At 54.9% G+C, this 116,430-nt stretch overlaps 9 protein-coding genes across 19 annotated transcripts; 6 read left to right on the top strand and 3 right to left on the bottom strand.

Annotated features, from left to right (window-relative positions):
- The first annotated feature begins 8,618 nt into the window (after nucleotides 1–8,618).
- Nucleotides 8,619–23,918, top strand: LOC118656848 (spidroin-2-like). The gene is made up of 43 exons (XM_036310584.1): nucleotides 8,619–8,734; nucleotides 9,168–9,200; nucleotides 9,440–9,472; nucleotides 9,567–9,599; nucleotides 9,706–9,747; nucleotides 9,887–9,919; nucleotides 10,764–10,796; nucleotides 11,057–11,086; nucleotides 11,601–11,630; nucleotides 11,707–11,739; nucleotides 11,928–11,957; nucleotides 12,035–12,067; nucleotides 12,417–12,446; nucleotides 12,526–12,558; nucleotides 13,363–13,398; nucleotides 13,802–13,831; nucleotides 13,908–13,940; nucleotides 14,289–14,318; nucleotides 14,398–14,430; nucleotides 14,811–14,846; nucleotides 15,242–15,271; nucleotides 15,348–15,380; nucleotides 15,720–15,749; nucleotides 15,829–15,861; nucleotides 17,503–17,538; nucleotides 17,951–17,980; nucleotides 18,058–18,090; nucleotides 18,428–18,457; nucleotides 18,537–18,569; nucleotides 18,946–18,981; nucleotides 19,384–19,413; nucleotides 19,491–19,523; nucleotides 20,175–20,207; nucleotides 21,420–21,452; nucleotides 21,538–21,567; nucleotides 21,658–21,827; nucleotides 22,081–22,185; nucleotides 22,449–22,493; nucleotides 22,750–22,791; nucleotides 22,935–22,967; nucleotides 23,393–23,566; nucleotides 23,657–23,716; nucleotides 23,861–23,918. The coding sequence occupies exons 2-38, from the start codon at nucleotides 9,182–9,184 to the stop codon at nucleotides 22,476–22,478; spliced, it is 1,398 nt and encodes a 465-aa protein (XP_036166477.1). The 5' UTR covers nucleotides 8,619–8,734; nucleotides 9,168–9,181; the 3' UTR covers nucleotides 22,479–22,493; nucleotides 22,750–22,791; nucleotides 22,935–22,967; nucleotides 23,393–23,566; nucleotides 23,657–23,716; nucleotides 23,861–23,918.
- A 21,127-nt stretch (nucleotides 23,919–45,045) lies between these two features.
- Nucleotides 45,046–47,083, top strand: CLDN9 (claudin 9). The gene has a single exon (XM_036310606.1). It carries the CDS (start codon nucleotides 45,820–45,822, stop codon nucleotides 46,471–46,473), a length of 654 nt encoding a protein of 217 aa, XP_036166499.1. The 5' UTR covers nucleotides 45,046–45,819; the 3' UTR covers nucleotides 46,474–47,083.
- Nucleotides 47,084–47,158: 75 nt separating this feature from the next.
- Nucleotides 47,159–53,697, bottom strand: CLDN6 (claudin 6). The gene is made up of 3 exons (XM_036310605.1): nucleotides 53,572–53,697; nucleotides 50,054–50,361; nucleotides 47,159–48,514 (listed from the first exon to the last, which is right to left on the bottom strand). The coding sequence occupies exon 3, from the start codon at nucleotides 48,484–48,486 to the stop codon at nucleotides 47,821–47,823; it is 666 nt and encodes a 221-aa protein (XP_036166498.1). The 5' UTR covers nucleotides 48,487–48,514; nucleotides 50,054–50,361; nucleotides 53,572–53,697; the 3' UTR covers nucleotides 47,159–47,820.
- On the top strand, nucleotides 50,696–52,714 carry TNFRSF12A (TNF receptor superfamily member 12A). Its single transcript, XM_036310618.1, has 4 exons — nucleotides 50,696–50,847; nucleotides 51,549–51,653; nucleotides 51,881–52,015; nucleotides 52,098–52,714. The coding sequence occupies exons 1-4, from the start codon at nucleotides 50,754–50,756 to the stop codon at nucleotides 52,151–52,153; spliced, it is 390 nt and encodes a 129-aa protein (XP_036166511.1). The 5' UTR covers nucleotides 50,696–50,753; the 3' UTR covers nucleotides 52,154–52,714.
- On the bottom strand, nucleotides 52,947–54,281 carry HCFC1R1 (host cell factor C1 regulator 1). Of its 2 annotated transcripts, XM_036310616.1 has the most exons (4): nucleotides 54,147–54,281; nucleotides 53,814–53,870; nucleotides 53,572–53,700; nucleotides 52,947–53,321 (listed from the first exon to the last, which is right to left on the bottom strand). In XM_036310616.1, the coding sequence occupies exons 1-4, from the start codon at nucleotides 54,227–54,229 to the stop codon at nucleotides 53,186–53,188; spliced, it is 405 nt and encodes a 134-aa protein (XP_036166509.1). In that variant the 5' UTR covers nucleotides 54,230–54,281; the 3' UTR covers nucleotides 52,947–53,185. The 2 variants fall into 2 exon arrangements, with proteins under 2 accessions (XP_036166509.1, XP_036166510.1); XM_036310617.1 differs by lacking the exon at nucleotides 53,814–53,870 and having other exon boundaries at nucleotides 54,147–54,280.
- A 258-nt stretch (nucleotides 54,282–54,539) lies between these two features.
- THOC6 (THO complex 6) lies at nucleotides 54,540–58,111 on the top strand. Of its 5 annotated transcripts, XM_036310593.1 has the most exons (13): nucleotides 54,550–54,678; nucleotides 55,970–56,085; nucleotides 56,191–56,255; nucleotides 56,347–56,450; nucleotides 56,541–56,578; nucleotides 56,662–56,710; nucleotides 56,832–56,903; nucleotides 56,983–57,085; nucleotides 57,175–57,224; nucleotides 57,318–57,380; nucleotides 57,478–57,588; nucleotides 57,677–57,811; nucleotides 57,889–58,111. In XM_036310593.1, the coding sequence occupies exons 1-13, from the start codon at nucleotides 54,640–54,642 to the stop codon at nucleotides 57,967–57,969; spliced, it is 1,026 nt and encodes a 341-aa protein (XP_036166486.1). In that variant the 5' UTR covers nucleotides 54,550–54,639; the 3' UTR covers nucleotides 57,970–58,111. The 5 variants fall into 5 exon arrangements, with proteins under 5 accessions (XP_036166487.1, XP_036166486.1, XP_036166484.1 ...); XM_036310591.1 differs by having other exon boundaries at nucleotides 57,478–57,811; XM_036310590.1 differs by having other exon boundaries at nucleotides 57,478–58,111.
- A 39-nt stretch (nucleotides 58,112–58,150) lies between these two features.
- On the bottom strand, nucleotides 58,151–66,085 carry BICDL2 (BICD family like cargo adaptor 2). Of its 6 annotated transcripts, none has more exons than XM_036310577.1 (10): nucleotides 65,965–66,085; nucleotides 64,392–64,686; nucleotides 61,717–61,932; nucleotides 61,471–61,587; nucleotides 61,220–61,366; nucleotides 60,163–60,360; nucleotides 59,909–60,058; nucleotides 59,076–59,206; nucleotides 58,733–58,853; nucleotides 58,151–58,645 (listed from the first exon to the last, which is right to left on the bottom strand). In XM_036310577.1, exons 2-10 carry the CDS (start codon nucleotides 64,671–64,673, stop codon nucleotides 58,484–58,486), a joined length of 1,524 nt encoding a protein of 507 aa, XP_036166470.1. In that variant the 5' UTR covers nucleotides 64,674–64,686; nucleotides 65,965–66,085; the 3' UTR covers nucleotides 58,151–58,483. The 6 variants fall into 6 exon arrangements, with proteins under 6 accessions (XP_036166470.1, XP_036166473.1, XP_036166471.1 ...); XM_036310580.1 differs by having other exon boundaries at nucleotides 61,220–61,360; XM_036310578.1 differs by lacking the exon at nucleotides 65,965–66,085 and adding an exon at nucleotides 64,811–65,903.
- Nucleotides 66,086–87,334: 21,249 nt separating this feature from the next.
- MMP25 (matrix metallopeptidase 25) lies at nucleotides 87,335–99,718 on the top strand. Its single transcript, XM_036310568.1, has 10 exons — nucleotides 87,335–87,875; nucleotides 88,242–88,374; nucleotides 89,833–89,971; nucleotides 90,066–90,358; nucleotides 95,817–95,993; nucleotides 96,079–96,163; nucleotides 96,329–96,411; nucleotides 97,390–97,542; nucleotides 97,623–97,880; nucleotides 98,029–99,718. Exons 1-10 carry the CDS (start codon nucleotides 87,774–87,776, stop codon nucleotides 98,313–98,315), a joined length of 1,710 nt encoding a protein of 569 aa, XP_036166461.1. The 5' UTR covers nucleotides 87,335–87,773; the 3' UTR covers nucleotides 98,316–99,718.
- Nucleotides 99,719–99,825: 107 nt separating this feature from the next.
- On the top strand, nucleotides 99,826–105,930 carry IL32 (interleukin 32). Its single transcript, XM_036310607.1, has 7 exons — nucleotides 99,826–101,629; nucleotides 102,926–102,964; nucleotides 103,109–103,162; nucleotides 103,498–103,524; nucleotides 103,684–103,740; nucleotides 104,143–104,272; nucleotides 105,401–105,930. The coding sequence occupies exons 1-7, from the start codon at nucleotides 101,615–101,617 to the stop codon at nucleotides 105,610–105,612; spliced, it is 534 nt and encodes a 177-aa protein (XP_036166500.1). The 5' UTR covers nucleotides 99,826–101,614; the 3' UTR covers nucleotides 105,613–105,930.
- The last annotated feature ends 10,500 nt before the right edge of the window (nucleotides 105,931–116,430 follow it).

The following is a 116,430-nucleotide window of genomic DNA, read 5'->3' as shown; positions in this document are numbered from 1 at the left end:
TCTCCCAGACACCAGCCGACTTCCGGACCCCGGCCCCGTCTCCCGGGACCGTCGCTAGGCTGACGGTCTATAAAGCGGTCCCCTCGCGACTATAAAGGGAGCAGACGAGTCGGCCCGGGAGGCGATCACCTCTGGGCAGGGCAGGAAGTCCCTGCGTCCTCGGGGATCCCGACGGGGCGGGTGCCGGACACACCTTCCTCAGACCCGCGGGACGCCTGGCTCTGGCTTGGGGAACCAGAAAATGCTGACTCTCCCTGCAGACACCGAGGCTGGAGCCCCGGGCCTCAGCCATCAAGGCAGCAACCCCACCACCCCACCCACATTCATTGGATTGGAAACCTGAGCTCGGCTCACAGCGCCCTCAGCTCCTTCCGGGCTGAACGACCTTGGGGACGCACCTGGGCCTTTCTGAGTCTCCTCTCCTCTAAAAACTGAGCTGACAAAGCCTTCCTCACGGCGCTGGAGTTTCAAGGGAGATGATCCCCTTAAAGTACTTAGCAGGAGGCTGGCTCAAAGCAAGTGCAGACTCCTGACAGTGCGGCTGGGGCTCCTTCACGGGGTGGAGGGGAGTCACTCTTCCAGGCCAACCGCCCTCCCCAGAATGCTCTGCATCTCATCACATATCCCTCCCCACTTTCGTATTGCACTTACCTCTATCTAAAATTCTATCCTCTCCGTTTATTGGTTTACTTGTTGACCCTCCATCTCCCAAGACCCTGAAAGGTGTCATGGGCTTCAGGGCTCCCAACCCATTGCAGTGCTTGCCCTTCAGGGGACATTCTCCAGCGCACCCCAGGCTAGGCCCGGAATGTCTCTGGGGGATTCGGCTCCCTCCCCGCTCCTTGCACTCTTCCTTTGCATTAGCATCTCTGGCAGCCACGGCCCCCATGACTCACCCTGGATCCATGTTCAAGACCCCAGGCTTGTCCCCAGGAGGCCTGGGGAGCAGGCATGCCTCTCTCCAGCTGTCATCCCCTCTGCCAATCCCATCTCCAGGAGTCCTGGATTCAGGCCTCTTTCCAGCTGCCCATTCTTGAAAGTCTAATTTGCAATGACTTAAAACAGTTTTTTAAAAATTTAAAAACATTCTTCCACCCAGCCAGCGTGGCTCAGTGGTTGAGCATCGACCTATGAACCGGGAGGTCACGGTTCCATTCCCAGTCGGGGCACATGCCTGGGTTGCGGGCTCGACGATCCCCATTGTGGGGCCTGCAGGAGGCAACCAATTGATGATTCTCTCTCATCATGGATGTTTCTACCTCTCTCTCCCTCTCTCTTCCTCTTTGAAATCAATAAAAAATATTTTTTTAAAAAATAAGTAAGTAAATAAATAATAAAAACATTCTTCCAATATACATTCCACTGTGTGGAAGGGATATAATGTAAAGTTGGGTACAGCTAGCAGGTAAGCGCCTGGGCCATAGAGTCAGGGGAATTTAGGCTCTTTCTCTGTCACACACAAGTTGCTTTATGTCTCTGGGCCTGTTCTCACATTTGTAAAATGGGGATAATAATAATAGTTCCTACCTCCTTGGGGGTTCTGAGCATTAAATGAGCAAATGCATGTGAAGTGCTTAGTACAGGGCCTAGCACATGGTAGGAACTTACTTGTTTAATAACAGTAACACTCCCTCCTTTGCACAGTGTTTTGCCGTTTTCAAAGCAGCCGTCTGGGCCAAAAGGAGGAATCTGGAGAGGGGTCAGGACTTCCACACCCACCCGGGGTCACAGGGACGGAGAGCCCTGGGCCCACAGGATTTGAGGCCAAAGCGCTTGCCTGTGGCTTGGTCCGGGAGAAAGCCCCCAAGCCCTGCTCAATAGTGGGATTCCCAGCCGAATATCTAGGTGTGTCCCCGTTGTTGTCATCGTGTCACAGTACCAGGCCCACTCAGATTTTCCTCTGGGAAGTCTCCAGTGTGGCCACATACAGGATAAGGTGAAGTAAAAAGGCGAGGAAACAGCCACAATGCAAATGTGACTGCCCTGGCAGGAAGGAGGAGAGTGTGAGGGGCGCTGCTGGGGAGCTGGCTGGGTTCTGTTTCTTGGCCTGAGCCAGCTGCATAGGTGTTTGCTTTACAGCTATTTGTTATATTGTGCATTCCTGTCTTATGCACACTTCGGAATGTACCCCATATTTCACTCTGGCACGAGGTTTTAATAAACTGACAGGTGAGTGAGGAGAGGGAGTCGCTACAGCTCAGCTTTGCGCAGGGCAAGGGCCTGGGGACGCCTGGGAGGGGGTCCCAGAGGCTCTGAGTCAGGGATGGGGCTGAAGAGCTGCCACAAAGAGGGAGGAGAGGGTGACCTGAGGAGGCGTTAGCACAGCTGCAGGTTCGGAAGGTGTCTGCCCTGCAGGCGCCTGGCCGCCCTTCAAGCTATTCTCCCCACATTCCCACCCTGGCAGGTGGCGCTTCCGTGAGCAGATGGCTGGGAGTCTATTGGCACAGGCGGGGTCATTTTAGGTGATGCACTTCCTGGGCTTCCATCGTCCGCTTTTAACACTCCAGCTATCTCCTTGCCCTGGGCTTCTAGCTCTGGCCCTCAAAGATGCTTCTCTGTTCAGACGCTGGGCTGAGTCCCCTCAAGCCTGGGAACAAAGAGTAGCCCAGGCCTGGGCTCCATCAAGAGCTCTGTCAGCCCCCAAGTGATCCATGTGCTCTCAGGCCCTCCCTGCCTGTTTGGGGCTGGGGGTGAGCTGAGGGGACTAGCTGTGCTAGGGGTAAGGGTGGTGGCAATGCAGGGGCTGCGGGTGCCCAACTGGGCTCAGCCCTGGTCCTGAGTGGCATCAAGCTGGCCTGAGGCCCCTGGCTGGCTGGCATTTCCCACAGGCCCATGCCAGCACCCAGACAGCCTGGCAGAGGTGGTGGACATTGGCATTCCCTCCGGCAGTGACCAAGCAGGCACCTGGCCTTTACCTCCTGCGTTGCCCCTCCTAGTCTCCCCGCCTGCCTCCTCCTGGGCCAAGGTTCCCCGGCGCCCTTCGGGGTGAGCTGAGTGTCTGTGTCTGGGTCTGTACAGGGGACCCTCAGCTATCCCAGGTCTAAGGCAGGGTCCAGACTGGCGTGGGGCAGGCAAAGAGCAATGCTGTGTCTCAAGTAACTGGGCCTGTCGCTGCCAAAAGTATGTGGAGTAGCAGAGAGTGGAGGACTGTGGATTGGGGTAGAGCTGGGGGTGGACTGCCTGGCTTCAAACTCCAGCCCCGCTGCTTAGGAGGTGTGCAATCTGAGCCAAGCCCCTTCTCCGCTCTGCCTCTGTTTCCCCATCTGTAAAACGGAGTATGAAGTAGCTCCCTCAATAGCCCCGACACTATGGCATCATCATTTTAGTACACGTGCTGCTGAAGCGAGCACTGGCATCATCATTTTAGAGGAGAGTGAACAGACTCAGGGAGGTCAGGTACCTGCCCCAGCTCCCCAGCTGGATAAAGCAGACACTTAACCCAATCTGCATCTGAATCCAGCACCCAGCCTGCTAACCCTGAGGCCACTCAGCTGCCCGCCATGAGGAGGCCAGGGAGCCAGTGCTTGTTGCCATGGGGAGGAGCAGGGGGCAGGCAGGAGAGCCCTCCCCGGGGAGCCTGAGGGAACCGTCCCAGCTATCCCAGGCTCCTTTGGGTGGTTGGAGCCAGGGGCCACCCCTGAGCCACTCCCAGCAGCCAGTGGAAGGTCCAGCCTCCAGGACTCCAGGTCACAGCCCTCTGCCAGGCAGGGCAGGAGGTGGGCATGTGGGATGCTGTGCCAGGGCACTGGACTGAAGGGACCCAGCAGGAGGCTTGTGCAAAGGTGGGTCTGTCGGGGGAGATGGGTGCCACAGGCGTGTGTGTGTGTGTGTGTGTGTGTGTGTGTGCGCGGACACACGCAGGTATGCTCAGGTAAGCATGATCCCTGGGCGCAGGCCCTCAGGTGTGGGGAGAGAAAGCAGCAAGGGTGGGTGGGAGGGGAGATGCAGGCACAACTCAGTGCTGGGAGGACTGCAGGTAAAGGGATACCTGGAAAAGCCCTGCAGTCCGCTGGTGACTGGAGCTGTCCCGTTAGGTGTTGTGGGCTCAAAGGCCTCACATAAGAAGCAAAACCCATCACCCGCTGCCCACTCCTCACTGTAGCTCCTCTCCGGGCCCTCGCTGTGCCAGCCTGCTTTGTTTGGCAGACTGCAGCCCTTAGCCACAGGTGCTGGGGAGGAAGGGGCTGACGGGGCAGGGGGCAAGCCAGCAGATAGACAGGGCGCGGGGCTTCTGGACTAGGGTCCTGGGGTCTGAGTCACCGCTGTCCCCAGCAGCCCAGGGGGGTCCACAGACCCCCTGGAGGAGGTGAGGGCTGGTGTCCAGACCCTTGACTCCCGACATTTCCCAGGCCTGCCTCTCCTGTCCTCTCATACTCACCAAGCCCCCCTCACCTGGCCCGATTCCATCTGCCCGCCCCAGAGGAATGGAGTGTCACTAGCCCCCCAGGTACCCTTCTTGCAATCTTGTCCCCACCACACCCTAAGAGTGGCCCCCTGAGAGTCTGTCCCCCAAAACTAGAGTCAGTGCTGCTGCATTTCGGCTAGAGATGGAGGTGAAACTGGGAGGACCTCCTGCCGTGGGTGGGCCTTGCAGAGCCTTCAACAGTGAGGCCCTGGCCAGTGTGACTCAGTTGGTTGTGCCGCAGCCCATGCCCCAAAAGGCTGCAGGTTCCATCCCAGTTAGGGCACATGCCCGGCGTGCAGGCTCCAATCCCCAGTAGGGAACGTGCGGGAGGCATCGATGGATCGATCGGTGTTTCTCTCTCTCTCCCCCTCCCTTCCTCTCTCTTTAAAATATTTTTCTAGAGTTTTTTTAAAAATATATTTTTATTGCCAAAGCCGGTTTGGCTCAGCAGATAGAGCGTCGGCCTGCGGACTGAAAGGTCCCGGGTTCGATTCCGGTCAAGGGCATGTACCTGGGTTGCAGGCACTTCCCCGGTGGGGGATGTGCAGGAGGCAGCTGATCGATGTTTCTCTCTCATCGATGTTTCTAACTCTCTATCTCTCTCCCTTCCTCTCTGTAAAAAATCAATAAAATATATATAAAAATATATATAAATATATATATAAATATATATATTGATTTCAGAGAGGGAGGGGAAGGGAGAGAAAGAGATTGAAACATCAATGATGAGAGAATCATTGATCGGCTGCCTCCTGCACGCCCCCTGCTGGGGACTGAGCCTGCAACCTGGTCATGTGCCCTTGACTGGAACCGAACCCAGGACCCTTCAGTCCACAGGCTGATGCTCTATCCACTGAGCCAAACCGGCCAGGATTAAACATATTTTTAACAAAGAAACCCCTGGACCTTTGGACAGGGTGAGCATGGGGTAACCCGCCCCTGTGATCACCATTCCCTGTGGGAAGGAGGCTCAGGCTCACTCTGCAAGCCCAGCTCCAGGTGGGGACCAAGGGCCAGCTCCCAGGCCACCCCTTCAGTCCTCAGGGTTGGATGGGGTAATATTACCCCTCTTCTTGTGGGCAAGTCCACACGCCAGATACAGTGCCCCTCATTGTTCGCTGGCCACAGGCCTTTGTAACACTGTAGCCTCTGCCTCCTTCGTTTTCTCTCTCTCTCCCAGTAACACAGTAACTCATTCTGAGTCCCTCCTGTCAGCCACACCCACATTTCTGGGCCTGGCTCCCCCCTCTCCCCAGCTGTGTTTGGGCTGGGCCTGGGTGCCCACGGTGCCTGCCTGCTCCTCACCAGCTGCTGGGGTAACATCTGAGCCCGCCAGGCCTGGCGCCAGGGTCCCCCGGCCCTGACAGGAGTCGCGGAGCCTCATGCGCCAGGTGGGGGCCTGTCCCAGCTGTCAGCACCCATGATGGATGAGGAGTGGGGCAGGGGGCAGGCCAAGGACTGGGCGCCTGCTGCAGAGGGAGGTGGGGGCTGGCCCCCTGGGGTCTGCCAACAGAGCCTCTGTCACTCACAGCGGGGGGCCTGGGTAAGGGCCCCCACCCAGCAGAGGTGTTTAAAGGCTCAAAGGGTGTGTGCCCTCCCACTCTGCCAGGAATCATGGGCACCTGGGCCTTCCCCGCAGCCCTTTTCCTGCTCTGCCTGACTTCTGAAAGCCTGCAAGGCGGTGAGGGCAGGCCTCGGGCAGCTACAGGGTCCGGGCAGCTGGGGTTGGAGCTGGGGGTATAGGTAGAACATTGGGTCAGAGGCTGGGACTCCAAGGGGGAGGGGTGGGTGTGAGAAGTCTGGGTTTTGAGGGGCTGGGGCATATATGCATGGGTCCTGCCCCTCTCTGCCTCTGGGTCCCCACTCTGAGTCAGCACTCCCTGCTCCCCAGGGCTGCCTTCATTGTCATCTGGCCTAGGAAAAGGTGAGTGGACCCTCCAGGCACTGGGGTTCAAGAAGAAGACCTGGTCTCTCCTCCGGGGGGTCTGGGAGCTCTTTGGGGGCGAGCCCCACATATCCCCCAGCTCTGGGATCCCAGGAGAGCAGGGTCCCTCCCTGTCTTCCTGGCAGTCGGTCTTGTCCAGGGTCAACTCAAGTGTGGGAAGCACAGACCTGAACCCTTAGAACAGAGTGAGATCGGGCAGAATTTCAGCTCTGGGCGTGAGAATACGGGAGCCCAGAGGAGGGGCTTGGAGCTGGGTCTGGAAGGGCCAGGGAAGTGGGTTATAACAGGACAGGGAAGGCAATCGCTGGAAGCAAGAGGGTCAAAGGCCTGGAGGTGGGACAGGATGGGAGGAGAGGAGGCTGGAGCGTGGGGAGGGGCGTAGGGGGCATCTTACGGGCGGGAGAAAGGGTTCCCTCCGGAGACCTAATGTGTCTAAGCTGCTGGAGAGGAACGCTGAGGGACTGGGGTGAGGAGGATAAGATTTCCAGGAAAGGGGGGTCCCAAAGATGCTCCAGTGAGCATGGAGGGAAGAGGTGCACACCCCTGAGGAAGAGGGCATGGGGGCCTGCCCCCCACCCCGCACAGCCCAGACAGCCCCCTCTTGGCCACCAGCCTGCTCACCTGGTTCTGTCCTTGCTCCTCCAGTGACCAGAGTAGAAAGCGAGTCCCAGGGGGGAGGGGGTGCACTCTTGCTCTGCAGGGTGGGAGGGGAGGCCCGGATTTGGCCCTCCTTGCCCCTCCCGGTTACCCCTTCTCCCTGACCTTGCAGGCTTAGGGAGCCCGAATGGCTACAGACCAGGTAAAGCTGAGGGGGTGGGCAGCTCCTATCCTCCAAACGAGGGCAGAGCACCCTGGCTCCTGGGCCCTCCTGCCCCCTTTGGCCCCACACACTCCCTCCCCGCCCCCCGGCTACCCCCTCCCAGTGGCCGGGGAGTAGGTAAGGGGTGGGTAAATAGGATTTGGGGGGCAGCCACTCGGAAGTACCTGACACCCCTCAGGTGGAGAAGCCCACCTGAGACCCCTTCCAGCATGCCCTCTCCTTCCCCTCCTGCACACACTGCCCCCCACCCCCCACGAATCCATCAAAGCTGTTGTGGTGTCATCTAAGGCATGTACCCTGCCCCTCTCTGCATGACCCCCAGGCCAGTTGGGAGCAGGCTTTGTGGGGGTGGGGGGGAGGTGAAAGGGGGAACCTGGGTCCCTCGCCTGCTCCCTGAGTCTCCCCCAGGCCTCCTGGGGTATTAAACTTCAGAGCCCTGCCCAGCCCCCGCTCTCTCTCTCTGTGTCTCCCCATCTTCCTCTCACACCCCTCACCTCTATCTGTCTCCCCAGGATTTGGGGACAGGAATGGCCTGGGAGTCCAGCCAGGTGAGAGTGATGGGGTCTGGGTTGGTCCTCTCCCTGCTCCCTCCCAAGCCTCAGAGGGGAAGGGGAGGGCTGGTGAATGATTTGGGGCGGGGGCGCAGGGTGGGGAGGGGTGCAGAGATTGGGAGCCTTCAGGTTTGCTGTTTCTGGCTGGGTCCAAGGATCCTGCACACCCACCCCATCTAGGACCCCAAACCTCCCAGATGATTCCTCCCTCTCCCCATAGCCCTCCAGCTCCGAATGGCTACAGCACTGGGAGAGGTGGGCCCAGAGTGTGTTTGGGGGGAGTTGGGACCAGTACTCTAGGGGCATCCCTGAAATGGGGTCTCTTCAGACCCTCACCTGATCCATCTCCTTCTCAGGCATTGGAGGGGGGATAAAACCCCACAAGCCAGGTGAGCCCTCCAGCTGCTTGTCTCCCGTCTGTATGCCCTGATGCCTCCCCCTGTTGCTCTCTGCTCCTTGCTGACCCCTCCTGCCCTGTCTCCTCAGGGTTTGGGAATGGGAACGGGCATGGAGCAGGGGCCTTCCCAGGTGCCGCAGCCCAACCAGGTGAGGTGGGGCGGGGGGATAGGGCTGGGTCGGCATTAGGGGGTGCCTATCCCAGGCTCCCCCAGGGCAGAACTGGTGACTCACTGGAGGCAGAGGGAAGGACCCTGAGGGTTCCTGATATCTGGTTTGAGGACGGCAGAGCAGGGTACCCCTGCTTCACCCTCACCCCAGCTGGGACCCCAAATGCCCCCTGCCCCTTAGCTCAGCATGGCTATGGAGCCCTAGGAAGAGGCTGGCCCCCTGGGGTCCCCTCATCTGCCGCATCTCTGTCCTCAGGCTTTGGAGGGGGGGTGAAGCCCCAGAAGCCAGGTGAGACCCGCTCCCCACGCCCGCCCCTCTGTCCACCTGACATCTGTCTGGATGCCTTTGGAGCTGCTCCTCCCTCCTCTTCCCTCTTGGCTCTGTCTCCCCAGGATATGGAAATGGACTGGGAGCGGGTGCCTTCCCAGGGCCGGGAGCCCAGGCAGGTGAGGGCACCCGGGCTCCACCCTGGGGTTCAGGGAGGGAGGAGGTGGGGGCAGAACTGGGACCCAGGAACCAGTAGGGGAGGGAGTTGGGTTCTTGGGGGAGGACCGCAGGCTCAGCCCCTCTGTCGCCCCCCAGGCCTGGGAGGGGGAATGAAACCTCTGAAGCCCGGTGAGTGGAGAGCCAGCCTAGCCCCTGCCCATTTCACCCCAGTTCCTCCGTGAGCCCCAAACCCGCCCACCTCAGGGCTGCAGCCCTCACTTCTGTGTCCCCAGGATTCGGGAGCACAAATGGTGTAGGAACCAGCACTTTCCCGGGGGCAGGATCCCGGCCAGGTGAGGGTGACGGGCAGGCAGAGGAAAGGGGGTTCAGGGTCAGGGTCTGCATTCTTGGGGGGCGGGGTCAGTGTCGACCTCTTTCCCTCTCTCTTCCTAGGCCTGGGAGGGGGGATGAAACCTCAGAAGCCAGGTGAGTGGAGGCCACTCCCGCTCACCCTGTGCCAAGCTCTGGCACCGTTACCCTCCCAGGGCTGCTCCCTTCAGGGGGCTGGCCTTGGGGAGGGTCTCCCAGACTCCCAGGCCCTTCTCACACTGGCTCCCTGAGAGGAGCTGCCAGGGACGGTGGGCACCGAGGTCCTGGGACGAGGACAGCACAGGTGTGAGCCCACACTCGCCCACCCGCAGTCTCTGCCTTCCCTCTCGCCACAGGCCCTGCCCCTCCACATGGTGGCCAGGCACCAGGTAGGCGATGGGGTGAGAGCTGGGGGCACCTGCTTCAGTTTGGGGAGTCGAGGGCACGCCAGGCTCCTTTACCTGGTCCCCATCTCTTTCTCAGGAGTCGGAGGGGGTGTGAAACCTCCGAAGCCAGGTGAGCCCTACCCAGTCCCCCTGTCCCTGTAGTCGCGTCTTCCATCCGCCCCCTTCTCCCCCTGCCCCCTGGCGGACACTGACCTCCTTCCTCTCCGTCTCCCCAGGATTCGGGAACGGGGCCCTCCCGGGAGGAGGAGTCCAGCCAGGTGAGGACACCTGGGCCAACCTGGGGTCCCGGGAAGGAAGAGGGGGGAGGAGCTGGGTGATCAGGAGGGCGGGAAACTGATTTCCGTGGGGTGGGGGTGGGGGGCCACACATGGCCCAGTGGCACCTGGTCTTCCCCAGGCTTGGGCGGAGGCCTGAAGCAGCAGCAACCAGGTGAGCCCGTGAGCCTGCCCTCCCGCCCCACCTTCTCGATTCTACCCCTACCCATCCCCAGACCCCTCCTCACTGCTGCTTCCCGCCAGGACCTGGCCCACTGGCAACGCGTCTGGGGGAGGGAGTCAGAGAAAGAGCCCGGGATCCCGGGCACCCCTCCCCACCTCCTGCTCCCAGCAGAGGGGCTCATTGCCCTCACTCATCCTGAGTGAGGCCATGGCTGGCACAGCAGACACTCAGGTCGGCCTGAATGGAGCTGATGACTCCCTAGGCTCAGCCCACAGGCCCCGAGCCACACCAGCCCAGTGCCGTCTCAAGGACTGTGGTCAGGACGGTCGGGCGGGGGCAGCCCTGGGAGCTGGAAAGTGAGAAGGCAGATCCTGGAAAGTGAGAGGCTGGAGGCCTGGGGCTGGAAGCAGAGCGAGGAAGACGCAGCGGAGTTTACCACCTGGGTCTCCCGGGCCAGACCCGGAGGGCGGCCGTGGGGAGGGGCCTGGGGCTCGGGTTCCTCACAGCCTCAGTCCCCCTAGTCCCTCCCTGACGCAGGACACAGGCCCCCACAGTCACCTACCCCCTTTGCGAATCCAGCCAGGCTGAGTGGAGGGGAGGGCAGGGGTGCGCGGCGCAGGGGAGGGGAGGCTGGGGGCCATTGCCCGGCCAGCAGCACCCAGCTTTTCTGTGCCATCCCCGCCCCCCGCCCCCCCCGCCCCCCCAGGTGGAGCAGCACAGAATGGCTTTGGACCAGGTAGAGCAGGGGCCGCTGGGGCACGAGGGCAGAAGCTGTTTCTGGGGCAGGCCCAGGGGTGGGGTTTCTGGGTCCCTCACCTGCTCATCTCTTCCCCAGGCTACGGAGGGAACGGAAAGCCCCAGAAGCCAGGTGAGCCCCACTCTGTCTAACGGCTCCTTATCCGGCTGCTCCACCCACGCCCCCGATCCCCCCTCACTCCCTCCTGCTGTCTCCCCAGGATTCGGGAACGGGGCCCTCCCGGGAGCAGGCGCCCAGCCAGGCAAGGCCCTGGGGCTCCGGAGCAGGGGTTTGCCGAGGGGGGTCTGGTGTGGGTGCCTGACCCTGGTTCTGAGGGGAGAGGAGGGGCGCGGTGGACTCACAGGCTCAGGGGCAGTGCCTTCTCCCCTCAGGTCTCGGGGGACTGAAACCTCAGAAGCCAGGTGAGACCCGCCCTCCGCCTCTCCCACTCGGATTCCCACGAGAAAACTCATTGAACAAACATCCAGGGGCGGCCAAGGGCTGGAGACAGGCCCTCCCAGAGCCGGGGCACGTGCGCAGGCGGAGGCAGACAGGAGAGGAGTGCGAAGGCGACTCCGGGGCCGGAATGCCCACTAGAGGGCGTGGCCCGCTGATAAATGAGGACCAGGGGGGGTGCGCACGGGAAAGGCTGGGAGGCCGTGGGGCAGGGGCAATGCTGATGGCACCTGGCTGGGGAGAGAAGGAGGCCTCAGGTTCACCCTGCTGGCTGGTAGACATGGTTGCTGGCAGTGATGCCTACCCAAATGGACCAGGCAGCTGGGTATGACATTCAGGCTCTAGGAGGCCGGACTCCAGGGGGAAGCCTAGGACCCAGCTGGGCGGGTCCAGGTCTGGGGTGAGAGCTAAAGGGGCCAGGCCTAGGGTAGAGCCTCAGAGAGACGCCAGTAGTCAGAGCCCCCTCTCTCCTTCCACCAGGCCCTGCAGCTCAAAATGGCTATGGACCAGGTAGGGGCACCCTAGGGCTCTGGGGAGGCACAGAGATGGGACTCCGATCCCTCACTGTTCCCTGTCTCTCCACCAGGCGTTGGAGCAGCTATGAAACCCCAGAAGCCAGGTGAGCCTCACCCCAGCCTTTTCTCTCCACCTCCCCCGAACCCTGAGCTCCTGCTTCAGGAGTGAAGGGTGTCAGGGCCCCAAGGACCATGGGGAGAGAAGTGGGAGGCAAGACCAGGGGACCCTAGGGCTGGCCTCAGCCCCTCAGCCCACAGCCAGCTTTACCATTTCCCCACCTTCTCCCCACAGGCCCTGCAGCTCAGAATGGCTATGGACCAGGTAGGGGATGGCCGGGGCTCTGGGGAGGAGCAGGGATGGGGCCTGGGGTCCTCACCTGCTCCCTGTCTCTCCACCAGGCTTTGGAGCAGCTATGAAACCCCAGAAGCCAGGTGAGCCTCACCCCAGCCTTTTCTCTCCACCTCCCCCGAACCCTGAGCTCCCCTCCCCTCATTCACACCCACACCCGGATCTGTGTCCCCAGGATTCCGGAATGGGAATGGGCACAGGCTTGGGGCCCAGCCAGGTGATACTGGGGGGAGGGGGGAGGGGTGTTTCTATGTCTGGGTGTCTTCTCCTGCCTCCCTCCCAGGCCTCAGAGGGGCAGGACTGGTGAATAATTGAGGGAGCACTAGTGGAAGCCTCTAGAATCCCAGCTTTCTGACTTGGCCTAAGAGGGGGCACCTTTACCTCTACCTCAGCCAGACCCCCAGCCCTCAGCTCACCCTCCCTTTTCCCCAGGCCCAGCAACCCAGAACGGATTTGGAGCAGGTAGGAGTAGAGGGGGCAGGAGCCTGGGGAGGCCTGAGAGGGGCTCCCGAGTCCCTCACCTGCTCCCAAATCCTTTCAGGCTTTGGGGGAGGCATGAAGCCCCAGAAGCCAGGTGAGTCCTACAGTAGTTGTGTCTCTGTTCATGTGCCCTCTGAAGCCAGAGCACCCCACTCACACCCTGTCTCTCTCCAGGATCTGCAGCCAGCAGGGCCTTCTGTGAGGCAGGAGCCCAGGCTTCTTAGAGGGAGGGGGTGGGTTAGGTGTTTAAAGTTTCCCCCCACGTCCTGCGTGGTTCAGGGTTCAGGATCTGGAAGAGGAGCCGCACACAAATGAAAGAGAAGAGACAAGAGATAAATTGGAAATAGTGGGGTGCCAGGCGGGCAAGTCCAACTCAAGGGAAGGACTTCCCCTGGTGCTCAGGCCTCACCAACATTTTACTGGTTTGGGATCCATCCATAGCCCTTAGGCAGGCAATTTCCAGTAACAGGCAGACTAGCCCATCAGCAAGGATTTATATAATAATAAATAGGGAAGTTGCTTCAGCGACCATTGTCTGGACTAACAGTGGGTGCACAGCTCTGACCTTGGCCAGGACTTCAAGGGCCAACAGGCTTCCAGGCTCCTTGTCCACACCTCTCCCCTAGTGAAGACAATAGACAGCTTCAGCTTCCCGCAGTTAGGGACTGGAGTAGGGGCCTGGGGGCGGAAGGTCCAGGCAGAGAACTAGGTGCCCTGTAGTGGGGAGATGGAGGGTTGGCCTGTGGCCTGGGAGGGGGAGTGAACCCGCAGAAACCAGGTGAGGGAAAGACCCCCACACACACCCTCGCCTCTTCTCTGAGGCTGCCTGTCTCTGTCCTGCTTCTACTGAACCCCTCCACATACTGCCCCTCATGCCACCCCTGTTTTTCCTCCCCAGGATATGGTCATGGAAATGGACTGGGAGCCCCAGCAGGTGAGGGCAGCTGGGCTTGGTCCTGAGGGGTCAGGGGTGGGGGTGGGGGGTGGGGTGGGGGACAGGAGCACGGGCTGGAGGCCTGGCAGAGGCTGTCAGTCTCTCTGCCTCCCAGGCCTGGGAAGGGGTGGGAAAGCCCTGGGCCAGGTGAGAGGACAGCCACCCTGTCCTCCTCATTTCTCTCAGGCCTCTCTCTCTGGCACCACCTTCCTCAGCACTAATGCATGGAGCAGGGGCTGCTTACCTCTAACAAGAGGGACACTTCCTGCTTCAGGAGTGAAGGGTGTCAGGGCCCCAAGGACCACGGGAGAGAAGTGGGAGGCAAGACCAGGGGACCCCCAGGGCTGGCCTCAGCCCCTCAGCCCACAGCCAGCTTTATGGTTCCCCCACCTTCTCCCCACAGGCCCTGCAGCTCAGAATGGCTATGGACCAGGTAGGGGTGAGCCGGGGCTCTGGGGAGGTGCAGGGATGAGGCCAGGGTCCCTCAGTGCTGCCTGTCTCTCCACCAGGCTTTGGAGCAGCTATGAAACCCCAGAAGCCAGGTGAGCCTCACCCCAGCCTTTTCTCTCCACCTCCCCAAACCCTGAGCTCCCCTCCCCTCATTCACACCCACACCCGGATCTGTGTCCCCAGGATTCCGGAATGGGAATGGGCACAGGCTTGGGGCCCAGCCAGGTGATACTGGGGGGAGGGGGGAGGGGTGTTTCTATGTCTGGGTGTCTTCTCCTGCCTCCCTCCCAGGCCTCAGAGGGGCAGGACTGGTGAATAATTGAGGGAGCACTAGTGGAAGCCTCTAGAATCCCAGCTTTCTGACTTGGCCTAAGAGGGGGCACCTTTACCTCTACCTCAGCCAGACCCCCAGCCCTCAGCTCACCCTCCCTTTTCCCCAGGCCCAGCAACCCAGAACGGATTTGGAGCAGGTAGGAGTAGAGGGGGCAGGAGCCTGGGGAGGCCTGAGAGGGGCTCCCGAGTCCCTCACCTGCTCCCAAATCCTTTCAGGCTTTGGGGGAGGCATGAAGCCCCAGAAGCCAGGTGAGTCCTGCAGTAGTCGTGTCTCTGTTCATGTGCCCTTTGAAGCCAGAGCACCCCACTCACACCCTGTCTCTCTCCAGGATCTGCAGCTAGCGGGGCCTTCTGTGGGGCAGGAGCCCAGGCTTCTTAGAGGGAGAGGGGTGGGTTAGGGATTGGGGCAGGGGCCTCATTGGGGAGCGGGGGGTAGAGAACTAGGTGCCCTGTAGTGGGGAGATGGAGGGTTGGCCTGTGGCCTGGAGGGGGAGTGAACCCGCAGAAACCAGGTGAGGGAAAGACCCCCCACACCCTCGCCTCTTCTCTGAGGCTGCCTGTCTCTGTCCTGCTTCTACTGAACCCCTCCACATACTGCCCCTCATGCCACCCCTGTTTTTCCTCCCCAGGATATGGTCATGGAAATGGACTGGGAGCCCCAGCAGGTGAGGGCAGCTGGGCTTGGTCCTGAGGGGTGGGGTGTGTGTGGGGGGGGGGACAGGAGCCCGGGCTGGAGGCCTGGCAGAGGCTGTCAGTCTCTCTGCCTCCCAGGCCTGGGAAGGGGTGGGAAAGCCCTGGGCCAGGTGAGAGGACAGCCACCCTGTCCTCCTCATTTCTCTCAGGCCTCTCTCTCTGGCACCACCTTCCTCAGCACTAATTCATGGAGCAGGGGCTGCTTACCTCTAACAAGAGGGACACTCCCTGCTTCAGGAGTGAAGGGTGTCAGGGCGCCAAGGACCATGGGAGAGAAGTGGGAGGCAAGACCAGGGGACCCTCAGGGCTGGTCTCAGCCCCTCAGCCCCACAGCCAGCTTTATGGTTCCCCCACCTTCTCCCCACAGGCCCTGCAGCTCAGAATGGCTATGGACCAGGTAGGGGTGGGCCGAGGCTCTGGGGAGGCGCAGGGATGGGCTAGGGTCCCTCACCTGCTCCCTGACTCTCCACCAGGCTTTGGAGCGGGTATGAAACCCCAGAAGCCAGGTGAGCTTCACCCCAGCCTTTTCTCTCCACCTCCCCCAAACCCTGAGCTTCCCTCCCCTCATTCACACCCACACCCGGATCTGTGTCCCCAGGATTCGGGAATGGGAATGGGCACAGGCTTGGAGGCCAGCCAGGTGATACTGAGGGGGGCGTCTATGTCTGGGTGTCTTCTCCTGCCTCCCTCCCGGGCCTCAGAGGGGCAGGACTGGTGAATAATTAAGGGAGCACTTAGTTGGAAGCCTCTAGAATCCCAGCTTTCTGACTTGGCCTAAGAGGGGGCACCTTTACCTCTACCTCAGCCAGACCCCCAGCCCTCAGCTCACCCTCCCTTTTCCCCAGGCCCAGCAACCCAGAACGGATTTGGAGCAGGTAGGAGTAGAGCGGGTAGGAACCTGGGGAGGCCTGAGAGGGGCTCCTGAGTCTCTCACCTGCTCCCAAATCCTTTCAGGCTTTGGGGGAGGCATGAAGCCCCAGAAGCCAGGTGAGTCCTGCAGTAGTTGTGTCTCTGTTCATGTGCCCTCTGAAGCCAGAGCACCCCACTCACACCCTGTCTCTCTCCAGGATCTGCAGCCAGCGGGGCCTTCTGTGGGGCAGGAGCCCAGGCTTCTTAGAGGGAGGGGGTGGGTTCGGTGTTTAAAGTTTCCCCCCACGTCCCGCGTGGTTCAGGGTTCAGGATCTGGAAGAGGAGCTGCACACAAATGAAAGAGATGAGACGAGATAATTTGGAAATATTGGGGGGCCAGGCGGGCAAGTCCAACTGAAGGGGAAGGACTTCCCCTGGTGCTCAGGCCTCACCAACATTTTATTGGTTTGGGATCCACCCATAGCCCTTAGGCAGGCAATTTCCAGTAACAGGGAGACTAGCCCATCAGCAAGGATCCTATCTAATAAAAGAGAAACATGGTAATTGGCATACGACCGCTACTCTTCCCATTGGCTAATCAGCAAGATATGCAAATTAACTGCCAGCCAAGATGGCGTCCGGTAGCCAGGCAGCTTGAAACTAACACGAGGCTTGCTTGCTTCAGTGACGGAGGACTCCAACGTTCCCCGCCTGCCTTGCCGGCCTCTGAGCCTGCAGTCTGAAACATTGTAACAAATATAGAAGCTAAACAAAACCCCAGAAACCAGCTTTCAGTGAGCCGGGATCTCAGAGCTGGAGTTGATACAGTGTCTCGATTATAGAACCCAGCAGAGGCCTCAGAGCTGGAGCCAGAGCTAAAGCTGGCCCAGAATAAAAAAAATAAAAAAATAAAAAAAGGAGCAGTTGGGAGCTTCCGTCACCCGTGAGCCTGAAAACAGCCCTCATCCCCTCACCCAGGCTGGCCAGGCACCCCAGTGGGGACCCCCACTCTGGTCCAGGACACCCTTCAGGGCAAACCAGCCAGCCCCACCCATGAACCAGGCCTCTACCCTATATAGTAAAAGGGTAATATGCCTCCCAGCACCAGGATCAGCGGAGCCGCGAGGCCTCCCAGCACCGGGATCAGTGTGACAGGGTGCAGTGCCCCAACCCCCCCCCCCCCCCATGGGCCCTGCTCTGTGTGTGACAGGGTAGAGCCATAACCTCCCCATCGGCCCTGCCCTGAGTATGAGAGTGGCGGCGCCCCAACCCCCTGATCCGCCCTGCTCTGTGTGTGAAAGGGGGTGGTGCCCCAACTCCCCTATCGGCCCTACTCTGTGAGTGACAGGGGGCAGCTCCTCAACCCCCTGATGGGCCTCTAGTTTATATAATAATAAATAGGGAAGTTGCTTCAGCGACCATTGTCTGGACTAACAGCGGGTGCACAGCTCTGACCTTTGCCAGGGCTTCAAGGGTCACCAGCCTTCCGGGCTCCTTGTCCACACCTCTCCCCTAGTGAAGACAATAGACAGCTTCCCACAGTTAGGGACTGGAGTAGGGGCCTGGGGGCGGAAGGTCCGGCCAGAGAACTAGGTGCCCTGTAGTGGGGAGATGAAGGGTTGGCCTGTGGCCTGGGAGGGGGAGTGAACCCGCAGAAACCAGGTGAGGGAAAGACCCCCCACACCCTCGCCTCTTCTCTGAGGCTGCCTGTCTCTGTCCTGCTTCTACTGAACCCCTCCACATACTGCCCCTCATGCCACCCCTGTTTTTCCTCCCCAGGATATGGTCATGGAAATGGACTGGGAGCCCCAGCAGGTGAGGGCAGCTGGGCTTGGTCCTGAGGGGTGGGGTGTGGGGGTGGGGGTGGGGGGTGGGGGACAGGAGCACGGGCTGGAGGCCTGGCAGAGGCTGTCAGTCTCTCTGCCTCCCAGGCCTGGGAAGGGGTGGGAAAGCCCTGGGCCAGGTGAGAGGACAGCCTCCTGTCCTCCTCATTTTTCTCAGGCCTCTCTCTCTGGCACCACCTTCCTCAGCACTAATGCATGGAGCGGGGTCTGCTTACCTCTAACAAGAGGGACACTCCCTGCTTCAGGAGTGAAGGGTGTCAGGGCCCCAAGGACCATGGGAGAGAAGTGGGAGGCAAGACCAGGGGACCCCCAGGGCTGGCCTCAGCCCCTCAGCCCCTCAGCCCCACAGCCAGCTTTATGGTTCCCCCACCTTCTCCCCACAGGCCCTGCAGCTCTGAATGGCTATGGACCAGGTAGGGGTAGGCCTGGGCTCTGGGAAGGCGCAGGGATGGGGCCAAGGACCCTCACCTGCTGCCTGTCTCTCCACCAGGCTTTGGAGCAGCTATGAAACCCCAGAAGCCAGGTGAGCCTCACCCCAGCCTTTTCTCTCCACCTCCCCAAACCCTGAGCTCCCCTCCCCTCATTCACACTCACACCCGAATCTGTGACCCCAGGATTCGGGAATGGGAATGGGCACAGGCTTGGGGCCCAGCCAGGTGTTACTGAGAGGGGGTCTATGTCTGGGTGTCTTCTCCTGCCTCCCTCCCAGGCCTCTGAGGGGCAGGACTGGTGAATAATTAAGGGAGCACTTAGTTGGAAGCCTCTAGAATCCCAGCTTTCTGACTTGGCCTAAGAGGGGGCACCTTTACCTCTACCTCAGCCAGACCCCCAGCCCTCAGCTCACCCTCCCTTTTCCCCAGGCCCAGCAACCCAGAACGGATTTGGAGCAGGTAGGAGTAGAGCGGGCAGGAACCTGGGGAGGCCTGAGAGGGGCTCCCGAGTCCCTCACCTGCTCCCAAATCCTTTCAGGCTTTGGGGGAGGCATGAAGCCCCAGAAGCCAGGTGAGTCCTGCAGTAGTCGTGTCTCTGTTCATGTGCCCTCTGAAGCCAGAGCACCCCACTCACACCCTGTCTCTCTCCAGGATCTGCAGCCAGCGGGGCCTTCTGTGGGGCAGGAGCCCAGGCTTCTTAGAGGGAGGGGGTGGGTTAGGGACTGGGGCAGGGGTCTGGGAGCGGGGCACAGAGAACTAGGTGACCTGTAGTGGGGAGTTGGAGGGTTGGCCTGTGGCCTGGGAGGGGGAGTGAACCCGCAGAAACCAGGTGAGGGAAAGACCCCCCCACACCCTCGCCTCTTCTCTGAGGCTGCCTGTCTCTGTCCTGCTTCTACTGAACCCCTCCACATACTGCCCCTCATGCCACCCCTGTTTTTCCTCCCCAGGATATGGTCATGGAAATGGACTGGGAGCCCCAGCAGGTGAGGGCAGCTGGGCTTGGTCCTGAGTGGTCGGGGGGCTTGAGGGGGGTGGGAGGGGGCGGGAGCAAGAGCTGGAGGCCTGGCAGAGGCTGTCAGCCTGTCTGCCTCCCAGGCCTGGGAAGGGGTGGGAAAGCCCTGGGCCAGGTGAGAGGACAGCCACCCTGTCCTCCTCATTTTTCTCAGGCCTCTCTCTCTGGCACCACCTTCCTCAGCACTAATGCTTGGGGCGGGGTCTGCTTACCTTTAACAAGAGGGACACTCCCTGCTTCAGGAGTGAAGGGTGTCAGGGCGCCAAGGACCATGGGGAGAGAAGTGGGAGGCAAGACCAGGGGACCCCCAGGGCTGGCCTCAGCCCCTCAGCCCCACAGCCAGCTTTATGGTTCCCCCCGATTCTCCCCACAGGCCCTGCAGCTCAGAATGGCTATGGACCAGGTAGGGATGAGCTGGGGCTCTGGGGAGGCGCAGGGATGGGGCCAGGGTTCCTTACCTACTGCTTCTCTCCCCACCAGGCTTTGGAGCGGCTATGAAACCCCAGAAGCCAGGTGAGCCTCACCCCTGCCTGGCTTTCTTCTGGGATTCGGGAATGGGCTGGGAGCCCAGCTGCTGGGACTGGTGGGGTCTGAGGTGGGCATCCGCATCTGCGTGTCCTCTCCCACCTCCCTTCAGGCCTTTGAGGGGCCGGATTGGTAAATGATTAAAAGAGGCCTGGGGCAACCTCCATGATCCCTGGTTCTGGCTTGGCTGCCTGCCAGCCTTTACCCCACCTTAGCCAGGGCCCCAAGTCTCCTGTTCATCCTTCCCGCCCCACTGGCCCCTGCTCAGGATGGCTACAAAACAGATGGGGACTGAGGGGCTGAGAGAGGCCGGAAGGAGGAGAGGAGGCGGCCCTTGGAGGGAGCTGGTGTCTTCACCCAGATCCTGTCTCATGGTCCTCTCACGGGCCCCACCAGACTTGGAGAATTGAATGGGGGTGGCAGGAGGCAGGAGAGACCTCAGGGCTTCTGGTTCCTAAGCTGGGAGGAAAGGCAGCCCAGTTCCCCGCCTCCTGCCTCCCCCTCTCCTGCCCGCACAGGCCTGTGGCTCCCATCAGCCAGGGACCAGGTAGTGGAGTGGGCCCTGGGGAGCCTGAGTTCTAGAGGAGAGGCCCAGTGGGTGGGTAAGGGGCACCTCACCTGCTCCCCTCTCTTCTCCAGGCATTGGTGAGGGCATGAGGCCTCAGAAGCCAGGTAAACCCTTCCTTTTGATCCACACTGTGATACTGTGATTTATGGTAAGAAATATATACTTGGTCTTCTCCCATTCCTGGCACAGAGCTGGCTCTAAAAGCCTTGGAATTTCCTAAGTTCTTTTGTTGTGTTAATGAGGTGACTTTTGGAAAGCCCCTGGGGCCGGTTGCCACCTTGTGATTGGAGGGTTGTAACTTTTAATCCCACCCCTTTGCTTGTAAGGAAGCCTCTGTAAAAACCCCCAAGGACAGGGTTGGGAGAGCGTCCTTTCGTCCTTTCGGGTTGGTGAAGGGGGTGGGGTGTGGAGAGAAGGGTGATGGGCTGGAGCATGGAAGCTCCGAATGCCGTCTCACATACAAACCTATCCCATACATTTTGTTCATCTGGCTGTTTCTGAGCTGTATCCTTTCATAATATACCTAAGTTCTGGGAGCCACTCTAAACAGCGGTTCTCAACCTGTGGGTCGCGACCCCTTTGGGGGTCAAACGACCCTTTCACAGGGGTCGCCTAAGACCATCGGAAAACACATATATAATTACATATTGTTTTTGTGATGAATCACTATGCTTTCATTATGTTCAATTTGTAACAATGAAATTGGGGGTCACCACAACATGAGGAACTGTATTCCGGCATTAGGAAGGTTGAGAACCACTGCTCTAAAAGATTAATTGAACCCAAAGAGGGGGTCATCGGAACTTCCGATTTATAGAGCTGGTTGGTCAGAAGCACAGATGACAACCTGGATTGGCAATGGGCAGAAGTGGGAGGAGGGAACAGTATTGTGGGACTGAGCCCTTAACCAGTGGGATCTGATGCCACCTCCAGGTAGGTAGGGTCAGAATTGTAGGACACCCAGCTGGTACCCGAAAATTGCTCAGTGATGTTGGAAAAAACCCCAGAATTGAAACTAGTGCCAGAATTGGACCCCCCTACTCTCTACCTCCAGAAACTATCTATTCCCTTCATCTGTGACCCCTCAAAGCCCCCAGCCTGTCTCCCCAGTTTACAGGAATGGGCTGGGAGCTGGATGGAGCCTTCCCGAAGGAAGGGGCCCAGCCAGATGGGGGAGGCAGGGCAGGCATGGAGCTCTGGAAGGTGGAGGGGAAGTGATGTCACAGGGTCCCGTGGAGCAAAGAGTTCCGTCTTGGGAAAGAGAAGGGGCAGAATGGCGTCCATCTGTCACTCAGCCTCCATCTGTCTCTCCCCAGGCCTAGCAGGGGGCATGAGCCCTCCAAAGCCAGGTGAGCCCACCCTGCCCCTCTCCCATCTCCACCTGAAGTCTCCCCCCACCCCAGCCCCCGCCCTCATTCCTGCTCTCCCTCGCAGGATACACACCAGGAAACGGGCTCCCGCCTGGTGAGTACATGAGGGCCTCAGTGTCAGGTAGAGAGGGCTCCCTCTGGGGAGGGGCTGCCCTCCGAAGCTGTCTCTCTGCTTCTCCTGCAGGTCTGGAAGGGGGCGTGAAACCTCAGAAGCCAGGCAAGTGCGAGAGCCCCTATCTCAGTCCTGTACCTTCTCATATGGCTCCTTCCAGGACCCCCGCCCCCAGTACCCCTAACATCCCTGCTTTTCCTCTCCAGGATATGGCAGCAGAAATGGGCTGGGGGCCCAGGCAGGTGAGGCCCCAGGGGCAAGGGGGGTAGGCTGACAGGCCTTGGGGCTGGGTGGGCAACTAGCAGAAACCATGTCAGGTGGCTGGGTCCCCTGGTCCCCAGAGCAGGTTGTGGCCCAGAGGAACTGGGCCTTTTCTGTCCTGGCCAATGCCCCCCCCCTTGGGAGCTGTGTCTGCCCTAGAAGCTACTGCAGGCTGGTGGACTGGCCGGACCCAGGCCCGTCTGGGCTCACGGCCCCCTCCCTCCTCCCATCTAGGTCCCTGCAATGGGCTTCCCACTCCCGGAGGCCCTTCTGACAAAGCAGGGGGCTGGGGCTCCAAAGCCCAGCCCCCCGCCCCAGCGCAGAACGGCAAGTTCCCAGGTCAGTGTGGAGAGGGTGGCAATGGGGGGAGAGAGAGGTGTACCTGGGCCTGGCTGGGCTGCTCAGAAGCCCCCATGCCCATTCTTCACCTGAGAGTGAGGCTTGTTGTGAGCCAACTGAGGAAAAGCCTGAACTCTGGCTCGGAGACCCAGGTGACCCCCAATATGGCAGCTCCCCCAAGCGCCTGTCCCCCACATGGCAGGCTGTGGCAGTCCCAAACTGCCTGGCCCTGGCTCACTCCTGTCCCCTGGTTTTCTTCCTAGCACCGACGCCAGCCATCCAGTGGGGACTGAAGCCTCAGAAAGCAGGTGTGAGTCTGCTCGCCTCTGTGCCCATCCAGATCAGGGTCACTCCCCCATCACCCTATGCCCAGGCTGCCTCAGCTGTTCGGGCCAGGGAGGTCCCCCCCAAGTCTGCCCTCCTTCTCTCTTGCTGCTTTCTAAACTCAGTTATTCTGACCCCTCTCCCTGTGGGTAGAAAGGATCCCTCCTTCCTCCTCAGAGTTCCTAAGGTCCATCCTTGGGAAAGTGTGGTCCTCCCCCCTGAGCTCAGTTCTCTTCACAGGGTTCCACCCTTCAAATGGCTACGGACCAGGAGCAGAACTGGGTGAGGAGGCCCTCGTCTGAGTTCTTCCTCCTCCCATCCCATCCCCACCCTGTGGCCATCTCTGACCCCGAACCCCACCTCTGACCCCGCCCCCCACCTCTGACCCCGCCCCCCACCTCTGACCCCCATTTCCTCTACTCTAGGCTTTGGTGAAGGCCTCAAACCTCAGAAAGTTGGTGAGCCCCCCCCCCCCCGCCCCACCTCCCGCCCAGGCCTCATCTTGGGCACAGCCTGGCACCTCCTTCATGATGAGTCCCCCTTGTTGCTACCTTTGTCATGTCTGTCTCTTTCCTTATTCACCCAGCCCATATTTACTATTCATTGGGCTACAGTGGTGGCCAGACCAGGTGCCGTCTTATTTCAGGCGAGGGTGGAGTGACAGACCGAGGCCAGGAGGGAAGGGAAGCTGCCCAGAGAGGAGCCGGGGAAGGCTTCCAGGAGGTTGACAGGGTCAGCGTGCTGAGGGTGGGGGATGTGAGAGGCCCTCTCCAGGTGACCTGTGTGAGTCAGTCTGCCTCTCCATGAGCTGGTCACCCTGGCTTCCCCACTGCTGTCCACCCTCAGCCCCCCTCCCAGCCCCTCTCCAATCTGTCTCCTGCAGGTTTTAGTTACGGGAATGCTGGTCTGGGAGCCGGGGTCTTCGCCAAGGCCCTCCTGCAGCCAGGTGCCTAAGGGTGGGGTTGGGGAGGTTGGAGGGGCTCCCGGCTCAGGGGCTGTTCATGCCTCTGACTTCTTTCCTCCTCAGGGTTCTCTGGGGCCAATGGCTTTAGAAACGGTGAGTTGGGCCCCGGGGGACAGAGTGCAGGGGGTGAGGGGAAGGGACATCAAGGTCTGGTCAGGAATGAATCACATGGATCTCGCGCAGGGTATGGTGAGGAAGCGCTGGTGTACCCCAAAGCCGCAGCTCCGGCCTCTGAAGGAAATGGTAAGAAACGAGAGTTCAGGGAGCAGAGTGGACCCTGGCAAGGGCTCCTGGGGGTTGGGGGGCTCTGAGGCCCAGGGAGGACTGGGGCATCTGGATGTTCAGGTCCAGTGGACAGTGGTTCCCACAGAAGCTCTCCTCCTGCAGGTCAGACTGAGGCTTTGAGGGGCTCTCCTTGGCCCTCCCTCCAGCCTTGGGGGGCTGCCTGGAAGCCTGGATATGGGGCCGGAGGTGCATATCCAGGGGTCGAAAGCCAGCCAGGTAATGGGGTGTGTGGAAGAACATTGAGGGGGGAAGAGGGGTGGCTTTAGGGAGCTGGGTCCTGGGCCCAGGCCCACCCCATAGCCCTATGGAGATGGAAGGGACATTGATGGTGGAGGAAGTATGAGGGGGACAGGAATGAATGGGACTGGAGGAGGGATAGGGAGAGCAGGGGGCCCTGAGCACGAGCCTGGCACCTGGACTAAGATGAGGAGGTGACAGACCAAATCAAGTGCCATCAGGGATGCAGTGCTCTACCTTCCGTCCCTATCTCCAGGGCCCTATGAGCAGCTGAGGCCAGAGCTGGGCCCCAGACCCTTTGGTGAGTGGGGTTCTCCCAGGGCCTGGGATGAAGCTGGGGGAGCACTGAAAAGTTCTGTGACCCGGGTCCCCTGGCTTGTTTGTGCCTTAGGAGGCCCTGAGGTGAAGCGAGGCAGCAGTGGCCGGCTGGAAAATGGCTATGGAGGTGAGGGGGAGCCCGCGGCCCTGTTCCCCACTCTCCCCATGCCACCATTGTCACCCTTTCAAGCCGCACTTGGGGATGCCCCCAGCCCTTAGGAGGGAGGGCAGGCTCTCAGACCAGCTGGAGTCATCTGCTGAGTGACTGACCTCAGAGACCAGAGGAGGGAGAGGGCTCGTTTCACCAGGAGGCGAGGAGGGGGCACCTCACCAGAGCTCTGCTCTACCTCTTCCCAGGCCACTGCCCTTTTGGGAAATGCTGAGCCCCTGAGCTGATCCACTGTCATCCTGAGAGCCTGGTCTGCTTGGCAAGGACGGCCAGACCCTTAGGCTTGGTCTCTGGCCTGGAGTTGCTTGCGGGCTGGAAGTATTAATAAAGGCGATGTGCTTCTCTTTTTGCCTTTGTGTGCCGTGGCGGGGTGAGGGGTGGGATGGGCTGCCTGGGGTTAGAGCCCCCTGGGCCTACAGTCTCCACTCTGTACCCCATTCATTCATTCATTTATTCATTCATTCATTCAACAAACTGTGTGGCTGTGTGCTATGGGCTTTGCTCTGATGGGAGAGACCATGAGAACAGAACAGATTCGGGCCTGCCTTTGGAGAGGGGGCATCGCTTGGCAACAATCTATTGGGAGAGCCACATCCAAGTTAGGGAGCTTGTGTATTATTTGTGTCTTAATTTATAACAATTTATTAGAGTTATTAAACTAAAATCTTTTTCCTTAAGCCCTTACACTTGCTTCTGGACATCATTTTACTGATTAATCTTATAATTTGGATGTAAAATTCACTTTCACATTCTTTGATTAATGTTCCATTAGATTATAAATTTGACAGATCGATGCCCCCTCCCTAAACATTTTACTTGTCCTACAAGTCTGATTAATTCAATTCCCTTAGGTATTTCAAACTATTATATACACATAATCTACTTGGTGGAGAGTGTGGGCGAATCTAATCAGTAACATCTTCCTAAGCACTCCTGGAAATGAATAAATGAGATATTTGTTATCTCAGATTACTGAATGTTTTCAAAAAACATTAGTAACTGGATTAAAAAACCAGTTACTAACCCACTCTACAGTATCAGTACTGCTGGATCACTTTATTTTCTCATCTCACGATTACAAATTGACTCACCCAGAAATGCAGTACAAATTACTCTCCTAGGCTGGGTCTGGAATGGAGGTTGGGAATTGACCCCCTATTCTGTCTGACCTTTGACCCAGTTACAGGACCAGTGTGTTCTGAGTCTTTCCAAACCCACACCCCTTCTTGCAACCTGGTGAAGTTTTAGCTGAAGAATTCAAGTTGGCCAGGCCAGCATGGCTCAGTGTGTGAGCATCGACCTAAGAACCAGGAGGTCACAGGTCATGACTAGATTGAGGGCTCAATCCCCAGTGGCAGCCAATCCACGTTCTGCTCTCATATTGATGTTTCTTTCTCTTCTGTCCCTTCCTCTCTCTCTAGAAATTAATAACATTTTTTAAAAGAGAAAAAAAAAGAATTCAAGTTGAATAGAGTTGATGGGACTTGGCACTCTATGAGGAACTCAGTTCATCTTATGGCCTGGTTTACGATAACTTGGGTGGAGATCAAAATGTTACTGCAGTATGCACAATGTTTTGGGGATCAACCTTTGGGAGATTCTGTAAACATCATTGGAATTCCAGCCTAATTTCCCTCATTTGATTTTGCTGTATTTGAGAATCATATAGACTTTTGCTTTTTCACAGAACCACTGATTCTTTAAAATATCCAAAATGTCTCCTCATGTATTTCTTTTCCCTGAGGTATGGAATAAACCACATCATCTCTTTACTGGAGAACAGGAGTAGGAGCCAACACCTGGGCACAGGCACCACTGAGCAGGCTGTCTCTGAGGGCAGTACCCACCTAGAAAAGTTCTAATATTATAAAGATTTCTATATTCCGAATTTAAATAAATTGACCATTCTTTTTATTTAATGATTTTCACCCATGTCATTTACTATTCTTAACAATATTAAATGCTACATGTCAGTCAAGCTTTGCTATTGAATTAATATAGTTTTAATTTTAAATATATATTTTATTGATTTTTTTTTACAGAGAGGAAGGGAGAGGGATAGAGAGTTAGAAACATCGATCAGCTGCCTCCTGCACACACCCTACTGGGGATGTGCCTGCAACCAAGGTACATGCCCTTGACCGGAATCGAATCTGGGACCCTTCAGTCCGCAGGCCGTCGCTCTGTCCACTGAGCCAAACCAGTCAGGGCTAAAAAAAAATCCTCACCAGAGGATATGTTTTTCATTGATTCGGTTGCCTCCTGTATGCATCCGACTAGAGATCGAACCCACAACCTGGGTGTATGCCCTGACCAGGAATCGAACCCGCGACCCTATGGGGCCGATGCTCTATTGGAAATCTAATCAGTAACATCTTCCTAAGCACTCCAAGTGAGCCATACCGGCCAGGGCAGAATTAATATGCTTTTATCTTTTCTATAAGATAACTACGTGGAGCCCTAACCGGTTTGGCTCAGAGGATAGAGCGTCGGCCTGCGGGCTGAAGAGTCCCAGGTTCGATTCCGGTCAAGGGCATGTACCTTGGTTGCGGGCACATCCCCAGTAGGGGGTGTGCAAGAGGCAGCTGATCGATGTTCCTAACTCTCTGTCCCTCTCCCTTCCTCTCTGTAAAAAATCAATAAAATATATATTTTTAAAAAGATAACTACGTGGAAATCTGCGTAGATCTTGCCCACACGCAGGCACCTCCGTCCGGAATTACTAAGAACATGACCAAAGAGGAGAGCCACACACGCTCCGCAGCGGCCGCCGCAGGTGGGTGGGCGGTGTCGGTCCAGGGACCTGCAGCGGCTCAGGGTCCCTCGGGCCAGGTGGGGGCGCCCCTCGTGCGTGTGCAGCGCCTGCCGTCGGGGCAAGCAGGCCGTGGAGCGTGCGGCGCCGGAGGACACGGTGATAGGCTGGACCCGAGACAGAGAGCGCTGCCGCCTCTGATTGGCTGCCAGGGATCGCTAGTGCCCGCCGGGGAGAAGATGCGTAGACCGTCGGCACACTGTCTCTTGATTGGCTGGAACGCGTCGGTGCACGGCTCCGATTGGCCGGGCGGCCCGCCTACACTCCGCGGGCCCCAGCCGGAGGGAAGAAGCGCGGACGAGAGGCGCGAGCGGCGCCCGGGCGCAGGGGCGACGGCGACGGCGACGACACTCAAGCTGGCGACGCGGTTCTCTCGCTCCCGCTCGCACCCGCGGCTCGCCCGCGCCCGCTCACGGCCGGGCCGGGCCCGCGCGTCGCTCTCGCTGACCCCGCCGCCCGCGCCGACCCTGCCGCACCCGCCGCTCCCCGGCCTCCCTCCCGACCTCCGGCCCGGGCCGCCGCCGCCTTCGGCGCTCGCCCTGGCTGAGCTGCCTCCGCTGCCCTCGCTCCCGCTGCGGCCGGAGCCGCTGGCGCCCTGGGGCCCCGGCGCCCACCTGGCGTTGCCCGAGCTGCCGCCCGAGGCTTGCGTTCCCCCGCCGCCCGCATCCGCTCTTGCCCTGCAGCACCTACCGCGCCTGCCGGCGCCAGCGCCGCGACCCACGCACCTGCCGCTGCCGCCGCTCCCGGAGACCGCGATCGCTGCCACCCCCGGGCCGGTGGGCGCGCGCGGCCGCCCGCCGCTCATAGCCGAGGCGCCCCCGCAGCCGCTGCCGCCGCTGCCCGCGCGGCCCTCGCCCTTCAGCCTGCTGGCGCCGCCGGCGCCCCGCGAGTCCAGGCCGCCGCCCCCCTTCCCCCCGCCCCTGCCGCCTCCGCTGCCGCCACCGCACTTCTTCCTGTTGCCGCCCTATTGACAGCCCGGCCCTCCCGCGGACGCGTGGGTAGACCTCCCTCCCGGGACACCGGGCTGTGCTCCTCGCCGCCTGCCCCACGGGCAGATGCGTGGGTCAGCGCCCTGGCTGGAGGAGAGGGGAGGGCCAGGGGAGAAGTCCAGGTTTGGGGGAGAAAGCAGCATGTCTGAAAATAAACTCATTTTTTCCATTTTCTCTTCCTGCTCCATAGCAAGCCTCTTGCCTGGTTATTTGAGAATGTAACTCCTTCCCTGTGCTGATAAGCTGGCTGGGAATCAAGGCGAGTGGGGCTCGGGGCCCACAGCACGTGGTTTGAGGAATGAAACAAAAGTTGAAAATGCTTTAGTAAGGTACCCAAAATATCTCCTTTTCTTTCTTTTTAAGCTGCAAAAAGCTTTTTTGTTTCCGTTTGGTCCGATGCATGGGAGAGGGCTCCAGGGTGGTTAAAAGGATGCTTGGTGGTTTCAGGGAGTGGCTCAGGCAAAAGACAGCAGGGGGATGAATGCAGAGGGGCCGCTCAAAGCTTCAGCTTCCAAAGCTCCTAGTGGTGCTTGAGGGTGAGCCTTCTGAAGAGATACTTCCCCAGCCCAGCCTGGGGGCCAGCAGGCCTGGGCAGTTAGTGGGGTGGTCACCCATCTGCTTGGTGAGTTTCACCTCCTCATCCAGGAGGCGGTTCTCCAGGAAGTCACAGAGATGAGGGTCTGTGCAGGTAAAATGCAGGACATGCAGAGCCAAAGAGCTTGTTTTGGTTTCTTCTCCAAAACCATGGCAGCTTCCATGGCATCCTGAGTTTTGCCCATCATCTTGGGAAAGCTTCATCACCTCCTAGAAGATAACGGCAACTGTACTGGTTTTGATCTTTTAAGAGACCCTCGCACCCTAGCCGGTTTGGCTCAATGGCTAGAGCATAGGCCGGAGAATGGAAGGGTCCCGGGTTTGATTCCAGTCAAGAGCATGTACCTTGGTTGCAGGCTCGATCCGATCCCTGGCCTTGGTTGGGGTGTGTGCCAGAGGCAACTAATCCATGTGTCTCTCTCACATCAATGGTTCTCTCTCTGTCTCCCCCCCTCCCTTCCATTCTGAAAATCAATGGAAAAATATCCTCGGGTGAGGATTAACAAACAAACAAACAAAAACAAAAAAAGAAAGGCCCCAGGTTTGATCCTGGTCAAGGCCATGTACCTGAGTTGCACAAGGCTTCATTCCGAGTAGGAGGCCACCAGTCGATGTGCCTCTCACATTGATGTCTCTCTCTCTCTGCTTCTCTCCCTCTATTCCTCTCTCTCTAAAAAAAATCAATGAAAAAATGTCCTTGGGTGAGGAACAACGCAAAATTAATTAGTTATTTTTTTAAAAGGTGCCCTTGAGCTTCTCCTCGGCCAACTCAACTCAAGGAGGAAGTGCCCACCCCTTCCAAAGCCACACTCATGGTAGAAACAGAAGCCCAGAGAGAGGTAGGTGTGGGAGGCCCTCAGATGCAGTTGACCAGGCAGTTGATGGCAGCCTTTACCTCGGTAGAATAATTCCAACCATGGGAACTCATGGTTGTCCAGCAATAAGGCAAAAATGGTGTTGGCTGGTCTGGGACGCCGAGGAAGTCTGAGGTGGTTCTGAAGGCGGTGACTAGAAAAGAGGTTGGAGGGTGGTCGGAGGCTGGAAGAGGCATCCCTGGGTCTGTTCCGTCCAAACACTGTTGGAGCAAGAGACAGACCAGAGGACTGCCAAGGGCTCGGCCTCATTTTCTTTTATAAAATAGAGGGTTTGGACGCTACCGTTCAGGCCTTCCTCTACTCAGGTTTGTATGGCTTCTTGGAAACTCACATCTTGCCTTCCACATCTTAAGTCATACTTTCAACTGAAATAGATCCATGGGTCCCAAGGGCCTGGGTGCACCAGGAAAACAGCGGTGTTGACGGACAGTCGATACTGGACCCTGGGGCAAGGGCTGTAAAGTCATCCCCACGGGACAGGAAAGCTCCCAGGGTGAGTCATGAGAGGAAGCCCCTGTCCTTTCCCGTCTTCACCTGCTCTCCTCTGCCGCCCTGCCAGTTTCTGCCCAGCATGCTACAACTCAGAATAAAGTTCTCTTTGTTACTCAGGTAGCTGGGGCTCAGGTAACCAGGCAGACATCCTATCTCAATGGGCTCTTCTGTGGCAGTGCAGGAGCAGTATCAGGAAGCCAACTTGACCTTGGGAGACCTCTGAGGTCCTGGGACCTACCAGCAAGAAGGGCAGTGCATGAGTTCCCTGTGACTGCTGTAGCAACTCACCACAAGCTGGGTGCCTCAAAACAACAGAAATTTATTCTTTCCCGGCTCTGGGAGCCAGAGTACAAAATCGGGGCTGTGCTCCCTACCAAGGCTCTAGGGGAGGGTCCTTCCTCGCCCCATTGAGCTTCTGGTGGCTCCTGGCCTTCCTTGGCTTGTGGCTAAATCACTCTAGCCTTGCCCTAACCGGTTTGGCTCAGTGGATAGAGTATTGGCCTGCAGACTGAAGGGTCCCAGGTTCAATTCTGATCAAGGGCATATACCTTGGTTGCAGGCACATCCCCAGGAAGGGGTGTGCAGGAGGCAGCTGATCGATGTTTCTAACTATCTCTCTCCCTTCCTCTCTGTAAAAAAATCAATAAAAAAATATTTTAAAAAAATAAAAAGAAATCACTCTAGCCTCTGCCTCCATTTTCACATGGCCTTCTCCCCTGTGTCTGTGTCTCAAATCTCCCTCTGTTTTTTCTGTTTTTTTTTTTTCTTCTAAGACACCTGTTATGGGATATGGGGCCCACCCTAAGTCCAGAATGATCTCATCTTGAGATTCTTAACCTAATTACACATGCAAAGACCCTTTTTTCAAATAAGGCGATACTCAGGTCCCAGGGTTTAGGGCCGCCCAATCCATAGAGGCCATGTCCTTTTCCCTTTGGGGCTGGCCCACCTCCTGAGCTGTCTTCCCCACTTCCCTTACTGGGTTTTAGGCTCTGTCCCTTGCTGACCTGGAGCCTTGGGTGCCCGTGGAGTCCCCAGGCAAGAGCCTAAGGTACTAGCACCTTGACGAAGCTCTCACTGGTACAGGAAGGAAATAGAGTGATGGTCTTTCCCCTTTGCTGGATTGTGGCCGAGTTCTCACTCCTGCTGGCCTGCTGCTTCCTTCACCCTCTAGAGCAGTGGTTCTCAACCTTGGCTGCACATTAGAATCACCTGGGAATCTTTTTAAAATCCTGATTTCTGGGCCTCACCCTCCAGAAGTTCTGTTTCTTTGTTACTAATGTTGTGGCCTCACCCCATAACAAAGAAACAGAAATCAGGATTTTTTAAAGATTCCCAGGTGATTCTAATGTGCAGCCAGGGTTGAGAGCCACTGCTCTCTAGGGCCCCGTCCTCTTCCTCTCCTCTCAGCCAAGGACCAGGCAGTAAACAGGGAGGACAAGACCATGTGTATCTTTCAAGAAGGCAACTTTGAGGAGGGGCAACCCCACCCTCAAAACTCCAGCCGGATAACTGCTGCTGCTTGAAAGCTGACAATTTCAACTGACAATAAAGTCAAATCAATCCATGGAGTCTGCCTAGGTTTACAAGTGAAACCCCCATTATGCTCTTGACAAAATATGCCTGTAGTGATCCCCGAGGCGTATGAGGGGCTGGCAGCCTAGGCAAACGTCTTTGGTGACTGTGGAGGTGAGCAGGGCAGACCTCTCCCTCATTTTACAGCCAGGAGGCAAGGCACCTGAGATTAGGGTAGCTGTGTCTTGTCCAGTGAATCCCTAGGGTGGGGGTGACACCAGGTCTGACCCAGGGTCTGGGAAGCTGCCTGCTGCAGCTGGTGAGCAAACACAGGTGCTCTCTGCATCAGGTACACAGACACAGACGTGGTGCAAGTGAGCCAGGTGGAGGGTGGTTTCAGATCCAGGTGTGACTCTGCAGAGACTTCCCGGCACAGGAAGTGGGGGGAAGGAGAGGATAGCTGACTCTGGGCTGTCCTGCTGTGCTGCCCGCAGAGAAAAGCGCCAGGAGGCCCAGCTTACCCAGCATTCCCCTCTGTGCTGGGCAAGGAGCCTGCTTTGAAGTCAGTTCAGGGTCTGGGGTTGCCTCAGGCTTGTCCTGTTTCACTCACATACACTTAGGCCATGTTTCCTTAGCTTGTTTCCATGTCTGTAAAATGGGGGCGGTAAAACCAGTGAGAATTCTTTAATATATGTTTATTCCTCACCGGAGGACTTTTCCCATTGATTTTTAGGGCGAGTGGAAGGGAAGGAAAGGGAGAGAGAAAAACATCGGATGTAAGAGAAACACATTGATTGCCCAGGCCTGATCGAACCTGCAACCCATACGTGCCCTTTGTTAGGTCGGAGAGAGCCCAGGATCGGATACATGCAGACATGACAAGATAATGGACTTCCCCTGGAATTTCTCACAGATCAAGGTGCCAGACACAGATACCAGCTTCTTCTCCCTGAATTCACATACCCCCACACAGATAAGAACTTCGTCCTGAATATTCCGCCCATTCCCTGCAGCAGAGAATTCCTCAGCTCATGTCCCCGCCCCTCACCCAACCGCAGTATAAAAAAGGCGCCCCCCTCCCTGTTGGCGTGAATCCACGTGCCCTGTCCTTGGGGTACGTGGGTCTCCCGGGGACGCAGAATAAACCTTTTCCTTTCCTTTCTTTTCTGATTCACTGGACTCTATTTCTTGCGCCGCCTCCTGAGCCACCTAACCTAACATTTGGTGCCTTGAAACCCGGGTGGCGCGAGCACTCCCTTTGGCCGTCCCTCCACGGCTCTGGGTGCCCGCCTCTCCCTCCTCGTGGCTCTGGACCCATCAGGACCTCATCTCTTCAGCTCAGCAACTTTTCCCAGTTTGGCAGCATCAGCGGTGAGTCCCGCCCCGCCCCCGTGCCGGTCCCAGGTGGCCGCCCGCCCGCCGGCATCTCTGTCCGTAAACCGTGGCCACGTCAGAGATTGCCTCTCCGGACCCTTCCAGGAAGGCTCCTCCGGACCTGGGAGGGTAGCAGGGACGCCTCTACCCCGCCCACGGTCCCTCCGTCCCTCCGTAGCGTGGGTTAAACCGCTGGGACGCCAGCCTTTAGCCCCGCTACAGGCCACAGGGATCCAGCACAGGGGGAATCCAAATTCCAAACCTGACCTGAGCACACCTCTAGGGTGCCGGCTCACCGATCTGGCTAAACACGGGGCCTGTCCCGGACCTGCGTCCTCAGTATGAAAACGGGACCCTGACTTTACCGTCACACCGACCTCAGTAATTTCTGCCAGCGAACTGGGAAATTTGCCCAAGTCTCTCTCTCAGTCTCTCTCAGTCTCTCTCAGTCTCTCTCAGTCTCTCTCTCAGCCTCTCTCCATCTCTCTGCGTTCCCCGTCCCTCCCCCAAAGTTCCTTCCGCCATTTCTCCTCCTCCTGTCCTTCCTCCTCCCTCCGGGCTGTCCCTGCGCCGTGCCGCTCCCCGCACCGCTGAGCCCGCGGTGTGTGCGGTGCATGTGGGGGTGGGTTCATGTGCTGTGTGTGGGTGGCGGAGCGCCGTAATCATCATCATTGTCTCTGTGCTCTCCGACCCCCCCCTTCACCAGAGGCCACCACAAATTCCCCCGGCATAAGCCGCCGCTCTCCCACCGGCCTCGTGCCCCTGTCCGTCCACACTCTCCCCTCCTCCCTCCCTGCCGGACTCTCCTCCAGCCACGCCTTCCGTCGACCCCTGGCCCCGCCTCCCCTCTTCTGCCCGCCCCACAGCGGCCGGGAACTCAAACCGCCTTTTACAACCCCATGCCCTCCTCCGCGCAGTTGGTCTGTCCGTCCGCGCACCGCTGCAGCCGCTAAAGCCGTAGCCACTGCGGGAGACGGCAACTCAAGTCCCCTGCCGCCTCTGCCTGTTTTCCCAGTCGGTACACACACGCCTCCGTAGGCTCTACCTTCCTTCTGTCCTTCCTCCTCCGTTCTGCCCCTGGGAGGTTGCAGCTTTTAAACTCAACTGCCAATACCTCTCCCAAGCCCACCCAGGCCACCTCTCCCGCGCTATCCCCTCCCCTTACAGCCTGCCTTAGTAACCAGTACCCCACGCAGTGCCCTCTGTAAGGTCTAACCGTCCGCCTTCCCCTGAAACTCCGCCACCATGACTGCCAGCACTTTAGTTCACAGGTGGCCGACCAGTTTCCTTTGCGAGAGGTTGCAGCTGTGCTCTCTTCAGACCCTCTTAACGAGAAGCTTCCTTCTCCCCTAGAGCCCAAATCCTAAGAACGTCAGCTCCAAAACGGCCTCTCTAACCCGACCTTTAAGGTCTTTATTAGTCCTCAAACCCAGGTCCGAGATCGAGTGAAAAATGGCCTTGAAGGTTCTTAATGCCCTGGAGGAGCAGGCACAGTCAGAATGGGAGGCCTGCCTTCCACAGGAGGTAGACCTGCAGACACGCCTTAGTTGTTTGTGGCCCTGAGGTGGACGGCAGCCGCGCATGGTCCCAAGGGGGCCGTGCGCGGTGGGGGTGCAACGAAAGGACGCACACCGCCTGGAGAATGCTTCAAATGCGGAAATGAAGGCCACTGGGCAATGCAGTGCCCCTGGCCCCGAGCTCCGACCAAGCACTGCCCGGCGTGAGGTCAAAATGGTCACTGGAAGAATGACTGCCCTGGAAAAGTGGCGGGCCCCTTATGCCTCAGCATGGGGGGACCACCCTTCCAGTCCAGGACGACCCGCTGGCCATGTTGGAACTGGCTGAAGACTGAAGAAGCCCAGCCTCGATGACTCCAATCTCCTCGCTGAGCCTCGGGTCACAATGAAGGTAGTAGGTCACCTTCCCGGTTGACACGGGGGCTGCCTTCTCTGTCCTGCCCTCCTTTTTAGGGCCCCTTTATCCTTCCAAGATCTCGGACATGGGTATTGACGGCAAATCCACCTGCCCTCTGGCCACTGGACCCCTTCCCTGCCTCCTTGATGATAGCATGCTCCATGCCCCTGTTAGGACGAGACATCCTCACCATCCTAGTGGCCACTCTGCAGCTCATTCTGAGCCCTTCAGCTTCCCTGATCATCTCACTCCTGGCCCCCTCCCTTTACAGGGACACCGATTCTCCACTGCCATGCATCCCGTCATGGGGCCCTGTTGTCCCAGACCACAGTAGCCTAGCTCAGTCTTCGCCTAGCTCAGTCGTCGCCTACCTCAGTCTTCGCTGTGAACGCCTTTTCTCCTTCTCTCCGCCACAACTGTCCCCTCCTCTGAACTGAAAACTGCTCTGACCTCGCCCCATCCCCCTCCACCCTCCCCAAAGGAAAAATGCGGCAGTTTTAAAATCCAAGCGGCTAGAGGCCTGGGAACAGGCTGCGCGACCTGCTCCCTCCCTCTCCCCGCCTTTTCTCCAGCCTCCAGGTCCCTGGCTTCCACTGCTCCTTCCATTTTCCTTTGGATATCAGCGCATTTTAACGTTTTCTCCCACTTTCGCTGCAATACCTACCTCTCTCAGGCTCACCGAGTGCCTCCCACCATCCCCGAAGAAGATTCGGGGACACCATCCAGGACCGGATGACACATCATTCCTCACAGGCTCTTACCTGGCAAGGGACCCTCCAATTTTGCTCAGGTTTTTCTTATTTTCAGGTGAAACAGACACGGAATGATGAGGGAATCATCAATTCTACTGTCTGGATGGGAAATCCTCTAGTGTCGCTCTCTATTTACGAACCCTGGACCTACTCCTATGCCCACCCTCATCAACACAACTTTCCATCTACTCTCTGACATCAGTCCCTCCTCCTCTACATCCTGCTGGATATCTGTCACTGGCTCGAACCCTCATCATAGCCACTCAATTCCAACCTATTGAACCATCTAACTAAACTCTCTCTAGAATTCGCAGCTCCTGGCCGGACCTCCTGCCCATGGCCCTGACCAAACTCCGGCTACACCAAGGAGCCCCATTTTCTTGAGCCCTTTTAATTCTTCTTGCTCAACCACTGTCTTCTTACTGATCCCCCTCCCCTGGGTACGTCTCTCCCATATCTGTCTTTAACCAGGCAATTGCTCCGAGAACACGAGAACAGGTTTCTGCCCAAGCCAGAGCCGACCAACCAGGACTCCCAAGACCAGCCCTTCACCCTGGTGACTCGGTCCTCCTTAAGAACCTACAACCACAAGCCTTGGAGCCTAGGTGGACGAGACTTCACACTGTAATCCTCACAGCCCCCACCGCGGCCAAGCTGCTTGGCGACTCCAGCTTGACGACCTGTCCTGGCACCACCTCTCCAGACTCAAGAGGACCCCGGAGCAGCATGACTTCTATAAATGTGAGGTGATTGGGCCCCACTAAGGTCTGCCTTAACCGCCCTCCCCTCCTCCTTCCTTCTCCTCCCTGCCGTGTGCAACCTACACCCACCCCCACCCGCTTATGTGTGGAGGTTCAAGGTCCGTGAAACCTACTACCAGAACAGCAAACAAGTCACCTGGCAGGTAGGATCTCAGGACTGCCCTCTGTTCGGATGTCAGACAAAGATCCAGATGGCTGTCGACATCCAGTCAGTGTCCAATACTGGCTGACCCTATGTCTGTTTTGCTTATGACCAGCGGAACCCAGACAGGTGTAATCAAGATGTCAACACCTATGGGGTTGCCACGGGAGAGACTGTCATACCACACCGCAGCCAGTCTCACCAAGGCCAGCCCAGGTACCTTCTTTTGGTGCAACGGCACCTTAAGCAACTGCATGAACTCCTCTGACCCCGGGCCTTGCTTCGTGGTCACAGCAGTTCCCCAACTAACCTTGTATGGAGAGTCGGAGCTCACTGGTTGCTCCCTCCATCCCATCCCTGGACCCGCCGGGCTGCCTTCCTCCCTGTCATGTTAGAGGTGAGTATCGCTACCTCGGTAGGCCTCACTGGGGTTTCCTCGGGAACAGTCTGGTCACTGCTCAGTACTTTAATGACAAGCTCCAGTTAGCCCTGGAGTCTACTACCGCCTCTTTTTAGCCTCCCTACAGTGACAAGTGACATCAGTAGCCCAAGTAGCCCTGCAGAACCAGCTCACCTCAGACCTTCTGACTGCAGAAAAAGGAGGAACCTGCATATTCCTTCAGGAAGAATGCTGTTATTACATCAATGAGTCCAGAGTAGTGGAACAAAACGTACAGACCCTGACTAAGCTGACTGAAGAACTACATGCAGGACACTTCCAGGACAACTCTCCTTCCGGCTGGTTCAAAAGCCCCTTAGCCACCTGGGTCCTACCCATGATAGGGCCCCTGATTCTCATCTGTGTCTTTTTTTTCTCCTAGCCCCCTGCCTCCTCAAGTTCATCCGCTCCCGGATCGCGGAGATGTCACAAGTGACTGTGAATCAGCTCCTGCTCCATCCCTACACGCGGCTCCCTTCCGACCTGCCTCTGCCAAACCCTGGCCTTTAACTGCCCCCACTTCGCCGACCGTGGTCAGCTGGAAGTAGCTAGAAAGAGTCGTCGTCCCTTATCACCAAAAGGCCGGGATGTTAGGTCGGAGAGAGCCCAGGATCGGATACATGCAGACATGACAAGATAATGGACTTCCCCTGGAATTTCTCACAGATCAAGGTGCCAGACACAGATACCAGCTTCTTCTCCCTGAATTCACATACCCCCACACAGATAAGAACTTCGTCCTGAATATTCCGCCCATTCCCTGCAGCAGAGAATTCCTCAGCTCATGTCCCCGCCCCTCACCCAACCGCAGTATAAAAAAGGCGCCCCCCTCCCTGTTGGCGTGAATCCACGTGCCCTGTCCTTGGGGTACGTGGGTCTCCCGGGGACGCAGAATAAACCTTTTCCTTTCCTTTCTTTTCTGATTCACTGGACTCTATTTCTTGCGCCGCCTCCTGAGCCACCTAACCTAACACCCTTAAAGCGGGAATTGAACCTGAGATCCTTCAGTGCGCAGGCCAGCGCTCCGATCACCCCGCCACACTGGCCGGGGCCTGGTGAGAATTCTTATGGGACCTCAAAGTTTGATCCACACCTTTTGGTTCAGGAACCTGGACCTGCTCTTCTACCTATAATACCAGGGCCTCAGGCGCCTCCCCAGAGCAGTATGTGATGCCTTTGGGGTTGTGCAGCCACTAAGCCCACCCCCAGACCACTCCTAGCACCATGGTGGCTATGGTAACACTAATTCTCCATTATCATGGGCCCACACGCCCTCTCTAAGAGTGAGATAGATGACCTGGCCGGTGTGGCTCAGTTGCTTGGAGTGTCACCCCGTACACTGAAAGGTGGCGGGTTTGATTCCCAATCAGGACACATAACCGGGTTTCAGGTTCAATCCCCAGGTTGGTTGGGGCACATATGGGAAGCAATCGAAGAAGTTTCTCTCTCACGTCGATATCTCCCCCCCCCCTTTTTTTTAATATATATTTTATTGATTTTTTACAGAGAGGAAGGGAGAGAGATAAAGAGTTAGAAACATCGATGAGAGAGAAACATCGATCAGCCACCTCCTGCACATCTCCTACTGGGGATGTGCCCGCAACCCAGGTACATGCCCTTGACCGGAATCGAACCTGGGACCTTTCAGTCTGCAGGCCAACGCTCTATCCACTGAGCCAAACCGGTTTCGGCTCCCCTTTTTAAAATCAATAAAAAGCATATTCTCAGGTGAGGAAAAATAAAATAAATTTTAAAAAGAGTGAGAGAGAAGATGGGGCTTTGTATTCTTCTGCCCACCCAGTGCCTCCCCAGCCCCGCGCCCGCCCAGAGAGAACAAAGACTAGGTCCGGTTCTGTCCCTCCCTGAAGGGGCCGGCGGAGGGCCAGGCCACCTCCGGAGTTTCCTCCCTCTGCGGGGAAAGTTCTACCCCACCTCTTTCCAGGCAGAGGCAGATGGGGGTAGGGATTCGAGAGGCAGTGTTAAAGTGCCATTGAAATGCTAGCCTTGGTGGGTGGGAGTCTCCATATCACTGGCATTCCAGCCCCATCTCCGTCCCTGCTTCAGGCTCCAACTTTAACCCTTCAGTTCCCAGATCCAACCAAATCCTGGTGGACCAGGGGACCTAAGAGAGGGGCTGCGGCCTCCTGCCCTCTATCCAAGGAGGCCTGAGGGCAGGAAATGCATTCTTGTCTAGGTGCCCTAGGAATCTGTCCTCTGCCACACCCACCCCCTGCCGGTCTCTCCAGTTCCCCGACAAATTTTCCCCCTTTTCCTCTCCCTCTAGGCAAGCGCCTTATCAAAGAGGGGAAGAATGGGCGTGTCCAGGGAGGAAGCAGAAGCGGCCAGGCCAGGCTGGAGGTACCTCCCGCAGGGACTGGTTTCTGGAGGTGCGGGTAAAAGTGGGGGTATCTTATCTTCTGAGCACCCATCTCCCATGTGGCTGGCCAGTCCTTAGCAGTGTGGGGTCTCCCCCTGCTTGAGTGTAGAGATTTTGGGCCAAAGAACTAAGATTTAAAAAAATTAGGGTCCTGCCCTAACCGGTTTGGCTCAGTGGATAGAGCGTCAGCCTGCGGACTGAAGGGTCCCAGGTTCGATTCCGGTCAAGGGCATGTACCTGGGTTGGGGGCACATCCCCAGTGGGAAGTGTGCAGGAGGCAACTGATTGATGTTTCTCTCTCATCGATGTTTCTAACTCTCTATCCCTCTCCCTTTCTCTGTAAAAAAATCAATAAAATGTATTTAAAATAAAATACAAAAATTAGGGTCCTCTTATTGCCTTCTTGGGGCACTACCATTACCTGGAGTGCGCGGCACCACACAAGGCCCCGTGACAACGTTAAGGGTTTGCTTGTTTGTTCGTTTATTTATTTGTTTTTAATATATTTTTATTGATTTCAGAGAGGAAGGGAGAGGGAGAGTGATAGAAACATCAATGATGGGAGAGAGCCATTGATTGGCTGCCTCCTGCCCGCCCCCTACTGGGGACCAAGCCTGCAACCAGTGCACTTGGCTCTTGACTGGAAAGAACCTGGGACCCTTCAGTCTGCAGGCCGACGCTCTATCCATTGAGCCACACCAGCCCGGGGAACGTTAAGGATTTAGAGCTGCCTGTGGAACTGGTGTGCCCTGGAAGCAAGGCTGACCAACTGTCCCTGTTTCCCCAGGACGCAGCACTCAGTGCTCAAACCAGAATGTCCCAGGCAAGTCAGGATGAGCTGGGCACCTTATGGCCAAGGCAGGAGGCAGACTTGCTCTGGGCGTGGGGACCACAAAGGCCCTGTGCTGGCTGCCCAGGATGGGAGGCCTTGTGGGCAGGTCAGTGGGCCCTTCCAGAGACCCCTGCTTGCTGAGTCCGCCTGACACCTGCCCAAACCTGTGGGGCTAGATTCCTGGCAGCCCTGCAGACACCCTAGAGCAGTGGTTCTCAACCTTCCTAATGCCGCGACCCTTTAATACAGCTCCTCATGTTGTGGTGACCCCCAATTTCATTGTTACAAATTGAACATAATTAAAGCATAGTGATTCATCACAAAAACAATATGTAATTATATATGTTTTCCGATGGTCTTAGGCGACCCCTGTGAAAGGGTCGTTCGACCCCCAAAGGGGTCGCGACCCACAGGTTGAGAACCAATGCCCTAGAGGGAGCCTACTGAAAGCTTGCTTTTATTTGCTTTTCTTCTCAGACACCCCCTCTCCCCATGCAATGTGAGGCCCAGGAAGCTGGGGGAGCTGGACAAACCCACCCCATTATAACTGTATAATAGGAATAGTTCTGAGTAACTATTATCCAATTGGTCTTGCATTTATATGAAGCCTGAAAATATTTAACAGACAAGAAATAAATCAGGCTCCAACTTTAACCCTTTAGTTTCCAGATCCAAACAAATCCTGGTGGACCAGGGGACCTAAGAGAGGGGCTGGGGCCTCCTGGCCTCTATCCAAGGAGGCCTGAGGGCGGGAAATGCATTCTTGTCTAGGTGCCCTAGGAATCTGTCCTTTGCCACACCCACCCCCTGCCGGTCTCTCCAGTTCGGCGACAAATTTTCCCCCTTTTACTCTCCCTCTAGGCAAGCGCCTTATCAAAGAGGGGAAGGAAGAATGGGTGTGTCCAGGGAGGAAGCAGAAGCGGCCAGGCCAGGCTGGAGGTACCTCCCACAGGGACTGGTTTCTGTGTCCATCACAGTCTGTTGTCGTCAGCACTCCCTCCCAGTTCTCAGACATCCAGAGTCAGCCCCTCTTACTGGACAGCACTTCCCCAGGGCCCTATGGGGTGGTACCAAACAGGTACCAGGGGTAGAGGAAGCCCAACCACAGCAGCTCACTCACTTGCAGACCCACCGATGAGCTCTAGCCTCAGCCTCCCCATTTTAGGGGCTCTTAAGCTTTTTTGGGTCAACCATCCCTTTGCAAATCTGATGAAAGTATAAACCTCTCTTAAACGATCCTAAAGAGCAATGCACCAACCTGAAATTAGAATCATTTATAGCCCTGGCCGGGTGGCTCAGTTGGTTGGAGCACCGTCCAGATGGGCCAGGGTTTTGGGTTTGCTATCTAGTCAGAGCACATACAGGAGTCGCTAATGATGCGTGGATGGGTGGGGCTGTGGTAGATGTTTCTCTCTCTCTCTTCCTGTCTCTAAAATCAGTTTTAACATTTTTAAATAATTGTTTATAAACAGAGCCCCACTGAGCAGAGGAGGAGGCACCAGCGCCCTCCCTCCCCCAGGGTTGTAGCGTGGTGCAGGGACCAGGTGTGTGGGGTACGCCCAGCCCCCGGGGCACCTGTTGAAGGGCACTTCCTCCCAGGTGGTCAGGCCTCCGGTCTTCCTCAGGAGGCATGGACGCGAGAGGCTCCCCCAGGCACGGGCTGCCTTTGAGAGTCCTCACAACCATCTTGGAAAGTGGGAATTTTCATCAGCTTCCCCCACTCCCCCACCTCCCTGCCTTTTACACAATAATTCTCAATTCTCAGCACCCAGGGAGGGGCTTAAGAGAGTTCACGACCCCTCCCCCCAAATGAGGGGCTCATGTTTGTGGATCTCAGGAGGCTTCTCAAACGAGTCTTTGACCCAAGGAGGTTAAGGACCTTGACTTTCCAAGATCTGTCCAGGTGGGGTAGGGCAGGGTTTGAGCCATGGTCTGTGATTCCCAGGCTGCCCTCCACAAGGGGAGTGCCAGGGCTCCAAGGGGTTTTGAGGAAGAGGGTCTTTCTTTATTTCCTTTCCTTTTTTTTTTTTTTGGAGTCAAATCTACAAATCCATTGCCAAATTTGAATTCATTAAGATTTATCCCCCCATATTTTCTTCTGAAAGTTAGAGTTTTACACCTTACATTTAGGTTGTTGGTCCATTTTGAGTTCATTTTTTAAAAAATATATTGTATTGATTTTTTTACAGAGAGGAAGAGAGAGGAGAGGGACAGAGAGCCAGAAACATCGATGAGAGAGAAACATCGATCAGCTGCCTCCTGCACACTCCCTACTGGGGATGTGCCTGCAACCAAGGTACATGCCCTTGACCAGAATCGAACCTGGGACCCTTGAGTCCGCAGGCTGACGCTCTATCCGCTGAGCCAAACCAGTCAGGGCTTGAGTTCATTTTTTGTATATGGAGTTAGATAGGGTTCCAACTTCATTCTTTTGCATGTGGTTCTCCAATTTTTTCAGCACCATTTGTTGAAGAGACTTTTCTTTTTCTATTGAAAGATCTTGCCCTGACGGGTCTTGCCCTGACTGGTTTGGTTCAGTGGATAGAGCGTCAGCCTGCGGACTCAAGGGTCCCAGGTTCGATTCTGGTCAAGGGCATGTACTTTGGTTGCGGGCACATCCTCAGTTAGGGGGTGTGCAGGAGGCAGCTGATAGATGTTTCTCTCTCATCGATGTTTCTTTTCTTTTATATATTTTATTGATTTTTTACAGAGAGAAAGGGAGAGGGATAGAGAGTCAGAAACATCAATCAGCTGCCTCCTGCACACTCCCTACTGGGGATGTGCCTGCAACCAAGGTACATGCCCTTGACCAGAATCGAACCTGGGACCCTTGAGTCCGCAGGCTGACGCTCTATCCACTGAACCAAACCGGTTAAGGCTCTCATCGATGTTTCTAACTCTCTATCCCTCTCCCTTCCTCTCTGTAAAAAATCAATAAAATATATTTAAAAAAAAAGAAAATAAAGAGAAAGATCTTGGCATCCTTGTCAAAAATCAATTGTACATCAATATTTTGGTTTATTTTTGGACATATAATGGTACCCTTTGTGCTACAGAGCTGGCCTCATGACTTCCATAAAATCTAGAAAGACAATATAAACAGCTTTTGACTGGTTAGTTCTTCATGTCATCAATCTCGATAACACATTATGAGAGCTACTAATATAAAAATCATTTGACCGTGCTTAAAGAAATACTAACAGCCCTAGCCGGTTTGGTTCAGTGGATAGAGCATTAGCCTGCAAACTGAAGGGTCCTGGGTTCGATTCCGGTCAAGGGCACATGTCCAGGTTGTGGGCTCCATCCCCAGTAAGGGGCATGCAGGATCCAGCCAATCAATGGTTCTCTTTCATCATTGATGTTTCTCTCCCTTTCTCTCTGAAATCAATAAAAATATATTTTAAAAAAGAAATACTAAAATATAATATTTGTAGGTAAAGAGCTATAATTTTTGTCTTTCCTTTGCCATCAGAAATAGCAGGTTGAGCCAAAACCGGTTTGGCTCAGTGGATAGAGCGTCGGCCTGCGGACTGAAAGGTCCCAGGTTCGATTCTGGTCAAGGGCATGTACCTGGGTTGCGGGCACACCCCCAGTAGGAGATGTGCAGGAGGCGGCTGATCGATGTTTCTAACTCTCTATCTCTCTCCCTTCCTCTCTGTAAAAAATCAATAAAATATATTAAAAAAAAAAAAAAGAAATAGCAGGTTGAGCTATTGTGTATTGTGTGTGTGTGTGTGTGTGTGTGTGTGTGTGTGTGTGTGTGTTTATTTACCTCCAGCCTGGCTGGTGTGGCTCAGTGATTGTCGACCCATGAACCAGGAGGTCACGGTTTGATTCCCCATCAGGGCGCAGGCCGGGGTTGTGGGCTGGATCCCCAGTACAGGGCATGCAGGAGGCAGCCGGTCAGTGATTCTCATTGATGTTTCTATCAAGAGCGTCTTTCTTGAGGATGATGAGGCAGGGTTCAAAGAAACCCGAGTCACCTGGGCCTAACCCCTGTTGCCTTTCTTGGCGGTATCTCACCCAGAGTAATCACTCACTTCCCAGGGGCATGGGAGGGGTCCTGAGCGTCAACTCCACCCGGTGCTCTGTCCCTGCCTCTCCCCTTTCACTCCGGGCCCTGAGTGCTCCTCCCCCACGCCCACAACGGGCTCTTTATCCCGGGGCCTCTAGAGACTGCAGCCTGGCCCTCGGTTTCAGTGGAGGGGGTGGAGAGGGCATACCTGGGCTGAGGTAGAAGCGAGGGGGTGGTTTTCTAGGCCGTTGCCTGGACGATGCCACCTGAGCTGGGCGCCAGGCACCTGTCGCCTAGGAAACGGTGCGGGCGGGGCCCCTCCCCCGGGAGCCGCCAGGGCCCTGGGCTGAGGCAGGAGGCAGATCGAATTCCGGAGAGTCCTAGCGCTGGGTAGGGGCGGGTGGGGGTTCTCGATACTGGAAAAGCTGGGGTACCCTTGCATCATCATGAAATGAACCAGCCCGGAAGAGCGAAGGCGGCGAGGGAGGGGTGGCTGGGGGTGGAGGAGGCTCAGGAGGCGGGCTGAGCCCCCAACTCTCCCACTTCTTTGTCCTGAGCCAACTGTTACTTTGTGAGCTGCACTTCTCCCTGAGACCGTTTCTTCCTTCCTTTCTTTCTTTCTTCCTTCTTCCTTTTCTTTCTTTCTTTTTTTTTTTTTTTTTTTTAGAGAGGATGGGAGAGAGGTCTGTGTTCCACTCATTTATGCATTCATTGGATGATTCTTGCATGAACCCTGACCGGGGATGGAACTCCAAGCCTTGGCATACGTGGAGGACACTCTAACGAAGTGAGCTACCAGGCCTGGCCTCACCATTCCTTTGTGTCTGGGTTCCCACAGGCATGGATGTTCTTCTTTCCTCCCGTTTCTTCCGGGTCATGGTATGTGCTCTTTCCCCATCCCCGACACTCTGGGTCCCCCCCTTGCCCCGCCCCGCCTCCTCCCACAGCACCAGCCTCCCAGTCTTGGCCTGGTGGCTCCTCCCCTGCCTCGGCCTTAAAACTCCGTGTCTGTGGCCAGGAGCGCAGTCCTCAGGTGCCCGGGACAAGGCTGCACCGCTCCTCGAGATCCTGCGCCAGCCAGAGGGAGGAGGCTCTCCCCAGCCTGAAGGTGGGTCGCAGGGTAGGTTCTGCGTAGCTGGTCAGACAGGCGGTGGTAGGAACGTGTCTGCAGAGTGGCAGGAGAAGAAGCAGCCACCAGGCGCCTCAAGGGGACACCAGCCATTCAACTGAGCAGGACTGTGCGATTTTGTTTGTTGGGGACCAGGGACACACCTGCCAGGGGCACAGAGCGAGGAGGTGCCTTGCAAGAGGCTCACAAATGTGAGGACTGTCTTGGCCTGAGGACACTGACCGCCCACTACTGGCAGGCACCAAGACCCTGCTTGGCAGCGTCGGACGCCGCACTCCTGTTAACCAGGCCACCGAGAGCGGAGAAGACCTAACTGAGGGGACAGATGGCTTCAGCTGGCCTCGAACTCCTAGGCATGACCCTGGCTGTGCTGGGCTGGCTGGGGACCCTGGTGTCCTGTGCCCTGCCCCTGTGGAAGGTGACCGCCTTCATCGGCAACAGCATTGTGGTGGCCCAGGTGATGTGGGAGGGGCTGTGGATGTCCTGCGTGGTGCAGAGCACAGGCCAGCTGCAGTGCAAGGTGTACGACTCGATGCTGGCGCTGCCCCAGGACCTGCAGGCCGCCCGCGCCCTCTGTGTCATCGCCCTCCTGCTCTCCCTGCTGGGTCTGCTGGTGGCCATCACGGGAGCCCAGTGCACCACCTGTGTGGAGGACGAAGTTGCAAAAGCCCGAATTGTGCTCACCGCGGGGGTCATCCTCGTCCTCTCAGGCATCCTGGTTCTCATCCCCATCTGCTGGACAGCCCACGCCATCATCCAGGACTTCTACAACCCCCTGGTGGCTGAGGCCCTCAAGCGGGAGCTGGGGGCTTCCCTCTACCTGGGCTGGGCAGCAGCTGCCCTGCTCATGCTGGGCGGGGGCCTCCTCTGCTGCACATGCCCCCCGCCCCAGATCGACCGGCCCAGGGGACCCAGGCTGGGCTACTCCATCCCCTCCCGCTCTGGCACCTCTGGAATGGACAAGAGGGACTATGTGTGAAGTGTCTCCAGAAGCCCACTGCTCAGAGCCTTGACTTTCGCTGGATGCCCTCTCCAACCCCTGCCTTCTACCCTCTACCCCTTCCCCACATGAAACCTACTTTCTAGGCGTTCCAGCCAGGTTTGGCTGCTGGGCTAGTCTCAGATGGCTTGGCTGAGCCCAGATCCTCCTCCATGGGGTCCCCACCTCCTGGCCACCCAACTCCCCCAACCAGTTGCTGTCTTCTGCTTCCTGGACCTACGTTGGCTCTCCTCCCCTTCCTGAGGCCTCCCCTGCCCCTGGAACCGGGGCCTCCCCCAAAGGGCCGTACTCCTTGGCTCAAACAAGGAGAGGATTATGCTCTGCTGGCCCTGGAGCCGGTCCCCTCCAGTCTGGCCACCACCCTCATTCAGAGACCCAGGCCAGGCCCTCTGGGAGAAGCCAATCTCCTCCAGGCCAGAAGGGCCCAACCCACTCCCTGCCCCCACCCGTTCCCAGAATAAAGAGTATTTGTACCTCTGCTGCCTTGACCTGTGATTGGGCAGGGAAGACCAGGTGGCCGGGCCGTCAGGCCAAGGTCTGCTCCAGGTCCTGCTGAGTGGGTAACCTCACTCAGGCCGTGCTAGGCAGGTGAGCAACAGAGGTGAGTCACTCATGTTCACCTTATTCCAGGCTGGAACTCAACAGCCTCCCAGCAACTCCAATGGCAAGTGACAAAACAAAACACTCTTTATTTAGTAAAAACTAGTGGGTGGGTGTGCCATGGCAGAAGTGTGCAGGGCCCGCAGATGAGAGGGTCAGGGGTCTACAGCGTGGTTGGGAAGCAACTCTGAGACAAGCATGGAAGAGCCAGAGGTCAGAATCCTTGGAGGTAAGTGGTTCTGGGTAACTTATCACCTGCTCTTCTCAAGGGTACTGAGGCTCGAGCTCCGGGTCACAGAGGCCTGACCGAGAAGGCGGGGCTCATCCCCGCAAGCCCTGCCCCACCAGAGCAGGAACTCTTGGGGACAGACTGTCAAAGCACCTGGTTGTCACAGAGTACCTGGCCAGCAAACAGCCCTCACCCAGGGATCACAGCTCCAGGCTGGCCTCCAAGGCGGGAATGTCCAAGGTGGAGAAAGACGGAGAAACTGAAGTGCTGCCCCCTTGGTCTCACCATCCAAAGTGAGAAACGCCAGCAGCAGAGCCCAGGTGAGACTGACTTTCTTCTTGGTTTGGTGTTTAACAAATGGCTTAAAAGAAAAATACCCCCTTGCCCAATTAAAAGGAAAAACCAGATAAAAGCAACCCAGAAACTGTCGTGCGTTCTGATGACTCCAGCTCAGGGGTTAAGCTCCATGGTCAAGGGAGCCCCCGTCCTCCTACCCATCAGACGTAATTCTTGGTGGGGTATTCAGAGGGCCCCTGAGAGATGGCTCGTGGGGCAGATGCTGAGTATCGGGCCAGGTAATGGCTGGAGCCCCGGGACCCCCCAGAGGGGCAGGTGTAGCACAGAAGCCCCCCACCCAGCAACAAAAGACCAGAAGCCGCCCAGCCCAGGTAGAGGGAGGCCCCCAGCTCCCGCTTTTGGGGCTCTGCCACGAGGGGGTTGTAGAAGTCCTGGATGATGGCATGGGCCGTCCAGCAGATGGGGATCAGGGTCAGGACCCCTGAGATGACAAAGATGATCCCAGAGGTGAGCACCAGACGGGCCTTGGAGTCCTTGTCCTCCACACAGGTGGTACACTTGGCCCCACCGAGGTAGATCAGCAGACCCAGCAGGGTGATGAGGAGGGTGATGATGCAGAGGGCTCGGGCAGCCTGCAGGTCCTGGGGCAGCGCCAGCATCGAGTCGTACACCTTGCACTGCATCTGGCCTGTGCTCTGCACCACGCAGGACATCCACAGCCCCTCCCACATCACCTGGGCCACCACAATGCTGTTGCCGATGAAGGCGGTCACCTTCCACAGGGGCAGGGCGCAGGACACTAGAGCATTCACCCAGCCCAGCAACGTCAGGACGATCCCCAGGATTTGCAGACCAGCAGAGGCCATGATGAGGTTGAGGTTGAAAGGAGCTGCCCTGGGGACAGAGCAGAGTAATATTAAGACCAGCTGGCCAAGGTCCCTCATCTCCAACGAGTGCTAATCCCCATGGCCGATGCCATGGCCACACAGAACACCAGGAGTATAAACCTTGGGAGTTGGGGTGCCATGTCTTGCCCGAGCCTCATTTTCTCATGGGCAAAATGAGCATGAATGCCTTAGCATATATTTCTTTCCCCCTAGTTATGTGACAGTCTGTTTTGAGTACAAAGGGAAGGTAATATAAAGCCTAAGCCAGCGCTAGTCCCTGGCCTCAGCCACTATGGGTACATTTGATCAAACAGCAAAGTGACAAAAGAGGATGGAGTGACAGCGAAGTTTGCAGGTGCTTCCACAGAGCGCACAGATGGGAGGTTGGCTCTAGCTATTGAGTTTCAATCTCAAAGCCATCAAGATTAGCGATCCAACCTCCTTCCCACCACCAACGGGAGAGTCCAGACCCCTCACCCCAACATGGTTCGGTTCCTCAGGCAGGTGGCTACCAGTTTGATCTTAAAGATCTTCTGTGCTGTGTGGCCCACCATCCCCACCTGGCCTGCCCCAGCACAGCCTCCTTCCCTAAGGCCACTGGCTGTCTCCCTGGGTCCCACTCGCCTGCCCTCCCTTTGGGGCCCTAGAGCATACTGCCAAGGTCGGGGACATTTTTCTTGTGTATTCTTTCCCATAATGCCATCCTCTCAAGACACAACTTCTTGAAAAGGAGCTGAAATCCTTGGGGTCTATCCAGTGAACCAGCTCCTCTACAGCAGCCCCTCTGCCTGTCTCCCCTCACATCTCATTTCATGTTGGAGGACTCCATCCAGATCAGTTCTGTGTAGGTGTTTGTGACGGCTCTCCATTGCCCAAAGGTTCCGGGCCACGGCCTGGACCTAAACCTAGCACCAGCCCAGCAGTGTGACCAGAGAGCAGACTCTCCACTCACTTTTATTTGCACCCGCTAGGCCGGAGCTGAAGACCTGGGCGGGGGAGGCCGGATGGGGTGGGCCAGCCCTTCTCCATCCCAGTCCCGGGTCTACCCCTCCAGGCGTCTGGCCGAGGTAAAGCCGCGGCCCCTCCAGCCTAGGCACCTCGCGCTTCTCCCCTGCCCTCCACTCCGTCCCCTTCCCACAAACTATCGGCTCGATTCTGTCCGAGGACGCTCCTTACCGCTCCCGATCCCCCCTTCGGAGTCCCGCCCACAAGCGGGTGTCCTCAGTCCCCCATCTTCCCGGGGGCAGCGCGCGCGCGGGGTGGTTTAAAGGCGGCGCGGGCCTAGGGTCGGCTCCCGCAGGTGAGGGGGAGGGGCGACCGACCCGGCGCGCATGCAGGTGGGGGAAGGGCGCCCGGGTGTCGGGGCCTTTGTCCCAGGGGAAGAGAGGAGGGGCGTTTAGCCAGTTCGAGCCGCCAAAGGACCCGATCTGCCCCCGCCGGGGACTCGGCAGAAGGTCAGCCCAGTTCTCCATGCTGCCCGCACCCTGCACCCCGTTCCTCGAGGCACCCATCTCCTCCCCAGCACGCGCACTGCCCCGAGGCTCACCTGAGCAGGTGGGGCTCTGCCGAGATCCGAAAGAGCCGCGAGTGCGGGGACGGGGCGGAGCGGGGGTCTTAAAGAGGCAGTGACGTCACCGGACCACCGCCCCGGGGAGGGGCAGAGACCACTGCGTCCCGCGGATTCCGACTTGGTCGGTCCCGGGCGCTTGAGACGCGCTGCAGCGCCCGCATCTGGCCGGGGTGAGGGGACATCAGCGACTGACGGGGGCCCGCAGTGAGTCAGGGCGCAGGCCGGGGAGCCAAACGGACCTCGGGCCTCGGCTCCTCCACCTTCCCGAGCCTCAGTTTCACACTCTGCAAAATGGAGACAAGCCCACACTTTACTAGGTGACTGTGTCCTAAGGTAAACATCAGAGGACACACCGTCATTTTTATGCTGCCCTCCGCGCTGGGAGGGATGGTTTCAAGTCTGCCCTCCGCCCCCTCCCCCGACACGCACACACCTCCCGGACCTGGGACCCGAGGGCAGCCCGGACTGTCGCGGCGAGGTGCCCGCAGCCCGCGCGTGCAGGCGGGTGAGACCTACGGGCTGAGCTAGCGGGCCGGGCGGGGCGGGGACCGGGGGCGGGCCGCTGGGCCGGAGGCGTGGGGTCCGCCCCGGAAGGCGGGGGCGGGGACCGGGCTGAGGTTGTCTGTCCCGGCGACTAGCGGCGGGCTCAGACCGTAGTGGTCGCGGGACGCGCACGATGGCTCTGGCCCTGCTGCGCCCTCTGCCGCGGCTGCTGGTGCTGGGGCTCGGGCTGGCGCTGCTGTGCGCGGCGGCCGGGGAGCCGGTGTCAGGTACGCCGGGCGCCGAGCTGGGGCTGGGCGGGAGGCGGGAGGGCGTGAGGACCGGGGAACCCCGGACTGGGATGCGGGAGCCGGTTTGGGGGAGCTAGAGGAGGGGGCAGAACTGGGGGGTGCATGGGATCGGGGGTCAGGCAGTTCCCAGACACCGCGCTCCCTGGCCAGGGGAGGTCCCGTCTCGCTCCGAGCTTCCTTCCCAGTCCTGGCCTCAGTTTCCTGCCGGTCCCACTCGGACTCGGAAGTGGAGAAAGTTTGAAGGCGGGATGTCTCATCCGGTGAGGGGGCAGGCCTCCAGCCTGGTCAGTACCGGGCCTGCCCAGCCCCAGGGACCGGAGTCGGGGTGGGGTGTCGAGAGGCACGGGGGTCTGTGTCCCCCATACCATGTGGGGTGCTCCCTTCCATCCGGTGACTTCAGTGCCCAGCTATGCGGGGGGGGGAGGGACCGGGGTCGGGCCCGGTGCCCAGGAATGAGTCACTCGCCGGCGGCGGCGGCGGTGAGGAGGGACCTGACCCCCCCAGCCTCCTGCCCGCCGGCTCCCCCACCCCGCGCTGCCGTATCCCGGTCGGGCGGTGCGGTCACCTGTGAGGAATGCGCGAAGAGGGCGCCGGTGACTCACGTTATACGAGCCGCCGACCCAGACCTCGGCCCCCAGAATAGCCGCGCCCCGCCCCCAGCCTCTGATCCCCTTCCCCAGGCACCACTCCCTGCTCCCGCGGCAGCTCCTGGAGCGAGGACCTCGACAAGTGCATGAACTGCGAGTCATGTCCAGCCCTACCGCACAGCGACTTCTGCCGGGGATGTGAGTGGGGGCGGGGCCAGAGGCGAGCGGACCCCAGCATAGGGGAGTTGCTGGGGTAGAGAGGGGAGCAGGTGGCTTTAGATCGGGGGTGGGGAGGGGGGGGGGGATTAGGTGGGAGGCGAATGGGGCAGGGGCGCCAATCTGGGTAGGGGAAAGACTTGAGGCTCAGCTCTAGGGGGTGGGGCTGGTCGGGAGGGGTGAGGTCTGACTTTGAGTCCTGCCTGCAGGTGCTGGGGCTCCTTCAGCCTCCTTTGGGCTGTTGTGGCCCATCTTGGGGGGCGCCTTGAGCCTAGCCCTTGTGCTGGGGCTGCTTTCTGGCTTCCTGGTCTGGAGACGGTGCCGAAGGAGAGAGAAGTTTACCAGTAAGTGTGCCCGTCCCCCTGGCCCCGCCGTCACTCCTCAGCATGTCCCCAGCTCTTGATGACCCCTCTTCTTATTTTGCAGCCCCCATCGAGGAGACCGGCGGGGAGGGCTGTCCTGGCGCAGCGCTGATCCAGTGACCACGAGCTTTCCTGGTCATCGGGAAACTGTGCCCACCCGCCATTCATTCATTCATTCATTGTGGAGCCAGCCCCTGCCTCCCAGACAACTAGAGCCATGCTACTCCCATCACAGGGGTGTGCAGGGGGGGGACGACAGGTGAATCACTTATCTGAGGCCTGGATCCAGGCTTCAGAGGAACCTTCCAAGGTATCTGACTGCGCTGTCTCTGGCTCCGGGACAGAAAAGGAGACCCAGGCTGGCTCACACCAGATGGCTGACACTAGGAACTGCAACATTTGCACAAAGGCCCCCTATCCCCATGGCCTGGGGGTCAGGCTGAAGTGAGGCACAGACAGAACACTAGGTCCCACCCACTGCTATGTGCTGAAATCCCAGCACTGGGGTCTTAGCCTGGGGGGTTAGGGATCTGTTCCTAACACTAGGGGGCTGGCCCTCTAGGGGGGGCTGGCCTTGAGACACTGCCCCCACCAACCCTCAAAGGAGGGGAGATATTTATTTTGGGTAGAAAGTTTGGAGGGGCAGGAGAATTTATTAATAAAAGAATCTTTAACTTTAAATGGATTGGAGAGTGGCATGATTCCCCAGCCTGAGCTGGAGGGAGGAGTGAGTCAGCCTCGGGGGCGGGGGTGAGGCTCTGACTCACACATTCTCAATGCCTGAGCCCAGCCTGCCAGGACCTGGGCAGACCCTGACCGCTTTCCGGGGAAGATCTTGAGGAGAAACTGAAGCATCTTGTGCCCCAGTCTTGCCCTCTTCCCAAAGGCCCCAGGTTCCAGACTGAAGCCATCATCTGCTCAGCGATGTTTATTCATTTCTTCTGGGGGGACGGGGGGATGGGGGAGAATGCCTCCGTTTTCATGCTACTGTCCCTCCTACCCCAGGCTCTGTCTTTCTCTGTTGGGGGAAGGTCTTGATGCTCACAGGCCTGGTCTGGAGGAAAAGCAGGGCAGCTGTTCCCTTCATGAGGGTGTTGATCTCCCCGGTTGTGGGGGAGAAGCAGCGTGGGCAGGTACACGGTCTGCCGGCCCTCAGGGCTCCATTATTTCCCCAGCTGGGGTTGCAGGGTAGTGGGAGGCAGGGGTGTCCCCCAGCCTCAGCAGCCTCAGAGCCTCAGGGATCAGGTTTCCAGGGTAGCGCCAGAGAAGCAGTTCAGAGCAAGGGCTCCTGGAAGAGGAAGTGACAGCGAGGGCATAGGGCTGAGGGTGGCCTGGCAGAGGCGCCTCCTACCAGGTTCAGGTCCCCAGGGGCTCCTGGGCTGCCTCTGCCTTCTAAGGAGCCAAGAGGAGGAGAAAGGACAGAGGTTGGCTAGAAGCTAAAAATAGCAGGATGAGGCAAGGCCTGGAGGCTGGCTCCCAGGAGGTGTGATCCTCCAGAAGGCCCGGTCAGCAGATAGCGGACAGTGGATGGTGCTTACCTGAGTCGGGGCAGAGCTGGGGAGAATGCCAGGGGGGGGCTGCAGTAAGGGTGGTCATTATGCAGGCTGAGCTGAGAGAAGTGGGTGGCCATATTCTCCTCGGACAGGAACTGCTTGCGCTGGGGCTCCCTGGGGAGAGACCAGGAGGCAGGTAGGCTGGGCTATGCGGAGGGGAGGCAGGCTGATGGGGACCTGAGTTGCCAGAGGTCTTGTTGGGAGTGCCTCCCTGTCCCCAGACTCACTGCTCCTCCTTCAGGCGCCGTTTGGTGCTCAGGGGCACAGCTCCTCGGAGAGGGGAGCTAGGGAGAAAAGAGAGCCAGGTGCACCCCACCCTCTTGGCCCCATGCCAGGATCTGCCAGCCTGAGCCAGGAACGTCTGCCAGGAATCCCCCAGCCCATGTCTCAGCTGACGCCTAAGTCACCCCCACTCTCTGGAAGTCTCCAAACCTGACTCAGCTCCTGCCCAAGTCCTGCTGATTTGCCCCACTGTGTGTCATCTTGCAGACGAGCCCTGAGCCCCCCGCCAAAGCTCTTGCGCCCCTGGGCGAGGCCCACCTGGGGCCCCCCATACACACCTCGCGTCCAGGCTTCGAGGCAGCCCCGAGTCGCGTTGGGCCCGACTCGGGGAGCCACGCTCCAGGGGCTGCTGAAGGATCATTGGAGTTCGGGGTCCTGGGGCAGAGGGTGGGATGCGGGCGGCAGAGGCGGAGCTCCGGGGGCGTGGCCACACGCGGGAGGCGTGGCTTTAGGCGCTCTCAGCAGCGAGATTCCGCGCGGCGCGGAAGACGGGTGGCGCGCGGCTGGAAGGCGGGTCTGCTCGGCGGGGTGGGGGAGGGGATCTGGCGTAGCGGGGCGGCGGTGGGCGCCTCTTAGTGTCGGGGACCCGGGAGGTCTTCGCGGCGTTCACCTCTGCTCCTGGGGCTCCGGTGGCACGCGGCGACCGCCTGCCGGCCGAGCCTGCCGGCGGTACTGGGCCAGTGGGACGCCGGGAAGGTAAACCGCTCCAGAACACGTCCGGACCCGGGAGGCTGTGTCGCGCGGAGCACTCTGGGATTTGTAGTTCTCGAGATGGAGCGAGCTGTGCCGCCCACGGTGCCTCTGGGTCAGGTGAGGCGGACATGATGCGCGGTGCATTCTGGGGTTTGTAGTCTATGCCCAGTTCAGAAGGGGAGAGCAAGGAGTCCTTCCCTGAACCGTTTTCCTTTTAAAAAAAACTATTTTGCTTAAAGTACTGTCATGAGGAATATAGAAAGGACTCGTAGAACTCAACAAGACAACCCAATTTTATTGTTGTTGTTCATCCTCACACGAGGATATTTTTTCCATAGATTAGAGAGAGTGGAAGGGGGTAAGGAGGGTGGGCGCAGAGAGAGAAACAGACACCCATGCGAGAGAGACACATCAATTGGTTGCCTCCCGCAGGGGCCCCAACCCGGCGGGGGATGGAACCTGTAACCCAGGCATGTCCCCTTGATCAGGAATTGAACCCCGGACCCTTTAGTCCGCAGGCCGACGCTCTAACCACTGAACACACTGGCAGGGCAAGTTTTAAAATTTTGTCTTTATTGTTGAACGTATTCCAGATGTCCCCTTTTTCTCCCCATTGACCCCCTCCACCCTGCACCTGCTCACCTTCCCCAGGCCTTCACTGTACTGTTGTCCTGAACCCTGTTTTGCGGGGGCTGGTGGTAGGACTTGGACTCTGACCCCTGGGCAGAAGAGTAAGCCAGAAATACCTTGTGGGCCTAACATGAAAGCCAGAGGGTAGGGCTTAGGAAGTAGTATGTTATTCTTTATTGGGGTAATGGAGCCACATTTTGTGCACTTTCAACAAGGCAACCCGTTGTGAAGCTCTTTATATACAGTAGCTCATGCAATCTTTTTTTTTTTAATATATATTTTATTGATTTTTAGAGAGGAAGGGAGAAGGAGAGAGAGATAGAAACATCAGTGATGAGAGAGAATCATTGATTGGCTGCCTCCTGCATGCCCCCCACCGGGAATCGAACCCGCAACCCAGGCATGTGCCCTTGGCCGGAATCGAACCTGTGACCCTTCAGTCCACAGGCCGACGCTGTATCCACTGAGCCAAACCAGCCAGGGCAGCTCATACAATCTTGACAGAATCTCCCCTGAGCTCCATTTAACAATTAAGGAAACTTGGAAGAGAGCCTGGGTGCTTGCTCAAGGTCCTTCTAGGCACCTTGCATCAACTCTCCCCTTCCTTCCTCACCCTCTTCTTGGAGCCACCCCTGGGACTTTATGGGCAGATGCCTGCTTAGGGGGCCTCAATGGAGGTCTGAGAAGTATGGGCAGCAGCTGAACTGGCGGTAGGGGGACCAGGAAGGAGTCTGCGGATTGGAGTTCCCAGACAGCTTCCGTCCGCCTCTCCCCACAGATGGAGGTGTTTCAGGCCCTGCAGCGGTTGCACATGACCATCTTCTCCCAGTGTTTTTCACCCTGCGGGAAGTTCCTGGCGGCTGGGAACAATTATGGGCAGATCGCCATCTTCAGGTACCCTGGCCTCTGCTCGCCAACACCCATTGGCTCTGGTATGTGGCCTTCCTAGGACTGATGCCCCCGCTTCCGACTCAGACACTCTCTCCCCTCCGCCTGCAGCTTGTCTGCTGCTTTGAGCTCCGAGGCCAAAGAGGAAAGTAAGAAGCCCATCGTGACCTTCCAAGGTGGGTGGCAGCCATTGAGTTTGGCCTCGGGGACCCCAAGGTGAAGGAGGGGAGCAGGATAGGGTCATTCAGGTTCTGCATTTCCATTTAGCCCACGATGGGCCTGTCTACAGCATGGTCTCCACTGACCGACATCTGTTCAGCGCTGGGGACGGGGAGGTGAAGGCCTGGCTTTGGGCAGAGATCCTCAAGAAGGTAAGGAGTGTGGAGCTGCGGGGCAGGGGCACTCGGGCACCCAGCCCCAGAGAGAACCTTTGAGGTCACCCAGTGCTTCTCTCCATGAAGGGCTGTAAGGAGCTATGGTGTCGTCAGCCCCCGTACAGGTAAGCCAGGGCCGCGTGGGCAGAGGGCACGTGAGGGTGCAGATGCTGCCTCAGCAGAGCTGACCCTGCTTTCTCTCCTCCAGGACCAGCCTGGAGGTGCCTGAGATCAACGCTTTGCTTCTCGTCCCCAAGGTCTGAGCCTTTTGTGACTAGGGCTCTACCCTGCCCTGTTTCTGGCCCAAACGAATACTTCCCCGATCCCTGTCCTTATTTGACCCTGACGGGTGACCCCACCCCATCTTCCCCCCTGCAGGAGAATTCCCTCATCTTGGCAGGGGGGGACTGCCAGCTGCATACGATGGACCTAGAGACGGGGACCTTCACGGTGAGAGGGCCCTGGAGCCGGGCGGGAGGGGGAGGCATTCTTTCCGGATCTCATTCTGACACTGCCCCTCTCCCTGCAGCGGGCCCTCCGGGGCCACACAGACTACATCCACTGCCTGGCGCTGAGGGACCGGAACCCTGAGGTGCTGTCTGGCGGCGAGGATGGGACTGTGAGGCTTTGGGGTAAGGGAGTGACTAGTTGGAGAGGAAGGTGGTGAAGAGGAAGGCTGGGGTGGGGTGAGTGGGGTACCTCTCATGGTTTTCCCTCACAGATCTGCGCATGGCCAAGGAGGTCCAGACAATTGAGGTCTACAAGCATGAGGTGAGGGCATGCCCCCCACACACCCTGTCCTCCCTTCCCCCTGGGCATCTCCTGTGCCTTGACCTCCTCCTCCCTTCCCCTCCTCCCTCCCAGGAGTGCTCCAGGCCCCACAATGGGCGCTGGATCGGATGCTTGGCAACCGACTCCGACTGGATGGTGAGCCAGGCAAAGTGCAAGATGGGTGGCAGCTCCGGGCCCTCCCAGCTGAGAGCCCGTGGCTTATGGTGTTGGGGGACCCTCACCTCTCCGCCAGGTTTGTGGAGGAGGCCCAGCACTCACCCTCTGGCACCTACGATCCTCCACACCCACCACCATCTTCCCCATGTGGGCACCACAGAAGCATGTCACCTTCTACCAGGACCTGGTGAGGCGCGCTGCCGTGACTTTACGACCCCTGCCTGGTTCCTGTCTCTTGGTTCCTGACCCTGAAACCCTCTGCCTGCTCTCCACAGATTCTGTCAGCTGGCCAGGGCCCCTGCGTCAACCAGTGGCAACTGAGTGGGGAACTGAAGGCCCAGGTGCCCGGTTCCTCCCCAGGGCTGCTCAGCCTCAGTCTGAACCAGCAGCCAGCAGCACCGGAGTGCAAGGTGGGTCCTGCAAGGAGCTGTGGGGTCCTGGGAGGCCAGGGGTGTGGGTAGCTCAGTGGCCCCCCTCTTGCCTCCAGGTGCTGACAGCTGCAGGCAACAGCTGCCGGGTGGATGTTTTCACCAATCTGGGCTATCGGGCCTTCTCCCTGTCCTTCTGACCTCCCGAAGCTGGTGGGGCCGGAGCAGGAGGACCTGGAAGAGGCCCTAAGCCCACCCTCTCAGGCAGGGAGAGGGCCTGGGGCCTCAGCGAGCAGGGGTCGGAACTGTTTTCATTTTACAAAATAAAATTTCAGGCTTTTCTTCCCTGTGCTTTCTTTTCAAGAATGAAGACTAAGTCGGTGAAATGAATTATATATTACTATCTGATCTGATACATAAATAACCACCCCCACCCCTTCCCCGGAGCTTGCCAGGGCCAGGGGGCCTGGTGCCCTGGTGCTTAGAAATGACCTATATAGATTCAAAAAATAGACAGCTCTGCCCCACCTGCCCCCCACCACCGACCTGGGGCCCCTGACCCTCAAAGCTGGGGCCTGCTCCCAGGGAGCCTCTGCCCAGCTTTCCTGGGTTGGGAGGGTACCAGCCCCCTTTGGAAGGCAATCTGGGCCCTGTCGCTCCGCTGCCCAGAAGAAAGTGAGCCAGAGATGGCAGGGCAGGCCCCCTGGACGGCCCTCAGGTCCTTCGGAAGAGGCTGCTGAAGAAGCCGCCGGCATGCCCAGGGCGCCCGCGCAGTGAGAAGCGCGGTGCTGGGCGACTTGGAGCGGACCCGGCCGCGCTCAGCTCCTTCTGGCGCTGGGAGCGCAGCTGCTGCCCGATCACCACTTGCATGTCGTCCTGCGGCGGGAGGTCAGCGGGGCGGGAGGAGCCGGTCAGCGCGCGGGCCCCGCCCCAAGCTCCGCCCCCTCGGGCCCCGCCCTTTACCTGCCAGGCCTCCAGCTCTTGCGTCAGCGCCACCTTCTGGCGGATGGTGCGAAGCAGCTCCCGGGAGAGGGAGTCCCGCTCCAGAGAGACGCGGCTGAGCTCCAGGGCCAGTTCCAGGGCCCTGCAAGCGGCAGGGGCAGAGAGCTAGTTAGAGGGCGAGCAGGGGAGCGGGGTGGACGGGGCCTCCTGGACCCGGCGGGAGTGGGACCCGTAACACCGAAACCAAGGAGGTCAGAGGGCCCCTGGGTCGGAGTGGGGACAATTAGAACCCATGTCCCCGGTGAGGCCTAGAAGGGCCGGAGTGCCCTGCTGGGGAGGTGGTGAATGGCGGAGGCAGGCTCACTTGTTCACAGCCGTTTCCCTGTCCGAGAGGGCGCAGTTCAGGGCCTCCTCGGGGTCCTCCTGTTCCCGCAGCTCCTTCTGCCTCTGCAGCTCCTCCCGCAGCAACTGGAGCTCTGCCCGCTGAAGCTCGATCTGCAGGCAGGGAAGGAGGCAGAGAGGCAAGTAGGCCTCCGGGTTTCCAAGCCCTTGTTCTCCTTGGCAGCCTGGGCGTCAGCTCTCCCACCGCCCTTCCCTTGCCTGCTCCACAAACACCCCAGGCAGCTGTGGGGCTGTGCAGACAGCTGTGCTGGAGATGAATCTTCTGAGCCCCCAGGCTGGTGTGGGGCTACGTGGATGGTATAAACCTGCAGGAAGGGTGCATGGAGAAGCATTGGGAGGTGGGACTAAGGGGGCAGTGCATCCAGGAAGTCATCCTGGAGGAGGTGGCAAACAGGCTGACCTTTTTTTTTAAAATACTCACCAAGTATATCCCCCCCCCCTTTTTTTAGGGAGGGAGGGAGAGGGGGAGAGAGAGAGAAACTTCAGTGTGAGCGAGATACATTGACTGGTTGCCTCCCATACCCATACTGATAGGGGCCAGGGATTGAACCTGCAACCCAGGAATGTGCCTTTGACCTGGAATCGAACCCACGACCTTTTAGTGCACAGGCCAGCGCTGTAATCACTGAGCAAAACTGGCCAGGGCCAGGCAGGCTCTTCAAGCATGACTGCAAGTTTGTTGGGATGAAGGATTATCCAGGTAGAGGGGCATTAGTGGAAAAAGGCTGAGTTATAGATGGAAAGAGAAACACATTGAGAAGGGCTCTACACCCAGCACTGTGTCCTCCTCCCCACCTCATCCTGCAGCTGGGCCACTTCCATCTCCTTTTCCTCCAGTATCTCTCCTGGGCTCAGGGACGCTCTCTTTATGGGAGGCTCCAAGCTCTCCTCCTGGGATGAAGGCTGTTGACTGGATGCCTCCTGGGTCTCCGGGGACAGAGTGGTCTGTTCACCAAAGGAATTAGTCAGTGAGGTGTTGAACCCCGTGGGAAAAGGAAGCGGGGTGGAGTCTGCAGCCCTCCTGGATGGCTGCGGGGCTTCAAGCTCACCTGGGCGTCTCTGTGTCCATCTGCGTTCTGGTTCTGGTTCTCTTCGCTGTCCAGACTGTGGGCCAGCTCTGACTGCAGCGAGGCCCCCGATGTGTCGGCATCCTGCAGGCGTGACTCCTCCTCCAGCTCCGAAACCCGCCGCTGCAGCCTCCGCAGGGTACTCAGTGCCTCCCTGGTCTCGGAGCGCGCGCATTCCAGCTGTGCACGCACCGATGGACAAGCGAAGGCGGTCAGCCAGGCGCACCCGCCAGGCATCCCGCGGCTGGCCCATAGAGGGCGCTGGCGTGCCGCGGAGGGCCAGGCAGCCCCGCGCGTCTGCGCATCCCAGCTATAGGTGCCTGCTCCCCCACTCCCGGGTCGCCAGGCGGCAATTGGGTGATGCACTTCCCCTTACCAATTTCCTCCCCTATAAATCAGGGTGCGGATAGGCGCCTGGGTTTTACAGTTTTCCATCGCCTTCCCTCCAGCCACACCCCATAAAGTAACTTCTCAGAGAGCCCCGCCCTGTCTTTGATCAGTCAATCTTCTAACTGCTATCATCCAGCATTTCCTGAGCCTTCCTGCTAAGCCAGCAAGCAGTGCTGGGCTCAGTGCCTCACACCCCCAACAAAGCTCTACACCATTACTATCCCATCCCACAGCTTGGGAAACAGGCTGGGTATTTCACAATATAAGAAGAGATCCTGGGATAAGAACCCAGAAAATGTGACCCTGAAGCGCTGCCTCTTTTCATTCCCTTTTCGCCATCTCCACCGCCTCAGACCTGGTCCATGTCCCCATCATCTCTGGCCTGAGCTCTAGCCTCAACCTCTTCCTGACCTCCCAGCTGCTTGGTTCTGATGCATTCTAGGAGTGTGCCACCCTGGCATTCTAGGAGTGTGCCACCCCTGCTTAATTCCCTTCCATGGCCCCACTTGTCCTTGGGCTAATGCTTATGCTCTCGTGGCCCCGCTGCTGGGCTCCCATTGAGCCAGCTCTGGTCTCATCTCCCGGAAAGACCTGAGACAGTGGCCAAGGCCAGCTGGATGCACCCATACACCCCACCCCCACTGGTCACCTCCAAGCTGTGCTCCCGCCTCTCTCGCCGCAGTAGCAACAGCTCCTCGTGGGTTGCCTGTAGCCTGCCCTGGCCCTTCTCCACCTCCTCACGCAGTCCTCGGATCTGGGCCTCCAGGTCCTGCCGGCGACTCTGCAGCATCTGGTTCTAGGGAAAGGCCTCAGCTGGAGGGGAGGTGCTGGGCTAGCTCCCGATTGCCCCCAGCCCAGCTTTCCTGGCTCCACGGGCCCCCAGCCCTAGCTGGCACTCACCTCCCCCTGCAGACTTTCCAGTCGTGTCCTCAGCTCTGCCCTGGCCAGGGCCTGGGCCTGGCACTGCCCCCGAAGGCCATCTAGTTCCTTCTGAAGCTCCTGCTCAGTCTGGGAGGCCTGGTGGTGGTGGTTGGGGGCGAGAGGGGAACAGTGGAGACCTCAGGCGGCCAAAGCCTCAACACCAATCCCAGGGCACCCACCCCCCAACTGGGACCCAGGAGACTGGATGGGTTAGGGCTGTCCCACCTGGGCCAACTGCTGGCTGAGCCGCAGGTTCTGCTCACTGAGTTCCCTGAGGGCCTGGGCTCGTTCCCGTCCACTGTCCTGCTGCTCCGAGCGTTGTTCTCCAAGCTGGGCCCGCAGGGCCTCCACATCCCCCTCCAGCTCCACAGCCCTGGCCTCCCACTCGGCTCCCCGTGCTGCCAGGCCCCGGCGGAGCTCGTGATTCTCCTGCTGCAGCCGCTGTGGGGCCAGGATAGAAGGTCAGAGAGAGGGAGAGATGAGACGTACAAACATGAGAGCCCCAGACGGAGAAACAGACCTAAAGAGTTTGAGGGAGTCTGAGACAGGGAGGGAGCAGGCAGAGAACAAAAGGCAGATTCAGAGAAAAGGAGAGCAGGGTGGGGCACAGTAGAGAGACGTTTCCAGGCCCGACAGGAGGGGCTGACCACCCCGCCTCTGGCCATGAGGGGGGGCTCCCTGATGCCCACTCACCTCTGGCTGCTGCCTGGACTTCTGGACCCGATGTTGCAGGCGCCGTTTCTGGCGCCTGAGTCTGGCAGAATTTAAGCCCCGACCCATAGTCTCACACAACTAGGGGCTCTGGAGGTTGAGCTTCTGCACAGCCTCTGCTCAGCCCCTCTCCCCCAGCTCCTCCCAGCCAGCTCCCTCTAATTAACCCTGGCCAGCCCCTCCTGGGCCCCACGCCTCTGCCCACCCTCTCCCAAACCTGTCCAGCGAGTGGGAGGGCAAGCCTGGCACACCCAGATACCCAGCTTGGGGAGGCAGGCAAGTCAGCCCCACGCTCTAATTATCGAAGCGGGAAAGTGCTGCCAGCCACAGTTGCTACAGTTATTAGCAGTACTCCTGCCAGGCCGTGTGCGACTTCATTTAATCCACTGGAGTTAGAATCGTTAACGTCCTCATTTTACAAACGAGAACACAGGCTCAGAGAGGTAAGATGCCTTGCCAAGGACACAGTGAATTAGTGGAGCAGGGATCCCAGCCCAGGCAGCCGGGTTTTTAACCCAATGCTGTGGGGGCAACACTTCTCCAGGATTAAGCCCACAGGATTGGGGTCCAATGGTCTTGGCTGGTGCTCAGCTCTGCTGCTGCTTTGTGGTCAGGCAAGTCCCTTAATATCACCATGTCCCATCCATCCATCCATCCATCCATCCATCCATCCATCCATCCAATATTGCCTGAGCTCCTCCTGTTCTGGGGTCTGGCTGTCGGCAGCAAGCCAGAGCACAGCGTTCCCCGCCTCAAAGAGCTTGCGTCCAGAGGTCTTAGGCAAACAGACACATGCTTGAACTAGGTGTTTTGGAGGGACAGTAAAGGCTGTAAAGAAACCCTGGAAAGTAATGAAGAGCAGGGTAGGGTGGAGGCTCCCTAGGTAGGAAGTGATGTTTGAATGGACTCCTGCAGGGCAAGAAGGAAGAGGGCTAAATGCAAGGAACAGTAAGTGCAAAGGCCCTGAGGGAACCAACGTGGGCCACTCAAGGAAGTGAAAAGAGCCCTCCCCCGCCACCCCACCAGTAGGAGGGGTAGTAAGCTGAGCTCAGGTTGGGGAAGCCACCCATGCGCACTTTTAGGCTCTGGTGAGGAGTTTCGATTTCAGTCTAAATGTGATGAAGAACCTTTGGGAGAATCTGAGCAAGGACTGGAATGATCTGATTTGTAATTTTTGAAGATCCCTCTGGCTGCCCCATAGGCAGTGGGCTCCAGGGAGCAAGAGGAGAAGCTGGGGACCGGTGAAGAGGTGGCTGCCGTGTCTGGGGCAGAGACAATCGAGGCTGTGACCAGATGGGAGGCTGCAGAAATGGTAAGGGGGCAGCCTCAGGATCCTGTTTAGAAGAATCAATAGGGCTTGCAGGCGTGGTAGAGGAGGTCATGGAGATGCCCAGGGTCTGGTCCTGAGGTGGGAAGATGGGGTGGGGACAGTGGGTGATGGGTCATAATGAAGAGTGCCACTTATGTGGAGAGATGCAGGGCGGTAAGCTACTCAGGTTGGGCTCGGGGCAGCCGTTGGGGCTGATGACATGATCCCGGAATTAGGGGTGCCCAGGGTGTTCCGGGGCCAGATGTGACCCTAGGTGACAGTGTGGCTGACAACAGAAGCTGGGCAGAGGAAGGAATTGTTCCTACCGCAAAGGTGGAGCGAGAACTGAGAGATGGTGCATGGAAAGTACTTAGCCCAGAGCCAGGCGGGGAGGGGGTTCCCAGGAACTTGGCTGGGTTGCTCTATACCAGGGGTCCTCAAACTACGGCCCACGGGCCACATGCAAATACAAATACTGTTTTGTTCTTTTACTTCAAAATAAGATATGTGCAGTGTGCATAGGAATTTGTTCATAGTTTTTTTTAAACTATAGTCTGGCCCTCCAACGGTCTGAGGGACAGTGAACTGGCCCCCTGTTTAAAAAGTTTGAGGACCCCTGCACTATACTAATGAGGAGGTGGACCCAAGATTCAGAGAGGACCAGCAGCTTGCCCAGGGTCACACAGTCAGGCCGGGGGTCTGATTCCAGGTCTTGACTTGTCCTCAGAGCCCATGTTCAAACAACACTGCCAGGGGGACTGGGCCCAGCCCCGAATTATTCCCGAAGCACCCCCTGCCTGGCTTTCCACCCCTGCTCACCTGCCCTCCATCTGCCCCCCCCCCACCCGCCCCCTGCCTGCCACCCCTGCCGCCAGCTCACTTCCTCACGCTCAGAGTGCTGGGCGCTGAGCGTCTCCAGCTGCCGCTGCAGCTCCTCGTTGCGCTCCAGAAGCATCTTGCCGAGTTCTGCAGCCAACAGCAAGTCTTTCTCCTTCTGCTGCAGCTGCAGGGCCAGGTCCTCGGGCTCCTGGGGCCCTGGGCCCCCTCCCAGGAACGAGTCCCGCCGCTCCAGCACGAAGGGGAAGAAGCCCTCGTCACAGCTTGGGGAGGCGCCGCCAGAGAGCAGCCCCACCGGGAAGCTTGGCCCTTCTGGGGAGTTCATGGTGCTGCAGTGTCTGGGGGAACAGGTAGGTCTGTGGCACAGGTGGCGGCAGGACACTCTACTCTGCAGCCTGGGGCCTGACAGCTCTTCCACCCCCCCGCCCCCCGCCAGGACCTGGCCCTCCCTTAATTCTTCACCTGTCCACTGGCCCTCCCAGTCTTTCAGGCAGGGCCTCCCTGTACCATGAAGGGTTAATGATCCGTGTCTTGGCCACTCAGCTCAGTTAATGTCCTCAGGGTAAACTGAGGCAGGGAGAAGCAGGAAATGAATGGGCTGCCTTCTGCCTCTAGCAGACATTCTCTGCCCCCGACTTGTCCCAGTGCCAACACTCCCTGCCTCCCTCTTTCTAGATTCCAGATGGATTCTGGTTCCCAGCCTCTCACCGTTTGGGAGACTTCCCAGAACCCAGGTTCCGAGGGACAAAGGACTCGGGGGCGAGTCCAGACCCTTTTCCTTCCAAGAACACAGGGCCTTGGGAACGGAGGTGTCCTGACCCTCAGCCCCCAGCAGTCCAGCCCCTCCTCTTCCAGGAGCCCAGGTGCCCACCCAGCTCCTCGGGACTCAGATGCCCGCCCAGGTGTCCTGGCCCCGTTCTCCCATTTTCTCAGGAGTCAGGTGTTTGGCTCCTCACCCCTCAGAACTCGGGTGCCCAGACGCTCAGCCGTCTCTCTGGAGTGTAGGCACCAGCCCTGTTCCCCAGGCCCGGGCAGGGCGAGGTAACAGGTTGTGCCAGCCACACTGCCCTGCCAATCCTGGTTCCTGTTTACTCCCCAGCGCGCCCTGGGGACAGGCGCTGGCGGCACTCCCCTAGGGCCTCCCAGGGCCCAGCAGTTCAGGGCTCCAGAGGGAGGGGGCACAGGGGGTTTCCCTGGGGTAACCCCCAACACACACCCCTGTCCCTCCCTCTACTCCCCTCACCAGGCGTCCCAGCCCAGGGATCCCAGCAGTCCCAGGCTAGCTGCCCTCAGGCTGCGCCCAGGGTCTCCCTGGCATGGCCCCCGCAGGCCGGCCTGCTCTGGGGATTCCGGGGCGTCCCTTCTTCCCTCCCTGTACCTCAACCCAGGCGGCAGGGCCCATAGTCCCTCGAACCCCCAGCCCAGGTGTCAGGGGTGGGAAGCCCAGCCACCGCCTTCCTTGCAGCCTGCGCCCTGTGCTTCCCGGCCCCAGGAGTCCGGCCGGTGCCTCCAGCCTCGAGCCAACCACACCAGCCCGCCCCGGCGCTGTCCAGCCTGAAGCTCGGAGGGCCCCGGTCCCCCGGTCCCCCGGTCCTCAGCGCCCCGTAGGCTCTCACCCGACGATGCCGGGATCCCGCCGAGACCCCTGCCGTCCGATCCCTTCTTCCGGAGGCGGCGCCAGGTGCACAGGTGTGGGGCGGTGCCGTGGGCGGGGCTGGGGCGCCCCCTGGTGACCAGATTGGTCAGGCGGGGCCCAAGGAAAGTCACCTCAACCCAGGTCAGAGGCACTGACCATCTTGCTCCTGCCAGGAACAACAGGGCCTCTTAATTGAGCACCTACTGTGTGCAGACTCTGCGCTGAGCATCCATGTCAGCTCCTTTCCCCTCAACTGCCCTGTGGGATAGAAAAGAATTTGTTTATATATTTTTTCTTTATTTTTCAATTACAGTTGACATGCACTATTATATTAGTTGTACATAGTGATTTAGATACCTTACCAAGTGTTCCCTCCAGTAATTCTATTCCCCACCTGGCAACATTCATAGTAGTTACAATATTATTGACTATGCTCCCTACGCTCTACTTTATTTACATCCCCATGACTATTTTTACTTTATTATTATTATTATTTTTTAAACAAGGCCACCAAAAATTTGGTTGCCTCCCATGACTATATATATAGGAATTGAACCCAGCACCCTTCAGTCCACAGGCTGATGCTCTATCTACTGAGCCAAACTGGCAAGGGCTCCCACGACTATTTTTATTTTATTTTTTTTAATTTTTTTTATATTTTATTGATTTTTTACAGAGAGGAAGGGAGAGAGATAGAGAGTTAGAAACATCGATGAGAGAGAAACATCGATCAGCTGCCTCCTGCACATCTCCTACTGGGGATGTGCCCGCAACCCAGGTACATGTCTTTGACCGGAATCGAACCTGGGACCTTTCAGTCCGCAGGCCGACGCTCTATCCACTGAGCCAAACCGGTTTCGGCCCCACGACTATTTTTAAAACAAATGTGTGTGTTTTTTTGCCCAGCTGTTGTGGCTCAGTGGTTGAGTGTTGACCTATGAGCCAGGAGGTCACGATTCGATTTCCAGTCAGGGCACATGCCCAGGTTTTAGGCTCGATCCCCAGGGGGGGGGCATGCAGGAGGCGGCCCATCAATGATTCTCTCTCATTATAGATGTTTCTCTCTCTTCCTCCCCCCCTCCCTTCTGCTCTGAAATTAATAAAAATATTTTTTAAATAAATGTTTTCATTGATTTTAGAGAGAGAGGAAGGGAAAGGGAGAAACATCAGTGTTGATTGACTGGTTGCCTCCTGCACACCCCCTGCCAGGGCTCAAGTCCAAAACCCCGACACGTGCCCTGACCAGGAATTGAACCTGCGACCTCTTGTGCATGGGTTAATGCTCAACCCCTGAGCCACATGCTGGGCATTTTTTTTAATTATCAAAAGTATGTTTTTATTGATTTTAGAGAGAGAAGAAAGGAGAGAGAAAGAGAGATAGAAACATCAATCAGCTGCCTCCTGTACACCTCCCACTGAGAATCAATCCTGCAAGCCAGACATGTGCCCTGACAGGGAATTGAATCGGTGACCTCCTGGGACAATGCTCAACCAACTGAGCCACACCGGCCAGGGCTCTCTGATTTATTGATGATAGCCATTCTGACAAGTGTGAGTCGATAGTTCGTTGTGGTTTGGGATGGGAAATCATTAACAATTATAATAACAAATCTAACACACATTAAGCACTCTGCGAAGTCAGCTCTTTTATAGGCGCAAATGCACAACTTACTTTTGTGACATCCTAATGAAACAGGAACTGCTATTACCTCTCTCTTATTGATGAGGATGCTGAGGCGCAGGGAGGGTCTGACTTGCTTGGGGTCCCATGGACAGACCTTGAACGTGACCTGCAGCAGTGTGACTTTAGGGTGGGTGCTCTTATACTGCTTTCCGTGCTGCAGGGGAGGACAGCTAGAGTGACTTGCCTGTGTGGTCCCCAGCTGGTGCTCTCAGTTCCCAGGCTGCACAGAGCTGGGCGCTGCGCTCTCTAGTCAGGGACAGAGGCCTTCGAATGGAGACTGGAGGATCCGGGGCTGGGTTCCACGGTCCAGCCCAGTGCAGCCTGGGCATGCAGGGGATGTCCTAGCTGTGGCCTGGTGGCTCGTCTCAAGTCTCCTCAAACTTCCAGGCTCCCTGAGTTCCTGTAACGGGGACTCCTGGCCTGCTGAGCAGTGACAAACAGAGGGCTGGGAGCAGCGGTGTGCTGGTACCTATTTAACGACAGGCGTCTGGGGGAAAAGAAAGCCTGGATTTGTTGCATTTGCCAGTTTCTGTGGTGTAAATACTCCCTCCCCAGCTGATTGCAGGCAAGGCTACCAACATGGCACCGTTGAAGGTGAAGATGGGTGGAGGTGTGCATACCCAGCTTTGCCTGTCAGTACCAGTGGGTCCTGTGTCCCTCTGGCTGGGGGTGAGGATGCCTGAGTCATGGGGAACATTAATCAGTTGCCTCCTGGATCCTAGAAAATAAGAAGATGGGAGCTGGGACTACTGGTTTGTGGGAAAATGGGTGCAAAGACTCCTTGTCCCAGTGGTAGAAGAGGAGGGGTGGTTTAGGTGCCGGAACTCCTGGGCCCTGGGGGTGGGACAGGTTTCCTGCCACTATGGAGTAGAAGGGCCAATTCTTTGCAAAAGGGTCTGGGAGCTCTTTTGCCTAGCAAAGCTGCCATGTGCTCCCGTGGCATCTGTGGTGACAACCTGGTGGACTTTGCAGGGCTGACCCCGTCTAAATGCCAGGGTCACCATGGGTTCAACCCATACTCACCCACAGCCACATTTCCCAGAGTCCTCCTCCTGTCAGGCAGGAGGCTGGGCTCATCTGGAGATGAAATGGTTAAGGCCTGCCTCCCAAGAGACTCACAGCCCACCCCGGAGCTGGAACAGGTCTCAACCCATAAACCAAACATGAGCCAATAAAGCAGGACAGCAAAGGAGCGTGGCTCGTGGGCGCTACATCGTATAACCTCAGTCCAGATCCCAGTTTGGCCACTTCTCAGCTGCGCATGCCTGTGTCGTTCAGCTGATTAACCTCTGCAACCCTCAGTTTCACCGTCTGTGAAATGGGTGTGACAACTTCCACCTCGTAGAGTTGTGAGGATTAAATGAGGTTGAAGTACAAGCACTTAGGCCGTGCTAGTGATCCTCAGCCTCGCCGCGACGGTGACTCACCACGCACATTATGATGTGTTTTATCCTCATAACACTTTGATGTGTTCATACCCTTCAAGCAGGAAACCAGCTCGGGGAGGTGGAGTGGTTGGCCTGTGCCTACATGGTAGACCCTTACGTGGCTCCTTATCCATTTAACCTGATGTTTCCAAGTTGTTGTTTTTTCTCAACTTAAAAAGAAAAATCAGCTTTATTAAGGTGGGTATTTGTTTTCTAGAGCTGCTGTAACAAATTACTAAACAACAAAAATTTGCTGTCTCTTTGTTCCGGAGGCCAAACCGAAATTAAGGTGTGGGCAGGGTTGGTTCCTTACAGATGCTCCTAAGATGAAGTCTTTTCTATGCCTCTCTCCCAGTGTCTGGGGCTGCCAGCAACCCCTGACATTTCTTGGCTTGTAGACACATGACTCCAATCTCTGCCTCCATTTTCACTTCCCCTTGGTCTTCTCGGTGTCCCTGGGTCGCATATGACTCCCTACTTTCTCTTATAAGGACACAGTGATTAGATTTAGGGCCCATCCTAAATCCAGGATGATGTCATCTGGAGACTTAACTTACATCTGCAAAGACACTCCCACCCCTTTTAAAAAATATATATTTATTGATTTCAGAGAGGAAGGGAGAGGGAGAGAGAGACAGAAACATCAATGATGAGAGAGAATCATTGATCGGCTGCCTCCCGCACAGGCCCTACTGGGGATCCAGCCCGCAACCGCAACCTGGGCATATGCCCTGACCAAAATCAAACCAGAGACCTCCTGGTTCCTGGGCCAACACTCAACCACTGAGCCACACCTGGCTGGGCAAGACCACTGTTTTTATAAAAAGTATTTTTTATTGATTTTTTTTCTTTTTAGAGGGAGAGGAAGGGAGAGGGAGAAAGAGAAACATCAATATGAGAGTGAGACTTCCATCGGCTGCCTCTTACATGCCCCATACTGGGGATCGAGCTTGCAACCTTGGCATGTGCCCTGACCCGGAATCAAACTGGCGACCTTTCAGTGCATGGGATGACGCCAAGGCAAAGACCCTCTTTTTATTTTTTATTTTTTTATTTTTTAAAAAATATATTTTATTGATTTTTCACAGAGAGGAAGGGAGAGAGACAGAGAGCCAGAAACATCGATGAGAGAGAAACATCGATCAGCTGCCTCCTGCACATCTCCCACTGGGGATGTGCCCGCAACCAAGGCACACGCCCTTGACCAGAATCGAACCCGGGACCCCTCAGTTCGCAGGCCGACGCTCCATCCACTGAGCCAAACCGATTTCGGCACAAAGACCCTCTTTTTAAATAACGTCACATTCTCGGGAACTGGAGGTTAGGACTTGGACTTGCATTTTTTGGAGACACAATTCAACCTACTCCAATGAATAATTTTTATATAATAAAGTTAGGCAATTTTAAGTGTTTCGTTTGTTGAGCTTTTGAGAAGTATATGCAGTTATGTAACTGCCACCACAATCATGATATGGAACACATTTTTTAAAAAAACAGCCCTGATAGCCCTGGTTGGTTTGACTTAGTGGATAGAGCATCGGCCTGTGGACTGAAGGGTCCCGGGTTCAATTCTGGTCAAGGGCACATGCCCGGGTTGCGGGCTCGATCCCCAGTGGGGGGTGTGCAGGAAGCAGCCAATCAATGATTCTCTTTCATCATTGATGTTTCTATCTCTCTTTCCCTCTCCCTTCTTCTCTGAAATGGATAAAAAATATATATATATATTTTTAAAAAAACAGCGAATAGTCAATTTATTTAAAAGGTTGATTTGAACATCTGCAATGGTGACTTTAACCTTGCCTCCTGGCTCAGTGCTGGTGGAAGTAACCTGATAGCAATCTCAGAGGGACTGTCAGTCAATGATCCACTTGTGGATCCTCATCTGAAAACAACCCCAAGTGTTAGAATCTTCCCCACAGGGAGTTTTTCTTGTAGTGATTCCCAGAGTCTTGGCAGACAGACATCCGGACTGGTCCTTACAGTTTGAGATTCTTTTCCTTCTTGCCCCTGATCAAGTCAGCACACCCCTCCCAAGATTGTACACTGCGGCTGGTGAGGGTAATTCTAATTCGGTGAATCGCCACCTCTGGTCCCGTGGGTGTCTTTCAGCCTCTTTAAAAGCCGTGGCTGCGGTGCAGCTCGCTGACCCACTTGTTGTTCTGTGAGAGCAAACAGCGGTGAGTCAGGGACGGGAGTGGGCGGAGGACCCCAGCTCGCTGCAGTGGCCGCGGCGTCTTCCTCAAAGAGATACAGAGCACTTTCATCACCACAGAAGTTCCTCATCACCCTCTGCAGTCAATTTCCCTCTCACCCCAGCCTCTGGTGATCACTGCTCTGCTTTCTGTCACTGTCGTCTTTTCCAGAATGCTCTCTGAATAGAATCACAGATAGTATGGGGTTTTTTGTGCCTGCACTATAAGCGTCTGTGGTAAGCTTCGCATCATGCTTCTGAGGTACATCTGTGTTGTATGCCTCAGTGGCATCAATAGGTTTGAGAAGCTTCACACCTAAGGAAAGGTTGCAGGGAGAACGTGATGAATAGCTTCCCCGCAGGCTCACAATTGTGAACATTTTGCCGCATTTGCTTTCTCTCTCTCTTACGCTGCACACGCAGGCACACGTTTTGCTAAACCATTGGCTGCTTCAGCTTCTCACTCAGCATCTCCTGACGACGCATATGTTCTCCTGCAGAAGCACATACTATTATCACATGTGACAAACTGGACATTGGTAAAATGCTGTAGATGCAATAATATTTTTTACTGTTTATTACAGGAATGCCCTTTTTATTTATTATTTTTATTTTTAGATTTTTTTTATTGATTTCAGAGAAGAAGAGAGAGAGATAGAAACATCAATGATAAGAGAAAGTAATTGATCGGATGCCTCCTACGCACCCCCTACTGGGGACTGAGCTCACAACTGGGGCATGCGCCCTGACCAGGAATCAACCAGTGACCTCCTGGTTCATAGGTTGATGCTCAACCACTGAGCCACGCCGGCCAGGCAGGAATGCCCTTTTTAAATGATTTTTTTTTTTTTAATCCAGGAGAAGTTCAAAGATCACATATTGCATCTAGCTGTCATTTCTCTTCAGTCCCTTTTAATCTAAAGTAGTCCCTGTGTCTTCTTAGGTGTCTTTTACGATACTGACTTTTTAATTTTTTAAAAGAATCCAGGCAGCTGTTTTCCAGAAGGTTTCTGAGATTTATCCAGGATGATGCATTTGGATTTTGTTTGTCCCTAATAACTGTATGGCATTTCATCCCATGTTTATCCTGACTTTATGCCTCCACTCTCCTATCAATGAACACTGCTGGCACTTTCCCAACATTCTAATGCACATCCTTTGTACACATATTTCCATGGGCACCTTGGTGGGCGTTTCATGCTACCATCCATCTAGAAGTGGAGTTGTGGGGAGAGCTGTTCCCATCATCTCTTGCTGCGTAATAACCATCCCACAACTTAGAGCAGGGGTGGGCAAACTTTTTGACTCTAGGGCCACAATGGGTTCTTAAACTGGACTGGAGGGCCGGAACAAAAGCATGGATGGAGTGTTTGTGTGAACTAATATAAATTCAAAGTAAACATCATTACATAAAAGGGTACGGTCTTTTTCTTTTTTAGTTTTATTCATTTCAAATGGGCCAGATTCGGCCCGCGGGCCGTAGTTTGCCCACGGCTGACTTAGAGGCTTAAAGCAACAATTTGGTTCTGAGGATTGGCTTGTTCTGCGGGGGGTCTTGCTGCTGGGACCTCATGCAGTTGCAGGTAAATGGTGGCCTGGGCTGGAGTCATCCGTCGGTTCCTCTGCTCTCACGTCCGATGCCTGGGCTGAATGGCTGTGTGAGCCGGGGCCAGACAGCGTTTCTCTCTCCACGCAGCCCCTGCTTGTGGCCTGCGTGGATTTCCTCACAGTTTGACGATCCCAGACATCTGACATGGCAACTGACTTCCCCCAAAGAGAGGTTCCAAGAAGCTGCAAGTCTTCAGATGCAACCTGGAGGTCCCAGAACCATCACTCCCATGGCATTCCACTGGGCAAGCAAGTCACTGAGCCCCCCTGGGGCTCAAGGGGAGAGCATAGATTTCATCTCTTAATGGAAGGAGTAGCAAAGAATTTGCAGTCATCTTTTATCTACCACAGAGGCTATGCTCTTCAGCTTTATTAAATATTGCCAAACTGGTTTCCCACGTGTAGGTACTAATTTACACTCTGTAATAAAGAGTCTGACTCCATTTTTGATGTTTGATTGCTAACAGACTTAAAGCCCCATGCGTCCTCCCTCACCTTGTGCTGCACAGCTAGGCAGGCTGAAAAGAAGGCCTTGATGCTGAGGGAAACTGAAATCGGGAAAGCCCTGGCGGTGTGGAGGGGCCCTCGGCCCAGCCTCCCTCCCTCACCACTATAAAAGCCCCTCTTTGCCTTTTCAAGACATTTCAGACAAGCCCTGCTCCCCACGAAAACCTATCGTGTGAGTAATCCAGCTCATCATATTCTCTTGGTGTGAGTGGCCTCAAAAGTCTCCACATCTGAACCAAGTTTTGTGGGGAGGGCTGATTCCATTGTGGAGCAACAAAATACACTCCTGTCAGCACAGTGTGGATTTCATCTGGCCTACACCTGCCCAATACTTGGCACCACCAGACTTTGTAATTTTTGTCAATCTGATGACAAACATGGTGTGAGATAATAGAGAAAAAATATATATTTATATTGGTCTCTGACCCCATTTCCTGGCCCAGGACTCTTAAAACACTTGTGCTATAAGAAATGAGGTTTGCATTACCATTGGCATGAGAAAAGTGGGATTTGCTAGTACGGCTCTGGCTCATAGAAACATATTGGTTGGAGGGGAAACCAAGATGGCGGCATAGGTAAACACCGGAGATTGCTGCCTCGCACAACCACTTCAAAAATACAACTAAAAGACGGAACGGGCATCATCCAGAACCACAGGAAGGCTGGCTGAGTGGAAATTCTACAACTAGAAGGAAAGAGAAAAGCATACTAAGACTCAGAGGAGGTGCGGTGGGGAAGTAAAATACAGAGGTACAGAGGTGCATGCGGAGAGTGTTGGCGGCTGAGGACATGGTTGTCTTTTTCAATCTGGAGGAAGTCTCAAGCTCTGAGCTCCAGTTCCGGACGAATCTCTGGGGACCTAGACTCATATGGGAGAAACTGGGCTGTCTGGCAACGGTCGGAACTCGAGGGCAGCTTTCTCTCGGGGTTGCTTGCAGCTATTGCCAGGACACTGAGAAGCAGGGCCTCTGAGGGCAGGACAGAGAGCAGCCATAACTGCTTGCTCCGCCCTGTCGGTCCCCTGGGGAAGCTGTGCAAGGAGGCTTTTGCATATGAAAGGCCTGGCCCTTTGCAATCTGATAATTACCTAACAAACTGCAGCTGACCCAAGGCCCTAGGGCAACTTGTATTGCATCACAGCTGGCTCCTGCAGGATAGCCTCAGGCAGAGGCTAGATTAGCACCTCCTTAGAGATCCAGGAGCCAGTGTGCCCAGTGGTTGGAGTGGGACCATCCAGATTGCAGCTCCTCGGATTCATAAAGGACACTCAGGGGGCAGACTCAGTGAGCACCAAAGCCACACTGAAGCAAGTCTTGCCCCATAAGGGTGTCTCCAGCACAGAAGTTCTCCCACTGCAGACACAGCTGATTCTCACAGCCAATTGGCCTGGAGGTCAATTCCTCCCAGTGTTACGTACAACAATCAAGGCTTAACTACAACAAGACTGTACACAAAGCCCACAAGGAAGTGTACCAAGAGTGTCTACCTCAGGTAATTGGGGAGGTTGAGCCACTGGGCCCTATAGGACACCCAGCACAGAAAGCCACTCTATCGACACAGCAAAGCATAAAAAAAGGTGAGACAAAGAAACAGGACACAAATGACAGAAATGGAGGAAAGCAAACTACTGGATATAGAGTTCAAAACCACGGTTATAAAGTTTTTCAAGAATTTTCTAGAAACCGCTGATAAACTTAATGAGACCCTCGAGAAATCTAATGAGACCCTCGAGGTTGTGATAAAGGACCAACTGGAAATTAAGCACACACTGACTGAAATAAAGAATATTATACAGACCCCCAACAGCAGACTAGAGGATTGCAAGAACCAAGTCAAAGATTTGAAATATGAAGAAGCAAAAAACACCCAACCGGAAAAGCAAAATGAAAAAGGAATCCAAAAATACGAAGATAGCATTAGGAGCCTCTGGGACAGCTTCAAGCGTACCAACATCCGAATTATAGGGGTGCCAGAAGAAGAGAGAGAGCAAGATATTGAAAACCTATTTGAGGAAATAATGACAGAAAACTTCCCCTACCTGGTGAAAGAAATAGACTTACAAGTCCAGGAAGCGCAGAGAACCCCAAACAAAAGAAATCCAAAGAGGACCACACCAAGACACATCATCATTAAAATGCCAAGAGCAAAAGACAAAGAGAGAATCTTAAAAGCAGCAAGAGAAAGACAGTCAGTTACCTACAAGGGAGTACCCATACGATTGTCAGCTGATTTCTCAACAGAAACTTTGCAGGCCAGAAGGGAGTGGCAAGAAATATTCAAAGTGATGAATACCAAGAACCTACAACCAAGATTACTTTATCCAGCAAAGCTATCATTCAGAACTGAAGGTCAGATAAAGAGCTTCACAGATAAGGAAAAGCTAAAGGAGTTCATCACCGCTAAACCAGTATTATATGAAATGCTGAAAGGTATCCTTTAAGAAAAGGAAGAAGAAGAAAATGGTAAAGATACAAACTATGAACAACAAATACACATCTATCAACAAGTGAATCTAAAAATCAAGTGAATAAATAATCTGATGAACAGAATAAACTGGTGATTATAATAGAATCAGGGGCATAGAAAGGGAGTGGACTGACTATTCTTGGGGGGGAAAGGGGTGTGGGGGATGTGGGAAGAGACTGAACAAAAATCGTGCACCTATGGATGAGGACAGTGGGGGGGGGGCGGTGAGGGCGGAGGGTGGGGTGGGAAACGGGTGGAGGGGAGTTATGGGGGGAAAAAGAGGAACAACTGTAATAATCTGAACAATAAAGATTTAATTAAAAAAAAGAAAGAAACATATGGGTTGGAGAGAGAAAGGATGGAAAGAAGGAGCCTTTGATTCCTAGTGGCCACATGGTTACCCTTGGATGGAGGGAGCAACAGCTGGGTTGTGCTCAGTTGCCAAAGGCAAATTTACCAATGGAATTTAGAAATGAGTCTTCCCCTGAGAAGCTGGTTCATGGGATGGATAAGGACATGCAAGCTAATAAAAAAGGGGCAAACCCTGGCTGTGTGGCTCATCCCATGCACCAAAAGGACGTTGGTTCGATTTCCTGTCAGGGCACATACCCAGGTTGTGGGCTCAGTCCCCAGTCGGGATGTCTATGGGGGACAATTTAAAAAGAGTTTGAGGTTGGACCTTGATACTAGGACAAGCTCAGACTTTAGTCACAGCTGCTGCTCAAGGTGAAAATTGTGCAGGAAGCACAGAAAGAACCTCTAAAATCTGTGGTCACCACGAAGGTAGTCGATATCAGGGAAGGGCAACACCAGGAAACTACAGAAACCAGAGGGTAGATCAGTATCAGCAGCTTCCGGAAGAGCCTTTACTGAAATGCAGTGTGAGAGTAACCAGTTTGGAGGCCGTGTCCCTGGTTTTGATGCTGCAAGGCGAGTGGAAGAGCATGTTTGTCAGTGCAGGACCCGAAGCTCCTGTGGAGCTATCACAGATGGCTCTCCTGATCCAGACACACAAGAAGTTATTCCCAAGCAAACGAATAAAAACGAGGCAAACCCTGAGAAGGTGTACTGCCCGTTTCCCATCAATGCCATGTGGAGCGCCACAGGAAGATATAGAATTTGCTCTCTCTGCTTTCCTTCATGGGTCTTACTACTAATACAAATATTAGGTTAATTAACAAGAAAATGGGGGAAAGGCAGAGGAGAGAATCAACAGATTGGTCTTAGCAGAGTGGAAATTTTAAAAGTTACTAAGAAATAGGACAAATTTTTTTTTAAATATATTTTTATTGATTAAGATATTACATATGTGTCCTTGTCCCCACGTTACCCTCTACACCCCCCCCCCCCATTGTCCGTGTCCATTGGTTAGGCCTATATGCCTGCATGTAAGTCCTTTGGTTGATCTTTCCCCCTTACCCCTACCCTCCCCTACCTTCCCTCCAAAGCCCGACAGTCCAATCAATGCCTCTCCGTCTCTGGATCAGTCCTTGTTCATCAGTTTATGTTGTTCATTATATTCCACAAATGAGTGAGATCATGTGGTATTTATCCGCTCTCCAGTTCCATCCATGCTGTGGCAAATGGTAAGAGTTCCTTTTTCTTCTTCCTCTTCTTAAAGAATACCTTTCAGCATTTCATATAATACTGGTTTGGTGGTGATGAACTCCTTTAGCTTTTTCTTATCCGTGAAGCTCTTTCTCTGACCTTCTATTCTGAATGATAGCTTTGCTGGATAAAGTAATCTTGGTTGCAGGTTCTTGCTATTCATCACTTTGAATATTTCTTGCCACTCTCTTCTGGCCTGCATGGTTTCTGTTGAGAAATCAGCTGACAGTCGTATGGGTACTCCCTTGTAGGTAACTGACTGTCTTTCTCTTGCTGCTTTTAAGATTCTCTCTTTGTCTTTTGCTCTTGGCATTTTAATTATGATGTGTCTTGGTGTGGTCCTCTTTGGATTCCTTTTGTTTGGGGTTCTCTGCGCTTCCTGGACTTGGAAGTCTATTTCTTTCACCAGGTGGGGGAAGTTTTCTGTCATTATTTCTTCAAATAGGTTTTCAATATCTTGCCCTCTCTCTTCTTCTGGTACCCCTATAATTCTGATGTTGGTACGCTTGAAGTTGTCCCAGAGGCTCCTTACACTATCTTCATATTTTTGGAATCTCTTTTTTTTTTTCTTTTTCGGTTGGGTATTTTTTGTTTCTTTGTATTTCAAATCTTTGACTTGATTTTTGGGATCCTCTTGTCTGCTATTGGATCTCCATATATTATTCTTTATTTCAGTCAGTGTATGCTTAATTTCTAGTTGGTCCTTTTTCATGTCCTCCATGGTCTCACTGTACTTATTGAGGGACTCATTAAATTTATCGGCGGTTTCCATAAAATTCTTGAAAAACCTTATAAACGTGGCCTTGAACTCTATATCCAGTCGTTTGCTTTCCTCCATTTCTGCCATTTGTGACCTGTTTCTTTGTCTCCGCATTTTGGCTGCTTCCCTGTGTTGGTAGAGTGGTTTTGTGTGCTAGGTGTCCTGTAGGGCCCAGTGGCTCAGCCTCCCCAGTTACCTGAGGTGGACACTCTTGGTGCACCCCCTCGTGGGCTTTGTGCACAGTCTTGTTGTAGCTATGCCTTGGTTGTTGTAGGATCACTGGTAGGAATTGACCTCCAGGGTAATTGGCAGCAAGAATCAGCTGTGTCTGCAGTGGGAGAACTTCTGTGCTGGAGACACCCTTCTGGGGCAAGACTTGCTTCAGTGGGGCTTTGGTGCTCACTGAGACTGCACCCTGAGTGTGTCCCTTATGGATCTACGAAGAGAGCTGCAGATTCCCCTTCCTTGTTTTTTTTTTTTTTTTGGAGTTTGGAAGTGCCCTGATGATGCTCAGCTGTGTAGCAATGCAAGCCGCTGTGGGGCCTTGGGCCTTCTCCTGGAAGCTCTGGGTCTACCTGGCCCAGCTGCGGTTAGGTAATTACAGGTTGCAAATGGCCGGGGCATTCATATGCAAAAGCCTCTGCCGCAGCCTGGGCAGGGCGGGGTCTCAAGAAATCAAAGGGCGGAGAAAGCAGCTATGGCGGAGCCTCAGCCCTGCCCCAAGGAGTCACGAGTCTTAGTGTCCCGGCAATGGCTGCAAGCACCTCTGAGGGAAAGCCGCTCTCAAGCTCGCCCGCTGCTAGACAGTCCAGTATCTCCCCGTATGAGTCCTGGGTCCCCAGAGACTTCCCGGAACCGGATTTCAGAGCCGTCGGGAGCTTGTGTCTCCCTCCGGATTCAAAAAGTCAGCCGCGTCCTCAGGTGCCAGACCCTTTCCGCGCGCGAGCCCCCGTACCTCTGCACTCCACCTCCGCAGCTCCTCCCGCTCGCAGTGTGCTTTTCTTTCCTTCTAGTTGTAGAATTTACACTCAGCCAGCCCTCCTGTAGTTCTGGATGGTGTCCACCTTGTGTTTTTGATGCATTTATCGATTGTTGTGGGAAGCAGCAATTTCCCGGTGTTTATCTATGCCGCCATCTTAGTTTCTCCTCTGAGAAATAGGACAAATTAAGCAAATGTTGATGGGAGTGAAACAAAGAGGAAACACTAATGATTAGCGATGTTGAGCACATTTTCATGTGCTTCTTGGCCATTTGTGTATCTTCCTTGGAGAAATATCCATTCAAGTCCCATTTTTAAGTTGGGTTGTTTTCTTGTTGAGTTTTAGGAATTCTTTATATATTCTGGATATTAATCCCTTATCAGAGATATGATTTGAAAATATTTTTCCCATCCTGTGGGTTGCCTTTTTACCCCATGGATAGTATCAATGCACAAAATTTTAAATTTTTGTGAAGTCAAATTTGTCTAATTTTTGTTTTGTTACCTGTGCCTTTGGTATCGTATCCAAGAAATCACTGCCAAATCCAATGCTGTGAAGTGTTTGGCCTGTTTTCTTCAAAGAGTTTAATTGTTTTAGGTCTTACATTAGGTCCTTGATCCATTTTGAGTTAAGTTTTGTATACAGTGATAGGTAAGGATCCAATTTCATTCTTTTTTTTTTTTTTTTAATATATTTTTATTGATTTCAGTGAGGAAGGAAAGAGAGAGAGAGAGATAGAAACATCCATGATGAGAGAGAATCATGAATTGGCTGCCTCCCGCAAGTTTTCACTGGGGATCGAGCCCACAACCTGGGCATGTGCCCTTGACCGGAATCGAACCTGGGACCCTTCAGTTCCCAGGCTGATGCTCTATCCACTGAGCCAAACCGGCTAGGGCTAATTTCATTCTTTTGCATGTGTCATCCAATGTTCCCAGAACCATTTACTTTATTTATTTTTTAAAAGAATAGCTTATTGCCGAAACCGGTTTGGCTCAGTGGATGGAGCGTCAGCCTGCGGACTGAACGGTCCCGGGTTCGATTCCGGTCGGGGGCATGTGCCTGGGTTGCAGGCACATCCCCAGTAGGAGATGTGCAGGAGGCGGCTGATCGATGTTTCTCTCTCATCGATGTTTCTGACTCTCTATCTCTCTCCCTTCCTCTCTGTAAAAAATCAATAAAATATATTAAAAAAAAAATAGCTTATTGATTTTTAGAGAGAAATGGGGAGGGGAGAGAGAGAAACATCAGTGTGAGAGTGCAACTTCAATATAACCTCCTGGTACACAGGACCACGCCCAACGAGCTGAGCCACACTGACCAAGGCTCCCAGAACCGGTTATTGAAAAGACTATCTTTTCTCCATTTAATGGTCTAACATCCTTATCAAAACTATTTTACTGTATATGTGAGGGTGTATTTCTGGCCTCTCTATTTATACCATTGGTCTATATGTCTATCTTTATGCCAGTACCACACTGCTTTGATAACTGTAGCTTTGTAGTACGTTTTAAAATTCGGAAGTGTGAGCCTTCCAGTTTTGTTCCTTTTTTTTTTTCAAGATCGTTTTGGCTATTTGGGGTCCCTTGAGATTCCATATGAATTTTAGGATGAGGTTTTCTATTCTGCAAAAACATCATTGGGATTTTAATAGGAAATGCATCAAATCTGTAGATTGCTTTGGGTGGTACTGACACTTTGAGAAGCTCTTGAAAGCTGTGTGCTAGCTGCTCCAGTAAACATGCCACACGGCTGGGTGTGTGCTTTGAGTAGCTGCTACTACGTTAAGATATAAAATTTACCACAATTTACTTACTGTCCAATCCTTCCCCCAGAAGTTGTAAATGCTCAGAGTTCCATAACAGTTCCATCAGACAGATTCTGTCCAGGTGGGGAGACAGATTCCTGGTGCTTCCTACTCCACCATCTTCCCAGAATTCTCTCTAATCCAAGGCCTTTTGCGGAAGAGTGGGTTGATTGGTCAGGGAGTAAAGAAGAAAAGTTCCCAGGGCTGCTTGATACAGGAGCCCCCAACACTGTGGTACCAAACCCATTGGTGAAGCCATGACTGGGGCTATCATTAGATTGAGATTTAAAATATAAGCGTCTATAAGATTATGAAAGTTGGAGTATGTAAACAGGCTTTATGTAAAGAAGTTGTATCTTCTTTTACTAATGTTTTATGGGAGTGGATATCATGTCCTACCGGGGCACACTTCCCCTACCTACTATTGTCAAACCAAGACCAGTTGATAAATCCCAATAGGGCCACAGTTAGAAATGTGAGGGTTGATGGAATTCAGGTAAAAGTTAGCAGGAGAATTGGTACGCTTGAGCAGGCTTTATGTGAAGTCGTGTCTCTTACCTGATTGTGTTACAGGGGTGGACATTGTATCTAACTGGGAACATTTCCCTACCTAGTCTTGTAAAACAGGCTTGTAAATGCGCCCTTCTGGCCACATTAATTGGACATGCTGAATGGACAGCTGTGCAATTGCCTGAGCCCACAAAGTGTGGAAGAGCAGCTGTCTCTGTGCAGTAGCCCAAGTAGAGTGCGGGCTGGGGCTATTACAACACCCCATGAGCACCTCCTAGTGACGACTACTGGTACGTTGGACAAGAGAATTTTCATTTTGGGGGCATTGACTACCTTGCTATCAGACATAAATCGAAGCTACTCATAGACTGAAGGACATAAAGTGATCTTGAAACCTGAACTACCCACAGTGTCTTGGGTGATGACAGAAAAATGCTCTACTGGGTACTGCAGGGCCCAGAAGTGTTTGATAATGAAATGGAAATGGTTTATACAGGCTCATGCTGCTGGGAACACAAAGATATTCCCGCACGCAGGGCACCTTTCCCTCCGACAACCAACTTTAGAATGGAGTGAGGAGCTCCTGGCTTCAATTGTCACGTGGGCAGTGCCCTATACGTAGCCCTTAACGGACCAACGAAGAGGTGCTTGGTTTGTGGCCGGCAGTTCCCGGGTGAATGGACAACATCCTGGTTGGAAGGCCAGTACTCTGATCAGAGAAGGTAAGGACAGAGCAGTTCAGTGGACTGACTTGTGTGCTGTTTTCCCAGCAGTGATGGAAGAATTGAACAGGAAAATTCCCTATGTTTTTGTTTCTACCAACTCATGGGTAGTGACCAAGGGCCTGGCCATCTGAGCAGGCAGGCGGGCAGTGGAAACTCGGTCCCCGTGGAGTGAATAAAGTAGGACATGCAGATGTCCATCTGAAGAACCCCATTCCAGACTTGACGATTAGAATCAGCCAGCAGATATCTCTGTGTGCTCCCCATAAACTAAGCGTACAGGAAGACGGCAGTGGCTCTGGGGCAAACTCCCTGGGGCAAAGGCTTTGATCATAGCTGGTGAGTCAGAGTGATGCTGGTGGCCCTAGTGGGTTAAAGATGGGTCCTGATCAGAACAGACACTGAGTTTGGACTGGGCTTTGCTTACTCAGCGATAGATGCAAATGCTCAGATGTTATTAAAAAAAACACACGCACCAGAACAGCCCTAGCTGGTTTGGCTTAGTGGATAGAGCGTCAGCTGTGGCCTGAAGAGTCCCGGGTTCGATTCCCGTCAAGGGCACATACCTCTGTTGCAGGCTCAATTCCTAGCCCTGGTGGGGCGTGTATGGGAGGTAACCAATCGATGTGTCTTTCTGACATCAATGTTTCTCCCTCTGTCTCTCCCTCTCCCTTCCACTCTCTCTGAAAATCAATGGAAAAATATCCTTGGGGGAGGATTAACAACAACAACAGAACAGAACAGAAGAGAGTGCACCGATTATTATGGCCAATTGTCGTTTCTTCAGGCCAGGACCACACTTTATAGCCCTGATGTCCAGCAATGGGCAGAGATGTCCTTCTCAGAGTTCTATTTGATAGAGAATTGGGAGGGGCAATAGAAACATTTATTGTCTAAAATGAAAGGAGATAAAGGCTTACACACCTTCATGAGTGTGTGCTCACACTCAGCAGGAACATGAGTGGGGCTAAAGGGGTTTCCCCACTGGATCTGGGGGAAGGGGGGGAGAATTATGCTGGTAAGACACTGCCATTCCTCCCAAGAGGAGAAGATGGTGGTATAACGACTCAACCTTTTTCTTTCTTCTTTCCCACATCACCTTAACTGGTTTTTTCTTTTATATATTTTTATTGATTTTTTACCAGAGGAAGGGAGAGAGATAGAGAGTTAGAAACATCGATGAGAGAGAAGCATCGATCAGCTGCCTCCTGCACATCTCCCACTGGGGATGTGCCCGCAACCCAGGTACATGCCCTTGACCGGAATCAAACCTGGGACCTTTCAGTCCGCAGGCCGACGCTCTATCCACTGAGCCAAACCGGTTTCAGCTGTTTTTTCATACCTGATTCAGTGGTCGTATAACCAGGGCTGCAAATGCAAGTGCCTGAAACAGCAATGATTCCTCAATAAGAGTTTGCAACTATATTTTAAACCTTATGAGAGAATTCCTAAGGGCCTGGTGGAGCAAGATGTGCCTTCATCTGCTCCATCTGCCAAAACTGGTGTTCACAGTGAATGCAGCTGCATACCTGGTGATAAGAACGGCTCACAAGGTCTGCACCGGTGTAGCCTCACCCCACGTGAACAGGAGTGGATCGAAGGGGAGGCACTTGCTAGACTAGTGTTGCTGCTGCAATCTAGGCCAGCACAACGGCCAAACCTAATGTCTCTTCCAACAGTGTAAGAGTCTGGGCATAAATAAAGAGGAGAAACAGCAGCTAAGGCAGTGGTTCTCAACCTTCTGGCCCTTTAAATACAGTTCCTCATGTTGTGACCCAACCATAAAATTTATTTTCGTTGCTACTTCAAAACTGTAATGTTGCTACTGTTATGAATCATAATGTAAATATCTGATATGCAGGATGGTCTTAGGCGACCCCTGTGAAAGGGTCGTTCGACCACCAAAGGGGTCATGACCCATAGGTTGAGATGCGCTGAGCTAAGGGAAAAGTTATGAACAAATGGGTTATGTAATGAGAGACCAGTATTACATTAAAACTTCGAAAGAAGCTCAGAGCAAGAGATGATATCGTGTCTTAGCACGATCATATCAGATGCCTGAGAGGGTGTACTCATGTTTGCTGGGACCACTTCTGCTTTTGGAACCTTGGCTTTTGCTAGATTGAATGGAAGCCTGCAACCTGAGTGGCCTCGTTCTGGCGGACGTTTTCATATGATATGATGACTGACTGAAATGAATACTAATGACTGTGTGGGGTTCTAGCAATGTGCCAATATCTTTTGAGTCGTACATCATTTTGCTGTCAGTGTTCTGTGGCCAGAGGCCAGGAGGTGGGCTGTGAAATAATAGAAAATATTTGTATTGGTCTCTGCTCCTAGTTCCTGGCACAGACTTCCTAAAACCCTTTTAATTTCCTAAGTGATGAGAGCACTAAGGGCATCTTTGGCTCTATTTGGTCTCTCCCCCAGTTCCTGACATAGGGCTCTAAATCCCTGGGGATCTCCTGGGTCATAGAGGAGTGTCTTTTGTTCTAATGAGGCGACTTTGAGGGGGCTCCTGATACCTCCGGGATGGGGGCTGGTCACCCGGAAGACCATGATTAGCATCTTGGAACTTTGAGCCCCACAGCTCACGTTTCAGGAAGGGGAGAGGGGAGAGGGATTGAGTTAGTAACTGGTCATGCCGTTGCGATGAGCCACCATAAAAATCCCAGAAGTATGGGGTTCAGAGAGCTTCAGGGTTGGTGAGCATTGACATGTCGGGAGGGTGGCGCCCCAACTCTACATGGACAGCAGCTCTTGTGCTGGGTTGGGACCCTTCCAGATCTCACCCGATGTGTCTGGCTGTTTATCTGTATCTTTTATAATTTTTAAATATATTTTATTAATTTTTTACAGAGAGGAATGGAGAGGGATAGAGAGTTAGAAACATCGATGAGAGAGAAACATCAGCTGCCTCCTGCACACCTCCCAACTGGGTATGTGCCCGCAACCAAGGTACATGCCCTTGACCGGAATCAAACCTGGGACCCTTGAGTCCGCAGGCCAACGCTCTATCCACTGGGCCAAACCGGTTAGGGCTGTATCTTTTATTATATTTCCCTGAGTTCTGTGAGCTGTTCTAGCAAATAATGTGTGGTGGTCACAGGAACCTACGCATTGTAGTCAAGTCAATAGAAATTGTGTTTAAACTTGGTCCCACTGTCTGCAATTGGCATCTGAAAATGGGGGCAGTCTCCTGGGACTGAGCCCTTAGCCTGTGGGGTATGTGCTAGCTCTGGTTAGTGTTGGAAGTGAGTTTTAGGACACTGAGCTGGTGTCAGAGAATTACTTGGCGTGGGGAGGAACCCACACAGCTGCTGTCAGAGGCGTTGGCAGTGTGGCCGTAGTGAGAGTGGAGGGGAAACGCCCAGGAGGAGGGTGGCATCTGTAACAGGCTGAACTGTGCCCTCCCAACCCCCCACCCAGGACCTCAGGCTGTGACTGTATTTGAAGGCAGGGCTTTACAGAGGTGAGTAAGGCTAAAGGAGGCCATTAGGGTGGATCCTTATCTGACTGGCTGGTGCCTTTTTTTTTTTAACCTTTAGGTGTCTTTGTTGTTGTTGTTAATCCTCACCCAAGGATATTTTTTCCATTGATTTTCAGATAGAGTGGAAGGAGGGAGGGAGGGAGGGAGGGAGAGAGAGAGAAACATAGATGTGAGAGAGACACATTGTTTGCCACCTGAATGCACCCCCCTCCCCCCAAATGAACCCATGACCTAAGCACTGAGCCACACTCGCCAGGGCTTGACTGGCATCTTTTTTTTTTTTTTAATATGTATTTTTATTGATTTCAGAGAGAGAAAGGGAGAGGGAGAGAGAGAGAGAGAGAGAGGTAGAAACATCAATGATGAGAGAGAATCTTTGATTGGTTGCCTCCTGCACGCCTTACTGGGGATCGAGCCCACATCCTGGGCATGTGCCCTGACAGGGAATCAAACCAGTGACCTCCTGGTCATGCTCAACCACTGAGCCACCGGGGCTGGGCTTGACAGGTGTTGTGTGTGTGTGTGTGTGTGTGTGTGTGTGTGTGTGCAAGGAAGAGGACATGTGGACACACACAGGCATCTGGGCTACATGGGCTACAGAGGAAAGACCATGTGAGGACACAGGGAAGAAGCTGCCACTTCCAAGCTAAGCAGAGAGGCCTTGAAATGGTCGGAGAAACCAGCCTTGCCCGCTCCTTCATCTTGGACTTCAGCTTCCAGGACTGTGCGAACATGATGTCTGTTGCTCATGCCACCCGGTCTGCAATAGCCCGCTATGGCAGCCCAGAGGACGCACGCGGGAGCTCGGTGCCTTAGCTTGTACCCCCGGCTCGCTATCCTGCTTGCTCTTTGTCTAAACCACCCCTGGGTCCTGGGGCTGCCCTGCTCCAGAGACAGAGCTGGGTCCCTCGCACCGGTCCCGCACCGGCCAGGTGCCCACGGTTCCTCTTAATTCGTCTCTAGCTGCCTGGCCTCCCGGCCCTGGGCTCCGCGGGCGGCATGGCGAGGGCGAGGCGGGGTTCTACGGGCCCCCAATCTCTGCCTCTGGGATCTGCTTCCCTCGCGCTCCCGGCCGCTGCAGGCGCTCCAGCCCTTCCGCGGACGTTCCTGGGCTGCAAGGTCGCCCGTCGGCGGAGAAAGCGCGCGGTCCGGGCAGCTCCGGGTCTGGGAATCGGAGGTGCCTGGACCCCGCGTGCGGAGGCTGAGACCGCGCGGCACAGGCGGTTGCGGGGGACGAACCCGGGACCGCAGGCGCCGCCCGGGCACAGGGAGCACCGGCGGCGACACGCCTGGGGCGCCGGGACCGCGGAGACAGAAGCATCATCCACCTTCTCGCGCCCGGAACCACCCGGCGCTCCGCCCGCCTCCGGGCGCAGGGTCTCCGGGAGCGACAGCTGGGGGAGGGGAGGGAGGGGAGGGGGGGGAGGGCGGAGGAGCGGCGGTGGGGGGACTCGGAGCCGCCCCTTCCCGTGCAGCCGCGGGCCTGAGAAAGCAGAAGTGAGCCGCGTCCCCGGAGTCCCACCGGCTCCGGGACCTGGGAAGAGAAACTTGCGGCCGGGGCGCCTCGCCCCCCGCGCTCCGCCCCCCCCAACCCGGACCCGCCCAGAGCTCGAAGGAGGGTCACTAGGTCCTGGCCGGGGACCGGGTCACCACCTGGCCCGCCCCTTCTCGCTGGAGGTCCGAAAATTGGGCCATTTCCCGGCCGCACCCTCACCGCTTATCGGGGTGCGCCCGCCCCCCTCCGAGGGAGGGGCCGCCAGTGCCGTGCGGCGCCGGCACAGGACCGGCGGGGACCCCTCGAAGCCGTCGCAGCAGACCCAGCGCCCCTGGACCCTCCGCTGGACGCCACACGCCCCTGCTCCGTGCTGCCCCGGGCCCTTGACCCCTGTGCGGCCCCCAGTCCTCCCGCCCGGCCCTCCTACCCAGCACCGGGTGCCCCACCCTAGCCTCTCCGGTCTCCTCCCCCGACGCCCCGGGCGGCTCGGGTCGGGCCCCCCGGAGCCCCACGTTGCCCGGGCAGGAGCGCGCGATGCTCCGGCTCCCGGTGCTGCTGCTCCTGGTGCTGCTCCAGCCGCCGCCGCTGCCCGCGCTCGCCCCGGAGCCCGCGGCGCAGGACGTGAGCCTGGGCTTGGTGAGTGGGGTCCCCGGCCTCTGGGATCTGCAGGGGCGCGGGCAGAGGGAAGCTGGTGCCGGACGCCTAGGTCAGGCTGAGGGCTGATTCAAACGTCCACGGAGTGACTGGGGGCGGGGAACCGGATTGTTGGAAACGTCAGGTTTGCGACCGGGATTTGAAGATTGGAATGGGCGGGGGGGCGGGGAGGTGGGGACCAGGACTCGGGTCTAGATGAAGACTGCAAACCCAGGGCTGGAGGGCAGGCCCGGGAGAGGGGAGCCCTGGGTTCCTAACTGGTGAGAGGTGAGGCTTTCAGAAGGCGGTGGGGAGGCAGGTCCCATCGCCGCCGCCCTCCCGATTCACCTGCTCACTTCTCCGGCCCAGGACTGGCTGACCCGCTATGGCTACCTGCCACCGCCCGACCCAGCCCAGGCCCAGCTGCGGAGCCCTGAAAAGCTCCGGGATGCCATCAAGGTGATGCAGAGGTTTGCTGGGCTGCCTGAGACCGGTCTCCTGGGTAGGTGTCCCCAGCCCTGCTTCCCCACCCAGCCTGGCCGTTACCCAGCTGTTCTTAAACCGCAGCACGCACTGAATCATGGGGGGTATGACAATGCTGATCTCAGGTCCTAACCCAAGGAATTGCCAAGCATTCTCCTTCAATGCATATGTATTGAGAATCTCTTACATGAGAGGCCATTTCAGGCTCCGCTCCTACAGCAGTGAACAAAGTAGATAAGTCCCTGCTCTCCTAGAGCTAAACTTCTAGAGACAGATACATTCTAAGAGATCAGAAACAGAAATATGCAAGATCATTTCAGATAGTGGTGTTTCGAAGAAAATAAAATGCTAATGGCACCGAGGGGCTGGTCTGGTCAGGTCAGGGTCCTCTGAAAGGTGTCATGTGAGTTGAGAGGAATTCCTATAACCCAGAGAACGCATAGGACACAACGAGGAGGAGCCCGCCATGGGAAGATGCGGGAGAAGAGGGTACCAGGCCAGTGCAAAGGCCCTGTGGCAGGCACAGGCTGTGCAGCTGTGATGAGAGAGGAGTAAGGAGCTAAGCAAATGCCTGGTGGGAGGAGGCTTGAAAGGCGTTTGGGTTGGATTCCAAATCACGGTAAAAACCACGGAAAGGTCCGAAGGAGGAAGGCAACTTGGTCTACTTTGCAGTTTTACATTTCCTTTGGTTGCCGATGGAGAGTGGTGGGTGGAGAACACGGAGGCCAGCGAGGAGGTTATGCAGGGTCCAGGCCAGGGCTGATGGTGGGAGGTGTGATGAGAAGTGGTTGAAGCCAGAGTGCACACTTTGGAGGGAGAGCTGAGCAGCTCATCTGTTGGGTTAAATGGGGAAGAAGAGAGAACTGGTGGGTTCCTGGCTGGCTGCGAGGGAAGGCAGGGTCTTCCCCTGCCCTGCTTGGCATCTGCATGGGCTCAATTACACATTGTGACCTCAACCATCGAGATGAGGTTTGACCTTCTGTTGAGGAGGAGGAGACTGCTGGGAATTGAGCTCAGCTGGAAAAGGGGATTCCAGGCAGCTCTAACCCAGGAGTGGGTGGTTAGTCACAGGAAACCAGAGACCCAATCGGCATGGGGACTCCGGACTTTATCACGATAGGGTCTTGGACCTCTGGTGTGGAGTGTGGGGTGTGGGCACCCTCCTAGGGGTTCCCAGACTCAGAGAGGGGAGTTTGCATGGCACCCCCAGGGCTCCTTCCTTGAGCCCAATTGCCAGGGCTCAGGGAAGCTCCCTGCCTGAGCTCTGAGCACCCCCTGGAGGCAGCCACGCCCTCCAGGGCCAGGTGCTGGTGTGGATGAGCTGGCTTACAGTCAGACTGTCTGGGTTCAAATCCAAGCAGGGGCAAGTTCTTCATCTCCCTGAACCTGTTTCCCCATGTGGACAGTTAGCTGGTACCATGATTCGGGAGGGCAGGTTGTCCTTCTGCTGATCCCGCTCCCCCAACCTGTCCCACAGACCCAGCGACGATGGCCACCATGCACAAGCCCCGCTGCTCTCTGCCCGACGTGCTGGGGGTGGCAGAGCTGGTTAGGCGGCGGCGCCGGCGCTATGCCCTGAGCGGCGGTATTTGGAAGAAGCGAACCCTGACGTGGAGGTAGGTCCTGGTGCCTACCCCACCCTGGGCTGGCCTGCTGGGCCCTAGTCTCTGTGTCCCAGGCTATCCTCACCCTCCACTCCTCTTTCCCCAGGGTACACTCCTTCCCCCGGAGCTCTGCACTGAGCCAGGAGACTGTGCGGACGCTCATGCACCATGCCTTGGCAGCCTGGGGTATTGAGTCAGGCCTCAAATTCCGGGAGGTGGGTTCTCAGGGCCCACCGGAGGCTGACATCCTCATCGACTTTGTCCGGGCCTACCACCAGGACAGTTACCCTTTCGACGGGCAGGGGGGGACCCTCGCCCACGCCTTCTTCCCCGGGGAACATCCCATCTCCGGGGACACTCACTTCGACGATGAGGAAATCTGGACTTTTGGGTCAAAAGGTACAAATGTTCCTTCTTCTGAGAAGTCCTCTCCCCAGGTCTGTCTGTCTGTCCTTAAGAATTAGGTTTAAAGTACATTTATCGATGGAGGCTGTATCAGGGCATGATTTATTTTAAGGAATTGGTGCACGGAATTGTGGGACTGGCAAGTCCAAAATCGGTAAGGCAGGCTGGAAGTTCAGGTGAGAATTGATGTGGCAATTCTGAGTCCAAAATCTGTAGGGCCAGCCAGCCGGCTGGACAGCCAAGCAGGCTTTCTATGCTGCAGTCTGAAGGCAGAATTCTTCTTCTGGGAAAGCCCAGTTTTTGCTCTTAAGCCCTTCAACTGATGAGGTGAGGCCCACCCACAGCACCAAGAGTTACCTGCTTTACTTAAAATGACATCTACAGAATAACCTCCATAGCAACATCCAGGCTGGCATTTGACCAAGCAACTGGGTGCCATAGTCTGGCCACTCTGACATAGAAAATGGCCCATCAAAGAGGCCTGTTAGATGCCCAGCTCCGAGCTGGGGCTGAGAACTTAAAAAGGCGAAAACGCAGTTCTGTGCAGCAGCTGAGTCAGAAGAGTAAGTGGCAGTTGCTACACATCATGACACAACTACAGGGAGTTACAACAGGGAAGTCCTCAAGCCTGCGGTGCTCAGAGAAAGGACTGATCTGAGGCTTTTGGCTGCAGGGGACTTCCTGGAAGCAGTGATTCTGTTTTCTCCTCTCTCTCTCTCTCTCTCTTTCTCTCTCTCTCTCTCTTTCTCTCTCTCTCTCTCTCTCTCTCTCTCTCTCTCTCTCTCTCACACACACACACACACACACACACACACACACACACACACACACTGAGTGCCAGGTAGCACACAAGGTCCTGCTCTCCTGGAGTATACATACAGGGCGGGGGTGAGGCACAATACGGAAGCACAAGCCAATGGCTAGCTGAGTAGTCAGGGTGGTCAAGGATGAGAGCACTGGGGTGAGAAATGGCCTAGGGCAGTGGCCGGCAAACTCATTAGTCAACAGAGCCAAATATCAACAGTACAATGATTGAAATTTCTTTTGAGAGCCAAATTTTTTAAACTTAAACTATATAGGTAGGTACACTGTTATTAACTTAATTAGGGGACTCCTAAGCTGGCCTTTGCTAAAAACGTCCTCAATCTGATTGAGGTACGTTCGCCGAGGTCGACCCCTTCCCACTCTCCCATCCACACTGGTCTTGTATACCTGTTTCGTCTCTCTCCTTTCGTTCATCCTCTCTATATGTCCACCCCCCACTTCTTCTAACGCCACTTCTTCAAAATAGACTCGCCCAGGCCGAAAACCGACTTCTGCGCATGGGCCACGAAGTTTCAATTGCACTGTACGTGCGCGGGTGGTATCTTGTGGAAGAGCCACACTCAAGGGGCCAAAGAGCCGCGGTTTGCCGACCACTGGCCTAGGACATTTGGGGCTGGAAGGCAAAAAATACAGTGTCAGGAGAGAGACCATGGGGGATGGATGGAAGGTTTCATACCACACAAAGGGCCTTGGAGAGCACTGGGAGGAATCTGGACTGTAGGATTCTGAAGGCAATAGATGTGGAAGGTTTTGCATTCTAGAAATGCCACTGGCTGCGGAGCAGGGCAAGAGGGCAGGACGGCAGAAACTTGCTGCAGAGTCACTGTGAGAGATGGTGGTGGGAGATGGGGGGGGGGGCGGTGAATGGAGGGCAGTGGGCGGGCGGCTCTGAGGGAAGTTTAATCAGGATGGGCAAAGGTGGGGGTCTGACTGGATCCTGGGGGCAAAGGGTATGGAGGTTGGAGTGCTGGCCCCTGGAGGACAGTCCTGTTAATGCAGGTGGGAAGTGTGGGAGCAGGAGAAGCAGGCTGGGGGAAGGTAGGGGTGAGTTTAGGTGGGGCATGTGTCTGCAGTGCTTATGGGCAGTCAGTGCAACTAGTGCATTGGTGGTTCAGTATGTTGCTCTAGAGCTTGGACTCCTCTGACTTAGGTCAGGTTCCCCAGAATTGGAGCTCACGATGTAATTTCTTATGCAAGCAGTTTCTCAGGGGTACGTTCTCAGGGGAAAGGGAAGCAGGAGAAGACGGGAGAGAAGCTGAGCAAGGATGTGGTCTGGGCTCCAGAGGAGCCTGACCCCACTCGGAGCTCTGGAGCACAAATGGTGTCACAGGATTGGTCCTCCCTGGAGGCGAAGTGCCCAGCTCTCCTAGTCCTGCATCGATCAGCCATTGTGACCTGCTGGGCAGAGGTGGCCTGGGAGGGAGAGAGAGAGCCATTTTCTGAGGAAGGGGGCAGCCAGGGAATAGGCACACAGGCTCAGAGAGGATTTGGGCCAGGTACAGCTAGCAGCCACAATAGTGAGACTGTGTAACACAGCATTTAAGAACATAAGCTTGCGCTGGCCTGTGTGGTTCAGTGGGTTGGGTGTCATCCCCTGCACTGAAAGGTTGTAGGTTTGATTCCCAAGGCATATGCCTGGGTTTCAGGCTCAATCCCCAGTAGGAGGCATGCAGGAGGCAGCCTATCAATCTCTCTCTCTCTCTCTCTCTCTCTCTCTCTCTCTCTCTCTCTCTCCTTGCCTCTCTCTTTCTCTTCCTCTCAAAAACAAAACACAACAACAACAAAAGATTGCAAGCTTGAAGCAGAACTCAAGGCTGGGATCCTGTTTGCTATGTGTATAAGTTACTTGACTTCAGTGTGCTTAGTTTTTGCACTGAGAAATGGGAATTATATTACCTGTTGGTAGCGTGGACTTACGGATTAAATGAGTAATTCACGTCCAGCGCTCTGCACGAGGCCTGACACAGAGTAGCGCTCTGTTCATTGCCAGCTGCTACCTGATCTGCCCCTTCCTCCAATTTAAGAGTCAGAGGTACTGGGGGGTTGGTAAGCAGGAGTGTGTGGAATGTGAAGGTCGAATATCGAGCTGTGGAGACCCCATAGTAAAGGGGAAGGCATCAAGGGAGGAAGAATCAAAGAAATAAAGAAAGAACAGGCCAAAAGGTGATCAAGAACAAGAGTGAAAAAGGAAGTGGTCAGCATGGCAAACCAATCCCGTGATTGACATGGGCTTGGATTTGGTCATCTGGGGATGAATGACCTTAGTGCCTGTAGGCTTGGTGGATGGGGGAAGAATCCAGACCACAGTAGGTGTAGGCGTGAGAGGAACCAAGGCAGTGGACTGACCGGTCTAGGGAATGTCTTAGGATGAGGGAGTCTTGAGCACTCGGGGATGCCGAATGAGTTACTAGAAAGAAAGGGTTGGTGGGTGGACGGATAAACAGACAGATGGAAGCATGGAAGGGTGCAGGCATGGACGAATGGGTGGGGCATTGTTCTTGTCCCAGAGGAGTTGAGCAAGGCAGGCTCCTTGAACAGGCAGGGCAGGAGGTGAGCATGGGGGAGATGAAGCTACCTGTTCTGGGTACACAGGAAATTACAAATTACAAAGGATGGCCTGTCTTGAAATAGGAAATGCATTTGTCAGCACTTGTCATCTAAGAGTTGGGGGCTGGACCTGGGTGGTAAGTTGAGGGGCTGTGGGCTTGGAATTGAGGCCAAGAGCAAGGCAGCTTCCAGCCGAGGCTCAGGGCAAGTTTAAGAGGAGGTGTTGAGGACCCCCATAGTCTAATCTGGGGCTGATCTGCACAGTTGGGTAATTTCCCCCAGCTGCAGAGCATGAGAAGAATGCAAGGAAGGGGTGTGGCCAAAGGAGAAGCTAGACAGAGGAGGGGCGGGTGTGGTGAAAGATGAAAGAGAGCTACCTGATTAAGACACCTAACTGGCCCTGGCCAGTGTTGCTAAGTGGTTAGAGTGTTAGTTCAAGCATGGATTCCCAGTCAAGGGGACATACCTAGGTTTCGGGGTTCACCCAGTAGGGCAAATGGGGGAGGCAACCAGCTGATGGACATCGATGTTTCTCTCTCTCTCTCTTTCTCTCCCTCTCCCTCTCCTTCTCTCTCTCTATCTCTCTCTCCCTCTCCATCCCTCCCTCCCTCTCTTCCTCCATCCTTCCATCCCTCCCTCCCTCCTTTCCACTCTCTCTGAAAAGCAATGGAAAAAATATCCTCCTGTAGGACAACAACAACAAAAACAACAAAAAACCACCCAACTTCCTCGTTTCTCAGAAAAAGGACCCAGAGCAATCAGAAACCCACAGGCAACATAGGACTTAGGGGCTCCTCAGCACATACGAGTGTGGACAGACCATCCGCAGTCACTGCTGAGTGCAGGACAGCACAGCCAGAGGACTCGGCCTCGGTTTCAGCTGTCATGGAACCTCACCTCTCAGCGCCTCGGCCTCCTGGCCTGTAAATGTGGTTGGAGGTCGAGGTTCTGTGGGAAGCAAATGAGGGCAGTGTTTGTTGCTCCTCTTATGACTTACACATTTCACTCTTAGACTCCCAGTTAGTGGTCTTCAGGAGCTGAGAGAAAATTGCTTCTCAGTTCCGAGGCCATGTCCAGTTCACCCGTGTTCAGCACTGCTGATGCCAGTTCGAGATGCCCAGGAAGCAGATCAACCTCGGGGGGGGGGGGGGAATCTATGCCTCCTGGGGGCAGCTCACCCCTCTTACTGTTTCTGTCTCTTCTGGCCTCTCACCTGCTTAGCAGGAGCCAGCAGGAAGCTTGTGGATGGATGAGGAGCTGAGATCTGGCCAGCAGCTGGGAACGTAAAGAGGCTTGCTCCTGGCGCCTGGGCGGGGTCCCCAAGGAAGAGGCCTCCGTGCTCAGAGAGGCTGGGAGCGAGGCTGGGCACCCAGGCCAGCAGACTGCGGTCAGAGAGTGCATGCTGAGGCTGCGGGTTCTGAGGAGATGGATGAAGGCTGCAGTGGTGGGGAGGAGAGGCCAGGACCCCAGGGAGGTGGGGAGTGGTGGAGGCTGTGGGAGGGAGAGATGGGGAAGGCCCACAGAGATGGGAGGAGGGGAGGTGGAAGAACCATGGGGGTGGGAGTGGGATTCTGAGGGTCTTGGGAGCAGAAGCCAAGGTGATTGAGCAGCATTCCTCGCGGGTGGGAGTGGGAAGGGTGTCGAGGGGTGGGGACCTCAGACCACTGGTTGGAGCTGGGAGGGGGAAACTGCAAGGGCTGGGGCTGCCTTGAGAGAACTGTGTGCACCCCGGGCTCCTGCTTCCCCTCCCCCATGTTTCTGTGGGCAGGCCTCCATCAGTGTAAGCTGGCCTTCCTTGGGCCAGGCTGACTCCTCCTGCCCGTTCCCTCACCTGTTCTATGGGTCATTTGAGCCCAGTATCCCGGTGTCTAGCACTGCCAAGCAAAAATATTTGCTGAGTAAGTAAACTCGTGCAGGAAGGATGAGGTGGCTCGGGGAGGCTTTTGGGAAGAGGACGCTGTGAGTACCTCTGAGGGTCTCCTGGCTGCTCCTGGCTGCCAGCAGGCCCCGCTCCCAGGGGCTTCCTCGCTGCCCCTTTCCTGGCTGCTCCAGCTCCAGCCCAGTCTCCCTTCCTCCCCAGATGGTGAGGGGACAGACCTGTTTGCGGTGGCAGTTCATGAGTTTGGCCACGCACTGGGCCTGGGCCACTCCTCTGCGCCTGACTCCATCATGAGGCCCTTCTACCAGGGTCCTGTCGGGGAGCCCACCAAGTACCGCCTGTCCCAGGATGACCGTGAAGGCCTGCAGCAGCTCTACGGTACAGGGAGTTGTGTGTGGGGTGCTCCCCATGTGGCCTCTGCAGCAGGGTCGGGGAACACAGGTCTCTCTGACTCTCTCTACAGGGAAAGGACCCAAAACCCCATATGATGAGCCCACAATGAAACCCCTGGCTCCTCCTCCCCCGCCCCCTGCCCTGCCCCCAGGCAGGTGAGTCCTCCTCCAGCTTTGCCATCTTGGGTGAGCTTCCTACCCGTGGAGTCCTCTTTGGTGAGAGGGCTTGGTACGGGTCCCTGCCCCAAAGGGCTGTCCTCAAGGTGAAGTACAGAGGAGGAGCCCTGACCCCTTTCTCCTCACCTCTCCTTTCCTCCTCAGCCCCTCCCTTCCTGTCCCTGATCGATGTGATGGCAATTTTGATGCTATCGCCAACATCCGTGGGGAAACCTTCTTCTTTAAAGGTGAGTCACTCCGGGTCTCCCCGGCCCTGTAAAGTTGGTTTCCTACCCACTTAGGGTGACCCACCAGGCCTGTGGGGTTTCCCAGGATGTGGGCTTTCAAGCTGGGTGGGAGTGGCTCTCTGTGGAGCACACCAGTGACGGCCCTTCCCCAATCCCTTACTTTCCCCAGCTCACACTCTTTGAAGCTCACCTGAGCCTCTCTGCCCCTACCTCCCCCAGGCTATATCCTTGCTTTTTCTCCTAAGCCAGTGATGGCGAACCTATGACACGCGAACTCATTTTTTTGGTTGATTTTTCTTTGTTAAATGGCATGTAAATATATAAAATAAATATAAAAAATATGTCTTTGTTTTACTATGGTTGCAAATATCAAAACATTTCTATATGTGACACGGCACCAGAGTTGTTAGGGTTTTTCAAAATGCCGACACGCCGAGCTCAAAAGGTTCACCATCACTGTCCTAAGCCCTACTTTTCCCTCTGTAACTTGCCTCCTGAGCCCACCCAGCTCAGCTGGCTCGCTTATCCCAGGGCTCACTTCTACCTGTGTGACTTTCTATATAACCTTTTGCTTGTATTTGAAACACAAACAAAATGGGAGTGGAGGTAGAAGGAAAGTCCTGGGCCATCTGGTCACCCTAGAGCAGTGGTTCTCAACCTTGGCTGCCCATTAGAATCACCTGGGAATCTCTTTAAAATCCTGATTTCTGGGCCTCCTCCTCTGAAAATTCTGTTTCTTTGTTATGGGGTGGGGCCACAACATTAGTAACAAAGAAACAGAATTTCCGGAGGAGGAGGCCCAGAAATCAGAATTTTAAAAAGATTCCCAGGTGATTCTAATGTGCAGCCAAGGTTGAGAACCACTGGGCCCTTTGATTTCCAGATGGACCTTCCACCCAGCACTAAGTCCCAGCCACACACCCTGGGGGACAAGACCACTTGCCACCTCATGCTCCAGGCCCATCCCTTCTCCCACAGGCCCCTGGTTCTGGCGCCTCCAGCCCTCAGGACAGCTGGTGTCCCCCCGGCCTGCCAGGCTCCACCGCTTCTGGGAGGGGCTGCCCCCCCAGGTGACTGTCGTCCAGGCTGCCTACACCCGGCACCGAGACGGCCGAATCCTACTCTTCAGTGGTGAGTGGGGCGCCCCCGGGGACGGGCGGGGCGTGGGAGCCGTTGCTCAGAGGGCTCCCCCCCCCCCCCACCTCCCGCAGGCCCGCAGTTCTGGGTGTTCCGGGACCGGCAGCTAGAGGGCGGCGCGCGGCCGCTGGCCGAGCTGGGGCTGCCCACGGGGGAGGAGGTGGACGCCGCGTTCTCTTGGCCGCTGAACGGGAAGACCTACCTGGTCCGGGGCCACCGCTACTGGCGGTACGACGAGGCGGCCGCGCGCCCGGACCCTGGCTACCCGCGCGACCTGAGTCTCTGGGAGGGGGCGCCTCCCAGCCCCGACGATGTCGCCGTCAGCAACGACGGTAGGAGAGCCCGCGCCCCGGCGGGCCAGCCGCTGGCCCTGGGGTTGGGGCTGGAGGTCGTCCTGGGGGTGCCGAGGAGTCCTCGGGTGGGCGGGGCGGGGCGGGGGGCAGCCGGCACCAGCCCTGCAGCTCTCCGCCCGCCTTGCAGGTGCCACCTACTTCTTCAAGGGCGCCCACTACTGGCGCTTTCCCAAGGGCAGCGTCAAGGCCGATCCGGACTCCCCGCAGCCCATGGGCCCCCAGTGGCTGGACTGCCCGGCCGCCAGCGCTGGCCCTCGCTACCCCAGACCCCCCAAAGCGACTCTCAAGCCCGAACCCTGCAATTGTCATTGCGAGATCAACCAGGCCGCCGGGCGGTTGTCCTCGTCTTCGTCGTCGGTGACCCTCCTGCTGCTCCTTCTGGCCCTGCTGGTGGGGGACATCACGTCCCGCTGAGGGGGTCAGGCCGCTCCACGGCGGGGCCGGTTCTCCCACCACCGGCCTGTACAGTAGGGGGCGGTGATGGCCTGTCGGGGGTGGTGACGGGCCCAGCAAGGTGGGTGGAGCTAAGCCCTGGGGGTAGGGGTGGGGTGGGTGGGACACGAAGGCTGGCCCTGGACCGAACACAGGAAGTGCTCAGCCCCCCCTCCCCCAAACCCGGCTGCACCTGCTTTGGCCCCCCCAGGACTGTGCATTTCCCGGAATGGCTGGCTTTTCTCAGAACACAGCCTGCAGACTCCTTGCAGCCCAAGCCCTGCCTGGCAACAGCGGCTCAGGTGCATGGGTCTTTAGAGGACAGGCCTGATCGGGAGACTGAGCCCCAGCACGCCCCCCCACCCCACTTTTCCAGAAGTGTCTCACCCTGTTTTTCTTCCACCAGGTCCCAGTCAACACCACATGGGTGGGGAACTGGGACCCAGTCGTGAGACCACCCCTGGGCACCGGTGCTGCCCGTTCTGGGTGGCACCAATGACCACAAGGGTGACCTTCCACAATCTGGCCCCCGGACCTCCTTGCTGGTCACCACCCTGAATCCAGAATTGTCCCATTCAGTAGGACACCCTCCCCATCTTTAAAAACCTCTTTTTGCCTCCACCCCGCTGTCTGCAGTTCCCTCAAGGAGAACTCCCGCGCTCCCGTCCGCTCAGTGCTGACCACAGACGGTAGACTGAGCAGTCTCTTCACCTGCGGTCACTGCTTGCTCAGCACTCCTGGCTGATGAGTGGGCGAAACCTGGGCCATCCCATTCACTTCCCACTCTCCCCAGAATTCAGGATCTAAATCAGTGCCTCTGGAACTGTGCTTCTGGAACATTCCACATCAGAATCACCCTGGGAACTTAAAAATGCAAATCCCATGCCCTCACCCTGAATCTTCACTTGGGATGGGACTGTCTTGTGGCTTTTCTGTGTCTCTGCCATGTTCTCCAGGAGCCAACTTTTCATGTCGCCTGCAGAGCCAAGCTGATGGCCACAGCTGATAGGGGTCACCCCCATGGCTGGAGTCACTCAGTGGCTTTTTCTTGGGCTGCTGTCCAGCCTCATGCTCCGCAGTGCTACCTAGAGTGAGGCTGTGGGCTGCAGTCCCAGGGAGCACAGACAGGGCCTGCTGTTTATCAAGGCAAGCAGACCAGTGTGAAGACAACAGCCAGGCACATCTTTGACCTGTCCATGACCTGAGAACTCTAAGCCATCTGAGGATCTGTCAGGATCCTGTTAAAGTACAAGGAGGGGAAAAATTATATTTTCAAAGCTTATCAGGTTGGTTTGGCTCAGTGGATAGAGCGTCAGCCTGCGGACTGAAGAGTTCTGGGTTTGATTCAAGTCAAGGACACATGCCGGGATTGCAGGCTTGATCCAGGTAGGGGACATGCAGGAGGCAGCTGATCAGAGATTCTCTCTCATCACTGATGTTTCTATTTCTCCCGCTCCCTCTCTGAAATCAATAAAAATATATTTTTAAAAAAAGAGGTAGCTGGCTCTCGATTTGGTCAGGGCACATGCCCTGGTTGCAGGCTCAATCTCTGGTGTGGGGAGGGGAGGGGGAGTGCAGGAGGCAGCTAATCTGATTCTCTCTACAGGTAAAGCACCCTAAACCCTATATAATGAGCCCTGATGTATTTCTCTCATCAATATTTCTATCTCTCTTTCCCTCTCCCTGTCTCTCAAGAAAAAAATCAATAAAAACATTTTTTTAAAAAGTGGTACAGTGCACAATGAAACACAAATGTCTTCAGATGGTGGCTTTTGTGAGACAGTCATGGAGGAGTGGAGTGTTATGGGGAGGAGGGGTCAGGGAGCCAGGCTTCTGGAGACAAAGCCCAGAAGTAATACTTGTACCTGAAGCAGAAGCAGCTCCCTTCTCTCCCACCCTGGAATTCAAAGACAGCTCAGGGAAGGATCTGGACTTCCAAGGTGTGGAAAGGGGGTTTCAGACAATTGAATGGGTTTTTAAGGGACAGGGAGATGTCCGCTGAGGTTCAGCTAACCCAAGTGAGACTTTCACTAAGGAAGTGTGATGTGTAGGTCTGTCCTCATGGGGCTCATGTGTGGCCTCTCAGGGGCCAGGTTCTCTTTGAGGATCTTAGGGGTTGAATTGTGTCCCTCCACAAATTCGTATGCTGAAGCCCTAACCCCCAGTACTTCAGAATATCACCTTACTAGCGTCTTTATGAAGGGAATCAGGTTAAATGAGTTCACTAGGGTAGGTCCTAATCCAATAGAACCAGTGTCCTCATAAAAGTGGTAAGTTAGTAGCCAGGCATGGATACAGGGAGAATGCCCTGTGAACATGAAGACGGCATCTACAAACCTAGAAGCCTTCCCTTCGGAAGAAACCAACTCTGCCAACAGCTTGATTTAGACGTCCAGCCTCCAGAACTGTGAGGAAATCAGTTTGTGTTGTGTAGCCACCCAGTCTGTGGTGCGTTGTTCTGGCAGCCCTGGGTCCCTAATACAGAGGGCAGACAGTGGCTGTGCTGAGCTGTGTGGGGCTTTGGCCCAGAGTTGGGTGTTAGGGAAGAGCTGAGAGGTGAGCAAGGCTATGTGTGACAAAGCCACCTCAGGGGTCTTGCAGGTCTTGCCATGTCCTGAGCCTGTTGCTGCTATCGAACCTCTGGACTCTGAAGCTGGGATGCACTCTGTTCGAGGGACCTGGTGGACATTCCAGACATTCCCCTGCACCTTGACTCCCCAGCGGGAAGCTCTTTATTCTGGAAGCTCTGAGAAATGCTCCAACCTGCTTTTGAAATCTGCACTTTCCCTCTGCCCCTTCTCTGTCTCAGGCTGATGAGGGGATGAGGACGAGACCCATTCCTGGTCTCAGAGATTCCCTGGTTCAGAGATAGGAGGAGCCATGGTCAGAGTTTAGGGATCTGCCCTCCCCTCCCAGAACCCTTAGACCTCCCTCTTCCTGTCTTTCTTCCTTCTCTTTCTGTTTTTGTCTCATCCCCTCTCCCCACCCCACACTGTCAGTTAGCCCTACTTCATTCTCTAGGGCAGGTCCCCCTCCCCCACCTCTCCCACCCCCCAGGCCCGCGTCTGCTGCTCTGAAATCAGCTGACTTCCTCTGGTGCAGAAACCTCAGGAACTCTGCTAGCTCTGTGTTGGAAGGATGTGGGAGAAGGTGATTGGCTCAGTGGGGGCCTTAAAAGGAGCTGCAACCAAAGGGATTCTGGAGAAGAGGCTGCTCCTCTGAAACACTTCTCATACCTGTTCCTCGCCATCAAGCCACAGCCCCCTGAACCCTGAGCAACCATGTGCTACTCCAAGGTGAGTGAGAGCAAATGATGAGGGGACAGTAGGCCCTGGAATCCCATTTCCCACTGTGTGTTTTTTCCCCTCTCCCACCAGTGCAACCCCACCCTAGCTGATCTCTACATGCACCTGGCTCTGTTCCATCCCCCTGGGCCATGGGGAGACCCCTGGAAGCAGGGTGTCTTGAGAATGTGACCTGTATGCTCATCGTGATGGCCCTGAGCCTGGTTGGTTGCATGCTATCCTGGCACCAAACTGAAATTCTGAATAATTCTTGACAAAGGCCCCACAGTTTCATTTTGTGCTCAGCCTTTCACTTCATGTAGCAGCTTCTGGTTGTGGGGCCAAAACTCATGTCCGGGAGAGAAATTATGGGGGCAGCTCTGTGAGTATGAGAAGAGGGGTGTGTGTGTGTGTGTGTGTGTGTGTGTGTGTGTGTGTGTGTGTGACTGAGAAACAATGAGTCTTATGGGACAAAGTGTTACTTTAACAATTAGACCTGACGTATTTGTGGGAAGAGCTGGAGAATGGAGGGTCTATAGGTGAGAAGAAACACGAATCCCAGTAGATCCTTTATATCTTAATACCCTCGAGGTGGGAGGTGGGAGGTAGGAGGTGGGAGGTGGGAGGTGGGAGGTGGGAGGTGGGAGGTGGGAGGTGGGAGGTGGGAGGTGGACATTGCTTTCCTGGGAACTTAAAAATCCTCTCAGGTGTCTGGGCCAGCAGCCCAGCACTGGCATTGGCCACAGTGTCTATTCCTCCTTTTTGTGGTGCCTTCCAACCTCCCCACACCCTACCATCGCCCCCAGCCCCACCCGCATCCTAACCATGAGGTTGAGCTGATGCTCCAGGATGCTTTGGGATCATGACCAAAGGATCATGGAATCATCATTAAGGACTAAAGTGATCCAGGGCTCAGTGACCAGATTGGGGCCATAAGGTGGAGACCCATGAGGAAGTTGGTGGGGTACTCCCTGCCTCGTTGGTTGAGCCAAGGGTTTAGGGGTAAAAAGGGGCCTGGGGTGCTGTGGGCCTGCAAGGTCAGCAGTCAGGAAGAGCAGCTATTTGTAGGCACCGCTGTGCCTGTCCCGTCCTCAGAGAGGGATGGTCACTGCCAATTCCTCCCTCAGCCAACTCTCACCGGTACCATAGAGGGCTGGGTATCTGGGAACCAGATTGCCCTGCACACTCCAGAACAATGTTCATACTTGTACGCTTGTGTGTCATGGTGAGTGTGAGTGTGTGAGCATGTGTACAACAGGTCTGGGAGTTGATAAGTCATATAAGATCAATGTCACGTTACCTTCACAGACATTCCAAGAAAATATTGAGAAAATGAGGAGTGAAATGGTAAGAAGCACTTCTCCATGTATAGGTAGGGTGTGGGCGGGGGCCTGGGTTTTACTGTGGGAGGCTAAGAATGTTCTGGCCCTTCTGGGGTCCAGGAAGGAGAAGGATCAGATCTCTTTGTCCCAACTCTATCTCTTTTTGCAGCACAAGGATGTAGACACATTCTGTGATTTAGTCAAATCCAAAGAAGAGGACCAGGTGGGTCAGGGTTCCCACTCCTGCGCTCTGCACAATTTGGGTGGGGTTGTTCACAATGATGATGACGATGATGATAATGAAGGTGCCACCTCAGGTTGGCTCATTCCTTACACTGGACAAAATTCACACCTTTGTGGCGGGCGAGTACACAGGTGGGGGATAGGAATGCCCAGGGAGCCTGAGAGGTGTCCAAGTCATAGGTATACTGATGACAGAGCAGGTCCCCAGGCACATGGCTGGACCCATTATGGGGAGACGGCGAGCTGAGAACAGGGGATAAGACTGAAAGTGAGGGAGGCCGGGGGAATTTAAACAAAGTCATTTTTTCCCAACAGGTCAACATAGGCCTGGAAGAGCTGGAGGTGAGTTTTGGCCTCCCCTCTCCCCGAAAGCTTAGTCCCCAGGAGTTTGGCTGGGGCAGGTTATTGGGGTGAGCTTTGGCTCCCTTGGAGGTCACAGTGGGGACCACAGACCACAGCAGGCAGAAACAGGTCTGCAGCCTCCCACCCTCCTCTCCTCAGATCAGCATCAATGAGACCGCGCTTGATACCATATTTGCTCACTGTGAGAACAACCAGGTGAGTCTGAGGCTCCTGTCACAGCCCTCTGGGCTTCCCCTTCATCCCTAATCGCTTGTGATGTTGGCGCTGCCATGTGCATACACAGCCCCTGAGTGGGGTGGGGTGGGGTGGAGGGGTGGCTGGCACCAGCTCCTGACCTCCCCCCCAGCACACAGTGGCCAAAGCCCTGCCCTCACCTCCATGCGTTAATGAGGAACGCCCTGGGCCTGGTGCCGGCCTCAGAGGCCAGTCAGCCAAAAAGCAGGTACGACCATCATGGTTTAGCTACAAAGTGGAGTTGGGGAGCTGAACCTCTGCAAGAAGTCTTTGTCTGTGGACTGCCGGCAGGAAAGCAGGCAGCTCCGGGTGTGAGCTTCTGTCAGGACCTGGTCGAACCCTACACATGCCCAATCCCCACAGGAATCTACTCCCTTACTTCCGGAACAACAGCAGGAACTGCGTAATAGAGTCCGTAGCAGAGTCAGCCCTGGACAGAAACCAGGCCCGGAGCGGGACTCTGAGCCAGAAGGATCGCCCAACCAAAATCCAGGTGATTTTGAGAGGATGTTAATTAAATTTGGGACAGCGAAACCAGGAAGGGCTTAGGATAGAAGAAGCACCAGCAGAGAGCCTAAGCAGGGCTGCTTTTGCTCAGTTAACTTAGAGAAAAGGGGGACCTTGGAGACAGGTTTGGGGGGGGGTCAGTCCAGATGAGCTGCTGCTGCCCACTGCTCCTCTGGTTGCAAGTCTCCTGGGGACCCAGGGTTTAGGCGATGCGTGCCTGAAAGGGAAGAAAGGTGTGGGCTTGCTCCTGGTCCTTTGTCTTGCGGGTGTAAAGGCTGGGAGTTTAGAGGAGGTCTTGGGGAAGGATCTCAATAGAATTTTCATCAGCTTTATGCTGATGTGCCAAAATGAGATGTGTTCCTTTAACTTACCTGTGCTTGGGTGTGGTTGGCACTAATTAGATTTCTGCTATCTATCTCTTTGAGTGGGGTGATTTAAGCTCTTTACTCCCTGTTTTGGGAGGAGAAGTATAAGGCTCTTAGTCTTTTTTGTTTTTTAAATCCTCACCTGAGGATATGTTTATTGATTTTAGAGAGAGAGGAAGGGGGAGAGAGAGAGAGAGAGAGAGAGAGAGAGAGAATGAGAGAAACATCTATGTGAGAGAGAAACATTAATTGGTTGCCTCTTGTATTTGCTTTGAACAGGGATTGAACATTCAAGCTAGGTATGTGTCCTGACTGGGAATCGAATCCACAACCTGTGTTGGTGTATGGGATGATGCTCTAAACCAGTGATGGCGAACCTTTTGAGCTCGGTTTGTCAGCATTTTGAAAAACCCTAACTTAACTCTGGTGCCATGTCACATATAGAAATTTTTTGATATTTGCAACCATAGTAAAACAAAGACTTATATTTTTGATATTTATTTTATATATTTAAATGCCATTTAACAAAGAAAAATCAACCAAAAAAATGAGTTCGCGTGTCACCTCTGACATGCGTGTCATAGGTTCGCCATCACTGCTCTAAACCATTTACTCTTGTGTCCCTGCTTAGGGAAGAGAGGATTTTGCAATGTGCTAGTATTAGATGGCTGTAAAGGCTTGGTCGTTTAACCATCTGTCTCAGTTTCCCTATTCCACTTCGCTGGCTTCCTAACTAGTCTCTCTCACAGGGTCCAAGAAGCCTGGGGAGAGCTTTTGTGAACGGGTACTGAGGGGGTTCCGAGAGATGCTAAGTCGCCTGCAGAAGACCTGGCAGGCCGTGCTGGCCTGGGTGAAAAAAATGTGGGCCTCCTTTGTCAACGTGGTGAAGTCCATCTGGAGTGCGATTAAGGATTTCTGCTCCCGTGTGGCAAAGTACTTCTCAAGTTTATTCCTGGCCTAAGGAGTCCCATGAGGGCCTGGAGGAGCTCAGTCACACCTCCCAGCCCTTTGATTCCCCCCCCCCCCCTTCTCAGAAAGAATCTTCTGGAGTAACATTTGCTTTCCTGCTCACCCTTGACCCATCCTCGACAACCTCCCTCACTTCCACCCTGTTCACAGCCTCTCCACCTAGCTTGCCTGGGCTTCCTTCTCTTGCTACAGCATTTTAATAAACGTTGGTTCGCCTGGGGAAGGGGCAGGAGTGGGGTGGAGGAGGTCAATGGGGAGAAAGGGGGATCTGTAATACTTTCAACAATAAAGGTAATTTGCTTCAAAAGTTGACTGAACCAAATTGAGTGCCTGTCTGGCAGGGTGGCAGGGTGCTCAGGGGTTACAGGGAGAGGCTGTGCCACAATCAGATGGATCTAGGCCTGGATCTCGGCTCTGGTGAGAAAGGAGAAGCCACCTGGCCTCTCTAATCTGTAGACAGGGCCCTGGTCACACTGGCCACGGATTATAATGAGCACATGAGGATTTCGGCCTGTGCACGGCTTCTCGCAGGGCCTGGCACATAGTAAGTGCTCCACAGCTGCCCGTTCCTGAACGCAAGGAGCTCAGGCCTGAGGCACTTGGGCCCCTTTTCTTTTCCTGACCACCCTCTTTGGGCCTTCATCACTGGGGCTGGGCTGGGCCTCTGAATCTCCTTCATCTTCCTTCCAAGATCAGAGGCCCAGGGACGGGGGCAGTGGTGGTGTAGGGAGCAGGCAGAGTGCACTTCTATGTGAGCCTGGAAGGAAGGCAGAGTAGAGAGGGGGCAGCCATCTGATCTCTGGGCTGGCCACCTCACCTGGGACTGCAAATGCAGAGACTGGGGAGAGCCTGGAGCAAGGCCTGAGGCCTGAGGGGGCCAGCACTGCTCACCATCTATGAGGCCAAATGCCTCCCACACCCCAGCCCTGACTTCCTGCTCCAGGCAGATGCATAAAGACCTGCTTTGCATTCAGGGGTGAGAGGCAGCAAACAGCAGCTGCTGAGATGAGATGAAGGTGGGGCTGACCTGAAGCAGGAAGAAAAGGGAGGAAGTGGGCCTGATGAAGAGCAAATGCCAGCAGTGGGTGTGGGGAGAGGGGGGATCCAGGAGACCTGAGGGATGGGGGCATTTCTGTGGGTCAGTATCCTGCACCCTCCTCTGCCAGCTTCACACCCTTTGGCTGGAAGGAACGGCATCTTGATTCCTAGGAGGAGCTCCCGGTAAGGGCCGGCTTTCAGTCCTGCAAGAGGAGCAATGGCTGGACCCGGACCCTTCCGGTAGCTTCTTGGTGATCCCCAGAATCCTGAGGGACCCTGCCCCAGCAGGGAGGGCACTAGTGGCAAGGATCTTCCTCACCTTTGGCCCTGGCCCCTACCTTCCTAAGGAAGAAGGCAGCCTCTCTGAGAGTTCCTTTTGGCAGAGCCCCACTCGTGCTCACATCCTATCCTCCTTCACTTTCAGGGGACCCCTCTGACATGTCTTCACACTGTAAGGCCCATCTCTGGCCTGAATTTCCCGGCTCCAAGGGCTGCCCACTGCAGGGCCTGACCAGCCTTCATTCACCCGTGGCCATATCCTCACCTCACGTCCCAGGCACCATTCTTTTTCTTTCTTTTCTTTATGTTTCTATGGATTTTTAAAAAAATATGTTTTTATTGATTTCAGAGAGGAAGGAAGAGGGAGAAAGAGGTAGAAACATCCATGATGAGAGAGAATTATTGATCAGCTGCCTCCTGTACATCCCCTATTGGGAATCGAGCCCACAACCCAGGCATGTGCCCTGACCAGGAATCGAACCGTGAACTCCTGGTTCATAGGTCAATGCTAAACCACTGAGCCATGCCACACCAGCTGGGCTCTTTTAGACATTTATGGATTTTTTAGAGAGAGAGGAAGGGAGAGATAGAAACATCAATGAGAAGGAAACATTGATCAGCTGCCTCCTTGCACGCCCCCTACTGGGGATGGAGCCTGCAACCTGGGCATGTGCCTTAACTGGGAATCGAACAGGTTGGTTCATGAGTCAACTTCTGAGCCACACCAGCTGGGCATCAGTCATCATTCTTGTTCTTTCAAACCCTGTCCATGAATTTCCCAAGTGACTCTGTATCAAACCTCCACTGACCATTTTTATGCCCTCCCACTTAATTCTTCTCACAGAAAAAACTGTCCTCCCATGCTAAAGCCACCAGGACCTTTGTGGCCCATCAATCCCTTGAGGTTACCTCCTAGCTCACCTCCCAGTCTTGCCTCTTTTAAGCTATTTCAGTCTAGTAACCAAGCTCTAAATGATTTCATTGTTAAAAATGAAATAACTTGACAACCACTTCAAAAATACAACTAAAAGACAAAACGGACATCATCCAGAACCACAGGAAGGCTGGATTAGTGGAAATTCTACAACTAGAAGGAAAGAGATAAGCAAACTGAGACTCAGAGGAGGTGCGGAAGTAAAGTGCAGAGGTACGGAGGTGCACGCGGAAATGGCTGGCAGCTGAGGACATGGTTGTCTTTTTCAATCAGGAGGGAGTCTCAAGCTCCCAAATGCTCTGAACTCCAGTTCCGGGTGAGTCTCTGGGGACCCAGACTCATACGGGGAGAAACTGGACTGTCTGGCATCGGGCAGAACTTGAGGGTGGCTTTCTCTCCGAGGTGCTTGCAGCCATTACTGGGACACTGAGATGCGGGGCCTCTTAGGGTAGGACTGGGGAGCAGCCATAGCTGCTTGCTCCGCCCTGTTGATCCCCTGAGACCCTGCCCCACCCAAGCTGTGTGCAGAGGCTTTTGCATATGAAAGGCCTAGCCCTTTGCAATCTGAAAATTACCTAAAAAATTGCTGCTAGGTCAGAGAGACCCAGAACTTCTAAAAAAAGAAGGTCCAAGGCCCCACAGCACCTTGCATTGCTTCACCGCTGGGCCTCATCTGGGCACCTCCAAACCCCAAACAAAGAAGAGGAATCTCTTCATAGCTCCTGCTGGGTAGCCTCAGGCAGAGGCTAAATTAGCACCTCCTTAGAGATCCAAGAGCCAGTGTACCCAGTGGTCAGAGAGGGACCATTCAGATTACAACTCCTCAGATCCATAAGGGACACACTCAGGGAGCAGACTCAGTGAGCACCAAAGCCCCACTGAAGCAAGTCTTGCCCCATAAGGGTGTCTCTAGCACAGAAGTTCTTCCACTGCAGACACAACTGATTCTCACAGCCAATTGGCCTGGAGGCCAATTCCTCCCAGTGATACCTACAACAATCAAGGCTTAACTACAACAAGACTGTGCACAAAGCCCACAAAGGGGTGCACCAAGTGTGTCCACCTCAGGTAATTTGGGAGGCTGAGCCACTGGGCCCTATAAGACACCTAGCACAGAAAGCCACTCTATCAACACAGGGAAGCATAAAAAATGCAGAGACAAAGAAATAGGTCACAAATGATAGAAATGGAGGAAAGCGAACTACTGGATATAGAGTTCAAAACCACACTTTTAAGGTTTTTCAAGAACTTTCTAGAAACCGCCGATAAACTTAATGAGATCTACAAGAAATCTAATGAGACCCTCGAGGTTGTGATAAAGGACCAACTAGAAATTAAGCAGACACTGACTGAAATAAAGAATATTATACAGACTCCCAACAGCAGACTAGAGGATCGCAAGAATCAAGTCAACGATTTGAAATGCGAAGAAGCAAAAAACACCCAACCAGAAAAGCAAAATGAAAAAAGAATCCAAAAATATGAAGATAGTGTAAGGATCCTTTGGGACAGCTTCAAGCGTACCAACATCCGAATTATAGGGGTGCCAGAAGAAGAGAGAGAGCAAGATATTGAAAACCTATTTGAGGAAATAATGACAGAAAACTTCCCCTACCTGGTGAAAGAAATAGACTTACAAGTCCAGGAAGCGCAGACCCCAAACAAAAGGAATCCAAAGAGGACCACACCAAGACACATCATAATTAAAATGCCAAGAGCAAAAGACAAAGAGAGACTCTTAAAAGCAGCAAGAGAAAGAAAGTCAGTTACCTGCAAGAGAGTACCCATACGACTGTCAGCTGATTTCTCAGTAGAAACTTTGCAGGCCAGAAGGGAGTGGCAAGAAATATTCAAAGTGATGAATACCAAGAACCTACAACCAAGATTACTTTATCCAGCAAAGCTATCATTCAGAATTGAAGGTCAGATAAAGAGCTTCACAGATAAGGAAAATCTAAAGGAGTTCATCACCACCAAACCAGTATTATATGAAATGCTGAAAGGTATCCTTTAAGAAAAGGAAGAAGAAAAAGGTAAAGATACAAATTATGAACAACAAATACACATCTATCAACAAGTGAATCTGAAAATCAAGTGAATAATCTGATGAACAGAATGAACTGGTGATTATAATAGAATCAGGGGCATTGAAAGGGAGTGGACTGACTATTCTTGGGGGGGAAACGAGTGAGGGGGATGCGGGAAGAGACTGGACAAAAATCGTGCACCTATTGATGAGGACAGTGGGTGGGGAGTGAGGGCGGAGGGTGGGGCGGGAGCTGGGAGGAGGGGAGTTATGGGGGGAAAAAAGAGGAACCAATGTAATAATCTGAACAATAAAGATTTAATTAATCAAAAAATAAATAAATAAAAGCCTTAAAAAAAAAAGAATCAGGGGCATAGAAAGGGAGTGGACTGACTATTCTTGCGGGGGAAAGGGGTGTGGGGATGCAGGGAGAGACTGGACAAAAGTCGTACACGTATGGATGAGGACAGCGGGGCGGGGGGGCGGTAAAGGCAGAGGGTGGGGTGGGAACCTGGTGGAGGGGAGCTATGGGGGGAAAAAAGAGGAACAACTGTAATAATCCGAACAATAAATATTTAATTTAAAAAAATGAAATAACTCCCCGCCTAAAAATCTCCTGTGTTCTCAATATGAATGAAGCCCAACCCTGGCCTGTAAGGCTCTGCCTGCATCATAGGTCCCTGCAGATCCCCCTCCTGGACAGCATTCTTCAGCTGCCTGCCAAGCCTCTCCCATCTCAGGGCCTTTGCCCATGCTGTTCCCTCTGTCTGGGAGGCCCTTTCCACCCTCCTGAGGCTGCCTCCCTCCCTCTACTGGAGTCTTTGTTCCCCTCAAAAGCCCACACTGTCCCTGGCACACAGTAGGTGCTCAATAAATAATAAGCTTTCAATGCCATGGGTTCTCCCAGCTCCTCTCAGTCTCATAGTTGACCAATCCTTCCTCTTTGAAATTTCTTCCCATGGGGTTTTCCATAAGTTGAATTTGTTGTGTGACAACTGGTGGCTCTCTATACCCCAATCTTCCTCCCAACCCCCAAAGTGCTGACCTTTGCTAGACTCAGAGCTTTCCCACCCACCTCCCTTAGTCCCTTGAGCCCTGGTGATAAGCTCTCTAACTTTCTACAAAAACTTGTTAAGGAGCAGTTATGTGTCAAGTGGGGTGGAGGGGCCACAGAAACTCAGACACAGCGTTTTTGTGGGTGAAAAGCCACAGACAACAACAGGAAGTTCTGATGTGCTCTGGAGCTGGGGTGGGCTGTCTTCCTCTCCTATATTTCTTTTTCATAATTTGTGTATTTTAATGTTTTTTTAAATTGATTTCAGAGAGAGAAAGGGAGAGGGAGAGAGAGATAGAAACATCAGTCGGCTGCCTTCTACGCCCGTCTACTGAGGATTAAGCCTGTAACCTAGGGAATTGAACTGGTGACCTCCTGGTGCATGGACCAACACTCAACCATTGGCCCACACCAACCATTGGCCAGGCTGTATTTTTGTTAGAAATCATATGATTTAGTCTGGCCGGCATAGCTCAGCGGTTGAGCATCAATCTATGAACCAGAGGTCACTGTTGGATTCCCGGCCAGGGCACATGCCAGAATTGTGGGCTCGATCCCCAGTAGACGACAGTGAAGGAGGCAGCCAATCAGTGATTCTCTCTCATCACTGATGTTTCTGTCTCCTTCGCCCTTCCTCTTTGGAATCAAAAAAAGTATATATTTTTTAAACGGTATGACATTTCCAAATAAAACATTTCAAAATTATATATATATATATATATATATATATATATATATATATATATTTACTATTATTTTTATTTTTTTAATAAATCTTTATTGTTCAGATTATTACAGTTGTTCCCCTTTTTTCCCCCCATAGCTCCCTTCCACCCAGTTCCCACCCCACCCTCTGCCCTTACCCCCCACCCACTGTCCTCATCCATAGGTGTACTTTTTTTGTTGCCGGGTCAAAGGTCATACACATGGAAAATGTAGCTATTTCCATCCTCGACATGTCCCTGTGTTCAGAAAGGTGTCTCACGACTTGTTCACGCTCTGCTCAGAAAGGGTACGGAGACAGGCAACAGCTTTTAAAAATAATGTGACCTCTTATGCTTAAACTGAGGATTTCCCTACCAGAAGTGAGGAGCAAGCAACACTTCCGCTGCTCTCGCCCCTCTCGTCCTTCGGGTGATAGTTGTGCTTGGGGCTGCGCGTTGGTTCGCAGGCCATCAACGAAGCCGCCTGGGCGGCTCACGTGGTTCCACCAGCTTCCCAGGGGCCTTCACAGCCTCGCAGGGGCCGTCACAGCCTCTCAGGGACCATCTCAGCCTCACAGGGACCGTTTCAGTCCCACCAGGACTGTTTCAGCCTCATGGGGACCGTCTCAGCCCTACTGGGACCATCTCAGCTTCACAGGGACTGTCTCAGCCCCACTGGGACCGTCTCAACCTCACAGGGACTGTCTCAGCCTCACAAGAACCCTTGCAGCCTCACTGGGACCGTGTCAGCCTCACAGAGATCGTCTCAACCTCACATGGACCGTCTCAGCCTCACAAGAACCCTTGCAGCCTCACTGGGACCGTTTCAGCCTCACAGAGACCGTCTCAGCCCTCAAAGGGACCGTCTCAGCCTCACAAGAACCCTTGCAGCCTCACTGGGACCGTGTCAGCCTCACTGGGACCGTGTCAGCCTCAAAGAGACCGTGTCAGCCTCACGGGGACCGTCTCAGCCTCACTGGGACCATTTCAGCCTCACTGGGACCGTGTCAGCCTCAAAGAGACCGTGTCAGCCTCACGGGGACCGTCTCAGCCTCACTGGGACCATTTCAGCCTCACAGAGACGGTCTCAGCCCTCAAAGGGACCGTCTCAGCCTCACAGGAACCGTCTCAGCCTCACTGGGACCATTTCAGCCTCCCAGGGACCATTTCAGCCCCACTGGGATCAAAATTATATTAATTGACTACTGCTGTTATATGAATATAGAACTCTATCCCTGGAAGGCATACAATGTAATATCAAAACTGAGAAGAGAGAAAAAAAGGAAAAAACAAAATGAGAAGAGCAAATTGGTTCCAATTTGAGCAACAAAGGGTTTGATGGGCAGTGGCCGCCTCGCTGTGTAGAAAAGGGTCACCAGGCTCAATTTGCCCTCATCAAGGAAATCCCTGCACTGTTGCTTGCCATGGGCGCTGGAGAGGAAGGCCGGAGGGAGATTTGCATTTGACATCCCGAATCTAACGCAGAGCTTTCCCTTTGAAGAGAAGGAATGTGATGCCCACAAAAACCATCTTCTTTGCCATGTTAGTTTAGTCTTAAGTCAGCATCTAAGGCAAATATAAAGACATTTTAATATTTTGGATGATTTTTTTGAAATTATTTCTTTCAATCCTTGTTATCAATACAGAGCCGACTTCATTTTGCTTTCCTCTCTGGCATTATCATCTAGTTAGTGAATTTAATTCCTTTTTTCATCCTCAGTTCTTTCTGCACCATGCCTTTAATTTTTTTCTTTAGACCAGCAATTTTCCATCTTCTTTATCCGATGGCACACATAAATTACTAAAATCCTGCGGCACACCAAAAATATATTTTTTACCTATCTGACCAAAAAAATAGGTATAATTTTGATTCATTCACATTGGATGGCTATTGTGTTGAATGCTGTCACTTTTTTATTTGACAATCTAAGGGAAAAGGTCAGTGCCCATAACTACATAGTCAGGTATTGCACGTTGTAAAACTTCTTGCAGCACACCAGTTGAAAATCGCTGGCCTAGACACTTCTGGTCACAAGTAGACATTTATCCAATTGTTTCTCTTTTGACCAAATATTTTTCTCTTCTGTTTTTTTGTTTTATTCCTGATTAAGAGAAAACTACCAGTATTGTAACCGATATTAAGTTCTAGTAGCCAGTTAATGAATGATGAGGACAAGTGTCAGCTTTACTAAACACATTAAGTACAAGTGTCAGCTTTACTAAAAAACAACACAAGCAACACACACAAAGAAAACTGTCCAGGCCTAATCAGTTTGGCTCAGTGGATAGAGCATTGTCCTGGGGACTGAAGAGTTCCAGGTTTGATTCCAGCCAAGGGCAAATGCCCAGGGTTGCCGGCTGGATCCTCAGTAGGGGGCGTGCAGGAGGCAGCTGATCAATGATTCTCTCTCATTGATGTTTCTATCTCTCTCTCTGTCTGAAATTAATAAAAATATATTTAAAAAAGAAAAGGGGGGGAGGTTGGGGGTTAATGGGGGGGATGAGGACACATTTGTAATACCTTAACTAATAATAATAATAATGAAAAAAAGACAAAAAAAAAAAAAAAAAGAATCGAAAACTGTCCAGCCCAGCCAGATAGTTCAGTTGGTTAGAGTGTCAGCCCAATATGTCAAGGTTGCAGGTTCAATCCCGTCAGGGCACATACAAGAATAAACCAATGAATGCCTAAATAAGTGCAACAACAAACCCATGTTTCTCTCTCCCTTTGTCTCTGTCAAATCTGACTGGAGGTGTTTGGAACGTCGTCACTGTTAGGGTCACCGAAGGAGGAACGCACGAGGCCCAAAGGGGTAAAGAATTATGAATTTATTACGTCACTGGAAAACCAGATGGGCCGAGCCCCAAAATGGCACCAGCACCCAGGGACTGGGAGTCAGCGATTCTAAAGAACTCTAGGTGGGCATTTTCTGGGCGGAGAATTCTCTGGGCGGGTCCTGATAATGGTCTTAGCAAGCAGAATGTCGTGTCAGCAAGTGCTAAGCAAGAGGGAATGTCTGTTGTGAAGTGGCCTAAAGGCCAGCTCCCAGGGGGAGGGTCTCCATTCAATTATTCCATCAGATCTAACAGCCACGCACACCTGGCCAAGGCACATACCTGGGTTGTGGGTTCAATCCCTAGTCAGGGTGCGGGTGGAAGGTAACCAACCAATGGTTCTCTCTCATATCCATGTTTCTCTCTCTCTCCCTTCCTCTCTCTAAAAAATTCAAGTAAAAAAAAAACTGTCCATGGGAGGGGAGACAGGCCAAGAATGCCTGATGGGTAGGAAAAAGATGGGGGGGCACACTGACAATCCAGCTTTGGGTTTAGAGCAGCGGTTCTCAACCTGTGGGTCGCGACCCCTTTGGCGGTAGAACGACCCTTTCACAGGGGTCGCCTAAGACCATCCTGCATATCAGATATTTACATTAAGATTCATAACATAGCAACATTACAGTTATGAAGTAGCAACGAAAATAATTTCATGGTTGGGTCACAACATGAGGAACTGTATTTAAAGGGCCAGAGGTAGAGAACCACTGGTTTAGAGGACTATAAGTGGTCAGGGGCCCCCAGCTGATAACCTGACTTAGCTGCAGGCAGGTTTCGTTTCACCTGCTAGCATTTCCCATTTGAATTAGTTACCAACATTCCCAAACAGTTTCCCATAATCATCCAGAAACTGGGACTTTAAATTTTATTCAATATTAATTAGTTTTAAGAGCCACCTATGGCTAGAGGATACTGTATTGGACAGCACAGATTAGGGTCCACTCCAGAGAAATCCAGGGTGAGGTTCCTTGGCCCTGCCCATGGCTGGCTGTGACAGAGCCACCTCCTCTCACCCAGCCCACTCCAGGTCTTTCTGGGATGGGGGGGAGAAAGCCACCATTGTGACAGTCAGGAGGGTGATGGATGTCATTAGGGTAAATGTAAAAAAAAGAAAGAGGAACCCTCGCCGGTTTGGCTCAGTGGGTAGAGCTTCGGCCTGTAGACTGAAGGATCCTGGCTTTGATTCTGGTCAAGGGCACGTACTATGCTTGAAGCTCCTCCCTGGCCTGGGCCCTGGTCGGGACACGTGCAGGAGGCAACCAATCGATGTGTTTCTTTCACATCAATATTTGTTTTTCCCTCTCTCTAAAAATCAATAAAAAAATATCCTCGGGTGAGGATTTAAAAAAAAAAAGAAGAGGAAGGCTGTTCTAGGGCAGGCCTCTGTGTTGGCCATGGGGGAGCACTGACGCTGGGGGCATTGCCGTGCCTGCTGTGGGGTTCAAGTCCCAGGCCTGTGACCCTGTCGGCAGAGGCACACCGGTTGACAGCAGAGGAGAGGAACCAAGTTATGCTTGACCTTAAAGCAGCAGGAGGGTCGGAATTAAATGGGAGATGCCATCTACAAACAGTTCTTCAAAAATTTCAATCAGGCATTTGGCTTTCTGTCTGGAGTTGCCCCACAAGCAGAAAAAATAAGTCACTGGGAATGGTTCAATGTATACAAGAAAGTCCAGATCACTCTCACCTGCCGGGAGCCGGTCCATGCTTGCTGTTTCAAGGGACCTGGCATATATGGCATACTGTTCTTAATATGTTTGCTCACCTTCTTAGCACTATGTGTTTTAACCAAGGTCTCTGAGAAAGGTTTCCCCAGGTAGGAATTTTCCCCTGAAGTGAGGGAGGGAATAAAATCCCTTAACTAAGTGCCAGGCGGGTAATTAATCACTTTAACTACGAACAATCATGCTTAAGCTACATAATCTTTACTCCCTGGAATGGAG

The sequence above is a fragment of the Myotis myotis genome, unplaced genomic scaffold (assembly GCF_014108235.1).
Source record: "Myotis myotis isolate mMyoMyo1 unplaced genomic scaffold, mMyoMyo1.p scaffold_m19_p_5, whole genome shotgun sequence".
Taxonomy (NCBI): domain Eukaryota; kingdom Metazoa; phylum Chordata; class Mammalia; order Chiroptera; family Vespertilionidae; genus Myotis; species Myotis myotis.
Note: the sequence above shows the minus strand (reverse complement) of the source record. Positions and strands in the feature narration are given on the sequence as shown.

Excerpts from the sequence above, each read along its gene's own strand:
- LOC118656848 (XM_036310584.1), top strand. Across the intron at positions 9,473-9,566 it reads ACATGGTGGCCAGGCACCAG|GAGTCGGAGGGGGTGTGAAA; the intron begins GTAGGCGATGGG and ends TCTCTTTCTCAG. Across the intron at positions 15,750-15,828 it reads CCAGAACGGATTTGGAGCAG|GCTTTGGGGGAGGCATGAAG; the intron begins GTAGGAGTAGAG and ends AAATCCTTTCAG.
- CLDN9 (XM_036310606.1), top strand. The coding sequence starts at position 45,820 with ATGGCTTCAGCTGGCCTCGAACTCCTAGGCATGACCCTGGCTGTGCTG.
- CLDN6 (XM_036310605.1), bottom strand. The coding sequence starts at position 48,486 with ATGGCCTCTGCTGGTCTGCAAATCCTGGGGATCGTCCTGACGTTGCTG.
- TNFRSF12A (XM_036310618.1), top strand. The coding sequence starts at position 50,754 with ATGGCTCTGGCCCTGCTGCGCCCTCTGCCGCGGCTGCTGGTGCTGGGG. Across the intron at positions 50,848-51,548 it reads GGCCGGGGAGCCGGTGTCAG|GCACCACTCCCTGCTCCCGC; the intron begins GTACGCCGGGCG and ends CCCCTTCCCCAG. Across the intron at positions 52,016-52,097 it reads AAGGAGAGAGAAGTTTACCA|CCCCCATCGAGGAGACCGGC; the intron begins GTAAGTGTGCCC and ends CTTATTTTGCAG.
- HCFC1R1 (XM_036310616.1), bottom strand. The coding sequence starts at position 54,229 with ATGATCCTTCAGCAGCCCCTGGAGCGTGGCTCCCCGAGTCGGGCCCAA. Across the intron at positions 53,701-53,813 it reads CGGCGCCTGAAGGAGGAGCA|GGAGCCCCAGCGCAAGCAGT; the intron begins GTGAGTCTGGGG and ends GTCTCTCCCCAG. Across the intron at positions 53,322-53,571 it reads CCAGCTCTGCCCCGACTCAG|GAGCCCTTGCTCTGAACTGC; the intron begins GTAAGCACCATC and ends TTCCTCTTCCAG.
- THOC6 (XM_036310590.1), top strand. The coding sequence starts at position 54,640 with ATGGAGCGAGCTGTGCCGCCCACGGTGCCTCTGGGTCAG. Across the intron at positions 56,086-56,190 it reads GGGCAGATCGCCATCTTCAG|CTTGTCTGCTGCTTTGAGCT; the intron begins GTACCCTGGCCT and ends CTCCGCCTGCAG. Across the intron at positions 57,381-57,477 it reads CAACCGACTCCGACTGGATG|GTTTGTGGAGGAGGCCCAGC; the intron begins GTGAGCCAGGCA and ends CCTCTCCGCCAG.
- BICDL2 (XM_036310577.1), bottom strand. The coding sequence starts at position 64,673 with ATGAACTCCCCAGAAGGGCCAAGCTTCCCGGTGGGGCTGCTCTCTGGC. Across the intron at positions 60,361-61,219 it reads GGCGGGAGCACAGCTTGGAG|CTGGAATGCGCGCGCTCCGA; the intron begins GTGACCAGTGGG and ends GTGCGTGCACAG. Across the intron at positions 60,059-60,162 it reads ATGGACACAGAGACGCCCAG|ACCACTCTGTCCCCGGAGAC; the intron begins GTGAGCTTGAAG and ends TTTGGTGAACAG.
- MMP25 (XM_036310568.1), top strand. The coding sequence starts at position 87,774 with ATGCTCCGGCTCCCGGTGCTGCTGCTCCTGGTGCTGCTCCAGCCGCCG. Across the intron at positions 88,375-89,832 it reads GCCTGAGACCGGTCTCCTGG|ACCCAGCGACGATGGCCACC; the intron begins GTAGGTGTCCCC and ends CCTGTCCCACAG. Across the intron at positions 95,994-96,078 it reads AGGCCTGCAGCAGCTCTACG|GGAAAGGACCCAAAACCCCA; the intron begins GTACAGGGAGTT and ends CTCTCTCTACAG.
- IL32 (XM_036310607.1), top strand. Across the intron at positions 102,965-103,108 it reads AGAAAATGAGGAGTGAAATG|CACAAGGATGTAGACACATT; the intron begins GTAAGAAGCACT and ends CTCTTTTTGCAG. Across the intron at positions 103,741-104,142 it reads CTCACTGTGAGAACAACCAG|GAATCTACTCCCTTACTTCC; the intron begins GTGAGTCTGAGG and ends CAATCCCCACAG.